The sequence below is a fragment of the Lynx canadensis genome, chromosome E1, assembly GCF_007474595.2.
Source record: "Lynx canadensis isolate LIC74 chromosome E1, mLynCan4.pri.v2, whole genome shotgun sequence".
Taxonomy (NCBI): Eukaryota; Metazoa; Chordata; class Mammalia; order Carnivora; family Felidae; genus Lynx; species Lynx canadensis.
This window is the reverse complement of record NC_044316.2, coordinates 13,784,024-13,928,202: the sequence shown is the minus strand read 5'-3', so window position 1 is coordinate 13,928,202 and position 144,179 is coordinate 13,784,024. Positions and strand designations below refer to the sequence as shown.

At 39.5% G+C, this 144,179-nt stretch overlaps 2 protein-coding genes across 6 annotated transcripts in view; one reads left to right on the top strand and one right to left on the bottom strand.

Annotated features, from left to right (window-relative positions):
- Window positions 1–59,740: 59,740 nt before the first annotated feature.
- Window positions 59,741–137,212, top strand: PAFAH1B1 (platelet activating factor acetylhydrolase 1b regulatory subunit 1). 2 transcript variants are annotated; one of them, XM_030297080.1, is made up of 12 exons: window positions 59,741–60,110; window positions 94,420–94,503; window positions 97,813–98,032; window positions 113,248–113,332; window positions 113,583–113,657; window positions 114,657–114,863; window positions 121,588–121,756; window positions 124,210–124,312; window positions 125,062–125,290; window positions 128,581–128,682; window positions 132,234–132,390; window positions 133,267–137,212. In XM_030297080.1, exons 3-12 carry the CDS (start codon window positions 98,001–98,003, stop codon window positions 133,338–133,340), a joined length of 1,233 nt encoding a protein of 410 aa, XP_030152940.1. In that variant the 5' UTR covers window positions 59,741–60,110; window positions 94,420–94,503; window positions 97,813–98,000; the 3' UTR covers window positions 133,341–137,212. The 2 variants fall into 2 exon arrangements, with proteins under 2 accessions (XP_030152940.1, XP_030152939.1); XM_030297079.1 differs by lacking the exon at window positions 94,420–94,503.
- Window positions 137,213–142,224: 5,012 nt separating this feature from the next.
- The window catches only part of CLUH (clustered mitochondria homolog), a 19,998-nt gene continuing 18,043 nt past the window's right edge, over window positions 142,225–144,179 (bottom strand). For all 4 annotated transcript variants that reach the window (XM_030295799.1, XM_030295800.1, XM_030295798.1 and 1 more), the window contains exon 26: window positions 142,225–143,781. In XM_030295799.1, the coding sequence (XP_030151659.1) occupies window positions 143,595–143,781 (187 nt within the window). In that variant the 3' untranslated portion in view covers window positions 142,225–143,594. The remainder of the gene's footprint in view (window positions 143,782–144,179) is intronic.

Here is a 144,179-nt window from a genome sequence, read left to right as displayed (position 1 = left end):
CTTTTTGCCTTAAAGTCTCCTTTGTCTGATAGTAAGATAGCTACACCAGATTTTATGGTTCTTGTTGACATCTGCATGTTGTATCTTTTTTTTTACTTGAAGTGCACAATTTCACTTTCCTTTTTAAACATTTAAATTCATTTTGTGATCCAATTAGCAAGTTAAAAATAGATAACAATTAAAGACATTTTCCATTTTTAATTTTTTTTTCTCTCTCTCTCTCTTTGTAAAATATTTATTTAGGGGCACCTGGGTGGCTCAGTCCCTTAAGCCCCTGACTTCCACTCAGGTCACGTGAGTTTGAACCCCATGCCAGGCTCTGTGCTGACGTGCAGAGCCTGGAGCCTGCTTTGGATTCTGTGTCTCCATCTCTGTCTGCCCCTCCCCTGCTTGTGCTCTGTATCTCTCTCAAAATAATAAATAAACATTTAAAAAATTAAAAATAAAATAAAATGTTTATTTATTTATTTTGGGAGAGAGAGAGAGCACGAGAGCACAAGCAGGGGAGGGACAGAGAGAGAATGCCAAGAGGCTCCTGGCTCACACTCCGCGTAGAGCCCGATGCGGGGCTTGCGTATGACTTGAGCCTAAATCAAGAGTCTGATGCTTAACCTACTGAGTCACCCAGGCTCCCCTCCCATTTTTAATTTTTGGTGGTCTATTTACCTCTTTTCTTTTCTTTCTTCCTTTGTTTCTTTCTTTCTTTCTTTCTTCCTTTCTTTCTTCTTTCTTTCTTTCTTTCTTTCTTTCTTTCTTTCTTTCTTCTTTCTAAAGATTTTATTTTTAAGTAATTTCCATACTCAACGTAGGGCTCAAACTCAAGACCTCAACATCAAGAGTCACACACTCAGCGGCGCCTGGGTGGCTCAGTCGGTTAAGCGTATGACTTTGGCTCAGGTCATGAGCGATCTCGCCGTCTGTGAGACGGTGCTGAGAGCTCAGAGCCTGGAGCCTGCTTCCGATTCTGAGTCTCCCTCTCTCTCTCTGACCCTCCCCGGTTCATGCTCTGTCTCTCTCTGTCTCAAAAATAAATAAACGTTAAAAAAAAATTTAAAAAAAAAGAGTCACACGCTCAGCAGCACATTATTTACTATTTGATTTGAATAAAAATAAATACTATAAAGAAAAAAAGAGGCACACTCCACCAACTGAGCCAGCCAGGTGGTCCTGCTCTTCTTCTTTTAAAAATTTTCTATTTTGGGGTTCCTGGGTGGGTCAGTCAGTTGAGCGACTGACCATTAATCTTAGGGTCATGGGTTTGATCCCAGCATTGGGCTCCACCCTGGGCATGTAGCCTACTTAAAAAAAAAAAAAAAAAAAATATTTTTTATTGTGGTAAAATACATATAACACAGATTTTGCCATCTTAACCATTTTTTACCTTTGTTTCATCACCTTTATTTTTTACCTTACACATATTTTTTAATTTTTTTTCATTTTTTATTTGAGAGAGAGAGAGAGAGAGAGAGAGAGCTTGAGCAGGGAAGAGGGGCAGAGGGAGAAAGAGAAAATCCCAAGCAGGGTCCATGCTCAGCATGGAGTCCAATGCGGAGCTGGATCCCACAGCCCTGGGATCATGACCTGAGCTGAAATTAAGAGTCAGACACTCAACCAACTGAGCCACCCAGGCGCCTGAGATATATATATATCTAGTATACCTATAAGCTATAGGCTTATATACTATAAGGTATAATATAATATATATTATATTATATTATATATAGTTTATATATATAGCTTATATATAGTATATATATATAAGTTATAGGCTTATATACTGTAAGGTATAATATATATTATATTAATATAATTAATATTATATATAATTAATATATATTAATATATAAAATATGTTAATATATAGTAATTTATAGTCTTAATATAGATATTGTAACTTATAGTCATTTTTTAAAATTTTTTTAAAGTTTATTTATTTTGAGAAAGAGAGAGAGAGAGAGAGAGAGCATGTGCACAAGTGGGGGAGGGGCAGAGAAAAGGAGAGACAGAATCCCAAGCAGGCTCCATGCCATCAGCACACAGCCTGATGTGCTGGAACTCACGAACCCCAAAATCGTGACCCGAGATCAAGAGTCCGACGTTTAACTGCACCACCCGGGTACCCCTATATATATTTTTTAAACTCAAGTATAATTAGCGTACAGTGTTATTTTCATTTCAGGTGTGCAATATAATGGTTCAACAATTCTATACATTTCTCAGCGCTCATCAAGATAAGTGTACTCTTAAATCCCATTTACCTATTTCACTCACCCCCCCCCCACCTCCCCTCTGGCAACTTGTTTGAAACCAATATGTTTCTCTGTATTTAAGAGTCTGTTTTCTGTCTGTCTCTTTTTTCATTTGTTCATTTGTTTTGTTTCTGAACTTCCACATGTGAGTGAAACCAAACAGTATTTGTCTCTCTCTGATTCGTTTCACTTACCATTATAGCTAATAATATGTAGCATTATAGCTAAGTGAAATGATTATAAATAAATAATTATATAATTATAGCTCCATCCATGTTATTGCAAATGACAAGATTTCATTCTTTTCTATGGATGAGTAACATTCTGTTGTGTATACATACACACATATTCCTTATTTATCTATCAATGGACACTTGGGTTGCTTTCATATACTGCAATAAACATAGAGGTGCACACATCTTTTTGAATTAGTGTTTCTGTTTTCTTTGGGTAAATACACAGTAGTGGAATTACTGGGTCAGATGGTAATTCTATTTTTAATTTTTTGAGGAACCTCTGTACTGTTTTCCACAGTGTCTGTACCAATTTATATTCCCACCAATAGTGCAGGAGAGTTACTTTTTCTCCACATCCTTGCCAACATTTGTTATTTCTAGTGTTTTTTGTTTGTTTGTTTTTATTTTTGTTTTTGTTTTAGCCGTTCTGACAGGTGTGAAGTGATAGCTTATTATGGTTTTGATTTGCATTTCCCTGATGATCAGTGATGCTAAGCATCTTTTCATGTGTCTGTTGACTATCTCTATGTCTTCTTTGGTCTGTTCATGTCTTCTGCCCATTTTTAAAATTGGATTATTTGGTTTTTGGTGTTGAGTTGTATAGATTTTTTGTGTATTTTGGATATTAACTCCTATTGGATATATCATTTACAAATATCTTCTCTCATTCAGTTGGTTGCCTTTTTGTTTTATTGATGGTTTCCTTTGCTGTGCAAAAGCTTTCTATTTTGGTGTAGTTCCAATAGTTTAATTTTGCTTTTGTTATCCTTAACTTATGAGACATATTTAGAAAAATGTTTCTGGGTTGCCTGGGTGGTTCAGTTAGTTAAGCATCCGACTCTTGATCTCAACTCAGATCTTGATCTCAGGGTCATGAGCTCAAGCTCCACATTGGGCTCCACGTTGGGCATGGAGCCCACTTAAAAAAAGTTTCTAGGGGTCCTGGGGGGCTCAGTTCATTGAGTGTCTGACTCTTGATTTAGGCTCAGGTCTTGATCTCATGGTTCATGGAATCGAGCCCTGCACTGGGCTCTGCACTGACAGCATGGAACCTACTTGGGATTCTCTCTCACCTCTCTGTCTGCCCCAACCCCCACTCATGCTCCCTTTCTCTCACTCTGTCTCTCAAAATAAATAAATAAACATTTTTTTAAAAGTTTCTATTGGTAACGCCAAAGAAATTACTGCCTATGTTTTCTTCTAGGAATTTTATGGTTTCATGTCTCATATTTAAGTCTTTAGGTCATTTTTAGTTTATCTTTATGTTTGGTGTAGGAAAGTGGTCCAGTTTTATTCTTTTGCATGTAGCTGTCCAGTTTTCCCGACACCATTTGTTGAAGAGATTCTTTTTTCCATTGTACATTCTCGCCTCTTTGTCATTAATTAATTGACCATAAATGCATGGTTTTATTTCTGGATTCTCTATTCTGTTCCATTGATCTACGTGTCTATTTTGTGCCAGTACCATACTGTTTTGATTACTACACCTTTTAGTATATCCTAGAATTTGGTATTGTGATACCTTCAGCATTGTTCTTCTTTTTCAAGATTGCTTTGACTTTTTTGGGTCTTTTATGGTTCTATACAAATTTTGGGTTTGGTGAAAAATGTTGTTGATTTTTTGATAGGGATTGCATTAAATCTGTAGATTGTTTTGGGATGTATGGGTGCTTTAACAGTATTGGTTCTTCCATTCCGTGAGGATGGAATATCTTTCCATTTGTTTATGTCTTCTTCAATGTCTTTCTCAATGTTTTAGTTTTCATCTTAACCGATTTTTTTTTAACAGAGGAAGATTTTTTTATTTTTTTTCTTAAAAAAGCTTCATTTTTTTATTAAAAAAAATTTTTTTTCAACGTTTATTTATTTTTGGGACAGAGAGAGACAGAGCATGAACGGGGGAGGGGCAGAGAGAGAGGGAGACACAGAATCGGAAACAGGCTCCAGGCTCTGAGCCATCAGCCCAGAGCCTGATGCGGGGCTCGAACTCACAGACCGCGAGATTGTGACCTGGCTGAAGTCGGACGCTTAACCGACTGCGCCACCCAGGCGCCCCAAAAAGCTTCATTTTTAAATTTAGTTTTCGGACTCTGTGCTTATGCCTTGAACACTTTCACAATGAATTTCCGTTTCTCAGTAAGGAAAGCACATTTAATCCTGCCACAAACACACTTAGCACACATGGAACCACCATAGGCCCTGCTGATATGTGCTTCATTTTAGACAGCCTCATAAGCTCATGTCAGAGCATGAACTCCCCTAAGTCGTGAACTCCACACACCACATGTGGATTTTGGTGCTGTCCCACACTTCTTGATATAAAGGTACACGATTCTATTACCAGGGACTCAGGACAGCCTAGCTTTGCTAGAGGCTCTATCGTAGGACAGACTACAATGGTCTATCATATGCTGGACCATATCAATGCCTATGGACACCATCCCCAGAAGAGTCATCTTAACCATTTTTAAGTGTACAATTCAATGACATTAGGTACATTCACATTATTGTGAAACCAATCTTGAGAACTCTTTTTACCCTATAAACTGAAACTCTTTACCCAGTACTACCTCTTCTTCCTCCCCCCAGCCCCTGACAACAACCATTCTACTTCTAGCTCTATGAATTTGACTATTTTAGGTATCTCATATAAGAGGAATCATACACTATTTGTATTTTTGTGACTGATTCATTTTGCCTAGCATAGTGTCCTCCAGGTTCATTCATGTAGTAGAATGTGTCAGAATTTCCTCCCTTTTTGAAAAATTTTATGTTTATTTATTTTTGAAAGAGGGAGAAGGGGAGAGAGGCAGAGAGAGAAGGAGACATAGAATCCAAAGCAGGCTCCAGGCTCTGAGCTGTCAGCACAGAGCCTAATGTGGGGCTCAAACTCATGAACTGCAAGATCATGACCTGAGCCGACTGAGACACCCAGGCAGCCCAGAATTTCATCCCTTTTTAAGGTTCAGTGATATTCCTGTGTGTGTGTGTGTGTGTGTGTGTGTGTGTGTGTGTGTGCATACCACATTTTTACCACATTTTGCTTTTCCATTCATCTGTTGATGGACACTTGGGTTGCTTCCACCTTTCAGCTATTGTGAATAACGCTGCTGTGAATATGGGTGTACAAATATCCCTTTGAGGCCCTGCTTTTAATTCTTCAGGATATATATACTCAGAAGTGGAATTGCTGGATCACATGGTAATTCTATTCTTAATATTTTGAGGAACCACCATACTGCTCTCCACCATTTTCTGTTCCTACCAATGATACACAAGAATTCCAATTTCTCTACATCCTTGCCAACACTTGTTTTCTGTTTTGAGTTTTTTTAAGAGTAGCCATCCTAATGGGTGTGAGGTATTATATCATTGTGGTTTTGATTTGCCTTTCCCTAGTGATTATGACGTTGCATATATTTTTGTTTGCTTTTTGGCCATTTGTATATTTTATCTGGACAAATGTCTATTCGAGCCTTTGCTTATTTTTAAATTGGATTGTTTGTTTTGTTATTGTTGCTGTTGCTGAGTGCATGGTTTTTGCATTCTTTTATTTCCATCCTTTCTGTACCTTTATATTTAAGGTGTGCCTTTTGTAAGAAGCATAAGCTTTTTAAAAAATCTAGTTTGAGGGGCGCCTGGCTGGCTGAGTTGAAAGAGCAAGTGACTCTTGACCTTGAGGTCACAAGTTCAAGCCCCACACTGAGTATAGATATTACTTAAAAATAAATAAAACTTTTTTAGGGGCACCTGGGTGGCTCAGTCGGTTGAGCATCCGACTTTGGCTCAGGTCATGATTTCGAGGTTCATGAGTTTGAGCCACGTTGGGTTCGCTGCTGTCAGCCTATCAGCACAGAGCCTGCTTCAGATCCTCTGTCCCCCCTCTCTGCCCCTCATTCACTTGCACTCTCCCCCCCTCAAAAAAAATTAAATAAATAATAAAACTTTTTAAAAAATCTAGTTGGAGAATCTTTTTCTTTTAATTGGAGTATTTAGCCTAATTATAATTACTAATTATTACCTATTGCTGCATTACAAATTACCCCCAAATTTAATGACTTAGACCACAATAAACATTTCTTGTCCCACACAGTTTCTGTGTGTCAAGAATTCTCATGAGGTTTCAGTCAAGATATCGGTGAAGGCTACAATCACCTGAAGACTTGACTAGAACAGAAGGATCCACTTCTGTGATATCTCAGTCACATGGCTGTTGGCAGGAGGCCTCAGTTCCTTTCCAGGGGACTGTTTGAGTGTCCTCATAACATGGCAGCTGGCACTCTGGCACTCTCCCAGAGTGAATAACCCAAGAGAGAAAGCAAGGAAACATGTGTGTGGTCTTTCATGATCTGCTCTCAGGAGTCACAGACTATCACCTCCAATTATATATGTTAATTAGAAGCAAGTCACTAAGTCACTTAAGACAGAGGAAATTAGGCTCCACCTTTTGAAAGGAGAAGCAGTCAAAAAGAGTGTGGATATATCTGAAAACCACTGCCATCCCTCTGGTCATCAATTATTTCTATTTCTCATACATGCAAAATGCATTTACTCTTCTATGGTCCCCCAAAGTCTCAACCTGTTACAGCATCAATTCCAGGTCAAGACTGTCATCATTTAAATTAGATCCAGCGCACATAAAGCTCCTTGGGTCTGGCTTCTCAAGGATAGCTCCTCTCCATTGGAAAGCCTGTGGAGTAAAGAGATAGGTCTCCAAAGATTCAACATACGGCGGCAGAGGGTAATTGCTACAGACTCTCCCATTCAAAAAGGGGGAGAAACAAGGGGCACCCAGGAGTCGATGGACCATGGAAATTCTGAAATTCAGCTGGGCACAAGCTGGTAGCTCCTTGATTAGGACTTAAGGTCTCAGAATAATCCTGCATGATTCCTGGCTCCACTAAACTCTTGTTTCTGCCATCTAAGTCATCCTTTTTCATCCACGAAAGATAAATTGTATTTTTAACGGAATAGTTTTTTCCCCTTTCTTACTGCTAGTAGATTTGGGTGGGGAGGGGTTGCCCACAGGCCTCTTTTCATTTTATGTGGTCTTGGTCCCATTCAGTCCAAACTGGCAGTATTTCTGCCAATATAATAATTTAAATTTTTTTGTGGGTCTATTATTGATCTATTATTGGAATTTCACTCCCTTAGACAAAAGCTATATCCACAAGTCTTCTCTAGATAATCTTTACCTTGGGATTTTGCTGAGACTGTGGAGAAGGAATGGTTATTCTATGAGATTGCTACCAAGACTACACATATGCAAACACACACACACACACACACACACACACACACACAGAGCTGATCCTCACCCTACACAGTTCCAACATGCATGAATTTCAGTTACCATGGTTTAATTAAATAATACCGGTGCCTCAACAACACAGTTCTAATTTTATTTGCCACAGTTTATTACCGGTGAGTAATTAATTGTATAAAGTACAAACTTCACTGCTAGCGATTTAGTCCATAAATCACCATGTGAATAAGGTGCACATCATGATCAGTGACTAGTCCTGTCACTTCTTTCAAAATCTGTTGGTGACTGGTCATTATATATCTGTTATTCAATTCACTCACAGCCAGCAAAACCTGTACCTGCGTTTCCTCCTTGTCTCCCAGGGATAAACACGTACGATGTTTTTACAAAAATGGAAAATCGAAAGAGAGAATTGGCCAACAAAATGAAAGTGAAACAAAGAAACTAGAAATGAAAATGTTAGCAGTGATGTGATTAGATTTGAAGATAGTGACAGCAAAGCAAAGATAGAAAGAGACCTAGACCTGTATGAAGCTATACTGCAAATCAGACTGAAAAAATCTTGATGAACATGAAAAAAACAGGTAAAGGCACTTTAACAGCTTTTAGTTTAAACTGCACAGGAAACGGAGGCACCTGGGTGGCTCAGTTGGTTAAGCATCTGACTTTGGCTCAGGTCATGATCTCATGGTTCATGGGTTTAAGCCCCGCATCGGGCTCTGTGCTGACAGCTCAGAGCCTGGAACCTGGCTCAGATTCTGTCTCTCTCTCTCTCTGACCCCCTCTCTCCGTCCCCCCCCCTCAAAAATAAACATAAAAAAAACTGATTCTCCCTCTGCCCTTCCCCATGTGCACGTGTGTTCTCTCTCCCTCTAAGTAAATAAATAAATAGCACAAGAAACAGAAAGCCTTTTATTTGCACTTTTTTTTTGATGTTTATTAATTTTTGAGAGAGAAACAGAGCATGAGTAGGGGAGGGGTAGAGAGAGAGGGAGACACAGAATCCAAAGCACGCTCCAGGTTCTGAGCTGCCAACACAGAGCCTGACATGGGACTCAAACCCTCCAACTGAGAGATAATGACCTGAGCTGAAGTCGGATGCTTAACCGACTAAGCCACCCAAGTGCCCCTATTTGCACTTTCGATTGAAGAACATAATAATTTTTTCTGAATCAGTTTGGCTAGCGTTCAGGCCAGAGCATTGAAGTTAATAGCCACACTGGAAGAAAACGATCATTGCAAGGAGACTGAAGAAAAACCCTCGACTGCTGGTAATGGCTGGTTCTACCATTTCAGAAATCAGCATGAATTGATTAATATTAAGCTAAACTGGTGAGACTACTAGGTCAGAGAAGGGTGCTGCTGTGAAATTTGCACCCTGATTCCAAGGCAGGTAGTTGTGACAAAAACATGAATATGTCATCGAGGAAATGATGCTGAAAAAAAGAGTGAATGTTAAGGGAGCTCTCAGAGAGATTTCATGACACTGAAAGCTCAGAGGATAAAGTGTTGGAAACAGACCCAAACTTAGAAAGGAATCTGACAGTTCAATAAGCCATAGAAAAGATGCTTGCTGTATAAATTACATGATTAGAAGGCAAGCACTGTTGTTTTTTACAAAGAAATAAAACATTTTAATTTTTCAATGTTTCTAAACAACTGTGTGCTAAATAAATATTAACTTTTCTTTTTTCATTTTCCTAATACACTTTTAACAGTAGTTTTTAATGTTTTGACCAAAATATTTAAAGGGCATAGAACAATCCTACTTTTTCTCACTGACTATTCAGATGGCTTTGAATGGTTTCAGCTTGCACTGTCTTTTTTACAGTCCTGCATTACCATGCAAAGCAAAGACTGCCTGTATATATTTATTACAGAGATTTGACCTTATTTAATTGTTAGCTGGTTAAGCAGTTTCTGGAAAGCTGTTGTCTTCACATCTGATGCAGCTTGAAATCTAAAGGGCAGGCATTTGGGAATGGACAATGGATATAAAGTGGAGGAGACCACGGATAAACTGTTACTCGCCAAGTGTGAGCTGAGGCCCATGAGGACCGGCTGAAGCCCACGTCAGTTCTTGTTGCCTCTAGTGTTGATGGTGTGGGTGTGCTACAGAAGCCAGGGCTCTCTGCACGGAGCTAATCACCCACACCTGGCCCAGGAGTCAGAGAAGGTGAAGGAAGATTCAGGAGAAGGCAAAGCAGTTATATGCATGCCCACTGCCCCATGCTAATGAGATGAGACAGCAGTTAATTGGCAACATGTGTCAGCCACAAAATGGCTGCTGCTTCACTTCCGCCCTCTGAAGCTCCAACAAGAATCGCTCTTGTGGCCCATGCTAATTGGAAACAGACTGGAAGGGGAATTCTGGGAAATGTAATTCAGCCTAGCCAAGCCGTCAAACTTAACTCTATACCTTAATGGTTATGAACACATGTCCTGGAAGTCCGATTTCCCAGCTTTGAATCACAGTTCCTTTAACTCAAGCTGTGCGTCCAAGAGTAAGTTACTTAGTCTTTTTGTGCCTCAGTTTCCTTGTCTATAAAATGAAAATAGGACTTACCTTAGATTTGTGTGAGGTTTAAATGAGATAGTATATGTTAGCTGTTGATACTATATATCAGTATGTTATGTATACCTATCAATATTGACATTATATATTATATATCAATAAATTGTTATATATATAATATTGATAATATCAATATATATAATATTGTTGATACATAATGTATCTTGTTGATATATTATCAACAAGATTTAGCCCATGGGGAAAGCTCAGTAAATATCAATTATTATCAGTTGTGTGATCATGGGAAAAATCCTTTCATCTTTTTGATCCCCAGTTTTGTTTTTTTTTCTTCTTCATCTGTAAAGTGGGGATAACTTCCTTGGCTCATTTCAAAGGCTTCTATTAAGAATCCAATGAAATGACCCATCTTAAAGTCTTACTCAAATGTGAATATTGGTGATGGTGATGATGAGCTCCTCTCTTAGCTCCTTCCAGCCTCAGGGCTGATACCTGCCCCGTGGTAACCAATCTTATGCGAGCTCTTCAGTGATTATCCATTAGAAAAGTGGTTCTCCAGGGGGCACCTGGGTGCCTCAGCGGGTTAAGCGACCGACTTCAGCTCAGGGCATGATCTCGCGGTTTGCGGATTCGAGCCCCACATCGGGCTCTGTGCTGACAGCTTGCACAGAGCCTGGAGCTTGCCTGTGTTTCTGTATCTCCCCCCTCTCTCTGCCTCTCCAATGCTCATGCTCTGTCTCTCAATAATAAATAAACATTAAAACAAAAATTAAAAAAAAAGAAAAGTGGTTCTCCAAATAGATCATATTAATGTAAGATGTTGATAATAGGGGAAACTGGGTGTGTGTGGGGGCGGGGGGGGGGGAGAGAAGGGGAACTCTTTTTTTTTTTTTTTTTCAACGTTTATTTATTTATTTTTGGGACAGAGAGAGAGACAGAGCATGAACGGGGGAGGGGCAGAGAGAGAGGGAGACACAGAATCGGAAACAGGCTCCAGGCTCTGAGCCATCAGCCCAGAGCCCGACGCGGGGCTCGAACTCACGGGCCGCGAGATCGTGACCTGGCTGAAGTCGGACGCTTAACCGACTGCGCCACCCAGGCGCCCCAAAGGGGAACTCTTTGTACTGTCTTCACAAGTTTTCTGCAAAACTGAAAGTGCTAAACAAAATATTTTAAAAACCCAATCTTAAAAATAAATTAAAATAAAACTTGGGGCACTTGGGTGGCTCAGTCGGTGAAAGCATCCAACTCTTTTTTTTTTTTTTTTTTAATTTTTTTTTTCAACGTTTATTTATTTTTTTTGGGACAGAGAGAGACAGAGCATGAATGGGGGAGGGGCAGAGAGAGAGGGAGACACAGAATCGGAAACAGGCTCCAGGCTCTGAGCCATCAGCCCAGAGCCTGACGCGGGGCTCGAACTCACGGACTGGGAGATCGTGACCTGGCTGAAGTCGGACGCTTAACCGACTGCGCCACCCAGGCGCCCCGAAAGCATCCAACTCTTGATCTAGGCTTGGGTCTCGATCTCAGGGTCGTGGATTCAAGCCCTGCCTACTTAAAAAAATAAAATAAATAAAACGTTAAAAAAGAAAGTGGTTCTCAAACTGTAGCAGGCATCAGAATCCCCTGGAGGCCTTGTTAAAATACACCTCGCTGGGCCCTGCTCCCAGAGTAGTGATTCAGTTGGTCTGGGGTGGGGCCAGACAGGTTGCATTTCTAATAAGCAATGCTGACTTTGCTGATCTGAGGATCACACTTTGAGAACCACTGACTTCAGATTTCAACTATATGGGCCTTCCTGTGTTTCCCTTGAACAGAGGCTCCCATTCATCTTAACCTGTCATTTCTTGGCTCATTCTGCCCGTGACATCACCCAACACTGACTTACGTGGCAAGAAGAAGAAGACAAGTGATGACCAACTTAGCCACTCAGCAGTACAGTTAAACAGGGCCCAGAAAATCCCCTTTACCTTCTTCCCCCTTGTCTCCAACCTTTTCAAAGCTCTAGGCCATTGTAATAAAAAAACTAAGAATAAATAACAAATAAGTCAACTACACTTCAATTGAAAAAAAGCTCTAGGCAATGGATCAAGCCATGCTTAAACTAATGCACACACATACATATTTAAATATATAAATTTCATTGTAAAGAAAATTGTGCTCATGGAGGAGAATTAAGAAAAAGTAGAAAGAGGAAAAAAAAATTTAATTACCCACGGTTTTCCCACCCAAAGATACTCACTTAATATTTTTGTATATTGACTTTTTGAATTTTATTTTAACTGTATGTTTGGAGGTTTTTCTTTTTTCTTTTTTAAGTGTTTTATTCATTTTGAGGGAGAGAGAGAGAGAGAGAGAGAGAGCACGAGCAGGGGAAGGGCAGAGAGAGTGGGAGACACGGAATCCAAAGCAGACTCCAGGCTCTGAGCTGTTAGCACAGAGGCTGACGCCGGGCTCAAACTCATGAACCGTGAGATCATGACTTGAGCAGAAGTCAGACGCCCAACTAACTAACTGAGCCACCAGGCGCCCTGAGGTTTTTCTTTAAAACGCTGTTGTTATCAAAAAGGACACACATTTTTGTATACTACTTCTTCACTTAACATTATATCATAAATATTTTTATATTATTATATAGTATTTGTAAACATTAGGGGAGTCTGGGTGGCAGTGAGTGGAACAGTTAAGTTTTTGACTCTTGATTCTGGTTCAGGTCATGATCTCCCAGTCCCAGCCCCTTGTGGGACTCTGCACTGGGTGTGGAGCCTCCTTGGGATTCTCTCTCTCTCTCTCTCTCTCTCTCTCTCTCGCTCTCGCTCTCGCTCTCCCTCTCTCTCCCTCTACCACTCTCCACTTAGGTTCTCTCTCTCTCTCCCTTAAAAAAAATTAGAGGGGCGCCTGGGTGGCGTAGTCGGTTAAGCATCCGACTTCAGCCAGGTCACGATCTCGCGGTCTGTGAGTTCGAGCCCCGCATCAGGCTCTGGGCTGATGGCTCAGAGCCTGGAGCCTGTTTCCGATTCTGTGTCTCCCTCTCTCTCTGCCCCTCCCCCGTTCATGCTCTGTCTCTCTCTGTCCCAAAAATAAATAAACGTTGAAAAAAAATTTTTTTTTTAAATTAGAAAAAATTAAATGATTGCATAACTCTGCAAAGTTCCCCTCTTAATGTTCCAGTTTTCTTAATTTTTCACTATTGTAAAAGGAGGTCCAAACTTCACAGTTACAAGAAATCAGGTGAGGAAAAACAGAACTTTTTTTCTTTCTTTCTTTCTTTTTTAATTTTTAATGTTTATTTACTTTTGAGAGGGAGGCAGTGCGAGCAGGCGAGGGCAAAGAGAGAGGGAGACACAGAGGGTGAAGCAGGCTCCAGGCTCTGAGCGGTCAGCACAGAGCCGGACGTGGGACTCGAACTTGTGAACCGCTAGATCGTGACCTGAGCTGAAGTTGGACACTTAACCAACGAAGCCACCCAGGTGCCCCTAACTTTATTTCTTATAACTGAACAAGTTTCCTTCTTTTAAAAAAATTTTTTTTTTAACATTTATTTATTTTTGAGAGACAGAGCACGAGTAGGGGAGGGGCAGAGAGAGAAGGAGACACAGAATCCGAAGCAGGCTCCAGGTTCTGAGCTGTCAGCACAGAGCCTGATGCAGGGCCTGAACTCACAAACCATGAGATCATGACCCGAGCCAAAGTCAGTCGCCCAAACAACTGAGCCACCCAGGCGCCCCCGAACAAATTTCCTTCTTAAGCCCCCAGTCTCTAGAAACAAAAAACCTAGGTAGGTTACTTCCAGGTAAACTCAGTCATACTCAGAATCTTTCTGCTCCTCTCAGCTCTTTACCTCTCGATTACTGAGACACTTAAGGAAATGTCACCAAGAAGTAAATGGGGAGGGGACAACCTCTTGATTTTCATTTGCTTTGTCCCATGGCGGCCTCCTGTTTCAATGGAGTGGGCAAGCCACCCCTGTCCTGCTCGTGGACAGGCCACAGTGGTGGTGGTGTGGCAGTGGGAGTTGGGAAACGTCTCTCCTCTATGCTGACAATCTGCTGATATATAGCCACCTCCTCATCTGTCCATGTGGCATCCTCCTAACCCATCCGGGAACCCCTCCAGCCCTTCCTCCCACGAGGAGGAAAATCTAGGGGAATCTGTTCCTGATCTCAAGCCTTGCCAGGCCGAGCTCTCATTTCAGTTCCATGGAATCTGTGCCATAATGCTGGGAGATTTGTAGAGAAGGCTTATTGCCTGACAAGGCCTTGCCCCGGAATCAAGGTCTTTTCAATCCCCAATGAAAGTGGTGTGCCAAACTCCAGATGGGGCCGGGTGCATAGCCCCCGTTAGTTTTGCTTCCGCTTCCAACTCTCCACCTGTCTTATTCTGTAATAAGGTCTTATCTTCTCTGGAGTGGAGGTGGGCTTTGGACATGTTTTGACAGGTCTCTTCCTACATCTCTTGGTCTCACATTTAAACACATGGCTTTGAGTTTAAAGGCTGAAATGTTGCTGAATTTCTTCTGGGGTTCTGTTCTGCAAATTCTTTACATGGCGTCAAGCCTTACAAACTAAAAGGGAGGGTGGTGGTATTGGATTAAAAAGAACTTGGGGAAAGGGAAAGAAAACACCAGTTATCATCAGATCATTATCCTTCCTAATAAACAATGCTGCAAATGGGCACATGTCACCAGCGACCTTTGAAAGAGTGGGGCAGACAACTGTGTATGAACTAAAGCCTCATGTCATCGAGGAAGGTAGGGGAGGTTCTGGAGGCTGAGGGTACACAGAGTGGCAAAAGCAGGGGGTCCATCCTTTGAACATTGGCGGCACTGTCCTAGGTATGATGAGTAATCCCCTGCCCCTCCTCCCTTTGAGCCCCCTGACACAAGAATGCCCTTCCCAACGCACAGGGACAGTGAGGATCTTCAAAGCAATTGTCCAAAGCAATTGGTTTACTCACACAGCCCCCGATTCCCAAAATCTATTGTGTACCTACCTATTATTTATCTACTTATCAGCACATACTTTTTATATGTGTGTAGTTTAGACCCTTTCTTTAAATATTTCCCAAGAGTGGAAGTACTGAGTCAAAGGAGAAAGCTTGTATAATTTTGATGTTAAAGAAGAGATGGACAGCCATGGTATGTGGCTTAATATATGGTCTTAGTACGAAAAATGCCAAAGCTGTTAAATCCCAAAAGGTGATAAAAAAAAGAAAACAAACAAACAAACAAAACAAAGGGTGCCTGGGTGGCTCAGTTGGTTGGGCATCTGACTTCGGCTCAGGTCATGATCTCGCAGTCTGTGAGTTCGAGCCCCGCATCAGGCTCTGTGCTGACAGCTCAGAGCCTGGAGCCTGCTTTGGATTCTGTGTCTCCCTCTCTCTCTGCCCCTCCCCTGCTCGCACTCTGTCTCTCTCTGTCTCAAAATAATAATAATAAATTTTAAAACATTAAAAAAATTAAAAACAAAAACAAAAACAAAGGGTGATCAAGCATCAGACATTGGTACAGAGATTTAATTGGTACAATCTTTCTGCAGGGAAATTTGTCAATATGTCAATATATACCACTATTTGACCTAGCACCTCCACTCTGGGAAATTTATTGGAAGGAAGGATATATGTGCTAGGATGTTCAAAGAAGCATGTTTATAATAGTTAAAAAATAGACATTATTCAAATAGCTAATAAAGGGTTGTTGCATAAAAATAGTACATCCACATGAACGAAGAACATGCCATCATTAAAAATGATGATAAGAAAATGGGGTGCCTGAGTGACTCAGTCGATTAAACGTCCAACTTTGGCTCAGGTCATGATCTCATGGCTTGTGAGTCCAAGCCCCACATCGGGCTCTGTGCTGACAGCCCAGAGCCTGGAGCCTGCTTTGGATTCTGTGTCTCCTTCTCTCTCTGCCCCTTCCCTGCTTGTGCTCTCTCTCTCTCTCTCTCTCTCTCTCTCTCTCTCTCTCTCTCAAAAATAGATAAACATTAGGGGCACCTGGGTGGCTCAGTCGGTTAAGCGTCCAACTTCAGCTCAGGTCATCATCTCACAGTTCGTGGGTTCAAGCCCCACATCAGGCTCTGTGCTGACAGCTCAGAGCCTGGAGCCTGCTTCACATTCTGTGTCTCCCTCTGTCTCTGCCCCTCCCCTGCTAGCACTCTGTCTCTCTTTCTCAAAAATAAACATTAAAAAATTAAAAATAAATAAACATTTAAAAATGATGATAATAATATTGACTGAGAAGAAAAAATATTCATAATATAATGCTCAGTGAAAAGAGCAGATTAGAAAAAAGCATGTACAGTATTATCTTTCAAAAAATTATATAGCGTAGGAGCCCCTGTGGCTCAGTTGGTTAAGCTTCTGACTCTTGGTTTCAGCTCAGGTGATGACCTCATGCTTCATGAGTTCAAGTCCCATGTGGGGCTCTGTGCTGACAATATGGAGCCTACCTGGGACTGTCTCTCTCCCCCTCCCCATCTTGTGGTCTATCTCTCAAAAATAAACAAACTTAAAAAATTATATAGTGTACATATGCATAAAATAAAAAACCAGAAAGAAATATATCAACGTATTGATGGTGGTTATCAGTAGGTGGTAGGATTATGCTGATTTCTCTTTTCTTATTTACTCTTTTCCATATTTTTTACCTTACATTACTTTTTATGAGGCTGAGTGCTACCTACTCCGCTAACGAGGCACCTTACTTTTTAAACCTAGAGTGGGGGAGGGGAGAGAACACAGAAAGGTAGCATATGTAATTAGGCTACTTGGAATATGTTATTTTATACCTTCTAATCTGTTATTCACACAAAATTCTACCTGCACTGAAATAGAGTTCTTGGACTCTATGCCTCTTTTCACTTTATGCAGCTCAAGCCCTGGTCTTCCTTTGAGCTAACTCCAGAGTTCTCTACTCTTGTCCCTTCCTTGCCTCTGCCTCCTTCCATACAGGAGCCCCTGTTCTATTCCAGCCAGCCTTCCTTAGTCCACATTCTTTTGGAAAGTGGGCCTTGCCCTCTTGTGACACCACTCTGAAGTGGCTCAGCCTGGGAAATCTCCAAGGATCGTTGCCCTTTACTGACCTTCACTGCAGCCAGACTTGGAAGTCACAAGTCCCCTGCAGTGTGCCTGGCATGGACAAGTCTACCAGCCAAAGTGGCCCTTTTGGGGAGGAGGAGAAATAACCAAAGTCCACTGCCAAGTAGTCACCTGGGCTGGGCCAGTAATGGGCCCTGATAAGCTGGTAGGAAAGTTTGGTCTTCAACCCTTGGACTCCGGCCATGGGAGGACTCAGCAGAACTCAAGGTTCTGCTCATTCAGCTGGCTTTGGGCGTCAGATGTGCCAGCTCCTGCCCTTAAACCCGGAACCTGGGAGTGAGGGCGGGACAACTAGGAGGGACACCTCCTGTGAATACAGGAGGGGATCAAACCTCTCAGATGCAGCCCCTTCACCCACTGAGGGCATTCGCTTTCTCTTCTGATTTACTTCTCCAGAAAAATTGGGCTGATGCCTTCGTGGTGACTTTGGATCGTAGGCTCATATAGGACCTCAGCACTGGAAAGGCCATCAGACATCATCTTCTCCAAGCCTCTCCCTTTACAGCACAGAGAAGCAGGGCGACCTGCCCAGTGATACTCAGTTTATGATGCAGCACATACAGAGCCCAGATTTCACATCTCCTAGCTCAGAGCTCTTGCGTTAGTATAATTCCATTTATCTTATTCACAAATGGGATATTTCTTTTTTATAATCTTTAAAAAAGTGTTTATTTATTCATTTTGAGGGAGAGAGCACATGCACACATGCACAAGTGAGCTGGGGAGAAGCAGAGACACGGAGAGAGAGAGAGAGAGAGAGAGAGAGAGAGAGAGAGAGAGAGAGAATCCCAGGTAGGCTTCCTGCTGTCAGCGCAGAGCCTGATGCGGGGCTCAAACTCCCGAACTGAGAGATCATGACCTGAGCTGAAATCCAGAGTCAGATGCTTAACCGACTGAGCCACCCAGGCACCCCACAAATGGAGCATTTCTAAAGCAAACTGTCTTATGCTTTGTGTCATCTTACTCTGAAAGATTGGGTCAACACTGACCCAATATATGACTGTAAGCCATCAAAACTAGAAAATAAATGGATCTAACCTATTTTACAAATGAGAAACTGAGGCCCAGAGAGATTACCCAGAGTCACTTGGCTGTCCAGTTTCAGAGCCACATCTCTGATTTATCCACAGCTATTTCTATTACTGACTGCCCAGATTCTTAGCCAACAAGGACTGAGAACCATGGAAAGCAGTTCTATGTCTCCAGGTGTACATAGTCACCAGGAACTCCTTCAGCAGATAACTATTCTCTGCCCCTCTGTTGTCTTTCTTTTAACTGACTGTTCTTGTGTTCAATTCCTGGAAAGATGAGTGACCCAGCATCTGTGGATGTTGGTATTAAGGAATAGACATCTCACCTATGAACGAGTAAGTGAGAGGTAGAGCTAAAGCTAGGATGTGTGTGTGTGTGTGTGTGTGTGTGTGTGTGTGTGTGTGTGTGTGTTAGGAGGAAAATTTAGGCTGAGTTTGAGGGTGTTATGGTGACCACATTTTCCAAATAAAATATTGAGACTGAGGTCTAATGCTTCATTTTATTAAAGGGCAGAATATTTTGAAATCAGGATTGTCTTCTTTGTAGATAGTTTGCAATTCTGAAAGATACCTGTGAATGATTTGTTTATCTGCATCATCCAGGCCAGACAATTGCCAAATGTTAGAGCAGAAAATGACAATGAATCGATACTCTGTTCCCAGCTTCTAGGCTGGTAAGTGTCTTAACAGTCCAAAATAAATGACTGTCCCCTCCCTTCTTGATGTCTCCAGAGAAATGATATCACATCCTGGGGCACCTGGGTGGCTCAGTCAGTTAAGCATGGGACTTTGGCTCAGGTCATGATCTCAGAGTTCAAGCCCCACGCTGGTCTCTGTGCTGACAGCTCAGAGCCTGGAGCCTGCTTCAGATTCCATGTCTCTCTCTCTCTCTTTCTCTCTCTCTCTCTTTCTCTCTCTCTCTGCCTCTCCCCCGCTCACACTCTGTCTCTCTCAAAAATAAACAAACATTAAAAGAATTAAAAAGAAAAGCTCCTACGTTTGTTCAAGGGGCTTGCTCTTCTCCAGGATGCTACAAAATTCTCAATTTTCGCCATCATCATTTTTGTGCCTTGCTGAACACCTTCATTCTTTCATTTCACCAAAAACACTGTATGCCAAAAACTCTGTGTGCAGCAGACTTTACTGAAGATTTGAGGTAAGAATCGCAACACTTTACAGTCTGGGTTCCGGCTCAGAATTGAGCATTAGACACCAGTGCCCTAGAGAGCCACCTGCCATTCCCCCAGCTGAAGGCATTTCTTGATGTCCGTGTGTTTGCCATTTTCCCCACGCCTGCCCACTAGCCTACATGGTGACTTCATGCCAATTAGAAAAAGATGCCTGCTCTGAGTGGGGTTGAGGTAACACCGGCCCAAAACGAACGTGTGTGGGCAAGAACGTGTGGGCGACTGGAGAGTTTACACTCCAACTTACCTGGGCAGCTGCTACTCCATTCTGGCCAATTGTAGCACTGTAGAAATGCAAGGTAGCGTTGCCAGGCCTTGCAGAAGAAGAAAAAAAAAAAGCCAGAAACCTAGGTTTTCATTTCAAACTCCATTTGTTAATAACTAATAGGCAAATCAAACTATTGATTTTTTAAAAAGTATTTATTAAGTACTCACTATATGTCACTAATGCACGTACTTCCTTAAGCACCTTAGAGATATTAATTATTTGGTCTTTATAACACCTATGAGGTGGTTACTATCATTATCTGTACTTTAGACATAAAAAAAAAAAAAAAAAAAACTGAGGCAGAGAGATTAAGTTGCCCAAAGTCATATGGATAATAAGTGGCAGAAGCGAGATTTGAACTTGGGCATCTGGCTCTAGAGACGACCTCTTAAACATCATGCTTTGCCACTATGTACTAAATTTCGCCCATGCTTTGCAAGTTTTGATCTTTGTTAGAGCCCAGTGCAATCCAACAGTCTTCTACGATGATGGAATGTTCTGGTGTGTGCTGTCCAGTATGGTAGTCCCAGCCACATGTATCTTGTTGAGTACTTGAAATGGGGCTGGTGCAACTGAGGAACTGAATTTTTGATTTCATTAAATTTTAAGAGCCTCAAAAATAAATAAATAAATAAATAAATAAATAAATAAATAAATAAATTTTAAGAGCCTCCTATGGCTAGTGCCTAGCATATTGATCAGTGTGGCACTAGACCCTTCTCTCTCAAACTATCAGTTTTTTCAATCCCTTGATTTTTAAATTTAATGTTTCAGTGCCTTAATTTCTACCACTTTGTCCTCATTTTCTTTGTTTGTTTGTTTGTTTTGTTTTTGTTTTTTCAAAAACACTTTCCTTGTCTTCAAACCATGTTCTGCAGGGACAGGGGTGGAGGCAGGCAGAGGAGTGGAGTGACAGTTGGTATTCATCCTCTCACTCATGGGGCCCAGCAAACCGTTTTCTTCCACCGCTCAGACGGGAGTCATGCTACTCTCCTAGGGGCAGAAATGTAGCTGTCCCAGCCTTTGTTTTCTGGATCGTATTTTCCTCTCTTTGATGTATATTGCTAGGCATGCACAAAAAAGATCAAGAAGATATATAGCAAAGTGTTAACGGTGATGTTTAGGTAGGAGAATTATATATCACCTTTAGTTTCTTTCTTACGCCTTTTACATTTTTCCACAATGAGCAAGTCAGGCTTGTGGAATCATATAAAATAGTTATAGAACAATTCTCTTCAGAATTTGAGGTCAGCAAAGGAAAGACTCAGGAAAGGAGCTTTGCAAACTGTCCAGGTGGGGGGAGGGGCTGCAAGAGGGGTGCACCGGGAGTGGTGGGGGTGAGCGGAATTGAGGGATTATCCGGCAAGTTTGACTGTGCAGAAAATTGGATTGAGAGGGTTTTACGGAGTCCTTGGAGGGTCTGGGAAGACTCACAGATTCAAACAAAGCTGAGCGTGTGACAAAAAGAGAATTAACTCCAGGGAAAACAAAAGAGAAATGTACTTCAGTCTGTCATCGTCGATATTTACCGTTCTAATAGTGAAGCCAGGATGTATGGCTTTAACCGAAATTGTGTTAAAAGACATTGAGAAGGGAGAGGAAGAGGTGGAGAGTTAAATCCTTCAAGTCCTTAACAGGGAGCCCATTCTGCAAATGAAATTTTCAGAAATAAGCTTGTTACTAGAGGTTATGTGTGTAAAGCCAGAAGAAACAGCTAATAAGGAATTAAAAGTGGCTGGATCTGACCCGCTGGACTTGAGGTGGGAGTGAGAGAGCACAAGGCTGCTGTTTTGCCTTTAAGCCTTTTTCTTCTGTTTGACTTTTTCGCTTTTTAACTCTCTGTACCCATATTATTTTATGAAAGATAAAAACATTTTAGCGGAATTAAAAAAAAAAAAAATCCCTTCCATGACCAGAAAACAGGCGTGGCACTACCTTGGCTTTCTCTTCTGGTGATGTCAAATGGATCCCTGCTTCCTGCTCTAGTCCTGGTTGGGTCACATTTTTGTCAGGGATGGTGACCAGGATGGGACACCTCACCCACGCAGGTTGACTGACTAAGAGGGCGGGAAAGGACTTCCCCACACGCATGCCTGGGGTTCTGAGTCTTGTCTTGCTCAGGCAGCCACACTCACTGCAGAGGGCTTTTCCACAAGACGATCAAATTGCTACGGCTTATACAGCAGCAGGACTGTCACTCTCGGGAGGAACCCTACGGCCAGAGGACAGTGGCAGGAGTGTAGAGGAAGGAAGAAGCCCGGGTATAGTTCTGTCAGCTAACTCTCCAGGCCCTGCACACCTCACTGGGGCCCAGACAGGGCGACAGACAGGATCTAGAGCGTGTCTGCTCCCCCTGATGAAGAATCCAGAGACCAGGGCAAATTCACCACGTCCTCTCTGGATGATCCAGGCCCTTCTCCCCACCCAACCTCACTGGAGGCAGAGTGCCTAAGGAAGACAAGGCAAGGTGACTGGACAGATCTCTTCCTGCTTTTTCACTTTCTCCACCCCCGGAAGCCCAGCCTAGGAGTCCTGCCGGAAAACACTTTTTTTTTTTTTTTTGGTATGTGTGTGTCACAAAGTATGTATAACATACAATGAAGCATCGTAATCCTTCTTAAGTGTGCACGTCTGTGGCATTAGGTGCCTCCATATTGTTGTGCCACCATCATTACCATCCTTCTCCAGAACGTGTTCATCCTCTCAAACCGAAACTCTATATCCATTAAACAATAACCACCCATTCTCCCCTTCCCCAAACCCCCGGCAAATAGCATTCTGCTTTCCGTTTCTATGAAGTTACTCTAGGAACCTCGTGTAAGTGGAATCCCACTGCCTTTGTCCTTTCGTATCCGGCTTCTTTCACTCGGCATCATCTCTCCAAGGTTCACCCGTGGTGCAGCGCCTGTCAGAATGTCTTTCCTTTGCAAGACTGGGTAACGTCCCATTATGTGCATATACCACATTTTGTTCCATCTTTCCATGGGCAGTTGGCTTACTTCCACTTTTTGGCTCTTGCGAATAATGCTGCTGTTAACACAGGTGTATCTGTTTCCTGTCCTGCTTTCACCCCTTTTGAGTATTTTCCCAGAAATGGAGTTGCTGGATCATATGGTAATGCTGTGTTCGACTTTCGAGGCATTGCCATACTGGTTTTCATGGTGGGTGCATCATTCCGCATTCCCATCAGCCACGAACGAAAGTCCCGATTTCTCCACACCCTTGCCAACACTGGTGTCTGTTTCAGGGGGTTTGGTTTGGTTTTAAAAATAGCCATCCCAATGGGTGCGAGCGCTGATTTTTTTTCACTATCCCTTCCTACTTGTTCTAGGAGTGGCTTAGTTATAACGAAAGACTGTGGGTTGAATGAGGCTGCGGTGGTCTGAGGCGGTCTGAGGTGCCCAGCCTGCACTGGGGGGTGCTGGGCTGACCGGGGACGGGTGGGCAGGAGGAGTAGAGGAGGTAGAATTTGCCACTTTGCAGCCCAGTCCCAAAAGGGGCTTGAGTGATGGCTGGCAGCTCTGATTTCTGTGCCAGAGCCCAGTTCAAGTCCTCATTCTGCTTTCTCCCAGACTGTGACCTGGAGCAAGACGTCAGCCTCTTTGCACCGCAGCCTCCTCCTCTAAACAAACGGATAACCTGAAACCTCCTTTCTAGAGCAGTTCTAAGGTTTAGGTGACAATGTCTAGAACACAGCGGGTACTCAGTACATGTCATTCGTTTCTGTTAACTCTGGCCAGGAAGTGCTATAGTTTTTAGGTCCGCCCAAATGGCACCAAGGCCCCTGCTGTGGTCTGAATGTCGGTGTCCCTCCAAAATTGATAGGTTGAATCCTAACCCCAAGGCGATGATATTAAGGGGTGGAGCCTTGGGAAGTGATTAGGTCATGAGGGTCATTAGCCCTCATAAATGAGATTAGTGCCATTATAAAAGATTCCAGAAAGATCCCTCATCCCTTCCACAATGTGAGGCTGTGGTATAAAGACGGCCGTCTGTGAACCAGGAAGCGAGCTCTCACCAGAAGGTGAATCTGCTGGCACCTTCATCTTGGACTTCCCAGCCTCCAGGACTGTGAGAATTAAATGTCTATTAATGTTCTCAGCCTGTGGTATTTTGTCATAGCAGCCCGAGCTAAGACAGCCTCCTGTCCACACTTGGTCCACAAATCCTTGCGGAAAGCACCACGCTAGGCACAGGAGACACAGTGATGATCAGACAAGGGCCAGCTCTCATGGAGTTTCTAATCTAGTGAGAGGGAAGATTTTAGCTGAATGATCACCTTAAATTTGAGAGTATGATTACAAAACAAGATCAAGGCTACTGCAGCAGAGACTCTAGTAGTCCCTCAATACCCACTCTGCCCTTCTTGATGAGTAATAGAACTCTCCATTTCCAGGTGGACATATAGTTACCTAGAATAAAGACTACATTTACCAGCCCTCTTGCAACTAGGTGTGGTCATGTGGTAAATTCCAATCAATGGGATGTAAGCAGAAGTGGTGGGTATTACTTCCAGGAAATGTTTTTAAACGCTGGATGCTTGCGTTTTCCGCTTTCTTCTTCCTGCTTGTGAGAATGTGGATGTAATGGCTGGAGCTCCAGCTGTTCTCCTGGGTCAATAGGGGACCTTGGGAATGAAAGTCATGGGTAGTGGAGTAACAAGATAGAAGGGCACTATGGAGCCCAAGATTTCTGAATGCAAGAGAGAAATGAGCTTTGGTTTCGTTTAAGCCATTGTATTTGGCGTTTTTCCGTGATATGCCGCAGTAAGGGACAATAGGTGGTTTTAAGCGTGTATAACATGGAATCTGACCCATACTGGAGGGCTTCTCTGAGGAGGTGATGCTTGAGTTGAGTTAGCCCAAAAGAGAGTGGGATGCAAAAGGTTTTCAAGCAAAGAGAAAGTCCCATGCAAAGACCCTGAAGTGGAAAAGAGCTTGGGCGCGTTGGAAGGAAGAGAAGGAAAGCCAGGATGGTTGGGACAAAAAAAGCAAGGAGGGAAGTGGCACAAAATGAGGTCAGAAAAATGACCACATAAGGCCCAATCAGTCTGCTAAGGCTTTTGTCTTTATTCCAAGAGTAATGGGAAGCCACAGAAAGGGTTTCAGCGAGGGGTTGCGGGGTCAGACTTGCTCTCCCTGAGGCTAGTGGTTGCAAACACCAGGAACACAGTTAGCATCCCCCAGCCCCAGAACATCCTTGAGGCCGGGACCAAATATTGTGAATAAATTTGTTTGTTTGCTCTTTCTTTTTGAACTATTTCATTGTCGTGGTAAAATATAGAAGATAACATTTGTCACTGTAGCTATTTTAAGTGTGCAATTCAGTGGCTTTAATAACATCCACTATGTTGTGCAACCATTTCTACTATCTATTTCCTTTTTTTTTTTTTTTTTTTTTTTTTTGTGAATGACCTTTTGCACTTAGTAATCATTTACCAACTGTTGTCTTGGCTTGAACCGAATCATTGTAGCCGAGATTGTGTACAAATTCCTAGAAAGTAGACTGTGGGACGTGTGGAGGAGACGACCACGTCAGAGACAGCTGGGGCCAGTCTGAGGAATGTCACGCCCTGGGTCAGCGGCACTGCCGATCAGTCAGGGTCACCAGACAGGTCATCTGGTATATTTTACTTAATAGGCAGAAAGAATGCATCTCCTGAACGGGAACCAGGATAGAAACTGAAGTTAACTGATGTTTGGTCTCTTCCAAGATCTTAGGAAAACATCGCGCGCTGGTTGATCTACCAGAGAATGCGAGAGACGCGAAGAACGGATTTTGTGCACGACACCGTTCTCTGGACATTCACAGTGGCGCGACCCGGACACACAAAGCCCCAGGATGGACGTGATGGGAAACAGTTCGCTTGCTTTCATTTTCAAATAAATGTATAGGTATTTGGAGACAGAAAGTATGTTATGAAGTTAGAAGGTAAAATATAGGGGCGCCGGGGTGGCTGAGTCGGTGAAGCATCCGACTTCCGCTCAGGCCATAGTTTTACAGGTTGTGAGTTCGAGCCCCGTGTTGGGCTCTGTGCTGACAACTCACAGCTTGGATCCTGCTTCGGGTTCTGTGTCTCCCCCTCTCTCTCTGCCCCTCCTCTGCTCACACTCTGTCTCTCTCTTTCTGTCTCAAAAATAAATATTAAAAAAAAAAGATAAAATATAAAGCTTTTATGAGATTGTACTTGGGGTCTGCTTGGGGTCTTACTCTCAGGTTTCCAGGGATATTTGTCCCGTTCCCCTGCTAACAGTGGTATTTGAGCATAACATAGTGATTATAAATAAACCTCTCAAACCAAACAGCCCAGAATCAGACTCTTGCTCGGACATTTCTACGTTTATTTATTTTTGGGACAGAGACAGACAGAGCATGAACGGGGGAGGGGCAGAGAGAGAGGGAGACACAGAATCGGAAACAGGCTCCAGGCTCTGAGCCATCAGCCCAGAGCCCGACGCGGGGCTCGAACTCACGGACCGCGAGATTGTGACCTGGCCGAAGTCGGACGCTCAACCGACTGCGCCACCCAGGCGCCCCTTGCTCGGACATTTCTTAGCTATGTCACCTTGGGCAAATTATATAACCTGGCTGAGTCTCAGTTTCCTAATCTATAAAACAAGAAAAATGATTGTACCTAATTCATAGAGTTAGTTATGTGTTAAATACTTAAAAAAAATGCTTAGCACATACAAAGTAGTCAATAAGAGGTGTTTTTTTTTTAAGTTTATTTATTTATTTTGAGAGAGAGAGAGAGTGAACGCGAGCAAGGGAAGGGCAGAGAGAGAGGGAGGGAGAGAGAATTCTAAGTAGGCTCTGTGCTGTCAGTGCAGAGCCAGATGGGGAGCTCGAACTCCACCAACCATGAGATCACGATCCGAGCTGAAATCCGGGGTCAGGTGCTTAACTGGCGGAGCCACCCAAGTGGCCCTCACTGAGAGTTTTCATTATTGGTAGTAGTGGTAGCATCAGATGGAAATGCTTCAGACCTTTGGCTCTTTTTTCATTTTTAAACTTACGGCACTAGCAGTCCTATCTGCTGATTGTAGAACATTCAAATAATGTGGAAGTAAATATTGGAAATGAAAGCAACTGTCCCCGTTACATTCCAGTGACTAGACCAGAGATAAACACAGATTACTGTTAGGTGTATGTCCTTTCTTCTAAGCATTTAAAAAAAAAAAACAAAAACTTTTTTAACTCATTCATTTTTGAGGGGGGGGGAGGGGCAGAGATAGAGAGAGATACAGAATCCGAAGCAGGCTGCAGGCTCTGAGCTGTCCACACAGAGCCCAACATGGGGCTCCAACCCACAGACCATGAGATAATGTCCTGAGATGAACTCAGAGGCTTAGCCAATTCAGCCACCCAGGCGCGCCCCCCATTTTTAAAAATTTTGAATCATTCATTGAGCACCAACCATGTACTTTGTATCATTACATTAAAAAAATTTTTAAATGTTTTTTAATTTATTTCTGAGAGAGAGAGAGGGAGAGAGAGCATGAGCAGAGGAGGGGCAGAGAGAGAAGGGGACAGAGAATTTGAAGTGGGCTCCACCGTGACAGCAGAGAGTTCAATGCTGGGCTGGAATTCACATGAACCGTGAGATCATGACCTGAGTGGAAGTCGGACACTTAACTGGTCGAGCCACCCAGGCGCCCCTCATTGTTACATTTTCAATGCCGTTCTTCTGTTGTCTTCTAGGGCGTTTTGGCCATGATGCTGATCATGGCCTTCTTCCGGAAACATGTGACAGGTGGCATTCCTGAGAATGAATGAAAAAGACTGTGCTCCAGACCCAAAGCTATGAGCAGTAGGCACTCTGTCCACAACCTCAATCTGGGAAAATCACTTCCACAAAGGATCTTTTAGGAAGAATGTGATCTGATGAGACTTTGGGAGACTGGGGAGCCTCAGGAAAAATGGCCTTGTCATATTTCTTTTGTTCTGCTCGACTTCAGAGTTCTGTCTTGATTTTGTGATTCCATGTTTAATGCGTGAAAGGAAGCTGATTGGAATTTGAAAGCTGATTGAAGTTGGTAGGTCTTTGACTTCGTTTCTCAGCGTTCCCCTCATCCTCCCCCTCCCTTTCTACCCATTGAGAAGCCACAGTAGAGAGGGTCGCAAGACTCCTTGGCAGTCACTTCCACCAGGTAGTTTTGCCTATGTTTGTCACCTAGTGTGCCTCATGCGTCCCCCCACCTGCTTGCATGGTGTCCTCTAAATGTTGTTGTGGCTCCAATTGCACCGCATTGTGCTGTTAGCTTAGCTGTCTGTGTGTTCTTCCCTACATTAGACCTTCTTGAGGACAGAAAATGTTTTGTCTTCTCACTAGGTCCTAGCATATGGCACATGATATTTACTAAATAAAAAACATATTGAGTAGGTGGTAGGGGTGGTCATTTGTTTACAAAGATAGCTGCAATAATTTTTCCCATCCTACCCGCCAGTCCATTTGCAGTGACTCTGCACTCCCCGTTGAGGGGTAGGAGTTATTCCTTCACTCCTTGAATCTGGGATCGGCCAATGGACGTTAGCAAATGTGATGCAAGCGGAAGCTTAAGAGCTGCTTGCACAAAAGGGCTGGCCGCTTTTCATCTGTGTCCGTAACCCTGAGACTGAGATGTGAACAAACCTGAGCAAGTTCCACAGAGGCCATATGCAGGAGAACTAAGGACGCCGGACAGCAGGCCGCCTGTATCCAACTGGCCAACTGTGGACAAGTGGGTGAGGCCACCTTCGACCATCAGCCCCATTTAAGATCCCAGATGACTACAGACAGATGAATGACTCCAGACAAGACCAGCAGAAGAACAGCCCAGATGATACCAGCCCGAGTCGCTGACCCACGGAATCATGAACAAGCCAGTTAAGTTTAGGGGTGGTTTACAATGCAGCAATAGATAACTGCCATTGAAGCGATTTTATAAGTGATTCTTCCTTTGTACGGTTTCTCTTCCTACTTTACCTTTAATGGCTACCTCTTGGTTTTGCTGCCCAGACTATTCACTTTCTTCTCGTAGCAGCAAGTAGATATTTTCAGTGGCAAAAATTCTTAGAAATGAAAATTCTGTATCAAAGTGTTGTAGACATTTTGATTTTCTTTCCAGCCTAAAATTTTGATAGGCTTAATGGTGGTAATTTTTCTTTTTTTAAAAAATGTTTGTTTATTCATTTTTGAGAGAGAGAGAGAGCAAGTCAGAGTGCAAATGAGGGAGGGGCAGAGAGAGGGAGACACAGAATCCGAAGCAAGCTCCAGGCTCTGAGCTGTCAGCAGAGAGCTCGACACTGGCCTCAAACTCACAAACCGGGAGATCATGACCTGAGCCAAAACCAAGAGTCAGCTGTTTAACTGACCAAGCCACCCAGGCACCCCTATGGTGGTAATATTTTCACACGCACACATGCACACACACGTACACACACACATGTCAAAACTTACAAAAGTGTGTATTTTAAATATGTGCATCTTATTTGTATGTCCCTTATACCTCAATAAAACTCAAAATTTGGCAGGGAAAATAAATATAAGCTTTGATTTTACTATTTTAGGTGCACAGGTGTGCTGGACTGGCTCATCTAGTTTGTGGGATATAATATAATGTTATTATATTATTAATCATATATTAAATATATAATGGTGTGCTGTTGTACCTCTCTTCCCAACTCCATGTTCAGTGATGTCATTTTGGAAGCCTCAAATTGGCCATGATGGGAGTATTTATACCGTACAAATTGGAAAACACTACAAATCAGGGCTTCCCTCCCACCCCCAAGAACCAACTAGAAAAGATTTGCTAGCACTGTGCTATTTAAGGGTAACCACAAGGAAAATAAAAATAGATGTATCATTTATTTATTTATTTATTTATTTATTTTAATTTTTGAGACACAGAGAGAGAGAGAGACAGAGTGGGAGCGGGGAAGGGGCAGAGAGAGAGGGAGACACAGAATCTGAAGCAGGCTTCAGGTTCTGAGCTGTCAGCACAGAGCCTGATGCGGAGCTCAAACCCACTGAACAGTGAGATCATGACCTGAGCCAAAGTAGGATGCTTTACTGACTGAGTCACCCAATTGCCCCAATAGATGTATCTTCTAAATCAACAATAGAGAATTTAGTCTATACAACATAAGGCACTAACAATAAGAAGAAAAAAAGAAATATGATAAGTAGAAAACACAAATTAAAGGGCACCTGGGTGACTCAGTAGGTTAAGCATCCAACTCTTGATTTCTGCTCAGGTCATGATCTCAAGGTTCTTGAGATCGAACCCCCCATTGAGCTTTGCATTAACAGTGCAGAGCCTTCTTGGAATTCTCTCTCTCTCCTCTCTCTGCCCCTCCCCTGCTCACTCTCTCTCTCTCAAAATAAATAAATAAACACTAAAAAAGAAAATACAAATTAAGGGGCAGAAATAATTTATTTATAATATAAATATTTATTTGTAATAACTATAAATGTATTGAACTCATCTATCAAAAGAGATTGTAGCTGTATTAAATCAAATTGTATTAAATCAAACAAATCAAGCAAGTGCTATCCACAAAAGACTTATTTTTTTATTATTTATTTATTTGTTTGTTCATTTTTGAGAGAGAGAGAGCACAAGTAAATAAGGGGCACAGAGAGAGAGGGAAAGAGAAAATTCCACGAGGGACAGAGAGAGAGAGGGGGAGAAAGAAGGGGAGAGAGCATGCAGCCCAAAGGGGGCTCACCCAATGTGGGGCTCAGACTCACAAACCATGAGATCGTGACCTGAGCTGAAGTTAGAGGCTTAACTGACGGAGCCACCCAGGTGCCCCAAAGTTTTTTGTTTTTTTTTAAAATAATACTGTAAAGTTGAAAATACAGGAATAAAAAAAGTTAAACATAGAAATATGAAACAAAGGGAAGCCATGGTAACAATTTTAATATTAAAATAGACAAAACAGAGTTCAAGGGGAAAAAAATGATAGTAAGAGGCAAACAAGAACAGAAAGAGACAATAGATCAAGAAGATATAATAACTACTAACATACATGCACCTAATTATATAGCCTCAAATTCTATAAAGTAATAACTGGCAGAACTACAATCACTAACAGATACATCAGCACCACTTAGGAACTCGTAATTCAAGCAGAAAAAAAATAAGTAAGGATACAGATGATTTGGATAAAGTAATTAATCAACTCAAACTAGTATATGTGTATAAATAAATAAATATGGTAATATATGTATTATATGTACATGCCTCTCCCCAAAATAACACCCCCAAAAGTATACAATCTTTTCAAGCACACTAGGAATGTTGGCAACACTAATAAGGTATCATGTCTTTAAGAAAACCTCAATATTACATATACTAAGATTTCTGGCCAGAATGCAATAAAAAGAAAAATCAGTAAAAAGATAACATAAAAGATGCTCCTGTCTGAAAACTAAAATTTATACCACTAAATGCATCTTGTGTCAAAAGGAAAATTGTAATTTGTATTTATGAAATACTTAGATTTGAATGACAAAACAATATACATCAAAATATACAGAACATAGTTAAATAAATAGAGGAAAATATGTAGCCTTTTAGTTTTATGTACATTTATTAGAAAGTAAATAAGCTAAGGAGCATCTGGGTGGCTCAGTCGGTTAAGCGTTTGACTTCATCTCGGGTCAGGATCTCATGGTTTGTGAGTTTGAGCCCCACATCAGCAGAGCAGAGCCTGCTTGGGATTCTCTCTCTCTCTCTCTCTCTCTCTCTGCCCCTCCACCACTTGTGTGTGCACACACATACTCTCTATCTCAAAATAAATAAAATTTTTAAAAAATTAAAAAACTAAAAGTAAGATGTTAGAAAAAAGTAACAGAGTAAACCCAAAGGAATAAGAAAGAAGGAACGCAAAGATAATAGATTAATAAAATGGGTTATCACAAGAGAGAAGATTAATAAAAAACAAATAATGGTTTTTCAAAACATATGAATACTAGGGGCACCTGGGTGGCTCAGTCTGTTAGGTCTCAACTCTTGATCTCAGCCTCAGGTCTTGATTTCAGGGTCATGAGTAAGCCCTGTATTGGGCTCTGTGCTGGGCGTGGAGCCTACCTAAGAAAAAATAATAGGGGCGCCTGCATGGCTCAGTTAAGTGTCTGACTCTTGATTTTACTCAGGTCGTGATCTCATGGTAGTGAGGTCAAGCCCCACATCAGGCTCTGCACTGATGGCACGGAGCCTACTTAAGATTCTCTCCCTTTCTCCCTCGACGCCTACCCCCTAAAATAAAAGATGTTAAAAAAAGTTTTTTTAAATACTACAAAATCTCTGCTTAGGCTGCTCATGAAAGAGATGATACAGATAAAATAAAAACATAAAAGGGAAAATAATACAGCCACAATAAATATTTTACAAATAATTAAAGAATATTATAAATAAATGTGTGCTGATAAATTTTATAAGTAGATAAAAGTAAATACATTTCTGGCAAAATCTAAAATGATAAAATTGTTATAAGAAAAATAGAAAATTTGAGTAGAATAAGCATCAGTAAAAAAAACAAAAACAAAAACAGGTCATAAAACACCTCTACCTACTTGTACCCACCTGAAGCAATCCAGATTCCAACAGTTTTGCGGGTGAGTTCTATCAAATATTAAAATAATAGATACAAGAATAAAACTAAATAAAAGTAATAAGATAAAATAAACAAAATAGAAACAAGTTGTTCCAGAAATTAGAAAACAGACTGAAAACTTTTTAACTCATTTTAGGGCTTAATATCATTACATTTGTTTGTTTGTTTGTTTGTTTGTTTGTTTGTTTTAAAGTAAGTTCTACGCCCAATGTGGAGCTCAAACTCACGGTCCCAAGGTCAAGAGTCACATGCTCTATTGAGTCATCCAGGCTCCTACACTATGTTTCTAATTCAGATGATGACAATTAAAACAAACACACACACACACACACACACACACACACACACCACAAAAAAACTAAGATCTATGTCACTTAGGAACATAAATATGAAACTCTTAAATAAAATATTAACTAACAAAATCCAGTTGTATGTAGAAGTAATAATACATCATGATCAATTAGGAATATAAAGATGATATGGCATTAGAAAACCTAGCAAAGTAATTCATTAACAAACTAAATAAAGCATGGGATTATCTAAATAAATGCAGAAAATAATTCGATAAACTTCAACACCTGTTTATCACAAGAATTCCCAGAAATCTTAGAACAGAACTTCCATAACTTTGCTTATCCATCAAACATCTACAATGTACAAACATAATACATAACAGAGAAACTTTAGATAACATTCCTTTTAAGATCAGGAATAAAACAAGTGTACCTACTACTGCTATTGGTGGTCAACAATTTGTGTCTTTACCAACAAAACAGGAAAAATTTGAAAATTAGAAGTATAAGGATTTGAAGGTGTGGTAGATAGAATGATAGCTCCCAAAGATGTCCATGCCTTAGTCCCCAGAATTTATGACTGTTGCCTTTCATGCCAAAAGAAACTTTGCAGATGTGATTACTTTGAGTAGTCTGAGATGAGAGTATCTTGGATCACCTGGGTGGGTCAATGTAATCACAAGAGTACTTGTAAGTGAAAGAGAAAAAGAGGGGCAGAGTGATGCTATGTCCAGCATACATTAGGGACCAAGGGTGGACATGTGAGGAAGTCCGGGATAATAGTGCTTCAGGAGGTCTTCGAAGTAACTGATCTATGTTGGAGCAGGAGGATGGAAACTTTCAGTGGTAGCATTACCAAGACAGCTGTGTTTCACTTAGATGGAGAGCAGTTTTAGAGGTATTCTGCAGACTTGGAGCATGTGATAGGTACCTAGAAAAACAAACTAAGTGAGGTCATTTTTAATGCCAGGGAAAATACGAAGTTGTCAAAGAAAGGACATAGCATACAATACGGCTCAGCTGTGAACAACATTACATGGTTATAACAAGATAAGCACTGAGTGCCAATTTTTTAAAATGGTAATAAACTATATTGGGAAGATGTGTATGTGAGTGTGTATCTGCACGTCTCTATCAGCTATAAAATGGAGCAAAATTTTATTTCTATAGTAAGGGGTCAGTAGGTAACATCTAAAATAGGAATACTTAAGGGGCGCCTTGGTGGCTCAGTCGGTTAAGTGTCTGACTTTGGCTCAGGTCACAATCTCGCAGTTTGTGAGTTCGAGCCCTGCATCAGGCTCTGTGCTGACAGCATGGAGCCTGGAGCCTTCTTTGGATTCTGTGTCTCCCTCTCTCTCTCTGCCCTTACCCCACTCATGGTCTGTCTGTCTCTCTCTCTCAAAAATAAATAAACATTAGAAAAATTTTTTTAAATAGGAATACTTAAAAATGACAGTGTAAATATCTTGTTTAGAGGTATAGAGAGACATAGCAGAAGAAGGAGCTAAGAAGATACAAGTGGTAGTTTCTGGGGAATGGAACTTAGGGTCAGGGAGGGATAGAGCGAGGAACAGCTGAACTTTATTATGAACCTTATTATTTTATTTTATTTTATTTTATTTTATTTTATTTTATTTTAGTTCAGTTTAGTTTATTTATTTTGAGGGAGAGAGAGAAAGAGAGAGAGCAGGGGGAAGGACACACAAAGAAGAGAAAGAATCCCAAGCAGGCTCTGTGCTGTTAGGGCTGAGCCAGACACGGGGCTCAATCCCACGAACTGTGAGATCATGACCTGAGAAAAATCAAAAATAGGACACTCAACTGACGGAGCCACCCAGGCACCCCTTTATTTTATTTTATTTTATTTTATTTTATTTTATTTTATTTTTTAAGTTTTATTTAAGTAGTCTCTACATCCCATGTGGGGCTTGAACTCATGACTCTGCAATCAAGAGTCACACACTCCTTGGGGCGCCTGGGTGGCGCAGTCGGTTAAGCGTCCGACTTCAGCCAGGTCACGATCTCGCGGTCCGTGAGTTCGAGCCCCGCGTTGGGCTCTGGGCTGATGGCTCAGAGCCTGGAGCCTGTTTCCGATTCTGTGTCTCCCTCTCTCTCTGCCCCTCCCCCGTTCATGCTCTGTCTCTCTCTGTCCCAAAAATAAATAAAAATAAACGTTGAAAAAAAAAAAATTTAAAAAAGAGTCACACACTCCTCTGACTGAGCCAGCCAGAGCCCCTAGTTTTATTTTATTTTAAAATTTATGGACTTTTACTACTTTAAAAGTCAATTCTCCCAACATTTACCTATAAATTAAATGCAATTCCAACCAAACCAAAATTCCATCTGAATTTTTTGAGAAATTGAACAAACGTATTCTTGCTAGAATACCTAAATTAATTTTAGAGACAAAGCAACAAGAGGGGATTGTCTCAATCACATTTTATGATATACTATAATAGTCGTAAAACCAGAATGGCAATGCTACAGGAATGGATGGATCAACCAGAGCAACAGAGTTGAGAGCTCAGAAACAGACCCATATATCTATAAGAATTTGATATCAGATAAAGACGACACCACAAGTCAATATGGAAAGGATGAATTTCCCAGTAGATGTTATCAGGAAAACTGTCTCAGTATTTGGAGAAAAATAAAGTATGATTCCTATTACCTACTACTCCAGGGAATTGAATATCTATATGTGACTGCTAAAAGAACACGAAAAGGGGTGCCTGGCTGGCTTGGTCGGTACAGTGTGTGACTCTTGATCTTGGGGTCATGAGTTCAAGCCCCACATTGAGGAGTAATTGTACTTAAAATAAAAAACAGTTAACACGCACACACACACACACACACACACAGGAAACCCACTAAAGTAATGGGTTACTAGAGTAATGGGTACCTCACAGATGGGGAAATGCAAATAATTCACAAGAATAAGAAGAGATGTTCAAACTCCCTTGGTAATCAATGAAATGCAAGTTAAAACAATGAGATATCATTTTATACCTATCAGGGGCAAAAATTGGAGAGTTAAAAAACAGCAAGTGATGGGGAGAATCAGAGAAATGAAAATCCTCCCGTGTCATTATGGGAGTACAAACTGGTACAGATATTCTGGAAGGAAATCTGGCAGAATTGAGGACGTCAAAGATGCAGAATCAACAACCAGCAGTCCCAATCCAGGGTATGTACTTCAGAGAGTTTCCAGGTCTATAAGGGATCACATACAAGGATATTCGCTGCAGCTCTGTTGTGAAAAGGAGGATTTGAGGACATCCAAGGTGTCTGTCACTAGTGAAATACTGGGGGGCGTCCTGTGGTCTTCAGCCGTGGACCTGTGAACTAGCTGTACATGCAGCAGTATGAGCAGGTCATAAAAACAGTATTGGGCAAAGAAATAAAACAAAACCATCTTTAGACCATTACTATTCTGTCAATTTAAACATCTGCACAAAACAGCCGTATGTATTTTACGAGAATATATACATACATTAACACATCCAGAGGCGCATTTCAAACACATAACTGTGGGTTAATGTTAAGAATAAGGGAGGGCTAACATGCCTTACACAGACCATGTGTACTATGAACTGAGGAATCTGATGAACTCTACTCTCGTCATGCAAGGCCTCCCCAGCCCCCGCTATTTTCAGCAAAACTCTCAGTGGAATTTCTTGCAGACATGGCGACATAATTCTAAAATTTTTCCAAAAGAATAAATAGTGAAGAAAAGATCAGAAAACCTTGGGAAAGAAGAGCATCTAGTGATGAGTTGGCCTCCCAGATAGTACAATGTATAAATAATGCAGCAGTCACCATAAGAGTATGTTACTGGCACAAGGATGGACAGGACAATCAATAGAAAGGACATAAAGGGAGGAAATAGACCCAAGAACTTAGCAAAAACTTGATGGTAAGAGTGGCATTCCCATCGGTGAGGGAGATGCTGAATTTCACAGCAAAATGTATTTGCAAAATTGGCTAATGATTTTGGGGGAGGGAATTAGAAAATAGATACAGCGATAATTGCTTCTCAGCCTTTTGGCTCAAATCAAGTGTAGAAAATATATACCATGATAATTAAGATGTGTAACTAGATAGACGTAGGGTTTGAATGCCAGTTTTGCCGCTGTTTAGCTGTGTAACTGCAGACAAGATACTTAACCTCCCTAAACTTCATTTTGCCCAGATTTAAAAACAAAGTAATAAAAACAAGTACATCATTGTGAGGATTAAAAAAAGTAATGGGTGTTGAAAAATAAAAACATGGTGCCTGTCACATAAAATGTGCCTCATAAATGTTAGCTATTACTATTTCTACCCCATACCACATGCAAAGTAATGTGCAAAGTGAAACCATAAACATTCCAGAAAGAAAATAAATTGAGCATTATTATAATCTGGGGGAGCAGGAAGACTTTCTAAATATGACCCTAAGGGTGGAAAACATGAAGGAAAAGATAATAGTTCAGACTACAAAAAAACAAACAAACAAACAAAAAGAACCCCAAACATAAAAATGTCTTTATGCCAAATCTCACCACATTCAAAGTTAATATACAAATGACAAACTGGGAGAAATATTTGCAACATATGCAATAGACCAATGGTTAATAATCTGTTACTAATCAACAAGGAAAAGGTAGATACAGCAGTAGAAAAATGCACCAAGAATATTAACAAATAAACAAGCAAAAAAGAGATTACAAATAAACAGAGGGGGAGATGTTCTGAAAACCCAAAAGAGCTCTGACTAAAACACAGCGTTGCTGAGACAGAGGCAAATGGTTGCTTACGTATATCTGGAGGCCAATAGCAGACACTTTCAAAGCAGATCCCGATCCTCAGGATAAAATTATGGAGCTGGATGGAACATAACCCTTTTTCCTTTTTTTAAGTTTATTTATTTATTTTGAGAAAGAGACAGCTCGTGCTCGGCGAGTGGAGGAGGAGGAGAGAGAGGGAGAGAGAATCCCAGGCAGAGCCTGGGATTCGTGAGATTGAGACCTGAGCTGAAATCAAGAATCAGACGCTTAACCGACTGAGCCACCCAGGCTCCCCAGAACATAACACTTTTTAAATTGAGATACGATTGGCATATAATATTGTGTAAGTTTAAGGTACACAACATACCGATTTCATAGTTGAAATTGCAATGATTGCCGTTCTCAGCTAATAACCTCTATTGCGTCACATAAGTGTTTCTTCTAGTGGTGGGGACATTAAGATCTAGGCTCTTAGCAAATTTAACATTGATAATACAGCTTTGTGTATCATACTGTGTATTCGATCTCTGGGATTTATTTATCTGCTAGTTGCAAGCATGTACCCTTGAACAACATCTTGCCCTTTCCCCTACCCCTCAGTCTCTAGTAAACACCATTCCACTCTTTTTCTGAGGCTTTTTGTTGTTTAACATTTCACAAATGTAGGATATCATGCGGTATTTGTCTTCCTCTGTCTTATCTCATTCAGCATAATGTTCTCAAGCTCTCTGCATGTTGCAACTAGCAGGATTTCCTTTTCTCTTATGGTGAATAGTATGTCATTGTGTATATATGAACCACATCTTTATCCATTCATCTTTGATGGACACTTAGGTTGTTTGCAAATCTTGGCTATTGTGAATAATGCTGCAATGAACATAGGTGTGCAGATATCTTTTCAATCATCTGCTTTCATTTCATTCTGGGTATGAAATGAGATTGCTGGGTTGTATGGTAGTCCTATTTTTAGTTTTTTTGTAACATAACTGTTAAAAATTTTTTTTCATGTTTATTTTTGAGAGAGAGAGAGAGAGAGAGAGAGAGAGAGAGAATGAGTGGGGGAGGGGCAGAGAGAGAGGGAGACACAGAATCCGAAGCAGGCTCCAGGCTCTGAGCTGTCAGCACAGAGTCTGATGTGGGGCTCGAACCCACGAACCAGGAGATCATGACCTGAGCCAAAGTCAGACGCTTAACCATCGACAGAACCACCCAGGCTCCCCTTGAAACATAATATCTTAATGAATGTTCACTATGTATACTAAGTGCTTTACATATATCATATCATTTTGTCCTCAAAACCACCTGAGATTAAAATCTTCCTGTAGTTATGCAAATATTGTATCATTATGTTGTTGCACCTGGAATTAATGTAATGTTATGTGCCAATTATACCGTAATTTTTAAAATTCCTATGCTTATTTTCTAGATGAGGAAATCGAAGCACTGAGAAGTATGACCGAGACAGCATTGCTCATCCAAAGTTCTACCTGCTCTCCCGCATGTCCCAGCCCCTGGCAGTAGGGTGGGACCGGAGGTGCTGGCAAAGTAAAGCCTGTGCATGATTCTCCCACTCTTCTCCTTCCCTGCATGGTGCCTAGAAGGGTGGTGTCCAGATGAGGTAATGCACAGGGTGGTGGAGCTTCCATCAACCTGGTACTTTGAGAGTATTTCAGAGCAGAGCCCCCCATGTCTTCCACCATCCATATTGCATATCAGATATACAATGTAAATAAGAAAGAAATCTTTATTGTGCTACCAATATTTTGGTGTTTTGTTTTGTTGCTTTGGTTTTAGCTGTAGCACAACCTGGCTACTCTAACATATCCAAGTGGGTTTGCATAACTTACCCAAGGAATCACAGCTGGTACATGGCAAAGCCCAAATTCAAACCCAGCTCCACCTGTGCTCTTTTTTAGAGGCAGTAGTAAAATAGAGATAACTTAAAATTTACCATTTAAACCGTTTTTAAGTGAACAATTCAGTGGCACGAAGTACATTCACAATGTTGTACAACCATCGCCACTTTTCACTTCCGGAACTTTTTCATCACACCAAAAAGAAACTATGTACCCAGTAAACAATAACTCCCATTCCTCTTTCCCTACCCCCCACCCCCACCCCGTGACCACTACTCTACTTTCTGTCTCTATCAGTTTGCCCATTCTAGGTAACTCATGTAAATAGAATCATACAATATTTGTCCTTTTTGCATGTAGCTTACTTTATTTAGCATGTTTTCAAGGCTCACCCATGTTGTATAGTGGCTTGTATCAGAATTTCCTTCCTTTTTATGGTTGAATGATATGCCATTGTATGTAAACACCACATTTTGTCGATCCATTTATCTTTTGATGGACATCTGGATTGTTTCTGCCTTTTGGCTAATGTGAGTAATGCTGCTATGTCTGTTTGAGTCCCTGCTTTCACTCCTTTTGGGTATGTACCTAAAGGTAGAACTACTAGACCGTATGCTAATTCTACAGTTAACTGTTTGTTTTTTTTAACGAACTTGATTTTTATTTATTTATTTTTTTAATGCTTTTATTTTTTAATGTTTATTTATTGCTTATTTTGCGCAAGAGAGAAAGAGAGCACACAAGCAGGGGAAGGACAGAGAGAAGGAGAGACAGAATCCCAAGCAGACTCTGCACCTTCGGAGTAGAGCCTGACGCAGGGCTCCAACTCACCAACTGGGAGATCATGACCTGAGCTGACATCAAGAGTCAGACACTTAACCTACTGAGCCACCCAGGCGCCCTAACAAACTTGATTTACAAGAAAACAAGTTTATTTATTTTTGAGACAGAGAGAGAAAACGCAAGCAGGGGAAGGGCAGAGAGAGGTAGGGACAGGATCTGAAGGAGGCTCTCTAGATTCGGAGCTCAAACTCTGGAACTGAACTGTGAGATCATGATCAGAGCCGAAGTCCAGCTCAATCAACGGAGCCACCCAGGCGCCCTCTTGTTCCATTTATAAAAGTCAAGTTTTAGGGGCACTTGGGTGGCTCAGTTGGTTCGGCATCCAACTGTTGATTTTGACTCAGGTCATGATCCCAGGGTCATGAGAATGAGCCCTGAGTTGGGCTCTGTGCTGACAACACAGAGCATCCTTGGGATTCTCTCTCTCTCTGCCCCACCCCCACTTGCATGCATTCTCTCTTTCTCTCTGTCTCTCTCAAAATAAATAAACATTAAAAAAAAAGTCAGGTTTATTAAGGAATAATTTACACTCAGTAAAATTCAATTTTTAGGTGTACAATTTTATGAGCATTTTCCAACACATGAATCGTGTAACTACCACCACATCAAGGGATAGAACAGTACCATTACCCCAAAAAGATCCCTCTGTAGTCTATACCAAGCTCATACACCTGTCAGCTGCTGATCTAATTTCTTTTCCTATACTTTGACTTTCCCAGAATGTCATACAAATGGAATCATTGGAGCCTGGCTTCTTTCATTCAGCACAGTTGATCTGAGAGTCATCTATGGTGGTGTATCAATAATTTGCTCCTTTTATTTTTTTTAATTAAAAAAATTTTTTTTTTAAGTTTTAGAGAGAAAGAGTGCAAGTGGGAGAAAAGGCCAGAGGGAGAGGGATAATCTTAAGCAGGCTCTGTGCTGTCAAAATCAAGAGTCGGAGGCTCAACCGACTGAGCCCCCCAGGTGGTCCCAAAATTCGCTCCTTTTAATAGGCAACAGTACTCTCTTGTATGGATGTACGACATGTGTTTATCCAATTCACCAGTAGATGGATATTTGGTTTGTCTTTAGTTTATGGCAATAATGAATCATGCTGCTGTAGATATTTTCCCGTAGTTCACTCTGCACACCTGTGCTCTAATTTCTCCAAATAAATAAGTCAGAGCAGGATTTCTGGGTTGTATGGCAAGTGTATGCTTAACTACTTTAAACCGCCTATCTGTTTTGTGAGAAACTACCAGCTTTGCATTCCCACCAGCAAGTATGAGAGTTTCACTTGTTCTGTATCCACTATGACATTTGGTAGTGTTAATTTACTTTCATTTTAGCCATTTTAATAGCTATGAGATGTGGTATTTCATTATCGCTTTCATCCTTCATATCCCTAATGGCTAATGATGTTAAAATTTTTTCTATATGCTACTTACTTACCATCTTACTTGGTGAAGTGTCTATTCAAATCTTTTTCCCATTTTTGAGTTGGGTTGTTTCCATATTGTTGAGTACTGAAGTTCTTTATATATTCCGTATACATATCTTTTTATCAGATGTGTGTTTTGCAAATATGTTTTTCCATTCTGTGTCTTGTCTTTTCATTTTCTTAAGTGTCTCTTCAAGAGCAGAAGTTTTCATTTTAATAAATCTAACTTATCATTTTTTCTTTTATAGTTCATGCCTTTTGTTTCTTTTTTTAGTGTTTATTTATTTTTGAGAGAGAGCATGAGCAGGGGAAGGGCAGAGAGTGAGGGATCAGAGGATCCAAAGCAGGTTCTGCCCTGACAGCAGAGAGCCCAGTGTTGGGCTTGAACTCACGAACCATGACATCATGACCTGAGCCAGTTGTACGCTTAACAGACTGAGCCAACCAGGTGCCCCGGTGCTTTTTGTTTCTTATTTATGAAGTTTTGCCTAACTTTAAACCACAAATATTTTCTCCTCTATTTTATTCCAGAAGGCTTATTGTTTTAGGTTTACATTTAGGTCTATGATTTATTTCAAGTTCATTTTTGTATATGGTACAAGGTATGTATCAAGGTTCTTTTTTTTTTTTGGCACAATTTATTGAAATCAACCTATTTATTTGTTTGTTTGTTTGTTTGTTTGAGAGAGACAGAGAAAGAGAGAGAGAGCAAGCATGAGCAGGGGGCGGGGCAGAGAGAAAGGGAGAGAGAGAGTTCCAAGCAGGCTCCAAGCTCTGCATGAAGCCCCACAAGGGCTTGATCCCATGACCATAACATCATGACCTGATCCGAAATCAAGAGTCGGATGCTTAACCAGGTGAGCCACCCAGATGCCCTGAAACCAACCTGTTCTTAACTACCATATTATGTTGTAATAAATCTCTTCTCATTTGTACCAAAATCTGATGAGGCTTGGAGATATACAGGTGATACTTGTACTATTCTTCATAGCTTACACAGTGCTTTTGATTCTATAACCTCATTTTGAACCACAATCAACAATTACAATGAAGAGGCCCAGAGAAACTGTGTTTGACCGAGATGGCAAAGCTTTTGGTGCTACGTTCAATACATTATCAACCATCCATAAACACTAAGCTGCCTTTTCCAAGATCCAAGGTATTCCCACAGCTCTTCCCAGTTACTCAGGAACACTGGAAGCAAAAGTCAATACTCATTGCTTAATTTTGAGTTTATCAGTCTTTGAAAACTGGAAAGGCTAAGATATTTGGTGTAAGGATGGTCATTTGGACCACCCATAAGGAGGGGTCACATATCTCAACCCTGCTTTGTGAACTGGCCATAGTCATGCAAACTTTATTCTATAAAAATGCAATCAGAAATCTTTTCTTTAAAATATTACTGAGCTTCATCAAGAAACAATTTGTAGCCAAATAGTCCAAATATTAAAGCAATAAACAGATTTGGTTCATGTTTTGGTCATTTCTTCAGCCCCCTACCATCCCCCTCTCTTTGGGAAGCATACTCACACATCATTGCCATGGGCTCTTGGGAGCCATTGTGCTACCACCTGATTCTGTCTTTGTGCCCATGGCTGTTTGTACCAGGGGTGGACATGTCACTCAGGGTGATAATTAGATTGTTTCTTTGGATAATTTAGGATTGGACTGAGAAACAGATCATCAGCCTGCTGTTGGCTGGAATTTTAACTTATGCACTGGGAGATGCACTGCAGCCATATTCCGTCTGTCACGTGAATCAGAGAAGAAATTAAGGCAGATACGCAGAGAGAAAAACAGATACACAGAGAGAAAAGGAATGAAGTAGGGAGGGAGAAGTAGGGTTTACTTCTTTAGGAGGAGAAGTAGGGTTTACCCAGCTTTACTGTTTCTGATTTCAGACTATCTCGGTGGCTTCACTGCACACCTGTCCTTTGGTGCTGTGAAAGCACCTCTCCCTATCCTTTAAAAGTTGCCCCTTTTTTTCTTAAGCTACTTATAACCAAAGAATCCTAACTAGTACAACAGTGGTAAATTATCAGGGAGTAGGAAGATATGACCTTGAACTGGTTAATGGGCGTCTAAAAACAGAACTGACTTTTGGGACAATGGGTGCTATAACTGGGAGAAAAAATCCCCCCACCCTTTATTCTTTATAATATAAATTGCATGAAAGGTTTGGGCCAACTGAGTGAGCATCAGCTTATACAATGAGGAAATGGAGAGTGTTATCCAGGTCGAATTATCATTTGTTTCCCACTGGGAAGGAGTAGGGAGGAGGAGGAAGAAAAAAAGTAGGGTGGGAGGGAAGGCAGTGAGTGGAGGAAGGAAAGAAAAGTCTGACATGATGTAGTGCCCAGAAAGGTTTTATACATTTACATTTGGAGACCCCTTTACCTTTGGATGAAAAATGCTGATCAACTGCCAAGTATTATTTTGTAAATTAGATGCTCTCTGTGAAATTAGCCTTCTGACACATTTCCAGCCATTTTTCTGAAGCAGCCTCTGTGAAATCCTGACTCTTTCTTTACAGGCAGAACTAAATACTGTGGCCTTGTGTTCTCCTCTTTGCCCAGAGTCTCAGTTTTTTGTTGTTGTGTGGGTTTTTTTTTTTTTTTTGCCATGTTCCTGCCTTTGCCATTAACTTTGATGAACAAAATAAATGATGCAAAGAAACGGGTGGGACAATGAAGCTGATTCATGGTTTGGGAAAACAGGGAATTGTCACAGAGGAAACACTGGCCCTCCTTTTTGCTGGGGACACTGCAATGTTTGGCTGAAAGCATCTTGTTTGGATTCTTCCAACCAGTGGATAAGCATCTAAATGACAGGCACAATATGGGGTTCCCAGGGTTCCCAGAGTCCCCAGGGGCGCTTAAAACAATCCTGAGATACCCTGGCAGAGCTTGTGATCTTTGTGAACAGATAGAGAGAGGTTATTCAAATAGCCCTTAATTTCATTAAGAAGTCTCACTGTAAGTTCCCCAAACAGGCATTTATTTTTATGTCAGGATTATCTCCAAGTTTTATATTTGCATTCACTCCTGGTAACTTAGCTGGGATGTCAGGTGCTAAGCTTACATTGGATTGATGTTTTGGGTTGGCCTTCAAAAATAATTTACCTTGATTATTAAGGTAAGCTCAGTCGATTAAGCTCAGGTCGTGATCTCACAGTTCATGAGTGCTAGCCCCCATCAGGCTCTGCGCTGACGTCTCAGAGCCTGGAACCTGCTTCAAATTCTGTGTCTCCCCCTCTCTCTGCCCCTCTCCCACTACTTCTCTGTCTCCCAAAAATACATAAAAATGTTAAAAAATAAATGATTTACCTTTAGACAAACTTTGAACAAAATAAATTGATGGATAATTTAGAAGAATCTATGTTTATATTGGTATCATATTGATATGCAGTTTTATGATACTTTTCATTGAGCAGTATAATATGAAAATATGAAATTGTCAACAAACTTTAATCTACAATATAACTACTAATAGATGTATTGTGTATGACTGTATGAATGAACCATCATTTATATAACTAGTCCCTTGTTGGACATTTAGGTTGTTTTCAGTTTTTCATAGCTATAAACCATGCTTCAGTAAAAATTATTGTAGCTAAATCTTTGTATATTTCCTTATTTCCCTTGGAAAGAAATCCTGGATTTTGATTGCTCGATCAGATGTGATGCATATTTTTAGTGTTTTTGACTCATACTGAAATACTGCCTTCTAGAGTATAATATATACTTCCTCCAGGTATGAGAGTGTTTTCCTTCAAACACACCCAGCTATCTGGTCTAAACGTTACTCAGGTAATTTTTTTTTTCCAGGTAAGTGATCATATAATCTACAAATAATGCAAATAATGAATTTTTTTTTCTTTTTTAGAAGGCAGACTGCCACATGCAGCACCTCGTTTGGATGTGTCTCGAGTCTTGGAAGCTTGAATACCCTACGTTCTCCTACAAATAGACCTTGAGAGCTTGTTTGGAGGTTCTAGCAGGGGAGCGCAGCAGCGTATATATACTCGACTAGAAAACAGTCCTCATCCGTTGGGGAAGGTCATCCTCTTCAACCAAAAGTGCAGCTTCTAGAGGGACGCACATGGAACAGTGAGGGAGGAAGGGGACACACATCTAGCCAGCCAGATCATTTGAATTAACCCTGGTGATCAATGGGGTGACAGATGTCACAGCCAAGATCGCCCTCACATCCATGACTTTGTTTTTTCCTGTATCTGCCAGATGGGCAAAAGCTGCAAGATTTTATAATATATCTTTGTTGATGAGAATATGGATAGATGGATGCTTTCAAACCCTATAACTGGGAAGAATTTTTAAAGGATAACTTGAGAGTATCTGTGAAAAATGTTAAATTGCATATCCTTTGACCTAGCAATTTCAATTCGAAAAGGCTATCTTTCACAAGTGAACAAAGATGTATGTATAAAGTTTTCATTGAAGCACTTTTTTAATAGTAAAAAAACTAAAACAACTTAAAACTCATTAGTAGAATATAGTTAGGTGAATTATAGTACATTTATGCTATGATATACTGTGTAACCATGGGGCACCTGGGTGGCTCAGTAGGTTAAGTGTCTGACTTTGCCTCAGGTCATGATCTCACAGTTTGTGAGTTTGAGCCCAGCTTCTGGCTCTGTAATGACAGCTCAGAGACTGGAGCCTTCAGATTCTGTCTCCTTCTCCCTCTGCCCCTCCCCTGCTTGCACTCTCTCTCTCTCAAAAATAAATAAACATTAAAAAAAAAAGAAATACTGTGCAGTCATTAAAAAAGAATAAGGTAGATCTCTAGTAGCAACCTGGAACTCAATCCATGTTATTTTGTTAAGTTTAGAAAATATATTGCAGGATAATAATATATTATGATCCCAATTTTATTTTTTAATTTTTTTAATGTTTATTTATTTTTGACAGAGAGAGAGAGAGAGAGAGAGAGAGAGAGAGAGAGAGACAGAGCATGAGCGGGGGAGGGGCAGAGAGAGAGGGAGACACAGAATCCGAAGCAGGCTCCAGGCTCTGAGCTGTCCGCACAGAGCCTGACTCCAGGCTCGAACCCACGAACTGTGGATCACGACCTGAGCTGAAGTTGGACACTTAACTGAGCCACCCAGGCTCCCCAGTACCCTGCTATTCTTATTCAAGTAGGAGATTTTTATTGGATACATTTATTGAGTTTTATTAAGGATTTTTTCTTGTCATCCATCATGGTGATCATGTAGTTTTCTCCTTAAGGTAAAATAGTATTATGAATTATATTACTACATTTTCAAATGTGAAACAATCCTATAGAATAAATAATTGTTGGTGATAGTGTTATTATTTTTAATGTACTTGATAAATTTGATATGCTAATATTTTTACTGTGGTAAAAAACACACAACATAACCATTTTTAAGCAAACAGTTCAGAAGTGTTAAATATATTCATGTTGTGAAATAGATCTCCAGAACTTTTCATCTTGCAAAACTGATACACCCATTAAAGAACTATTCTCCTTTTCTCCTTCTCCCCAGCCTCTGGTAACCACCATTCTACTTTCTGTTTCTATAAATTTGGCTACTTCAGATAGCTCATAAAGTGGAATCATACAGTATTTGTGTTCTTGGGATTGGTTTATTTTACTTAGCACAATGTTCTCAAGGTTCATCCATGTTGTAGTATGTGATGGCATTTCCTTCCCTTTTTAAGCCTGAATAATATGTCTTTGTATGTATATATTACAGTTTCTTTATTCTTTCATCCATCCATGGACATTTCGGTTGCTTCCGCCTCTCAGCTATTGTGAGCAGTGCTGCTATGAACATGGTAAATATCTCTCCAAGACCCTGCTTTCAATTCTTTTGGACACCCAAAAGTAGGATTACTGGATCACATAGAAGATCTATTTTTAATTTTTTAAGGACCCACTGCACTGTTTTCCACAGTGGTTGCACCATTTTACAACCTGTCACCAACAGTGTGCAAGGGTTCCACTTTCCAATTTCTCCACATTTTTGCCAACACTTATTTCCCTATTTTTTTGATAGCAGCCATCCTAATAAATGTGCGATGATACCTCATTGTGGTTTTGATCTGCATTTCTCATGATTAGTTATGTTGACTATCTTTTTATATGCTTCTTTACTATTTTTTGCAGACATAGAAAAATCCATCCTAAAATCCATGTGGCATCATAAGGAACCCCAAATAGACAAAAAACAAGAGCAAAATTGGAGGACTTGCACTTCATAATGTCAAAATTTACTACAAAGCCACAGTAATCAAAACCCTGTGAAACTGGCAGAAGGAAAGACACGTAGATCAATGAAACAGAAGAAAGAACCCAGAAACTGATGCATATACGATCAGTTGATCTTCAGTGGGGTGCCATGATCCTGCAATGTTGAAGGTACAGTCTTTTCAACAAATGGTGGTGGGAAAACTGAACATCCGTGTACAAAAGAATTAAATTGGACCCTTACCTTACACCATATACAAAAATTATCTCAAAATAAATCAAAGACCATTTTGGACTTGACGTTTGTAAATTATAAATTCAATATCCCTAGTAGGGCTATTTGAATTGTCTATTTCACATTGGGTGAATTGGGGTAGTTTCTGCTTTTAGAGGAACTAGTCCATTTCATCTAAGCTGTCAAATTTATGTGCATAGAATCTTTCATAATATTCCCTTATTATCTCTTTGGTGTCTTCAGAGTCTGTAATTATATCCCTTTTTTCATTTCTGATATTGGTAAATTGTGTCTTCTCGCTTTATTATAACTTTAAGACTTCCAAAAATATATTTCCAGGCCCAAATGGAAATCAAACTTTTAAAGAAAAATTAACATCAGTCCTCCATAATCTATTCTAGGAAGTAGAAGGGAACACTTCCTATTTCATTTTATGAAGCAAGTATTATCCTTGTCCCCAAACCAGAAGAGACAGTATATATAAAAACAAACAAACAAACAAAAAAAACAAAACTATACACCAATATCCTTCATGAATACAAACCCAAAAACCTTTAACAAAATATTAGCAAATAGAATTCAGGAACATATAAAAATAATTATACATCATGACCAAGTGGGATTTATCCCAGGAATGCAAGGCTGTCTCAATATATAAAATGAATATAATCTACTATATTAACAGGTTAAAGAAAAAAAATCACATGATCATAATAATTAGTGCAGAAAAATCATTTGAAAAAATACAATACTCATGATTAAAATCACAAAAATAGGAATAGAGGAGAACTTCCTCAATTGATGAAGAAACCTACAGAAAGCCTAAATGCTTTCCTCCAAAGACTGGGAACAAGTGAAGATGTCTGCTTTTATCACTCTTAATCAACGTAGTTCTGTAAATGCAACAGGCATGAAAAAGAAATAGAAAGCAAAAAATCATGAAGGAAGAAATAAAAATGTCTCTATTTCATATAACATAATTGTCTGCATAGAAATCCCAAGGAATCTCCAAAGAAAACATCCAGACTAATCAATGACTTCAGCAAAGTTTGAGAATAAAAGATAAACATACAAAAATCAGTTGCATTTATGTATACTAGCAACAGTAGTTACCAAAATTAAAAATACAGTGCATTTATAATCACTCCAAAAACGTGAATTACATAAGTGTAAGTCTAACAAAATGTGTACAGGACTTATATACTAAAAACTACAAACTGCTGAAGGAAAAAGGACATAAAGAAAAGGAATGACATATGATGTTCATGAATTGGAAGACTCAAAGTAAAGATGTCCATTCTCTCCAAATTGATATACAGGTTTAATGCAATTACTACTAAAATCCCAACAAGATTCTTTTTTTTTTTTTTTTTGTAGATACAGATAAGATTCTTCTATAATTTATATGGAAAGGCAGAGGAGCTAGAAGAGCTAAAACAATCTTGAAAAAGTAGAATAAAGTAAGAGGAATCACTTGTCTCAATGTTAAATTTTGCTTTTGTTTTTGTTTTTTGGGTTTTTTTTTGTTTATCTATTTACTTTGAGAGAGACAGAGAAAGAGAGAGGAAAAGAGAGGGAGGGGAGGAGAGAGAGAATCCCAAGCAGGTTCCACACTGTCAGCATGGAACCAGATGTGAGGCTTGAACTCACAAACTGAGATCATGACCTAAGCTGAAATCAAGAGTTGGATGCTTAATTGACTGAGTCACCCAGGCGCCCCTCAACATTAAGTTTTATCATGTAGCTACATAATCAAGACTGCGTAGTATTGATGGACTGGTCTATGTAGATCAATAAAGAACCAAGAAATAGACTCACACAACTGATTTTTGACAAAGGTATAAGAAACAATTCAGTAGAGAAAAGATAGTCTTTTTAATAAATGGGGCTGGAGCTATTGCACATTTGTCAAAAAAAAAAAAGAAAAAAAAAGAAAAAAGGGGCATCAACCTAATTCTCACACTTTATGCAAAAAGTAACTTAAAATGGGTCACAAACTTAAATATAAAACTATAGTAATTCCAGGGGGAAAAAAATAAGAGAAAATCCTTGCGACCTAGGGCTAGGCAGAGGTCTTAAGCTTGACACCAAATAACACAGTTTATAAAAGGGAAGATTGATAAATTGGATTTCATCAACATTAAAATCTTTTGCTCTTTGAAACACCGTGGGAACATGAAAAGAGAAGTTACTAACTCTGATAAAGTATTTGCAAACCACGTATCAGAGGACTAGTATCTAGAATATATAAAGAAGTCTTAAATTTAACTGTAAAATACAAACCAATTAGAAAGTGGGCAAAATACATGAAGAACCAATGTACTAAATTGGTTCATACAGTACTGAATACTGAAGAACCAATTTTTTTTTTTTTTTTTAAACGAAGCATGCAACTATCATGTGATCCAGCAATTGCACTCCTGGACATTTGTCCTAGAAAAATGAAAAAAAAAATTAAGATTTTTTTTTATGTTTATTTATTTTTGAAAGACAGAGAGAGAGAGAGAGAGAGAGCGAGCGAGTGACCGAGTGGGGGAGGGGCAGAGAGAGAGGGAGACAGAATCCGAAGCAGGCTTCAGGCTCTGAGCTCTCAGCACAGAGCCTCACGTGGGGCTCAACCTGGGAAGAAGTCAGATGCTTAACCAACTGAGCCACTCAGGCACTCCCAGAGAAATGAAAACTTAATGAAAATTAAGAGAAATGAAAATGTTCAAACAAAAACTTCACACAAATTTCAGAGCTGCTTAACTCCTTTTTTTTTAAAGTTCATTTATTTATTCTGAAAGAGAGAGAGACCAAGCACGAGCAGGGGAGGGGCAGAGAAAGAGAATCCCAAGCAGGCTCTGCACTGTTAGTGCAGAACCAGACTCAGGGCTTGAACTCACAAACTGTGAGATCATGATCTGAGCTGAAATCCAGAGTCGGATGCATAACCAACTGAGCCACCCAGGCACCCCAGAGTTGCTTAACTCATAATGGTACCAAACTGAAAACAACCAGATGCTCTTTGACAGGTGAGTTGTTAAACTGTGTTATTATATCCATACAGTGGGAGTAACACTCAGCAATAAAAAGGAATGAACTACCGAATATGCACAGCAGTCTAGATTAATCTCCAGAGAATTATGCTGAGTGAAACAAAAGCCAATCTCAAAAAAATGGCTTATATACTATTGAGTCCCATTTATAAAACATTCTTAAGTGAACAAAATTCTAGAAATGAAGAATGGATTTGTGGTTGTCAAAGGTTAGGAAAGGGGGTGGGATGGGTGGGAACTATATAAGGGTAACAGGAGGGATTCTCCTGCTGATGGAAATGTTCTGTATCTTGATTGTATCAATGTCAATACCCTAGTTGTGATACTATACTATAATTTTGTAGGATGTTACCAAAATTATAGTACAATATCACAACTGGGGTGGGGTATAAGGGATCTCTCTGTTATTTTTTACAACTGTGTGTCAATCTATATCTGAAAATAAAAACTTTAATTAAAAATATAAAAATAGGGGCGCCTGGGTGGCTCAGTCGGTTAAGCGCCCGACTTCGGCTCAGGTCACGATCTCGCGGTCCGTGAGTTCGAGCCCCGCGTCGGGCTCTGGGCTGATGGCTCAGAGCCTGGAGCCTGCTTCCAATTCTGTGTCTCCCTCTCTCTCTGCCCCTCCCCCGTTCATGCTCTGTCTCTCTCTGTCTCAAAAATAAATAAAACGTTAAAAAAATTTAAAAAATATATATATAAAAATAAAGAACTGTCCCATCCAAAATGCCAATAGTGGTCCTGTGAAAAACATTAATACAACCTTAAAAAAAAAAAAAAAAAACACTCCAATTTTACAAGGAAGAAGTCTGGGACAAAATTTTACATGCTTTTGATTTGTATTTATTTAATATTTTATTTTAAGTAATCTCTATACCCAATGTGGGACTTGAATTTACAAACCCGAGATCAAGAATTGCATGCTCTACTGACTGAGCCAGCCGTGCACCCCAAAATTTTACATGCTTTCAAATATAGATGTGTCCAAAGGGATTATAAGGAAAATAATATTATTTTAAGTATTGTACACTGGAATCCAGGAAGAAATAATAAATTCTAGATATGTAGCCATAACCTACTCACCTTTAAAAAAAGATTGAGTTAGTGTACTAATTTTTTTTTAATGAAGAAATGAATGTGGTGCGAGTTGTCAATGTTGTCAAAGATACACAGTGAGATGATAGAAACTTCCCTCTGTTGGTGTAGTATGATGGAGGGGGTGTCAGTTTGTGTCCCTAAACCCCTACTTCAAACAGGGAATCTCTGTTTTTTGTTTATTTTTATATATACAGACATTCTATATAATATTTTGTTTGAAAAAATAAGCCTTGCGGCACATGGGGGGCTTGGTCAGTTGAATGTCTGACTCTTGATTTCAGCTCAGGTCATGATCGTGGGATCAAGCCCCGAGAGAGTTGGTATTCTCTCTCTTCCTCTCTCTCTGCCCCTCCCCCCTCTCTTTCCTTCTCTCAAAATAAATAAACATAAAAAAAGAAAAAATAAGCTTTGGAGAAAAAGAAAGTACAAAAACCATGATTTAGGGTTATAACTTAGCATTAGTGGTTTTTCTGGACCATCATTTGGAGACTCAAAATTCAGTCCTTCCTTTTTCTGCACAGTCAATAGGGGAAGGAGAGACAGTAGAAATAGCAACTGAGAGAGAAAAAGTATACTATTGAAGGGAGTCAGGAAAGTTCTCTTTGGAAGATGAAGGCTATTGGTTTATGATCTTACACAAAAACAATATAAGCAGCCCCATAGCCAACAGGACACTCTAGCCATCAAGATACTCAAGACCTTGCAGTCCACATTACCTTTCCAGTCTTACAACCCATGTATTTCTCCCTTCTTCCCCCTCCAACCCTCCATCTGCCTTCCATGCCTCTCTCACATGCACCAAATTCCTTTTCAGCTACACCAGAGCCATTTTTTGTTCCCAGAACTTGCCTTCCACATTTATAGCTCCATATCCTTGCTTGAGTCATTCTTTCTACCTAGATTGTACTGTCTAGTATGGGATATTAAAAACTTGAAATGTGGCTAGTGTGGATTGAGATATGCTATAGATGTAAGTATACAACAGATTTCAGAGTATGAAAAAAGAGAAAATGAATTCCATCTCTTTTTACTTTTAAAAATGTGGCTACCATAGAATTTAAATTTACATTTATGGTTTATATTATATATCTATCAGACAGTGCTACCCTAGACCCAGAAAGTTTTGACCCTTATATATTGACCTTAAGAACATGATACCTCAGCATTTGCAAATCCAAGTGATTTAATCAGAATTATACCAACTTCAGGAAATTTTCAGGGAAAGTATATTTATCAGAACACACTCTACTTAAGCAATGTAATTATTTGATCAATTCTCTATTTAGCAGAGTTAAACCACCTCCAATTTTTCTATTTTCATTTTTATTTTAATGAAATTATTTTCATTGGCATCAGTTCTTTCTTCTAATAATTTTACAAAGGAAATTTGACTTGTCAAGGTTTTTTTATAGTCTCTTTTTTTTATGTTTTCTATTACTGTGAATATCCTTTTGTGGTCATGATTTTGATCATATGCAATTTTCCTGGGTCAAATTTTATAGACAAAAAATTTACTCCAGCTCCTGGGTGGCTCAGTCTGTTGAGTGTCCGACTTCAGCTCAGGTTCATGAGTTCGAGCCCCATGTCTGGCTTTGTGATGATGGCATGGAGCCTGCTTCTTGAAAAGCCTGCTTCGGATTCTCTGTCTTCCACTTTCTCTCTGCTCCTTCTCCACTAGTTCTCGCTCTCTCTCCCTCTCTCTCTCTCTCAAAATTAAAGAAACATTAAAAGTTTTTTTTTTTACTGTTTGCTATTTTAGCCATTGCCACTTACATGCTGTGCAAATCACTTCTATAGTAATATTCATTTTAATTGGATATAAGACCAATCATTCGCACTAATTTTTAAAGTAATCCATGAAAAGTTGTGGGTAGATCTCAAGTGATCGAGGATAGTTCCTTTAAAATTTTTTTTTTAATTTAGTATTTATTTTTGACAGAGAGAGAGGCAGAGAAAGAGGGGAGACAGAGGATCCCAAGCAGGCTCCAAACTGTTAGTGCAGACCCTGATGTGGGGCTCAAACTCAGGAACTGGGAGAAATTAAGCTGAAATTAAGAATCAGACACCTAACCGACTGAGCTACCTACGTGCCCCCCTAGGATAGTTCTTTTGTCCAAGATTGCTTAACTGAATTGCTTGTCCAATTTCTCTATAACTTCTGATCACTCCATGGTTTTGGTGAGGCAAAGATCAAAGGACAAGGTCAAAATATCCTTAAGGAATGATTGTTATTATTCTTTTAAGCATAATAATGGTATCATGATTAAGGTTTTTTTTATTTTAGACATACTATTTTTTTTAATTTTAATGTTTATTTATTTTTGAGAGAGTACAATTGGGGGAGGATCAGGGAGAGGGGGACAGAGGACCCAAAGCTGGCACTGCACTGACAGCAGTGAGCCTGATGTGGGGCTTGAACTCATGAACGGGGAGATCATGAGCTGAGCCAAAGTCAGAAGCTTAACTGATTGAGCCACTCAAGGGCCCCTAGAGATACTAAAGTATTAATGAGTGAAATGATGTGATATCTAGAATGCACTTCAAAATAATATGGCGGGGCACCTGGCTGGTGCCATGATCTCGGGATCATGAGTTCAGGCCCCATGTTGGGCATAGAGTTTACTTAAAAAAAACCCCAACATATATATGTATATATATATATATATATGTGTGTGTGTGTGTGTGTGTGTGTATATATATATATATATATATATATATATGGAAATGAATGGGATTATATATGAAACAAGATTAGCCATGAGTTTATAATTGTCAAACCTGGTGATGGGTTTATGAGGGTTCATTATATCATGCTATTTTTATATATATATGAAATTTTACATATTGAAAAGGTAAAATAATAACAATTATTTTTTTAAAGTTTATTTATTTATTTTCAGAGACAGAGAAAGTGCAAGTGGGGAAGGGGCAGAGAGAGAGAGAGAGAATCCCAAGCAGGTTCCATGCTGTCAGCACAGAGTCCCACATGGTGCTCGATTTCACAAACTGTGAGATCATGACCTGACCTGAAAACAAGAGTCAGATGCTTAACCAACCCAGCCACCCAGGTACCCCAACATAATTTTTTTTTAAGTCTTTGAAATCAAAAGTCAGGGTCAAAATGTGTTTGTTTTTTGTCTTTATCCACAGCTACAAAAATGAAATCCAAGTTCTCTCCTATGTTCTCAAGGTCCTGGTCTGATTCCTACTTGTCTTTCTGATCTTGTCTACTTCTTTCCTCTTCTGGGCTATTCAGAGAATAAAATGCAAATGGTGTCCCCTAGACCAGTGTAGTCTAGAAGCTGCCTTCCTCCTCACCATTTCACTCTGTCTGCCTGGACCTTCTTTCATTTCCTGGGACACAGCAAGCATTTTCCTGCCTGAGGGACTTTGCAGTTATTCCTTAATCTGGAATCCCTTGGCTACTCAAGTCTTAGCTTAAATGTCATTCATTCCTCAGAAATGTTTTCCCTTACCACCCTCACTAATATAGTCGTTCATATTTTAACCATCTCAATACTTTTATTGCTCTCAGAGCTTTGTCACCTTTTTTCTGTGTCTTTTACCAGAATACAAACTCCATGATCTCAGGGATTGTTTGTCCTGGTCATTGTGTCTAGTACATAGAAGGCACTCAATAAATATTTGCTGAATGAATTATAATTCTAGCCTTTTTTAAGGCCTGCTTTAAATCACCTCCTTCATAAAGCCTTCTTTGAGTCCTCTTGGTGAGAATCTTTTTACTCTACTGGGTTTACAAACAGACATAAAGGGGAAGCTGGCCTGTTTTACTTTTCTCATGGTCTATTGTAGTGACATCTAGAATAAATCTGGTATGTCCTTTTGTATTTTTTCTTTTCTTTTTTGTTTATTTATTTCGAGAGAGAGAGTGAGCGAGCGCAAGCTGGGGAGGAGCTGAGAGTGAGGGAGACAGAGAATCCCAAGCAGACTCTGCACTGATGAGACCATGAGACCATGAGACCATGACCTGAGCCAAAATCAAGAGTCAGATGCCTAACTGACTGAACCACCTAGGTGCCCTGTATTGTTTCTTTATGCTAACATTTTGCAAATTATTTTTCTATCTAAATTTTAAAAGGTTTCAGATTACGAAGTGCTGCTTCTAAACATGTTTTCTATGTCCAGGTTGAGAGTTTCACCTTTTTTAAATTTTTTTTTTCAACGTTTATTTATTTTTGGGACAGAGAGAGACAGAGCATGAACGGGGGAGGGGCAGAGAGAGAGGGAGACACAGAATCCGAAACAGGCTCCAGGCTCTGAGCCATCAGCCCAGAGCCCGACGCGGGGCTCGAACTCATGGACCACGAGATCGTGACCTGGCTGAAGTCGGACGCTTAACCGACTGCGCCACCCAGGCACCCCAAGTTTCACCTTTTTTAATAGTCTTTGTTTCTATGGCCTCCCAGCGTTCATGACACATGAGGATGTCATGATGCTGAGATGAAGAATGACTGGTTTAGTGGGACTTGCCCTCATTGACATGTCCATGCTTTGGGGAAATGCAGGTAAACAAATTAATCAGCTAAAATCTCCTACAGTGCATCTCTTGCCAGTTGGGTCATGGTTCTCTTTCAAATGGGGCTTTGATTCACATAACTTATATACCTGAAAGCACTCTTGTCACCATTTGCTAATTGCTTCCTATCAAATATGAACATATAGCAACGTGCATTTGCCTATAAACAGAGGACACTTTAATTCTCAAAATAAAGTTTTAACGTGTGTGGTGACTGTCACACCTAAAACTAATATAGGGGCGCCTGGGTGGCGCAGTCGGTTAAGCGTCCGACTTCAGCCAGGTCACGATCTCGCGGTCCGTGAGTTCGAGCCCCGCGTCGGGCTCTGGGCTGATGGCTCAGAGCCTGGAGCCTGTTTCCGATTCTGTGTCTCCCTCTCTCTCTGCCCCTCGCCCGTTCATGCTCTGTCTCTCTCTGTCCCAAAAATAAATAAACGTTGAAAAAAAAATAAAAAAAAAACTAATATAATACTGTATATTAACTATGCTGGAATTAAAATAAAATTAAAAAGTAATATTTTAAAAAGAAAAAGAATTATGCTCATTGTGAACAGATTTTAGAAGACATTTTGTCCTCTTCCCAATAGCAGTATTTTTGGAGTGGTTCTTCCAGTCAGCTTATTTGCAGAATTGTTTAAACTAACACTAATTTTACTGCAGCAATTGAAACAAATGTTTCCATTTTGAAAATGTCTGCAGGAAAAAATAAAGATCTGCAATTCAAATGAATGGGGAGGTTGTTACATTGTGGTAAGTAAAATGGATGTTTATACTTAAATTTTTTTTTCAAGAAACATCATCCAAAAAATTCATTATTAAAAGTTTCCTGGATGGATGTAGCAGGTTCTATGTGAGTCTTCATGGATTACGATTGATAGCATAGATATCCTAATTCTCCATTCTCAAAAGACAAGTGTTTATTAAGACGGATCTATCATTTCAGCAACTGAAAAGAAAGTGCATAGAACCATAACACATCACTCCACAACAAGTTAAGCACATAACACGGTTTTATTTCTGTTTGGAAAAATTATAACTCAAGAAAAGTTTTTATACATTCCTCCCAAGGGAGTCTGTATTTTAAAGGATTGCTACAGAAATAAAACTTGATCTCAATTTAGTGTGTAATTACATAATAACAGATTTTAAAGATTCTAAATACAGGAGTCTATGAGCTCAAGGTTTATAGCAGTTAGTACTACCTATTTGTATTAAAGCAGTGTTTATCAATGTGATTCTGATTTCTGGGCAATTTTGTTGGCTTTTGAAATATTCATTTAAAAAAAACTGATTTACTCAGCTGATTAAATATTAAGCAGTGTGATATCACACAATAATAAATATTTTAAAAGGTAAAAATGAACCAAAAGTGGATTCTTCGAACAAGAGAGGTTAATTTATTTCATGTTTGCTGTTACTGGACATAGCACAAACCAAACCCCTGTGACTCCTCTTGCTGTCCTTGTCCAATTTGAGAATTCCAAAGCTGTAAACCTGGAAAAGACTTTCCAGAGACCCTTTGATTTCCCTCCCTGGCTTCATGAAGAAGAAAAACCCAAACCCTCCAGGCAACCAACCCCACTCATGCTCTTCCTGAACACCTCAAGGATAGAGACAACCTTTCTTTACAAAAGGAAACTTTGCTTTGGTATCAAGCAACAGTAATGGTGACATGAGATACCTACGTTCCTCACCACGGCAATATCTTACACATGCAGCGTCACCTCTCCATTTCTCACAGAAGCCTTATGAATTAGCTATTTATTAGGTCTGTTTTATAGAGAAACTCAGGCCAGAGAGTAATTTAGTCAAGGTCACACTTCTGCTAAAGTGGCTGATCCAAGATACATACACCCAAGTTATCTCTTTCATTAACTCAGCTGCCTCTCAAAGGCAGCATTTACATTTACCTACATAAAGGGAAGTAATAAAATCAGTAAACGTAAGCTTAAACCTATGTTTTAGGAAAAGAGTTTCCTTGTACAATATAAATTAATAATTAGATAATCACACCAGATACCTCTTATTAAGAGTATATTCCATATTGAAAGATTCAGAACCTCAAATCTGGCCTGTTTTAAATCAAATATCCCGGTGCGGAATAAAGAGACTACAAATCCCCAAGACTTCTTTGTCATCAGTAGATCAACTCATAATTTAGCAAGCGGGCGCGCACACACAGGCGCGCGCGCGCGCGCGCGGACACCTTGTGAGGATAAAGTTCCAGGTCTTTCTTTGGGCGTCAGTTTCCAGACTTCAAGCATCTCAAATGTGTGTGTGACTAAGGAAAAGAATAGCTGAATCACGGCTAAAAGCGAATCCTCCCAATTAAAAATCTATTAAAAAAAAAAAAAGAGAGAGACAGAGAGACAATTAGGCATTCCATCAGCCTTTTACCCTCGACAGCTCTTCTCTCCAAGCCAACCCAACCTACTTCCCTCCTCTTTGCCCCCACCAAACTGGGAAATAAATCCGAAGGCCGGAGGTAGAAGGGGCCTCAGCTTGGCCGGGGCTCCACTTTATTCTGAAGCCTATCGGGGCCCGGAATCCATGGGTACCAACGGGTCCCCGCTGTTGGCCGGGAGAAGCGGGGAGAGCTCCGTTTGTGGGCAAGAGCAGGGCGGGGAGGTGAACAGAGCCGGAGTTCATGAGGTGCCTGAACAGGCAAACGAGGGTCTAGGTAATGGGAGACCAAGGTTCCAGAAGCAAGCAGAGCGCGAGAAGGGGAGCAAGCTAGCCCTCCCGCCACTCGGTACCGCCAAACCGCAGAGCCAGCGCGCCCGCTAAGCGGAAGGCAGCGCGGCTCAGGGCCCGGCCCAGGCCTGCGCATGCGCCGCAGCTCCTCTCCTCTCCCGGCCCCCCTCCCTCCCTCATCCCGGCGGGTCTGGGGCGGCGGCGGCGGCGGCGGCGGCGGCGCGGTGACGTCAGGGCGTTGGGGCAGCTCCTGTGACAGACGGAGCTGGAGCGGCGGGGCGGCGGCGGAGTCCGGCGGCTGAGATAGCGAGTGAGCGAGCGAACGAGCAGCGATCCCGGGGCTCAAGAAGCGAGAAAGAGAAGGAGGAGCGCTCGGGCGCGAGCGAGAGGAACCGCGAGCGCCAGGCTTGGGCTCGAGCCCCGGAACGGCTGAGGAGCCCGCCCGCTCCCCTCCCCTCCCCCTCCCCGGGACCGGGCCCAGCGCGCCATCCTCCCCCTCCCTCCTTCCCTCCCTCCCTCCTTCCTCCCTTCCCTCTCCCTCTCCCCCTCCCCCGCCGGTGGATGGGAGTGAAGGACGGAAGAGGCCCTGCGGAGGCGGCGGTGCAGCGCTCCGGTAAGGCGGCGAAGGTCTGCGCTCTCCCCTCTGTCTTCTCCTCCGCGCTCGGGCTGCTGCGGGCCGGGCCGGGCGGCCTGACGAGGTGGCTGCGCCGGTCCCCTCCCTCCCATTCTCCCCTCCCCCTGCCGCCGCCTCCTCCTTCTTCTTCTCCTCTCCTCGCTCTCAAAATGGCGGCCGCGACGGCCGTTGAGTGAGAGACACGGGAGGAGGGGGGACAGGCCGGGGAGGGCGCTGTCCTCGCTCCCCTCCTCCCCGGCCCGGGTTCGGGGGGTGCCGGGGCTGCCCCGACTCCACCCGCAGCCCTCCCCGGGAGGAGATCGCCCTCCTCCCTCAGTGACTTAGCAAGAAAAGTATTCTTGGGTAGGAAGGGCGTGGAGAGCAGGTCGCTCTCTGATCTTGGGGAAAGGGTTCGGCCCTCCTCTCCCTGGCCGCGGAAGGCGAGCACCGCAGTCCCCACCCCACCCGTGGTTGGCGGCTTGGGGACCGGGCTCAGCCCCGCGCGGCCTCGGCACCCATAGGCCTTCAGGCGTTCCGTCCCCCACCTGTCCTTAGGATGGGATTGACCTAAGGAGGCTGGCCCAGCCCTTCTCTGGTCCCTCTGTGCGGTGGTCCAGCCTTTACATCCACTAAAGAGGAGCGGCCGACCCACCGAACCATCCGCAGCATCCACCCACCAAATCAGGCAGGATTTTCTTTTCTGCCACTGGCTCCTGAAACGGGAGTTGCCTTTTGACGTTGTAACACAGCTTCGAGGCCCTCAGCCATTCCCCTTCATCTATCTCCCCACTCCTTTAGGAAACGCAGTGTCTTCTTTAGTCTCCCAGCTGAGAAAATAGAGAATGTCTTTGAGGTGGTGGGCAGATTTTAACTCTCTCTCTAAACATTAGAGAAGAGAAAGAGGTTTTCAGTGTCTTAGATAAGAGAGAGCAGGGTGCCTTGGCTTTATTTGTTTTTCTGCTTTTCTTCAGTGACTTAGCAAGAAACTCCCTGGGAGGAGGGCAGGAGATTTTCTTTTGGGGTTGGGGTTTGAGTCCAGATTACATCAATCCTTTGGTTAAGAATTTGTACTTTTGAAGAGAAGAACCAGATTTGTGGTTTCATTCTCAATGGGCGATGTCATGCCAAGGTCCCCCCCCCCCCTTTCCTTAAGAGGCAATCGGGAGAGAATAAAGATATTACTGTTGTTCTGACCTCTACTTTAACACGTAGCCCTCGACATTCATAACGTTTTAAAGGGTAAACAAATTTGGGCCATTTTTGGAAATTCTATTTTTGTTGGTAGGTGGGTTGTTTTGTGTGAATTTCATTTTGAGTCTAGGGCGGAGGAGACATAGCTTGGGCCTTTAATACCAGTAATGTCATCCATCCCCTTTTGCCTCAGTAGTATTTACTTAAAATTTTTTTCTTCTTTCTTTTTATCTTTTTTTTTTTTTTTTTTTTTCCTCTTTTCTGCAGCAGGGCTTGATTGCTGCAGGGTTCAGCCTCTTATTCAAGAAAATTTCCTGCCTGGGTTATGTCGGCAGTGATATAATATTGACTGTATAAAAAGCTTTTACTTAAAAAATTCTGATTTGGTTCCAAGATATTAGCTAGCTTTTAATCTCTCATGGGTATCTTTCAGGACACAATTTTGCAAAATAACTGGCAATTGCAAATTGCAGTTTTTATTAAAGCAGAAGTGTAATCTATTTAGGGTGATTTATTCTTGTTCTATTATAAATGATCATTGTTTGAACTGTTCAGAAGGGGAGGATCTCTGAAAACAAATCTGAACCTGTTATTTTTTATAAATCAAAGGAAGGAACACAATTTCTCACAAAATATTTCTGTGTATATTAATTTTGAGAAAGATTGCCCTGTTTTGGTACCCACTCCCTCCCCTTTTAAAAATGGGCTAATATTTGTGGATGCTGTGAACAGCCATTGAGCTGAGGAGACTGGGTGGAGTAAGAGAGCAGAAGCTGTGAAATGCTAGATTGCCCTTTCATAGCATTTTTCTCTTGCTTATGTTTTGTAAGGTTATTTGATACTAATTGGTGCTACAACAAAGGCATTTCTCTGTGGTAAATCTTAAAATCTGTTGTTTTTAGTTTCGACCATTTTTGCAAGGTGAGTGTTGAACGATTGGGGTAAAAAGCAATGCCCCTACTCTTAAGCAGACACTTATTGTCTCTCTGTATTTGTGTGTATACATACACACATACAACCCATGTTAATGTTTTTTATTCTTTTAGTAAAGTAAGTGTAAGTTAATGAATGCCAGAAATATTTGGCGAGAAATAGTGGTAGAAAATATGGCAAAAATCTAAATGAGAATACTGTATATGTCTTCTTTTACTTTAGTTTGCACTGAAACATTAAATCTATGATTTTTCAAATAACATCACTGAGTAAAAAGGGATAAGATAATTTGTGTTAAAGCCTATTTATAAAGGCTTTCTTCTTGTGTTGTCCCTTGAAAGGGACCTTTTGTAAGGTACTACCATAAGAGAGGGTAGGTCACTTTAACATCTTGCATTGGGCATTCATGTGAATAGACATCTTCAAAGAATGTCACATTCATGTGGTAAATATGATTTTGATGAGCCTTAAGACTGTTTGTCAGTGTATGATATATTTTTACACTTTTGTTATTTTTAATGTGTTTAGAAGGTAGAAGGGTTCATATGGTGAAGGATGGGTAAGGTTAAGGATGGTAATTCACTATGTTATGTGACATATTCCCATCCTAGTATTTTAAGGTATAAAAGTGCACTAAGAGTGGTGATTTTTCAGTAGACAGTTACTCAAGAGCGTAAAATAATTTAACTTAAATAAGAGAGCTGTAGCTCCAAATATGTATCTGTGAATATATGAATGTTTCTGATACATGTGATAGGATCTTTAGCTTAATTTAGAGATCAATTTTTAAAATTCTTCATAATCCTGTATTTATAAAACTTTTATGAGATTGGGATAGATTTCTTTTTTCTTTTTCTTTTTCTTTTTTTTGTAGAATTATTTGGTGTCTATTTTCCAGATGAGATAACTTTACTACATAAGAAATTTGGAGATGTTTCTGGAAGGGAAAAATCAGTATCACAGTTTTTCATTTTATAGCTAGAACATCCATGTTTCATTGTATTTTTTTTTCAATGTAAATGTTTCCCTCCTATGTACTCAATAATACACATACATAGATAACATGCATATACGCCTTATGGCTCATATTGTAGGTACCCAGAAAAAAATAGGACCTTACTTTTTGTTTACATGTGGCTCCCCTTATTCACATCTTGTCATCTTAAACAAGTGATAGAAACTATATGGAAGTTGACAACATTAGTATGGATGTATCTTTAAAAAACTCTGGGCGAAACCTTAGGGCAATCAGAATGAATTTTCCAATTCTTTCCATTGAATTCTGCGGCAGTGAGTCACACACTCTTTTGCCAAAGAGACTTAAGGCCCAGTTGGTTTTGAACTGAGCTAGCCATGTCTGCTGTGGTCCTAAGAGAGATTTTTTAATTTGCTTTTAAGTCTCTGTTTTGAATATATCATGACAGGTAACCTGTTTTCGTATCATATATGTTGGAAAAAGAGAAATAGTTAAATTGAAATGGAAATTCTTTGCCACTGTTCTTAAGTCTTCTACAATCGGACTGTAATTGTTTTGTTTTTACCTAAAATGTTGCTCTATTTAAAATAAAACTAATGGTATGCAGTGAGTTCTGAAAAGATAAAGGAAAACCTACGCTGAAGATATTAAGCTGTAAAGTGAATCCTAGTTGCTGAAGGCCAAGTGTTTTGAGAAATCTGTACTTCATGAAGAAAGATAATATAATATAAACCTAATAGTTAACTGCAGTGAAGGCTTTTTGGATTACTTTAGCTTTGTTGCTGGTTTGGCATGACACTTTCGGGTAGCTATTAAATAGAACTGTGTTTTATGTGTATAAATGCTATGTGTATAATTTTTAACTTTGCCATGGCAGTTAGAGTTAATTGATATTTGTGAAATGCTTTATACTCATTGGATGCGGGCATCATAAGTGCTTATTATTTAGATTTATTGCTTTCTCTTTAAAAGATGGTGGTTTTTGGTTGAAACATACCTAGTTAGCATTGATGTGTGTATTCATTAAGGATACTTCTGGAAAGGTAACCTCTAAAGTTACTGTCATTTAACATTGCCATAAACATTTCCCTCGAACTTTGTAAATATATTGAATGTAGTACTTATTTTCATTTGTTCTGTCAGCTACTTTTGGGCAGATTGGTATTTTTATGGATGAGAGAACTAAAATTTAGAGAATGTCTTTCCCTAAGGTCACATGTTGGGTTAGCAGCTAGAATGAAGTAAATATAAGCACTGAACCACTTGGGTATTTATTGCTTTGCGTGATCAAAGAAACATTCCTTATTCCTTTGACAAAACGGACCCTTCTTATGTGTTTGTGAATTTCTTTCTTTTTGAAAATGGTGAAAATCCGTAGCATTTATTGTCTGCATCATATAAATTTGCATTTATTAACTTTCAGTCTTGTTAACTATTTTGCTTGCATAAGGCTTTAGGCATTTGAGTAGGGACTCCCAGAAATTGTCTACTACAGCTTTACAGTAGTATTAATAAGTAAATAAATACTTGGTGCATACATGCAGGTAGTATTAATAAGCAAATGTTAATTAAATAATATTTAATATTAAATATTTAAGTAAATATATAAGTAGTATTAATAAGTAAATAAATTCTTGTTGCAATAGATTGAATGCAGGAGTATGTGAAAGGAAATGTGCTGTGTTGTAGTTCTTTGTAATAGCTAACTTCCAGCGATCTTTCAGGAATTGAAGTGAAGGTGGGAGAGGTGTTTATCCTTCCTTTACAGAAATTTCATGTGTCCCACGGAACAGAGACATGTTCCTGACATACTTGTATCAGGGCCACAAAATTCTCAACTTAGTGAATTAACCCACCTGGGTACCTTACATTTGCATCTTGTAGTTACTTGTTCTTTGCATTTTGATTATCTTTGAGCTCTTATGTGTTGACAAGAGTTATTGACAGTTAACTAAGGCTGTTAATAACATTTTCTGAGAGACTGTCTTTTGATAGTCATAAAATTAAGTAAGAATCTGGGAAATTTCCAAAGACTTTAATTTTTAAAACCATACGAAAATTTCGTGTTTATTAAGATTTTGCATATTGTTTAATCCACTTTTAGTCTCTGGCAAAGATAGAAGGATATGTTTTATGATTTTATTGCTCTGTATGCATAAGGCATATATTTTGTCTATTCATCTTTCTGTATTTGTTTTTATTTTATCAAAAATATGCTGACTGCAGGACACCTGGTTGGCTCAGTTGGAAGAGTGTGTGTGACTCTTGATCTTGGGCTCGTGAGTTTGAGCCCCACATTGGGTATAGAGATTACTTAAATGAGTAAATAAAATAAAAACTTTAAGAAAAATTATGCTGACTGCAAAAGAAGGGAAGGTGAAGATGAATCGGTGTTATTGATTATTTACCTTTTTTGGTTAATTTTTATTTTTTAAGGGTGGGGAAAGTTCTATACATTTAGTATTATCACAGAAAATAAATTAAGGTGTTGACTAAACCATATATGAATATTTTAGTAGTCCTAACTCCACAATTTGCCAGCTATGTGCTTTGAGTAGAAGCTTCGATTTCCTTTTCTATAAATGGATAATATTGACAGTATCTAACTCACAAAATAATGGCTACTGTTGAATGATGAATGGCCTTTAACCCTTCATAACTATTTTTATTGTTGGAGACCTTTTTTTAAGAAAGAGAATATAACATACAGTTTAATCAAGTAAACAGTCATTAATATATTAATATAGTAGCTTTTATAGTTGTAAGTGTATTTCTTAAGAATTAGTATTGGGTTTTTTTTCCCCTTCTTTGGTATCTATTATGTGTATCTGAATCCTGTAATGGCTTCAAAGTTTCATAATAGGTAAAGAGTGCTATGTAAATCAATGCTAAGTGGAATACTTTTTTTTAAATGTAAAAAGCATATTGCAAATGAGCATTTTATTTAAACTGAAATATGGTTTACATCTATTTTAACAATCAATATTTTTGTTTGTACTGTTAAATATTATTAATTTAAATAATCCCACATTTTTCCTATTTTTTTTTTAAACAAAGTTTTTATTTTGGAATAATTTTAGATCTACAGACAAGTTGTAAAGATAGTGCAGAGAGTTCATACATCCCTGAGCCCGGTTTTCCCCATTGTTAATACCTTACGTTTTTGAGGTACATTTGTCAATCTTGGTAATTACTATTGGCTACAGTCCAGACTTTATGTGGATTTGACTAGTTTTTCCATTAATGTACTCTTTCTGTTCCAGATCCAACCCAGGGTACCAAATTGCATTTGATTATGTCACTCCAGTCTCTTCTGGTCTGTGACAGTTTCTCAGTGGTTCCTTGTTTTCCAGTACTATCTTTTTTTTTTTTTTTTTCAACGTTTATTTATTTTTGGGACAGAGAGAGACAGAGCATGAACGGGGGAGGGGCAGAGAGAGAGGGAGACACAGAATTGGAAACAGGCTCCAGGCTCTGAGCCATCAGCCCAGAGCCTGACGCGGGGCTCGAACTCACGGACCGTGAGATCGTGACCTGGCTGAAGTCGGACGCTTAACCGACTGCGCCACCCAGGCGCCCCTCCAGTACTATCTTGACAGTCTTGAGTAGTTCTGGTCAGGTATCCAGTAAAATGTCTCCCAAGCTGGGTTTGTCTGGTGTTTTTTCATTAGACTGGGGCTATAGGTTTTTGGAAGAAATACCACGGAGGTAAATGGCACTTCTCATCACATCATGTCAAAGGCTACATGATACTCACTAAACATCACTGGTGGTGTTAACCTTCATCATTTGGTTAATGTAGTGTGTGCCCATTTTCTCTACCCTAAACTTACTGTTTTTTTCTTTTTCTTACTTTATCCTTTGGAAGCTAGTCAAGTTCCATGTAGAGGGTGAGCAGTGTTTACATATGTTAATTGGAATTCTTCATCTCCTCCATTTATTAAAAAATTTACATCTTTGACTATCAGAAAAATTTTGTTTAGGATTTTAAATATTAAATAATCCTAAATTTTGCCTGGTTTCCTTTTTTTTTTTTTAATGTCTATTTATTGAGAGACAGAGAGAGACAGTGCAATTGGGGGAGGGGCAGAGAGAAAGAGGGAGACAGAATTCAAAGCAGGCTCCAGGCTCTGAACTTACAAACCGCGAGATCATGACTTGAGCTGAAGTCAGACAGACACTTAACCAACTGAGCCACTCAGGTGTCCTTGGGTTTCTATTTAAAAAGTATCCAGCACCATTACATATCTTTTTCTTCTAAATGTTTATCAATTTTTCTGTCCAGCAAACATTTATCTATATTGTATCCCAAGTGCTGAGGATACAAATATGATTGTCAGTCCCTGCCCTCAAAGATCTTAAAGTATATAAATATATATTTAATATGCAAATGTAGCACAATAGTGCTATAATCAAAATATGTACTTGGTGCGATGAGAGTCCAGAATTTTCAAGGAAGTCTTCACAAAGATGTTGAACATTTTTGAAGAAACCTTGTCACATTGTTTGGGGTTCCAGGCAGAGGAAGTGATTTGTGCCCAGTCTCATGAGTATACCTTGGTTGCTGAGGAAAGGTCCCAAGTAGTTAAGTATGGCTGGAGTGATGGGTTAGTATAGAGGAGTTGATCTGGCCTGATGACATTGATCTGGCCTATAAAGTAGGGTGTTACATGGACCGTCTTCATCAGATGTAGGTTTTTATCTATTAAAAATGGAAATTTCCAGGCTCCATCGTAGACTTAAGCAATAAAAATTCCATGGGGAGCACCTGGGGTATCAGCATTTTCTTTTTTATTTTTCTTTTTAATTTGGATTTTCAATAAGCTTCCTAGTTGATTGAGAACCACTGTTTCTGCTCTTGAACTGCCAGTGGAGGATTTTGTTATGGTAAGTGCCTTTCTTTAAAAAAAAATTTTTTTTTATGTTTATTTTTGAGGGAGAGAGACAGAGTGCGAGCAGGAGAGGAGCAGAGAGAGAGGGGGAGACACAGAATCCGAAGCAGGCTCCAGGCTCTGAGCTGTCAGCACAGAGCCTGACAGGGGGCTCGAACTCATGGACCACGAGATCATGACCTGAGCCAAAGTTGGCCCCTTAACCAACTGAGCCACCCAGGCACCCCTAAGTGCCTTTCTTTAAGAAAAGCTGCTGTCAGCAATGTGTAAAATGCAACTATGGAGTGGATGGAGGCAGACAGACCTGTGAGGAGACAGTTTAAGTGGCAGTGCAGATTGAAAGAGTAGATTTGAGAGAGATTCAGTCTGTTTAATATTAGTAACCAGTTAGATAATGGGAAGTGAGGAAGATGAGGGAAGTGAAGAATTGAAGTATTTTGTTTTGATTTGGGCTATTGAGAGAATGTCAAGAAGGAACAAGGAAGAGTTGAGAGAGGATCTAGGTTGAGGAAGGTTTTTTTGTTATGGTTGCTTGTGTGTGTTTTAACTGGATAACCGTTAGGTGTACTGGAGACTTGAGTTCTAAAACCTTTGGTGTTTTTGTGTTTCTTATGTTTATCAGTGTAATTAATAATAGAGAATTTTTGTTTTTTATTGCTTACAACGTTATGAGGCATTAAAAAATTTAATCGGAATGTATTCAGTGTACTCTGTTGTAGGAACCATGCTGAGGTACTAGAAGGTGCTCCAGACAGGGGACAGCAGAAGTAGAATCATAAAGGTCACAATGTGGGGAGAAGGAAGACCTACATTTCATGATGCTCAGTGTGTGAGCAAAGTGGGGCTTGATTAGAAATGAGACTTGGGCAGGGACCAGCTACTAATCGAAGGCCTTATAAACTGTTTTAAAGCATGTAGACTGTAGGAAGTAGGGAGGCAGCATAGTTCAGTGATTAAGAGGCCTGATTATGGAGCCCAGATGCTGGGTTCAACTTTCAGTTCTGCTGCTTACATAGCTGTGTTATTTATATTTTACACGTGTGTGTGTACACACACATGCACACTAAATAAAAGCTAGTTATTTAAATTCTCATAGGTAGTTGTGAGAAGTAGATGAACACTTGTAAAATAACTTAAAGCAGTGACTAGCATATAGTGAGTGCTATGTAAATAAAAAATAGGGAGCCTATGAAGGTTTGTTTTTAAGTAGAGAAGTGATATGGTCAGATCGTACTTTAAAATTTCTTTTTTATTTTTATTTTTGGGACAGAGAGAGAGCATGAACGGGCGAGGGGCAGAAAGAGAGGGAGACACAGAATCGGAAACAGGCTCCAGGCTCTGAGCCATCAGCCCAGAGCCCGACGCGGGGCTCGAACTCACGGACCGTGAGATCGTGACCTGGCTGAAGTCGGACGCTTAACCGACTGCGCCACCTAGGCGCCCCGGTCAGATTGTACTTTAAATAGATGGCTTTGAGAGCTCTATAGAAGATAGATGTTAACAGGCCAAGACTGGATTTAGGTAGACCTGTTGAAATTAGTCCAAGTGAGAGGTGATGGTGTGAACTATGGTAGTAGTGGTAAGGATAGACAGGATAATTCAACAGATATTGAGGAGGTAAATTTGACAGATCAAGGTAATTGGTTATAGAGGAAGAAATAAAAGAGTTAAGGTTGACTGCCATATAAAGTATTATTTCTTCTAAATTTTTTTTTTTTAAACGTTTATTTATTTTTGAGACACAGAGAGACAGAGCATGAACAGAGGAGGGGCAGAGAGAGAGGGAGACACAGAATCGGAAACAGGCTCCAGGCTCTGAGCGGTCAGCACAGAGCCCGACGCGGGGCTCGAACCCACGGACCGTGAGATCATGACCTGAGCCGAAGTCGGACGCTTAACCAACCGAGCCACCCAGGCGCCCCTATAAAGTATTATTTCTAACATTTCTAAAGGGATACTTTTTTTTTTATACCTTTTTAAAAAAAAATTTTTTTTTAACGTTTATGTATTTTTGAGACAGAGAGAGACAGAGCATGAACGGGGGAGGGTCAGAGAGAGGGAGACACAGAATCTGAAACAGGCTCCAGGCTCTGAGCTGTCAGCACAGAGCCCGACGCGGGGCTTGAACTCACTGACCGCGAGATCATGACCTGAGCTGAAGTCGGCCGCTTAACCGACTGAGCCACCCAGGCGCCCCAAGGGATACTTTTTAAAGTACCTTGAATCTTAGCTATTCTCTGTACTAGTGGTATTTGAAGCTTTGGGGGTATGTTGTAAGCTTCCATAAAAATGAGAACTAATGGGGTGCCTGAGTGGCTCAGTCATTTAAGCATCCAACTCTTGATTTCAGCTCAGGTCATGATCTCACCATTTGTGGGTTCGAGCCCCGCATCGGGCTCTGCACTGGCAGTGTGAAGCTTACTTCAGATTCTGTCTCCCTCTCTCCCTGCCCCTCCCCTGCTCACTCTCTCTCAAAACAAATAAACTTTAAAAAAAAATGAGAATGGTCATACTTTTTAATTTCTCTAAATTAATAGGCTTTTGTTTTCTTCTTAGTCAATAGAGATAAATTTTTCTTAAAGGATATACTGTTAGGCAGAAAACTTACTTTACTTAGGTCAAGTCCAAAGAGCCAGAAATCTTGAATAATAATATTATTATATATTTTCTGTGTTCTCTTTATGTTGAGATTTGTGATTATAAAGCATGGTGTAATACTTTAAAAATTTGAAGTACTGTTCAATCTTTGAAAACATTACAATTTGGGGGATGCTTGGATGGCTCAGTTAAGCATCTGACTTCAGCTCAGGTCATGATCTCACAATTCGAGAGTTCAAGCTCTGCGCTGGGCTTCGGGCTTCGTGCTCACAGTGCAGAGCCTGTTTGGGATTCTTTCTCTCTCTGCCCCTCCCCCACTCACGCTTTCTCTCTCAAATACATAGACTTTAAAAAAAAGATCAAGGGGCGCCTGGGTGGCGCAGTCGGTTAAGCATCCGACTTCAGCCAGGTCACGATCTCGCGGTCCGTGAGTTCGAGCCCCGCGTCAGGCTCTGGGCTGATGGCTCAGAGCCTGGAGCCTGTTTCCGATTCTGTGTCTCCCTCTCTCTCTGCCCCTCGCCCGTTCATGCTCTGTCTCTCTCTGTCTCAAAAATAAATAAACGTTGAAAAAAAAAGTTAAAAAAAAAAAAAAGATCAAAATTTGAGGTCCCTGGATGGTTCAGTCAGTTTAAAACGTCCAACTCTTGATTTCAGTTCAGGTCATGATCTCATGATTTATAAATTTGAGCCCTGCATCAGGCCCTGGGCTGACAGTGCAGAGTCTGCTTGGGATTCTTTCCCTCTGCCCCTCTCCTGCGCGCGCTCGCTCTCTCTCTCCTAAAAATAAATAAATAAACATTAAAAATACCATTAAAATTTGTCAGTTCTGTTACATCCAATTTTTTCATTGTTTATTCACGTGATAAATAAGCTTTTTTTGATAAATAAACTTTGATAGCCAGAATATTTAATCACATTCATTTCTTGGGTAAATCTTAGTTTGCCTCCCTATTTCTAGATTTGTTAGGTTTGGGGAAGGGGGTATTTTATTTTTTATTATTATTAATTTTAATTCCAGTATAGTTAACCTACAGTATTAGTTTCAAATGTAAGGATTTGTCAGATTTTAAGAATGGCTTTTTTTTGGCCAGTTTTATATAAAGTGGGTGGGGGTGGAACTTGATTGAAATTAGAACTTTTGGATTTGAATTTTCTCTAGATTATTAGTGAAATAATTAAATTATAGGAAATTTAGTATCCTTATGTAGTTTTTTTTTTTTACCTCTTTATGTAGTATTTTAAATCTGGGTCCTGGATTATAGAGTATCTGTCCCTTAGGGTGTTGCAGGCCCATCAAATCTCCCCACTAAAGAGAGTTGAGAAAAATGATATTTAAACTGACTCTTGAATGAATAATTGGAGTGGACATGGAACATTTTAGGTAGAGGGAGCAGCAACATACACAGGTACAAAAGCATGAAAAACGATTATGTGTATCCTGGAAAGTAGTTTGGCAGAGGGGGTTTGTAGGGTATGTATAGATATGAGGCTGGAAAGGTACATGAGTCAGATTGATAGACTGTGTAAAATTGTATTCTATATACATACATTGTAGGCAACTTGGAAGTCAACAAACAGTTCCAAGCAAAAATGAGCATTATGATAAGATGTGTATTTTAGATAGTTTATGTGGGTGGAGTGAGGGATATAGGTTGGAGTTTGAAGGTCACTTGGGAGGCTTTCTCAGGAAAGAATGATTAGTGCTTGAAATAAGATCATGACAGTGAAGGTTACTGACGGTAGAAAGGTTTAGGAGGAAGAATTGTGAGTGAGTAGTGTGATGGGGAGAGGGAAGTATCAGAAGACATCTCAGATTTGTAGCTTGGGTGTCTGGGTAAAATTGAGAAACTGGGTGTTGCTAGCCATAGAGAATAAGAGGAGGAATTATGTGGGATGTTAAAGCAGCCAGATTAATTTTCCTGAACCATAGTTCGGAAATACTTGGCCCAAACCCAGCTTTTTACTGTCTTTAGTGATCAAAAACATGAAAATGCAAAGCACACATTGCTGGACACATGGTATTTAATAGATATCAGCTTAATCCCAAGTAGGTGCTAAAGGACTTTTCTTGTGTTCTGGCTCATCGTCTCATCCTTTTTCTTATTGCCTGCCATGTATCCTGTGATTCAGCCTTATGAAGATACTTCCGTTGCTTAAGGTGTTTTCACTCTTTACCACTCCTTTTCTCTTTTCCTCTCTGTATCCTCTGCCTGTCAATCTTTTGAAAGTGTGCATATACCAGATTCTCCTTTTCCAGGCAACTTTCCCTAACTTTTTTCACCTGAAAGAAATTTTGTTTTCCTTTGAGTTCATCATCTTATGGCATGTGTTACTTTTTCTCTTGTTCTAGCTTACGTCAAAGTTTATCTGATGTATCAAATGAGCTAATGCATTTAAAAAGCCTAGAACGGTGCCTAGTACTCACTAGACAGTAAATGTTGGTCATTGTTATTATGGTGATGATGAAGATGATTTAGATGAGTTAATAATAGTAATAGGGCAGTCCACCTTTACTTTCTGCCATCTTGTGATGGCAAAACTGATTTATTCTTGTCTTGGACACTAGGAAAGCAGTGTCTCTTTTACTTTGCTTATGTATGTAAAAGTGCAAAAGGTACTGCATCATATTGTCGTCTTCAAGGTGAAATTATCTCTATCTTCACTATTCCTGAGCTCTGTTGAGGTAGCTGAAATGGTAGACAAGTCCTTAACACTGATTATCTCATTACGCTTTGCCACAACTCTTTGATGTGGGTAGTAGAGCTTCTTTTATAAATGATCAAATAGGCTTAGGAAATTTGAAAATTTGCCCAAGGTCACATAGTTTATAAGTGGCCAAGTTGATATTTGAACCTCCACTATTTGACTCCAAAATACTGCACAGTGGGACCTCAAAAGTGTAGGATTTATTCCTTCAGTGCTTTCATATCATTTACATAATCAGAGGGCCTATCATGCGATATATAGTCAGAAAAGTGCTTTTTGTTTTTTCTTTCACATATTTCCAGTTTAATTATGCAGTATATCAAACATGCAGGAAAAGTACCTGTAGTAATGTAAAAAAAAAAAAAAATCCACACAAACTACTACCAGAATTGACAGATGTTAATGTTTTTCTCATATTTGTTGTAGTTTAAGAAATAAAGCATTATTGGGGCACCTGGGTGGCTCAGTTGGTTAAACGTCTGACTTCAGCTCAGGTTCTGCTTAGTACTTCTCACAGTTGGTGGGTTTGAGCCCTGCATCGGGCTCCACACTGACAGCGTGGAGCCTGCTTGGGATTCTCGTTCTTACCCCCTCTCTCTCTGCCCCTCGTCCACTTGCGTTTTCTCTCTCTCTCTCTCTCTCTCTGAAAAACAAACTTAAAAGAAAAAAGAATGCATTATGATAGTCACAGTTGATGTCCCTTTTATACCTCTTTCTAATCTCTTTCCCCTCCCTTGCTCTTCACAGTGGTAAAGTTGTCTTAAAGTTTGTATATATCCTTTGATCTGTCTTTATACTTTTACTACACATATATGTATCCATAAACTATATATAATGATGCTTAAAATTTACATGAATGTTATACGTAAATGTAAATATTATTGTACAACTCGATGTTTTTAACCTAACAAAATGTTTTCTAGATGTGTTATTAGTATATGTAGATCTAACTTATTTTGTTGTATAATTTATTATATACGCTTATACTGTAGTTTCTTTATACTACAGAAATAGGCATTTAGGTTGTTTCTAAATTTTTGCTATTACAGATAGTGCTTCAGTAAACATGAAAGTGTCTGTGGATAACATGATAAAATAGCTTTTTATTTGGTTTTGTGTTACAGAATTTATCCTAAGGTTAAATAAATATTTGTTGTTCCATAATTTTTATGCTTTTAATTGAATAAATAGAACAGATTGTATTGTTGGCATTGTTTTTTTTTTTTTTTTAAGCATAAATTCCTAAATCATGTTCTACTTTCTTCAGTCTCTTCAACTGTTCAAAAACCATATCAAATCAGTACTGAGCTGGGGATTTGCACATTGGTTGGCTGCCTTTAGGCAGAATGAAATCTGTAAATGCATTTCTCTTTGCCTTGCATTGTTAAAAAAATTATTTTAAGTTAACATTTAAAAATTAGCTATTTTGCATAAAGTCTCTATTTTTGGATTATCCTGAAAAATTAAAAGCTCTTGCAACTGTGAGGCCCACATTTTCCCGTGACAACATTTGGCCTAAGCTGCATCAAACTGCCCTCCTTTAGATGGGCGGGCATAAGCTCGCCAGTGAAACAAGTTCCCACCACTTACTACTGTTTATTATTGCCCTTGCACTGTTTTTTATGGTGAAGAAATACTTCTCTGTTGGTGTTTCTATAAAACATGGGAAAAAATGGGGCACCTGAATGGCTCAGTCAGTTAAGTGATCAACTCTTGATTTTGGCTCAGGTCATGATCTCATGGTTTGTGAGATTGAGCCCTGTGTTGAATCCCTTCTTGGGATTCTGTCTCTCTGTCTCTCTGCACGTTCCCCGCACGTGTGTGCTTACAAAATAAATATTTTTAAAAATGGAAAAAAGTATAGTGGGACGACTGCAATAGTCAAGAAAAGTAGAATAGAGCATATATCTCTGGAAAGTGAATATATTGTAATATGATTTATATGCAAACAAAATGAGTCTTGTCTGGAAAGATTATAATCTTGCTATCATTTATATCACCTGCATTGTTCTCTGTAGACATGTGCTTGTGATCTCTGCATTTTTGTGTAAGTAGCTGTGAGAACTGCTGCACGGTGCAGGTGAAGATCAAAAAGATATGAAGACAGTTTATAAATCATGAAGTTCTGTGCAAATAAATGCAAGATATATACCTGTTTTGTTTGTTTTTTTAACCTGTGTTATATATACCCTTGTTCTAGAAAGGTTTTAAACAGAGGGGTTGAAAACTGGTTTAATGTCCTCAACGATCCTACGTTTTACCAAGTATATTTATTAAGTACCTTATCCAGAGGCTACAAGTGGATGGTCCAGAGTTTTCTTTTTTTAGGATTTTTTTTTTTTTTTTTTTTTTAAGTAATCTCTACACCCAACACAGGGCTTGAACTCACAACCCTAAGATTGAGTCACAAGCTCCACCAACCAAGCCAGCCAGGCACCCTAGATCCAGGGTTTGGATCACAAACATGTTTTGTCTGCTCAGTCTTCTATTATTTTTTTAAATTATTATTATTTCTTTTTTAGAGAGTGTGAGCATGGGGGAGTAGCAGAGTGGGACAGAGAGAATCCCAAGTAGGCACCATGCTCAGTGCAAAGCCCAATGCAGGGCTTGTTCCCACAACCCTGGAATCATGACCTGAGCTAAAATCAAGAGTCGGATGTACAACCAAGTGAGCCACCCAGGTGCCCCTCAGTCATTTTATTTTTAATTAAACTTATATTAAAAACCCATAAACTGTTGTCTTATTTTTAGCTGATTTGCACTTTTACCTAGTCTCTGTATTTGATTTGTAATCCTTTAAGGCAGTTGATAAAGATGCACAAACTGCAAAATACCACAGATTATTAAAAGTAAAGAGAAAGAAGAAACAAAAATAAAGGGTAAGGATAAAATGTAATCAGAATCTAGGGCAAAAAGGTATATTACAATGTTCTTGCTACAGGCAGAGCACAAATTTAAGTCTTAGCTTTCTGTGAGCTAGCAGGAGAAAAAAAAACCTGTTAAGGTTATTTTCACAATGTTCTTACAGTAAAAGTAAGCTAGTTAATTCAAAAGGATAACCACTTGGCACTATCAGATTAGAATTTCTCATAAGGGTCTTCATAATGAGGATCATGTACTGTTTTCATTACCCTCATCAACATCTCTAAGGTAGATGGATGTTTAGTATTTAATAATAATATGGAAAGACCAACCCCATCATGTGAGAGTCAGTCTGAAAAAGTGTGTAGATTGTCCTTTGGTGTCTGACCAATGGATATAATTTCTCTTAACCCAGGTTTTGATACATATTGAGATTGTAAATCCTTGGCATGTACCTAAAGTGCAGATGTTGCATACATCAAATACAGACCATTTATAATGTAAGATTTATTTTATCTTTTTTTAAGTTTATTTATTTATTTTGAGAGAGAGCGAGAGCGTGTGCGCACGAGTGGGGGAGGGGCACAGAGAGAGGGAGAAAGAATACCAAGCAGGCTGCATGCTGTCAGTGAGGAGTCTGACATAGGGCTGGATCCCACGAACCATGAGATCATGACTTGAGCCGAAACTAAGAGTTGGATGCTTAACCAACTGAGCCATCCAGACACCCCTATATATGTAGGATTTAAATGTTTTTGTGAAAACTAAGTTTTACCCAGATAGAATTTGCATGAATGCTTGAAGCTTAAGGTTTTTCTTAGAAATTTTAAATCTGCTACACAACTCTCTTGTTTGAAGGTACACAAAGCAGTATTCTTCCAGAGTATCTCCAAATGGTAAAATCATTAAGAAGTAGACTTAAAGAAAAAAGGGGACAGTACACAACCCTATTTTATGCTGCTGGAAATTGACTCAGCAGACCATTTTTTACTTTTATTTTATTTTATTTTTATTTTTATTTTTTTTTAATTTTTTTTGTAATTTTTTTTATTTTTGAAGGAGAGAGAGACAGAGCGTGAGTCGGGGAGGGGCAGAGAGGGGGGGACACAGAATCCGAAGCAGGCTCCAGGCTCTGAGCTGTCAGCACAGACCCGACGTGGGGCTCGAACTCACAAATGGCAAGATCATGACCTGAGCCAAAGTTGGATGCTCAACCGACTGAGCCACCCAGGCGCCCCTATTTTATTTTTTTGAGAGAGAGACAACAGAGTGTGATTGGGGGAGGGGGAGAGAGTGAGGGAGACACAGAATCTGAAGTAGGCTCAAGGCTTGGAGCTGTTGGCACAGAGCCCAACATGGGAACCACCAAGTGCGAGATCATGACCTGAGCCAAAGTCAGACGCTTAACCAACTGAGCCACCCAAGTGCCCCAGCAGAAGACCATTCTAATGGATCAGGACTCATGATAGTTTTTGCATAGATTAAATGTAAGGAGGTATTTTTATTTATGTTTGTAATAGATATGGTCTCTACCCTCAAGAAATATACTATATGGCTTTGCCCCTTAAAAAGATTTTTTTCCTTCAGCTGTAGTAGAACTGCAGTTCTGTATCTTGTTACCTTCACTACTGAATCTTTTGAATTCAGGGTCAAAACCTATTTTCTGATGAGTGCCCTTTGTATTTCTCAGTTTGCCATCTTTAGCCTCAGCTTTCAGCAATACTGTATTTTCCAACTGCTTAAAATAATTTTGCCTTTGGATATTTTATTGTCCTATTTTATTTAACATTATTTTTCCTTCTTCCAAACCCTGCCTCAAAAAATTTCCAGTCACTTCCATTTTTTTAGTCTTTCAGTTTATAAAGCTAACTTAGTCTTTAGCTCATGTTATATTCTCTTTATCACCTTCTTTCCTGTCCCCTCCTTCTCACTTTATTTTTAATAGATTGTACATTCATTTAAGGATGGATTGCATTTCTTTCATCTGTCATCTTAAAACCTCATAGCACTGAGCCTAACATAATGGTTAATGAATGGGTTAAAGGATATGTATAGCTCACGTCTTCTAATTATATTCCATTTATATAGGTTTCTTATGGGCAGGAACTATTTCTTAACATTGCTTTTATGTCACATGTAACTCCTATGTGGTGAGCTACATGGGACACAGATATGTATTGTTGGGTTTGAATACTGGGTACTTGGTAGATCCTCGGTAAACAAATTGAATAATTGATACCCAAGAATATAGTTCTCATGTATCCGTTTCAGCAGAGATAAACATTGCTGTGGATAATAGTAAACTGGAAATCAGTTGAGAGACACTGCAGGTTTTCCAGTGTGTTGTCATAACACCTGGGCAGTTGTCCTTGGATGTAAACAGGGGATCTGCTTTTAGGACCAGAGAAGGTCCTCTTCAAGACCAAGAGCAAATAATGGACCGTGTCCAAAAAAAAAAAAAATTCCACTTTTGCTTAATTGCAGTTTGACCATAAAGCTCTTTTTTAAAAAAAATAATTCCCATTGGTGGCTCAGTCGGTTCAGTGTCCAACTCTTGATTTAGGTTTAGGTCATGATTTCATGGTTCCTGGTATCTAGCCCTGAGTTGGGCTCCTCGCTGACAGTACAGAGCCTGCTCGGGATTCTCTCTCTGTCCCTCTCTATCTGCCTCTCTCTCTCTCTTTCAAAATAAACAAACATTAAAAAAAAAAAAAAATTCCCATTGCTTCCATCCCAGTCCAGGCCTCTGTCATCTTCTACTTTCAGCTTTCCCTTGCTTTAATATGTCTTATGTATTATCTCCAAAACAATCACCGTGAAATACCAATTTTAGAACATTGTTCCTTTGCTTAAGAATTGCAGTGTTTTCGGGGCACCTAGGTGGCTCAGTTGATTAAGTGTTCGACTTCGGCTCAGGTCATGATCTCACAGTTCATGGTTTGAGCCCCACATCAGGCTCTGTGCTGACAGCTCAGAGCCTGGAGCCTACTTCAGATTCTGTGTCTCCCTCTCTCTGTCCTCCTCTGCTTGTGCTCTCTCTCAAAAATAAACAGACATTTTTTGAAAAATTGCAGTGTTTTCTGCATTGTCATAATTCCTTCGGGCTATCTGCATTAGGATTCACCAGATCTTATGCTAAAAAAAAAAAAAAGGCACATAGCACAGTGAGTCTTCTGTTATTTGTATGACTGGAAGTATTAGAAAACTGTTTTCTTGTGTTACAGCAATGGATTTTGTGTGTGTGTGACTTAGTTTTAACTTAAAAACTGTTGTAGCTGTGCTTGCTTAATTGTTCCCTGATTAGCATTTGTAAGCAGAAACCAGAAAATATGCATGTTAGAATGTAAAAAGGTCTTTAATTTTTAAAGTTTTAGTATAAAGTTGAGACAGCCAATTGATTTTCTATAGGATTTTAAAATTGATGTACTTTATCTGATAAATATTAATCAGTGTTCAGCCTTTAAAAAGGAAAAAATTGGGGCGCCTGGGTGGTGCAGTCGGTTAAGCGTCCGACTTCAGCCAGGTCACGATCTCGCGGTCTGTGAGTTCGAGCCCCGCGTCAGGCTCTGGGCTGATGGCTCAGAGCCTGGAGCCTGTTTCCGATTCTGTGTCTCCCTCTCTCTCTGCCCCTCCCCCGTTCATGCTCTGTCTCTCTCTGTCCCAAAAAATAAATAAACGTTGAAAAAAAAAAATTTAAAAAGGAAAAAATTATATGGAAACCAGCCCCAGGGAGCTGGACTTTGACTTTTGCCCATATTTCAGAATTTAAATTGTTTGGAATTTTAAAAAAGAAGGATGAGAGTAAAGTGATACAGTGCACCTTTACTTCCCTGAACATAGTAGATTTTAATCTGTTTTACTATGATACCTGTAGAAGTCATTTAGAAACATCTATTAGATACCAATTGTGTGTCAATTACCATGATATTTGATAGAGATAACAATGAGGAATATGTCAAGGTTGGAGCTTTGGAGGAGTATTGTTGAGGAAACATCAAGGCAGATGATTACAGTGTAGTGTGAGAATTGTTAACTATGTGTATGCATAACTATGAAATCACAGAAGAGGGAGTTACTCTGCTTAAGTTTTTGGTTAAAACTGTAAATAAATTCCTCAAGTTCTGCTATTTATGCTAGCTACTGTAACTTTGCTAATGTTCTTTTTTTTAATGTTTGTTTGTTTGTTTGTTTGTTTATTTAGAGAGAGAGCGTGAGCAAGGGATGGGCAGAGAGAGAGGGAGAGTAAGAACCCCAAGCAGGCTCCGTGCTGTGAGCACAGACCCGGACTTGGGGCTCAAGCCCACGAACCATGAGATCACAACCTGAGCCGAAATCAAAAGTTGGATGCTTAACTGACTGAGTCACCCAGGCGCCCTGCTAATGCTCTTTAAATACCCTTAATAAGTACTAGGTTGAACCTGTGTAATTGCCATTATTGGCGATTTAATATGGTTTAACCCTAATAGTATTTTGGTATGGCAGTTAAAACATGGTTAATGGCTTTTGCCAATACTGTTTGATCGTTGTTGAATAATTGATATTCTGTTAAAATAAAGCCTTGACTATTGAATAAATGCCATTTTGGAAAACATTTTAAGAACTTCAGCTTGGTTTCTCTTTTTAAGAAGATATTATATTATATATGGGGGTGCCTGTGTGGCTCGGTCAGTTAAGTGTTGACTTTGGCTCAGGTCATGCATCTCATGTTTCGTGAGTTTGAGCCCCACATTGGGCTCTGTGCTGTGACAGTGCACTACACGGAGCCTGCTTGGGATTCTCTCTCTCCCCCACCTTCTCTCTCAGCCCCTTCCCTGCTCAGGTACTCTGTTTCTCAAAATAAACTTTAAAAAAAAAGAAAATATATGAAAGAATTTCATTAAGTATAAATTGCTATGCAATTATAAATTATTTTATAATTGCTTATGACTGTGGAAATACAGTTAATTAATTTGGAAAGTTTTGCTTTCAAAGCTTGATTCCTTACAAACATTTGTTGAGTGCTAAGACCCTATGCCTGGTTCTAGAGAGGCAAAGAAATCAGTTCAGTGTTTGCCTAAAGAGGTCAGTGTGGTACTAGAGACAGCATGTATATAGTTACTTAAAAAGAACGTGAGAGAGGCAGCACAAGGTAGCATCAGTGATTTCTCAAATTTATCTTAGCAGTGGAAACTTTCCCCCAAAAATCTCTTATGCAGAAACTCAATATATAAGCAGATAAAAAGAAAATTTTGCCTACCTGGCCTCCTCTCTGTTCACATTCCTGCTGTTTGAAACCATTGCTGTGGGAGTCCAAAGCAAACCTGGCTTGAATCCTGGCCCTGCCACTATCCAGCTGTTTAACTTTGGATACATGACTTCTTTATCTGTTGAACGAGGATATTAGTTTTTTTGCTGGGTATTGTAGGAATTAAACATTTTAGGAAAGAGGCGTAGCATGTCATGTCAGTAAATGGTAATTAGGATTATAACATAGATGGCACGGTGAGACTTTAAAAAAGAAGAAACCTCCTTCTGACAAGGGGGGTGGGTTAGCCAGGGAGGGCCTCACAGAGGTAGTGATATACTGCTTTCAGGCTGAATCTTGAAGGGGAGGAAAATTGCAAAACATGGTAAAGGGTGTGTACCCCAAATAAAACATTTTAATAATGAAGACTTGGACATGTGGAATCTGCCTCATTACACCTTTTTGGAGATAATGACCTCACCTGTGTTCTAGGTAGCATTTCCTTACATTCTTTGACTCACATTTTAGTATTAGTCTGGGCCGGGCCAGGCCAGAGTAAGAATCACTAACTTTCTTTAGCTAGCTAGTTAAACTGATTACTTAACTAAAGGAAAAAAAGTACCCTAAACCTGAATTTGTAAACCATGCCTTGGTTATAATGTAATGGTGCATTTACAGGGAAGTCCTTTTTTAAAAAAATTTTTATTCATTTTTTGAGAGAGAGAGAGAGAACAAGCTGGGGAAGGTCAGAGAGAGAGAGGGAGAGAAATCCCAAGCAGTCTCTGTGCTGTCAGCACAGAGCCAGACATGGGGCTCGAACTCACAAACCGTGAGAGCGTGACTTAAGCCAAAACTGAGTCAGATGCTCAACTGACTGAGCCACCCAGGCACCCCATAGGCAAGTCCTTCCTAAATGCAATTGCATTAGTGTGTTGGGAATTAGGAATCTTTATGTCCTCCTCTGAGGTCTTAGTATGTAGGTAAGGGTTGTTTTTTGCCTGAGATTGCAGTTAATGGGACTGCTGCTATGGATAAATTGCAGGTAGATATTTGCTTTAGATTTTTTGGAAAGAGAGCTAGAATGTTAGTTTCTAGGAAAAACTATTGAATCATTATTATTATTATTATTATTATTATTTTATGTTATTTATTTTTGACAGAGAGAGAGAGATAATGTGAGCAGGGAAGGGGCAGAGAGACAGGGGGGCGGACAGAGGATCCAAAGTGGGCTCTGTGCTGAGAGCAGAGAGCCCAATGCAGGGCTCGAACTCACTGAGCTGAAGTTGGAAGCTTAATCGACTGAGCCACCCAGGTGCTCTTAGTGAATCATGATTGGATACTTTTTTCTACCTCAGCAATGAAGGATTTTTCTTTTTATATAAATCCAATTTTATTATTTGTTTTTAATTTATATCTTGTTTATTTTTTTATTTTTAGGTTTTGGAGAGAGCACGCACAAGCCAGGGAGAGTGGGGGGTTGAAGTGGAGAGAGAGAAAGAGAGAGATTTATTTTGAGAGAGACAGAGATGGTATTGGGGGAGGGGGAGGCATAGAGAGAGAGAGAGAGAGAGAGAGAGAGAGAGAGAGAATCCCAAGCAGGCTCCGTGCTCAGTGCAGAGCCCGACAGGAGGCTCAATCAACTCTGGGATTCTGACTGAGCCAAAATCAAGAGTTGGATGTTCAACTGACTGAGCCATCCAGGTGTACCTATAACAATCAGATTTTAGACAAAACATTTCAGTGTGATAGACAAATACATTGAAGGAGTATTAAAGTGGGGGAGATATAGAAAGAAATTAAGGTATAGATACATAAAATCATATAACACTTACTGTATACCAATCAGTGTTGTAAGCACTTTACATGTAATCAACTCTTTTAATCTGTCTGACAGTTCTGTGAAAGAGATACTATTAGTAAAAGTAGCCTGTATCCGTTAACTTAATTTGTTTGGCTAAGGGAGTTTGCAAACTATGGCTGGCAAACCAAATCCTGCCTCTGCTACTTATTTTTGTACAGCCTGTGAGCTGAGCTGAGCATGGTTTTTACAATTTTTAATGGTTGAAAAAGCAAAAGAATATTTTGTAAAATTTTATTTTAAAAGATTGCATGAAATTCAATGTCCGTAAAGTTTTAGGAACAGAAACAACCTATTTCTTTTCACATTGGGTTTTTTTAATCATCTTTTTTTTTTAATTTTTATTTAAAAATTCCAGTTAACATACAGTGTAATACTAGTTTCAGGTGTACAGTATAGTGATTCAACACTTAAATACATACCCTGTGGGGGCGCCTGGGTGGCGCAGTCGGTTAAGCGTCCGACTTCAGCCAGGTCACGATCTCGCGGTCCGTGAGTTCGAGCCCCGCGTCGGGCTCTGGGCTGATGGCTCAGAGCCTGGAGCCTGTTTCCGATGCTGTGTCTCCCTCTCTCTCTGCCCCTCCCCCGTTCATGCTCTGTCTCTCTCTGTCCCAAAAATAAATAAACGTTGAAAAAAAAAAAAAAATACATACCCTGTGCTTATCACAAGTACACTCCTTAATCTCAATCACCTATTTAACCACAAACCTGTTTCTGGTTTGCCTCTCTCTTTTTCCCCCTTTGCTCATTTGTTTCTTAAATTCCACATATGAGTGAAATTGTACAGTATTTGTCTTTCTTTGACTTATTTCACTTAGCATAATACTCTCCAGCTTCATCTGTGTCCTTGCAAATGGCTTTTACATATTGTTTATTGTTGTTTTCTTGCTACAGAAACTCTAAGGTTAGCAAAACCTAAAATATCTACTTTCTGGCTCATTACAGAAAGTTTGCTTACACCCTGGTCTAGGTAAATAGGGGAGAAGATACGATTAAAATAAAAGGTGGGGCGCCTGGGTGGCTCACTTGGTTAAGTGTCCAACTCCTGGTTTTGGCTCAGGTCATGATCTGTCTCACAGTCCTTGAGTTTGAGCACTGCATTGGCTCTGCGCTGACAGTGTGGGAGCCTGCTTGGGATTCTCTCCCACTCTCTGTGCCTCCTCCCGCCCCCATACCATCTCTGTCTCTCTCAAAATAAATCAATAAACTTAAAACAAATTGTTTAAAAATAAAAGGTAATAAAATTAATATAGATGCAAAAGAATGTGTCTTTATTAGAACATACCAGGAAGACTAGTTATATAATGAATAAGTCAGCTGTATTTTCTTGAAAAATTTTTTAGAAATCTTCAACAGAAGCTTAACTGTAATGAAAAATGCTTGCTTATTTCAAAATGTTGGACTGATGTCTTTTTCCTGTTAATATCTCTTCAAGGTATATCTGAGGAGTCTTGTAAATATGTATATTATGTTGTTTGTTTTTGTTTTTTTTTTTGAGAGAGAAAGAAAGTGCATGTGTGTGTGCTCGCGTGCATGTGGAGGGGAGGGGCAGAGGAAGAAAGAGAATCTTAAGCAGGTTCCATGCCCAGGGTGAAGCCCAATGCAGGAATCCATCTCAAGACTGAGATCATGACGTGAGCCGAAATCAAGAGTTAGATGCTTAACAGACTGAACCACCCAGGCGCCCCTTGTAAATATTTTTTTGAATTTGAGTGGCAGTTGGAATTATCAATTAAATCTGAGTACCTGGACCTTGTAATTTGATTTTTGACTTTAGAGCCCAGATGCCATTTTCTGACACTGATGATTTCTTGATGAAATATTCATAATTTTGCTTTTGACCTTCTAGGACTGGCTGTGGTTTATACTGTTGAGGGTATGGTTCTCTACTGAGGATGTGCATCAGAATCACTTGGAGACATTTAAAAACTTTAGATGCCTCCTCAGAATCTCTGGATAAGGCCCTTTACCATAATTATCTTTAGGAAATTCTTCAAGTGGTTCTAATGTACACTCCTGGTTACTTCCTTCTTCAACTATTTTAATAAGTCCAATTTGACAAAAATATGTGTGTGACATTTATTGTTCTGTTTCCCATAGATGTTTTTCAATCTAAAGAATCATTGTCTAAATTGATACAAACTTGCAGAGAGGTCAGTGGCATCCGTTTGTTGAATTCATTTTCTTTTGATGTTACTTAATCATGTAATAGAATGCAAGTTGAAAGATATTTATATTAGAGAGCAAGAAGTATAATTCAGTATTCTTCATTTTTATAAGATATTTATTTGGCATCATGGAATCCCAGAGAATCTGGAAATAATGAATTTGATAAAGTAAAACAAACATTTTTAGGAGGAATAATTTATTTATATTTGAGAACCATTTTGTTTTGTCAGTGTTCTTATCTGTGTGTCTGTAAAATAACCATATAAATAGATGTTTTTGTTTTCATTTAAGTAAATTTACAAGAAAAAAAATGACCCACAAATCTCTAAAATCATATTAAAACAAGAAATGTTTGTCTTTTTTCACATTCCCTTTTACTGTTGATAGGCATGCACAGTTGTACCATACAGAACAGCTGGTTTGCGATAAAAAGCACTGGAAACTATATACAATAAAATCCAAGTAAATCAGAATTTGTTTCTTTGGAACCTTCAGCTGTTCAAAGTGGCTACATGCCTTAAGTCAAAGAAGAGAAGGAAACCTTTATTTGTTTGTTTATTTATTTAAATGCTTATTTATTAGAGAGAGAGAGAGGGAGTACCAGCAAAGCCAGGGAGGGGCAGAGAGAGAGGAAGACACAGAATCTGAAACAGGCTCCAGGCTCTGGGCTGTCAGCACAGAGCCCGATGTGGGGCTCAAACCCATGAACCGTGAGATCATGACCTGAGTCAAAGTTGGACACATAACCGACTGAGCCACCCAGGTGCTCTGGAAACTTTTTTTTAATCCGTGAAGAAGCAGTATTAGAACACTCATCAACAAGTAAATACTGCTCTGATGAAGGTTATATCTAGCATGTTTGATGGGTGTGCCATGGGAATGTGAAGATGCATCCTGATCAATGTCCATAAAGGGAGAGAACTAAGAAATGGTGAGGGAGACAGGCCAAGAAAGAAGAAACCGGGAGGAAAAAAAAGAGGAAACATCAGCAGTAATGAGATGGTGCTTATAAATTCTTTTTTTTTTTTTTAATTTTTTTTCAACGTTTATTTATTTTTGGGACAGAGAGAGACAGAGCATGAACGGGGGAGGGGCAGAAAGAGAGGGAGACACAGAATCGGAAACAGGCTCCAGGCTCTGAGCCATCAGCCCAGAGCCCGATGCGAGGCTCGAACTCCCGGACCGCGAGATCCTGACCTGGCTGAAGTCGGACGCTTAACCGACTGCGCCACCCAGGCGCCCCGGTGCTTATAAATTCTAATGGTAGTGAATATCAAAAACTTCGTGGAGAGTATGATGAAAATAAAGAGGGGGTAGGATGAGTTCTCAGTTACCTATTTTGCATGTCAGTAGCCCTTATTTGGATATCTTTCTTGTTTGTTGTAGGTTGGAAGCAGTTTTTTACTTTTGGTAACCCTTGAAGGCTTTAATTTGCCTGGAGGGTATCCAGGGTGTAGAGTTTGAGCACTGTGAGGGGTGAAGAGTATTCATTCAAGTAGAGTTCATTGACCAAGTCTATAATAATAAAGGCTGCTATATTACAACAGAACTGAGGATATGGGGGTATATTAGGGTACTCCAGAGAAAGAGAACCAACAGGACGTTATATATATGTTTAAAAGGAAGAAGTAACAATCTCTCTCTGTGTGTCTCTGTCTCTCTGTCTCTGACTCTTGGGGGGGGGGGTTGGTTAGATTTTAAGGAATTGGCTTACATGATTGTGAAGGTTGGCAAGTCCAGAATTTACAGGGTAGGCTGCCTGGATGGAGATCCAGGGAAAAGTTCAGTTGCATCTAGAGTCCAAAGACAGTCTGCTGTCAAAATTCCCTCTTCCTCAGGGGTAATGTAGGTCTTTTCTCCTCAGGTGTTCAACTGCTTGGATGAAACCCATCTACATTATGAGGTTGGGGGGAGTGGGTAATCTGCTTTACTCAAAATCAGCTGATTTAAATGTTAATCTCATCTAAAAAATGCCTTCATAGCAATATCTAAACAAGTGCTTGACCAAATATCTGGGTACTGTGGCCTGGCCAAGTTGACACATAAAATTAACCATCATGGGAGGTATAATAGAAACCATCTCATAGCATGATTTCAGTCTTTTTTTTTTTTTTTTTTTTAATTTTTTTTTAATGTTTATTTATTTTGGGGACAGAGAGAGACAGAGCATGAATGGGAGGGGCAGAGAGAGAGGGAGACACAGAATCGGAAGCAGGCTCCAGGCTCTGAGCCATCAGCCCAGAGCCTGACGCGGGGCTCGAACTCACGGACCGCGAGATCGTGACCTGGCTGAAGTCGGACGCTTAACCGACTGCGCCACCCAGGCGCCCCGCATGATTTCAGTCTTGTAGTGACAAGCAAAAAACAAAGGCAAAAAAGATTGATCCTAAGATGGGCATCTAGATATGATTTATATTGTGTTACTTAAATCTAAGTCTGTTGGATTTCAAAGTTCAAAAACTATTTCTGCTTTGTTTCTTTAGATTCATAATCTAGCTATGGAGCATCTATTTGCAACACTTGCCTTTAATATTAGAGTTACTAGGGTTGAGATTGGTAGGAATAATTTTCAGTGAAAAAGTGGTATCTTAATTATTGGCCAAAGGCTAACTGAAAAATGCAAGATATTTTATATGTACCCAGATACTTATCTGATGAGTGATTTAAATCTTTCAAATTGAGATGTAGTTGTTGGCTGTAACTGATAGGAAGTGAGGAGGTGGTGTAGCTGTTTGAAGACTTTTACTTTTTCAGTGAACTGTGTGCCTGAGCTTAATCTGTCCCTCAGTGATGAATCAACCTAGTCTTGTTTTTGTTATTGCCTGCCAACACTAAGTCCCAATGAATCATGGGCCTCCAGGCTGAAGCAGAGTAAGAACAAGTAGATATTAAAGCCCAGATGTTTGATTAAAAACAATCAGTGATCTAATAATTTCAAATTGTGGGCATGGGAGAAGCTTTATACTTAATTTTTCACACAGAGCACAAGATACTGCAAGGAATTAAAATTTTGGTTAATTTTACCACCTTCATTTTTATTAGAAAATGATTTCAGAACTCTAGAAACCTATCTCTGTAGATGGGAAAGTAAGGAAATTATAAAGATTAATTTAAGGAAATGAAGGTCCTCTTAGGTCCTTTTTATATGTGATCTCATGGATTTAAACTATATACTGGGGTATTTTTCAGCATATTCAGTGCATTGACTTCATAGATAAGTTTATTTCTTTTTTCATTATTTGCATTGCTGTATAGCACTAATGATGCAATTTTAAGTATTTTTACCTAGAATAATACTCAGACTCAAATATTGAGAATTTAAAGAAACATATAATCTGGTATTAAGTCTGATGTCATGTTAAGGAGCATCATCATGATAAAGTGATAATTTTCAGGAACACTCAAAATACCCACCACTAGTTATTTAAGTGAGAGATGTTCCTTCTTTTAGCCCATACCATGGGAACTGTGCAGATCAAAACACATATGTATGTTCTGATAGGTTAGTTACGCATAGATCAGAATGATTTGGATGGTGCAGACAGTTCAGAGACAGCGAGGGGAAAAGAACATGGCACAAGTGAAAAAAAAATTCTTTTCCAGAGGGCAAGACCGTGTGTGTTTTGGGAGAGGATTGTTTCAGTTTTCATTTCTCAGAATTTATAGAACATCAGTCATGTGGCACTAACCAGATCATACACATTCTTCATTATACTATATAAAATTGTCAAAAATTAAGTAACAAGAACTTTGATAAGAAAGCTTGTGTCATGGGGCACCTGGGTGGCTCAGTTGGTTGGGTGTCTGACTCCTGGTTTTGGCTCAGGTCATGATCCCAGCTTGGTGGGATCTAGCCCTGTGTCGGGCTCCACACTGAGCATGGAGCCTGCTTAAGGTATTCATTCTCTCTCTCTCCCCCCTCCCTCTCTCTCCCCCCTCCCTCCCCCCCTTCTCTCTCCCCCCACCCTTCCTCTCCCCCTCTGTCCCTCTCCCCTGCTCTGTCTCTCTAAAATAAAATTAAAAAAAAATTTAAAAACCAGTTTATTAAGTAGGAACATTATGACATACAACATGAATAGACGACTTGATGTCTTTTTTGTTGGATGCCGGTTATCTGTGCTCTTTAAAAAAACCTTGGTCCGATTCTTTTGAAACATAATGTGTGGCCAGCATAACTAAGAAAGTAGCTTTTAGTTTTCTAAGTCAAATTGAGATCTTAATTCATTAAATTATAGACAATAATTTTTTCATCCTTTTTTACCACCTTGTAAAAAAAAAGGTTAGCTTTATTTGCTTAATTGGATTGTTGTGTACGAAATCTATGTAAGGATATTAGGATAAAATGATAAAAATAGTTGTAAGTATCAAGGCGGGCATATTTGTAATATGAAATAGTAACGCAGTTTAATAAAATATCTTACGTCCCATTATTGACTTTGAGAAAAATTCTATTTTTTGTTACTTTGCTATAAACCTAATGATTTGTAGAGTACCATGTAGCATGCAGTTAATTGGGAAACAACAAATTTTATTGAACTTCTGAAAATTAACTGTTGTGCAAAGGTACTCAGTAAATCTTGATTGACAGTAGTTTCTGCCTTGCTTCATTGCTGTATGTGGACAATATTGTTTGGATTAGGATTAAGAGTTATAATTTAATATGTGCTATTCAAGCAAGGTAGATAATCTGCTAACCCTTTTTCAATAAAGCATTGTCAAGTGACAATTTCATGAGAGCAGGAGCCACTGGAGCCAGCTGGAGCCATACTCCAGTTACTGTAGTATATGACTTTGGTGGCTCTCCTTTTTTTTTTTTTTTTTTTAAGTTTATTTACTTTGAGAGAGAGAGCTGCGGAGGGGTAGAGAGAGGGACAGAGAGAGAATCCTAAGCAGGCTCCATACTGCCAGCACAAAGCCTGATGCAGGGCTTCAACTCAAGAACTGTGAGATCATGACCTGAGCTGAAATCAAGAATTGGATGCTTAACCGAGTGGGCCACCCAGGTGCCCCTTTTTGGTGGCTCTCCTAAACTCTTAGATCTACATATAATAATAAATAAATCTGATGATTTCTACTTTTTATGTTAATGTGTACTGTTATTTTTATGTTTTCCCTTACACACATCCTTTATTTTCTGTATTTTCCTATTTCATAAACTCAGGGTTGGTAGGTAACAATGTACAAAATAAATTCTTAATGAAATACGTCATAAAGCTTGTTTAGATAAGTGTGAAACCTATGTTGTTAACACATGGAAACTGAAAAAGAAAATAATGTATTTTTTAATGTTTGTTTATTTTTAAATTTTGAAAGTTATGTTGAGAGAGAGGCAGAGAGAGCGAGCTGGGAAGGGGGCAGAGAGAGTGACAGACTGCATTGACAGTGCAAGCCTGGGCTCGAACCCAGGAACCGTGAGATCGTGACCTGAGTTGAAACCAAGAGCTTAACCAACTGAGCCACCCAGGTGCCCCTCCCCCTTTCCTCTTTCTTTGGTAAGGTACTTAACACAGGCAGTAAACATTTTTGCCTAGGAGAGTTGCATTTGTGTAGTAGATAAGCAGGTGTAACATTAGAATATACAATGGTTAAGAATTCTTCATTCCAAAAAACCTACTGAAGCTTCAGTTTCTAGTGCTTAGGCAACACAGATCCCATCTCTAAGAACGTCTGGATATTGACATGGAAATGAATAAATGAGACTCCTCTTTGAAATATGTTTGTAATATATACAAGTAGCTTAGAAGGGATTATTGAAGTGCTGCCAAAATACATTTCAAAATGTTAAGTCTTTTCATTCATTATGTTGACTTTTAGAAGGATTTGTAAACTGCCTTAAAATGCATAGTAATAGTTTATATGTGCTTCTTTGAGGGAAGAGGTCTTGACTTTATTGACACTCCCTCCCCTCCAAAAAAAAAAAAGATTAAGAATTCTTTTACCAGGTGGTATGAAAATATTGCTTGGTTTATTTGTACTGTTGGTTATAAGTATGGATTGTTCATTGCAACATATTCTAAACTATCTGTTTTGCTCCATTTGAAAACCATTTATTTGTGTTGTCATGTGGTATTTTGCAATTATATATTAAAATATTACGCTAAAAGTTAACAGAAGGTAAATCAGAAATACTTTACATTATATTATATTCTTAGGTATAATAGCTCAATTACATACTTGTGATTTCTGATAGCCATATATATGTAGGAAATTGATAGAGGATGAAATAAGTAGATGTTATCTACTTTCTGGGAATGTTAGATGAATTACTCAGGGTTATAGAGTTGATGACAGACTTAAACCCGCATCTTCTTAATATGCATCTAGTGCTCATCATATTCATTGTCTCTCTTTACCATTTGTCATCAATACTTACCTTGTGATAAAAACGTTATTAACATATAATTAATAATAACATAAAGATAATAATAGCTAATAACAAATTAGGAAGTCTTAGATTTAATCATCCTATTTTGTATTCTCTGATTACAGCCTTCGGGTGTTCTCCCAGAATATAGAGACCTCTGCTTTCTTGATCCCTCTACTCTCAATTTGCCTTTCCTGTTTTCAGTTTCTGTACAATGCAGTTTAAGCTCTTAGATCCATTATTTTGACTCTCATCATCCATTCATCGCACAAACCTTGCAGACCCTCAGCCCAACCCTCAGCCCAATCACAAAATGTGTGATTTTGTGTCTTCAGGCAGAGCTTATATATTTGCTAAACAAGAATCACATATCTTTGTAGATGAGGACCACTAAAAATTCAGTCTCCAATCTAAAAAAATGTACTTCCTATTCCATTTCTTTGTCCTCATTCTTCACAGCAGCTGTTTCAAGTCTCTAAACTTAATGCTTTCTTTCTTACTCCCCCTACTCAGCAAATGACCTTACTTCCTATTTACTCAAAATATAATAAAACATATTTGCATCTATTTTTGAGAGAAAGTGTGAGCAGGGGAGGGGCAGAGAGAGAGGGAGACATGGAATCTGAAGCAGGCTCCAGGCTCTGAACTGTCAGCACAAAGCCTCACGCGGGGCTTGAACTCACCAACTGTGAGATCGTGACCTGAGCTGAAGTCGAACACTTGACCAACTGAGCCACCCAGGTGCCGCTCCTTTCTTCCTAACACAGTGGAAGAGGCGACCTATCTGTATGTGTAAGACTTCTCCTTGTGGGATCTCATTCCTTTCTCATCCTCTTCTCTTAGTTCCTTGTTTCATTAAGTATTTCCCTCTTCTGGTTTTAAAAACAGACTTTATTATAGAACATGTCAGTACATAAATAAAGTTAGAGAATACCGTAATGAATCCTCTTTGTACCGTTACCCAGCTTCAACAGTTACCAACCAAGATCAGTCGTGTTTCCTGTATCTTCCATGCACACTCTTTCCACCCCAGTTTTTTTTTTTTTTTTAAGATTTTATTTTTAAGTAATCTCTACACCCAGTGTGGGGCTCAAACTTACAACCTCGAGATTAAGAGCCACATGCTCCACTGACTAATAAGCAAGCTAGGTGCCCCACCACTCACATTTTTTCATGCATATTCCAGACATAACATTTTATTGATAAATTTTTTGTTGTATATTTCTAAAAGATTTTTAAAAATAAGCACAATACCACATTGACTCTTGAAAAATTCATAATTATTCTTTAATATCATCAGACATCCATCCAGTGTTCATTGTCCCCCAATTTTTGTTCATTGATTTGCAGGTTTTTTTTAAGTTTATCATTTATTTGAGAGAGCGAGTGAGCACAAGCGGGGAAAGGGCAGAGAGAGAGGGAGACAGAATCCCAAGCAGGCTCTGCGCCATCAGCGCAGAACCTAATGCAGGACTCGAACTCACAAACTGTGAGATCATGACCTGACCCAAGATCAAGGGTTGGATACTTAACCGACTCCACTACCCAGGCACCCCAGCAGTTGCTTACTCTTCAGTTTTTTTTAAATCCAGATATAAATAAGGTCTGTAAATTGCACTTGGTTGATATGTCACTTGTGTCTTTTAATCTGTAGGTTTCCCTTTCTGACTTTTTTTCTTCCTTTCCTTGGAATTTGAGAAAACTGGGTCATTTATTTTATAAGACTTTTTACAGTATTTTATAAGGCTTCACAGGTATTGGTGGTTATATCCCCATGATGTCTTTAACATATTCCTCTTTCCTCTGTACTTCTTGCAAATAGATGGTTGGAGGCAGAGACAGATTTGATTTGAAGCAAGAATATTTTATAGGTGGTTTAGTGTTATTTTGTCAAGGGATACATCGTGTCTGATTGTCTGTTTGCCTTTGGTTGATTAGGGGGTGAAAATATTGATATTAAAATTCTTCATTCCCTTCTTCATTTCTCCTGTGTCTTTTTTTCCTCCACCAGTAGCATTTAAGCATCTCATTTGCTTGAGAAAAACTCCTTTTCAGCATTTCCAGCTATTTCTAAGATATTTATTTATAGTACTATCTTTACTTCATCTCCCTCATCAGCTAATTTAAACATGGTTTCTGCATGTTAAACCATATCCTTATCATTTTACTGAAACCATTCTCATCAAGGTTATCAGAGCTCTAGTCTGAATGGAGCAGACCCATTTCAGACCTTATTTTGCTTAATAGTTGGATACTTTTGGATACTGTTGATTGCCTCTTCTTCATGAAATACTCCCTTTGCTTCTGTGACATACTCGCTCCTGTTTTTATTTTTTCCTCTTTGACTCCTTCTCTTAGCCTCAGTTGTAGACTTTTTTTTTTTTTTTTTTTAAGTGTTGGTGTTGTTCCGCCTGGCTCTACTAGTCCCTCTGCTCATCTAGCTCTATGCATTCTCTGTGGGTCCTCCATTGTCATGGGCTTCAGTTATACCATCCCTAAGCTGATAAGTACCAGACCTTTTTTTTTTTTTTTGTAGGTCAGTTCTCTTCAGGGCAGACTTGTTTGTACTACTCCCTACTAAAAATCTCAGGCACCTTGGAATCAACATACCGAAAATGGAGTAAGTCCTACTTTCCTCATCCCCTCACACACAGGAATTTCCTGTTCAACTTAGTTCTAAGCCAGAAATCTCTGGAAGTTATCCTTGACTCCTTGCCTGACCTTTCTCACCTTCTTGCTACCCACATCTAGTCACCAATCCTGTAAGACCTGGTAAATGATTTAAATCCATCTAATTCTCTTCATTCACTACTGCTATGCTACTGTGAATCTCCATCATCTGTCACCTCCATTACTGTAAGTCTCCTGTCTGGTCTCTTCCTTTCCTGTCTTTTTGGTCCATTCTTCACTATATAAGCAAGAATAGTTTTTATGAAAAACTTACCTAAAGGTACCCCATTGTGGGGTGCCTGGGTGACTCAATTGGTTAAGCCTTTGACTACTTCAGCTCAGGCCATGATCTTGCGGTCCATTGAGTTCCAGCCCCATGTCGGGCTCTGTGCTGACAGTTCAGAGCCTGGAGCCTGCTTTGGATTCTGTGTCTCTATCTCTCTCTGCCCCTCCCATGCTCACGCTCTCTGTCTCTCTGTCTCTCTGTGTCTGTCTCTCTCGCAAAGATAAATAAACATTAAAGTTTTTTTTTAAAAGCTGTCCATTGCCCTGAGGATAAATGTAAAGAAGACCTGAGTTTGTTTTGTGATATCCACCCTGCTTACCTTCTCAGCTTCATCCTGAATCATCTCTCCCTATGTGGTAATACTTGTCCTGCTTTTTGTACTATGTCAGCTGCCTGTATCTTGGCTGACTGTTCCAGTAGACTGTGAACTTCTTGAGGGTAAAGACCAAGTATTTTACCTTATTAAACCTGGTGCCTGGTACATAGTAAGTGTTTGGCAAATGTTGAATTAATAAGTTGTGCAGGGCACAATTACACGTTCAGTGATTTGTTTGTGCCTTGGTTTTATTGTTATTAGATCATCCTAGTATTCCAGAAGTATTGTTATTCATGTACATTGATAAGGTTTATTGGCTAGAGGTGGTCTCTCCATCATTAAACTGGACCTGTGGGTTACCATTGTCCCAGATAATAGAAGCCTGTAGGCAGTTCAGATACTTGCCACCATCAGATAAGCCTCACCCTAACATGAGTTCCTAGATAGCTTGGCTTGGTGAGGGTTAATACTTAGAAAAGTGAGGCTTACATAGTTAGAAGTTGTTAAATACCAAAGAGATAGTTTTCTGGGTTGTCCATTGTGTTTGGTTCTCATTCCACTACTTATTGCTGACATTAGTCATATTTTTACTGGATTTAAACAGATGTGGTGGTTTTCAGCTGTCATTTTAGCCAGCTGATCTCTAGGTTGGAAGAATCATTAAAGATCATAAAATAAATTCCAGATTATATATACTAGAATTGCTAAACAGAGAAGGACCTTCATCAAAGTCAGTAGCTACCATTGGAACATCTGAGCACTCACTTTTTGACTCGGGGCTTGTATTTAAAACCAGGGTTTGTTCTCATTTTTCCTCCTTGACTGGCTTATTTGCCACTATGTATATCCCCTGCACATGGAATAGTGTGGCTGGCATGGTATGAAAAAGGTACTCAAGAAATGGTCTCTTCTGTCCATGATTTGTCTCTTGATAGGTGGTCCCACAGGCCTTTCATTAGATGTTAATTTCATTTTATTTAGAGGATGATCTCCTGTTTCTTTTTTCTTTAATTGTTTTTAATGTTTATTTATTTTTGAGAGACAGCACGAGCGGGGGAAGGGCGGAGAGAGAGAGAGGGAAACATAGAACATGAAGCAGCCTCCAGGCTCTGAGCTGTCAGCACAGAGCCCGACGCGGGGCATGAACTTACGAGCCATGAGATCATGACCTGAGCCAAAGTTGGACGCCCAACCAACTGAGCCACCCAGGCGCCCCTGATTTCTTGTTTCTTTAAAAAAAATTTTTTTTTAATGTTTATTTTTTGAGAGAGAGCCTGAGTGCCAGCAGGGGAGGGCAGAGAGAGAGGGAAACACAGAATCTGAATGAAGCAGGCTCCAGGCTCCGAGCTGTCAACAGAGAGCCAGATGCTGGGCTCAAACCCACGAACTGTGAGATCATGACCTGAGCCAAAGTTGGACGCTTAACCATCTGACCCAACCAGGCGCCCCTCAAATATATTTTCTAAATACAGTGGAATTTCTGTCTAGCTATTTTTGTACAGTGTGATAAAGCAAACGAAATTTGTTTTGTAAAACAGGAAACTTGAAGAATAATTTTTTAAGAAGTAATTCTTTGAGTTTTCTTAACTTTCACCTTACATTTACTCTGATTGAACTGATTACAATACTTTTTAGATGTTAAGTAGAAATTGATTTTATTTTGTTACAAATATAAAGGAAAGACTCTGAAATATTGGGTAATATTATCCAAAAACTAGGTTAGAGAAATTGAATTACTATGTGAGTACATAGACTCTAGGGGGTAGTCCATTAAGGTTTTTGTTGTTCCTTGTTTTTTAAGTTTATTTATTTATTTGAGAGACAGCCCAAGTGGGAGAGGGGTAGAGAGAAGGAGAATGAATCCCAAGCAGGCTCCGCCCCACCAGCGCAGAGCCCAATTCAGGGCTTGAACTCATGAAATGGTGAGATCATGACCTGAGCCGAAACCAAGAGTCAGATGCTTAACTGACTGAGCCATCCAGGTGCCCCTAAAACACATGCCTCTAAAGAACACAAAATAAGTTGAAATAAAATTAAATTGTTTCTTCCATTAAATGCATTAGTTAAGAGGGCATGTGATTGCTAAGTAATTTACATTATAAATAATATCAACTAAGATTATTAGTGACTAATAGTCTTGAAGATTATCAGTTACGGTTAACTTCTTTGGCTTGTGGACATTGAAATCCTCCTTTTTTCAGATTATGTGTTTTTTTGTAAATTAGAATTTGTATTTTTTTGTCTTTTTTAAGATTTTATTTTTAAGTAATCTCTACACCCAACATTGGGCTTGAACCTATAACCCCAAGATTAAGAGTTACATGTTCCACCACACACCCTGATTTTTTTACCTTGAGGGAGAATTATAGTCTAGAGAAGTTATATGTTAATATGTGAATTTTAACAAAATTGATATCTATATTATCTGGCTGGTGACATCGTTGGGAATGGGTAAATTTGAAAATAGTGCTGTTTAAACTCAGTAAAAAGATAGTTTAAAATACGTACTAATATGATCATAACAAAACGTCCCCTACCATTCATTAGCATCACAGTAAATCGTCTTTGAAAGTATAAACTGCAAATAGTAATGCAGAAATAATTTAAATTCTAAGTGAAAGAAATTATCTTCTCTCTTTCTCTCTTTTTCTCCTTAGGTGGAATGAACCCTATTTGTTGACTATCTCCTGATACTGGTTGGATTCACTTGTAAAAGAATCGTCTTCCCCTGTGTGGACGCCACTTAGTGGCATATTTAATTATAAATCCAGGGATCACAACGCTTTTTGATTTCCCAAAGGAGGGACATACCACTATATCAAAGAAGCTTGATATTACAGCCAAAATGGTGCTGTCCCAGAGACAACGAGATGAACTGTAAGTCTCTCTGTTTTGTGTTTTTTAAAAAAATCCTTTCATAAAAGACAAAGTAGTTAGTTAAAATAACAGATTTGGGAGATCTATTCTTAGATTCCTAAAGTATTGTTAGTGTTCAGATACTGGTTTGGGCAGTTAAAACTGGGTCTTATTTTGAAATAGTGTTATTTACCCTTACGACTTTGTTGTGTAGAAGTTTAAAGCAGAACAGACAAGTAAGTTACTTGGGATAAGTTTTATCCTAAGCTTGTCTTAAATATGTTCAGTAGGAAGATAGAGGATTCAAAGCTCTTCTAAATTTTTTTTTGTCTAGAATCTGTGTATTCGGAAAATGAAAGCTTTTTTTGTTGTTGCTAATGCCTTTCCTTTGCCTTCTTGTATTTTTTATCTTTTATCAGCCAGTGGCTATTAGAGAATTTGATCTTTATGAGGTGGATAACATAGTATTAATGCAAATGCATTAATGAGAGGCATAAGATGATTTGACCACTGCTATTTTATAGTATCTTATAGCATCCCATATTTTATAGCATTCTATTTTTATAAGGTAAAGAATATAGAGGAGTACTTTAGCTTCATGTTCTAAATTTTAAAAAAAAATTTTCTGTGGCTTTTTATAAAACTTTAGTTGGAAATAATTTCAAATTTAGAGGTAAGTTGTAAGATTGGTACAAAGAATACTTAATTACATTTTATCCATTTCACTTGTTTTGTACCATTTGTGTACCATTTGTTTTATCATTTGCAATCTGCACCCGTGTGTGTGTGTGTGTGTGTGTGTGTGTGTGTGTGTGTGTACACGTGCAGTGTTTTTTCTTAAACCATTTGGGAGTAGGTTGCATACATTAAGGATCTTTACCCCAGGGGCACCTGGGTGGCTCAGTCGGCAAAGTATCCGACTCTTGATTTAGGCTCAGGTCATGATCTCACACTTGGTGACTTTGAGCCCCACATTGGGCCCCATGCTGGCAGTGCAGAGCCTGCCTGGGATTCTCTGTCTCTCTCACTCTCTCACTGCCCCTCCCATGCTTGCATGCTCTCTCTCTCTCTCTCTCTCTCAATAAATAAACTTAAAAAAAAAAAGGTCTTTATCCCAGATACTTGGGTGTGCAGTTCCTAAGACTAAGGATATTCTATAAAACCACAGGACAGTTAGCCATTTGTGTAAATTTAACATTGATACATTTATTGATTTAATCTGCTTTGCATATTCCAGTTTTGTCAATTGACCCAATAATGTCCTTATGGCAAAGTTTCCCTCTCACCCCCCACCTCTTTTCTCTCTAGTATATTCTCTAGTAACCCAGTCCAGGGTTAGGTAATGTATTTAGACATTTATTTGAATATCTCCTTAGTCTTTTTTTTTTTTTTAATGTTTTTTTAATTTATTTTTGAGACAGAGAGAGACAGAGCATGAGCAGGGGAGGGGCAGAGAGAGAGGGAGACACAGAATCCAAAGCAGGCTCCAGGCTCTGAGCTGTCAGCACAGAGCCTGATGCGGGTCTTGTACTCATGGACTGTGAGATCATGACTTGAGCTGAAGTCAGATGCTTAACTGACTGAACCACCCAGGTGCCCCACTCTTTAGTCTTATTTAATCTGGAACATTTCCTCAACCTTTCTTTGTTGTTGAGGACGTTAATAGTTTTGAAGAATAGTTTTTGTTTTTTGGGTTTTTTTAATAGCGTGTTTCTCATTTTGTATCTAATGTTTCTTCATGATTAGATTCAGGGTATATATTCTTGGCCAGAAAACTACATAAGTAATTTGTCTTCTTAGGATATCATGTCTAGAGACGCATCATGTCTATCTGCCCCTCTGTAGTGATGCTAATTTTGATCCCTTAGTCAAGATGCCTGATTTCTCCACTGTATAGTGTATAGTTACTATTATTTACTTTTCCATAAATATAAGCAGACCATGCAAAACATTCTTATTTCCATCAAATATTCCCCCACTAGATTTAACATCCATGGATAATTCTTGCCTGAACCATTCTTTACTATAGTGGTTGCAAAGTGATGATATTCTTTACACAACCACTCATTCCACATTTACTAGTCATCACTCAGCATTTTACTGTAATCAAGGGACTTTTCTTCTACTCCTTTTTATTTACTTGTTCTTTGATTATTGGTATGAACTCCTCTAAATTTTCAGTAGCTCTTATCATTCATTACTTTTCTTATACTTTTGCTGTTTGAATATTCCAGACTTCCATAGGAGCCCCTTCAGTTGGCTCTTATATATGGCCCTGTCTGTGGGCACTTTCTTACTTTCTAGCATCACAAGGTGTTCCAGGCTTATTGTGCACCCATCCTGCATTAATCCTAGAATCAGTCATTGCTCCAATAAGCCTTGGTTTCTCTTAGTGGAGAATGGTATTAGACATCAAGATATGGGTACTAAGTATACTTACTGCTACTGGGGTGTTTGCTTCTTGGTCCTTAAAGTAGACAGAACCAAGAAATATGTATTTGTAAACACATATACAGGTACCTTGGTACACATGTGTATTAAGGTTTCTCACTCTTGGCATTGTTAACATGTTGGGCTGAATAATTCCTTGGTGTGGGATCTGTCCTGTACACTGCTGGTTGTTTAGCAACATCCTTGGCCTCTACCCAAGGATGCCTCTACTAAATGCCACATTAAAAATGTCTCCAGACATTGCCAACTCTCCTCTTGGCGGGGGAGGGCAAAATCTCCCCCAGTTGAGAACCACTGATACACAAAGGCATGTACACATACTTATTTTAGAAATCATTAAGCTATCCTGATACTTCTAATTTTCAGTCTATTCTCACTATGTTGTTTCTTGTTTTCCTCCCTACCATATTTGTATCTTTCTTCTGTAGCAAGACCCTGTCTGCCAGCAGTAGCAAGGCTTTGACTCATTTGCTCAATCCTGTAGTACTTCCAAAATAGTTTCAGAGTTGTTACATTCTCACTACACATCCTGGAAAGGGTTTAGAATTTGTATGCAGTTCTTTCTCTCCCCACCCCCACCCCCCCATCCACTCTGCTGTGTTTGTAAATTACTTGGATTAGTTGGAAACTCGCCCTGGTTTCTCTCCCTCTTCCCATGGTTTTGTTACTCATTTGAAATGTAGTTGGGTTCATAGGTTCTAGTTTTTTTAGTTCTGTGTGTTTTGCATTTCCTCTGCCTTCCCATCCTTGTTAATTTAATATTTTGGATATTTAGAACATTATCTGTACAAAAATGTATACTCACAAATATTACTCTTCTGAATCCCTTCTAAGTTCCTCCCTCCTTGCCCCATGTAGGAACCAACTTCATGCATTGTTTAATAAAGATAAGAGAGATACATGTATGTTTTCTTGTTTCTCCTTTCTTAAGCAATAGGTAGCATACTATAAGTGCTCTTTTGCACTTGGCTTTTTTTCAGTTAGCAGTATCTCCTGCAATTCACTCTGTATCAGTTCATAGAGAGCCTCTTTTTTTTTTTTTTTCCCCTTTTAACAGCTAGATAGTACTCTACTCTGTATATACCATAGTTTTTTCAACCATTCGCCCGTATTTGAACATTTAGGTAGTTTCCACTATTTTGTAATTAGAAATATTATAAGTAATAAATCTGCATATGTACTTTTGTGTTATTGAAGGTATGTCTGGTTTTTAGTCATTCTTGTTTCTAAGTCAGTTCAGACTTTTTTCTTCTAGATGCCTTGTGTGTGCCTTATTACCCTCATAATCAAGATTAATATTTAAACATTATGGCCAAAAATAGAGATTTTAATTTGAATAAAAATCAATTGATGAAAGAACCTAATTTCAGGTGGCTAAATTTGTAGAGAATTTTAGGGAAGAATTGACCTAAAAGTGCTCATTAAGCAAAGAATATTTGTGTTAGATATAAATGTAAATTTAGGGAATTTACATTTAGGAATTTGGGGAATAGAAAAAATCTTGGAGTTTTTACTAAGGAAATAAAATGATGGTTTTTGCTTTTTCTACCATTTTTGAAAGTATTATGGAATATATATTATGAGAGACAGAAACAAATGTTTATATACTTCTTACAAGTAAGATACATTTTGGCATTCAGTTTGCCTTTGTAACATTTTAGCATTTCTAACAGGTTGGATACCAATTAGTATTAATTAATTTTGAGTAGTATTAATTTTGAGAGAGACAAAGAATGAAGAGGGGAGGGGCAGGGAGAGGGAGACACAGAATCCAAAGCAGGCTCCAAGCTCTGAGGTGTCAGCAGAGCCTGACGTGGGGCTCGAACTCACGAATCGTGAGATCATGACCTGAGCCGAAGTTGGACGCTTAACCAACTAAGCCACCCAGGTGCCCGTATTTATTTTTTCAATTTACATTCAAGTTAGCATGTAGTGCAACAATGATTTCAGGAGTAGATTCCTTAATGCCCCTTACCCATTTAGCCCATCCCTCCTCCCACAACCCTTCCAGTAACCCTCTGTTTGTTCTCCATATTTAAGAGGCTCTAATGTTTTTGTCCCCCTCCCCGTTTTTATATTATTTTTACTTCCTTTCCCTTCCCTTATGTTCATCTGTTTTGTATCTTAAAGTCCTCATATGAATGAAGTCATATGATATTTGTTTTTCTCTAATTTGCTTAGGATAATACCTTCTAGTTCCATCCATGTAGTTGCAAATGGCAAAATTTCATTCTTTAGTTGCCGAGTAATACTCCGTTGTAGATGTATACCACATCTTCTTTATCCATTCATCCACCAGTGGACATTTAGGCTCTTTCCGTACTTTGGCTATTGTTGATAGTGTTGCTAAAAACATTGGGGTGCATGTGCCCCTTCTGTATCCCATGGATAAATGCCTAGTAGTGCAATTGCTGGGTCGTAGGGTAGTTCGATTTTTAATTTTTTGAGGCACCTCCATACGGTTTTCCAGAGTGGCTGCACCAGCTTACATTCCCACCAGCAGCACAAAAGAGATTCTGTCTCCGCATCCTCGCCAACATCTGTTGTTGCCTGAGTTGTTAATGTTTGCCATTCTGACAGGTGTGAGGTGGTATCTCATTGTGGTTTTGATTTGTATTTCCCTGATGATGAGTGATGTTGAGCATGTTTTCATGTGTCGGTTGGGCATCTGGATGTCTTCTTTGGAGAAGTGTCTATTCATGTCTTGTGCCCATTTCGTCACTGGATTATTTGTTTTTTGGGTGTTGAGTTTGATAAGTTGTTTATAGATTTTGGATACTAACCCTTTATCTGATATGTCGTTTGCAAATATCTTCTCCCATTCTATCGGTTGCCTTTCAGTTTTGCTGATTGTTTGCTTCACTGTGCAGAAGGTTTTTTAATTTGATGAGGTCCCAATAGTTCATTTTTGCTTTTGTTTCCTTGCCTCCGGAGACGTGTTGAGTAAGAAGTTGCTGCGGCCAAGATCAGAGCGGTTTTTTGCTTGCTTTCTCCTCGAGGATTTTGATGGCTTCCTGTCTTAAATTTAGGTCTTCCATCCATTTTGAGGTTATTTTTGTGTATGGTGTAAGAAAGTGGTGCAGGTTCATTTTTCTGCATGTCGCTGTCCAGTTTTCCCAGCACCACTTGCTGAAGAGACTGTCTTTATTCCATTGGATATTCTTTCCTGCTCTGTCAAAGATTAGTTGGCCATACATTTGTGGGTCCGTTTCGGGATTCTCTGTTCTGTTCCATTGATCTAAGTGTCTGTTCCTGTGCCAGTACCATACTGTCTTGATGACTACAGCTTTGTAATACAGCTTGAAGTCCAGCACCAATTAGCTTTTAAAATTCTTGGAGGGGCACCTGGGTGGCTCAGTTGGTTAAGGGTCTGACTCTTTATGATTCTTGATTTCGGCTCAGGTTGTGATTCATGGTTCCTGGTTTCAAGCCCCACATCAAGTTCTGCTCTGACAGCGCAGGGCCTGCTTGGGACCCTCCCTCTTTCCTCTCTCTGCCTACCCCTCTCAAAAGTAAATAAGTAAACTTTAAAAAGAATAAATAGAGGCGCCTGCCTGGGTGCCTCAGTCAGTTAAGCATCTGACTCTTGATTTCAGCTCAGATCGTGATATCATGGTTCCTGAGATTGAGCCCTGCATCAGGTTCTGTGCTGATGCTGTGGAGCCTGCTTAGGATTCTCTCTCTCTATCCCTCCCCTGCTCATGTTTCTCTCTCTCTGTCTCTCCCGCCCTCTCTCAAAATAAATAATAAACGTTTTTTAAAAAGAATAAGTAATTTGGAGTTGCTTGGGTGGCATCCAGTCAGTTAAGCATCGGACTCTTGGTTTCGGCTCAGGTCATGATGTCAGAGTTTGTGAGTTCAAGCCCCACATCAGGCTCTGCTGGTAGTGCAGAGCCTGCTTGAGATCTTCTCTCCTCCTTTCTCTCTGCCCCTACCCTGTGCACGTGTGCGCGCGCTCTCTCTCTCTCTCTCTCTCTCTCAAAATAAATAAATTTTAAAAAATTAACAGGATGAGGTATTTTGGGGGTAAAAAATGAAAAGAATTTTGATGTAGTGGAAAACAATAATTTGATCGGTACTAATAAGTGTGACTCAACTCAGCAAATGTATATTGCCTGCCTTCTTTGTTTTTACCACTCTGGGGCATACAAATATTGAATAATAACAAAAACATTTATGTGGATATGACAAATATCTTTCTTTTACAGATAAATTGAGGATGGGAGAAATTAAAATTACCAGTTTCATGACTAGTATTAGAGTCAGAATGAGTTTCCTAATTTTAAGTTCACTATTCATTAAACACAGTTCTATCACCAGAATTAACATGTGTCAAAATGCAAACATTCCTCCCTCCTCAGTTTTTCAGTCCCATTTTCCAATGGTGGCCCCCATTGCCTGTATATTATAGTCTTTTCAGATATTTTTCAAGTATTTGCAAAAATTTCATGAGCATCTTTTTTTCTTAAGATTTGTAAAATAGAATTATACTTTACAATCTCTTTTTAGTATTTTTTTGTCACTCTGTGAATTTGGAAATGATATTACCTGTTAGTTCATCTCATAGTTAACTCTTAACAAAATAAGCTTACACCTCTATTTTTGTATGAGATTTTACCCATTGATCTTTCTCCATGAAAGATGAAGAAAGTCTGTTTTGTTTTGTTTTAGGTTGTCCTGGTTGATAATATTTGTACTTTGTTTGATTTGTTGCTCACCCCTAATTCTTTTTTTCCACAACTTTCCCATTCTTGTATTCCTTTTTTGGTTAACAGCTATATTGTAGTATAATTGACACAAAGAACTGTACATATTTAATGTATACCATTTGTTGAGTTTGAAACATTTTGCTAATTTTTTTTTAATGTTTATTTATTTTTGAGAGATAGACCGTGGGCAGGAGAGGAGCTGGGGGCAGGGGGAGACACAGAATCTGAAGCAGGTTCTAGGTTCTGAGCTGTGGGCACAGAACCTGATGCGGGGCTTGAACTCCTAAGCCATGAGATCATGACCTCATCCAAAGTTGGACGCTTAACCGACTGAGCCACCCAGGCGCCCCAAGTTTAGAACATTTTCCTATTCTTCTTTTGATTACTGTGTTAGTTGGGTGGATTTTGTCATTACATACCTTTTTCAAGATGGGCTCCTAAATGGATTTCTGTGAGCCTTTTTTACATGTTAGGGGTTAATTTTTTTTTTTCTTCCATAAGTGAATGGCAAGTAAAAGTTGAATGAACAATTCTTAAGTTACACACTTTTCCCACTTAGAGTTACAGATACTAAGGAAAAAGTTCCCATGGATAGGACTGCAAAGAAAAATCTCAAATTCCAAAAATGCAGAAATCTCATAGGACTCATTTGCTGACTGTAATGAAATAAAATGAAAATTAGTAGGAAAGGGAGAGCTAAGAGAAATCTATCCATGTGGATGTTTTAAAATGTAATTCTAGGGGCACCTGAGTGGCTCAGTCGCTTAAGCATCCAACTTCAGCTCAGGTAATGATCTCAAAGTTCATGAGTTCCAGCCCTGCATTGGGCTCTGTGCTGGTGGTGCAGAGTCTGTTTGGGATTCTCTCTCTCTCTCTCTCTCTCTCTCTCCGATTGTGTGCTTGCTCTCTCTCAAAATAAATAAATAAACTTAAAAAAAATGTTAAAATGTACTTCTAGGGACAGCTGGGTAGCTTAGTTGGTTAAGCATCTGACTCTTAATTTTGACTCAGGTTATGATCTCACAATTCATGAGTTCAAGCCCCACGTTGGGCTCTGTACTGACAGCATGGAGCCTGCTTGGGATTCATTCTCTCTCTCTCTCCCTCTCCCCCCCCTTCTCTCTCTCTAAATATTTTTTTAAAATGTACTTCTAAATACTTGAAGTTCAAAGAACAGCATGTAACTTAATAAATGAAGACATTGATAATAATGAGGGTACTTACAATAAAAACCCGTAGGGTGTAGCCAACAGAGCATACAGAAAATTAGATAGTCTAATGAATCTTTTAAAAAAAACAAAGGTCAGAAATGAACCACACATTCAGTTCAAGAATAAGACAATAAAATAAGCCCAACGGAAGCAGAGGGAAAGAATTAATTTTTTTTAAAGCAGAAATTAATAAAATAGAAAATATAACCTGGTAAACTTGATTGGCAAAATTAAAAACTATCTTTTAAGAAAGACCATAAAATAAAATATAAATTAAAGAAACAAAGAGCATAAAATAAAACTGATGAATAAAGAGAAAAGACATAAATGAACAGTACAGTAACAAAAAAGGCAACATAAAATGAACTCAGAGGAAGGGCACTTGGCTAGCTCAGTTGGTAGAGCATGCAACTCTTGACCTTGAGGTTGTGAGTTCAAGGCCCATGTTGGGTGTAGAGATTACGTTAAAAAAAATTAAAAAATCAGTAGTTAGAATTAAGTCGTTTTTGTTTTGGGGTAATGTTGTAGAAAAGACTTCTTTGCCCTGTTTCTAGTGAAAATAAATGAATGAATAGTGGAAAGATGTCAGAGCTCCCAAATTATTAATAAAATCAAATACAATCCCAATTAAAATCTAAACAGAATTTTTCTGAATTTGACCAGATTGATTCTGAAGTTCATCTGGAAGAGGAAAATGCAGAAAAATAGTTAACGAAAAATTTAAAGGATTAGTGAGAAAGGAACTAATTGTACCAGATACCCAAACATTGCTGTAAAAGTAGTAAGTAAAATATTTTTGTAATAGGCACATAGGTTAGGGGAACATATTCAGAGACAAGCTCATTTTATCTATGGAAATTTAGTATATGTTACATGGCATTTCACATCGATAGGAAAAAGTACTGTTCAGCAAATAGTACCGTAGGTTGTACTAAATAAAACTTGAATCCAAAGGATGTGAAAGCCCAAGTGTTAAAGTAACAATATAAAAGTGGTAGAAAAAAGTACAGCCTTTGGTAGGAAAGGACTTTGTCCTGGGTGGCTTTGAGCCTGGGTGGCTCAGTTGGTTGAGCGACCGACTTCAGCTCAGGTCATGATCTCACGGTTTGTGAGTTCCAGCCCCGCATCGGGCTCTGTGCTGACAGCTCAGAGCCTGGAGCCTGCTTCAGATTCTGTGTCTCCCTTGCTCTCTGCCCCTCCCCCACTCATGCTCTGTCTCTCTCTGTCTCAGAAATAAATAAACATTAAAAAAAAAAAGTAGAAAGCAAACGCAGATCTCACTTGTGATAGTTTCACTAGAGTATTTCCATATGTAAGCTAAGCTCTGTGTAGCCATTCTGTTCGTTCATGGATGAAAGTCCTTCACCTCAGTTCTTCCCTTTGATTTTAACCATTTTCTCTGATTTGTATATGAGGTTACTGGTTTGGATCTACTCAGAATTACCTTTTATGTTCTGCATGAATCCTGCTTTGATTCTAGTGATTAGTTGTTTTTCTGCATCTCTTGAGACTTAATAGATTAATTTAAATCATGTATATGGAGTTTGTTGGAGAGATGATTATAAACTTGTGCCTTGATGTCCACTCTTCCAACCTTAATAAAACTGCTGAAAATCAACTCTAGATCAACAGCTGAAATTCTGGAAGCACCATTAGGCTGTTAGAACCTAGAGATTCGTCTGTCTTAATTTATTCTTAGGTTAAGTGATTGTGATACACCTTCCCTGACAGAGGTTCCACATTCACTGGGTTCAGCTATCCCTAATGGCGTCAGACTCATTTAAATTTAGGTTCTAATTTGTTTGCTATATTTTCGTATATGTATCTTGCTCTTTGGTGGTTCTTTGTTATATTAGTAATGCTATGTAATCTCTCTTTCCAAACTTTCGTAGATATCATAGTGTTAATGAAACCTTTAACAATAAAAAGAGAACCCATCCCTGATATTCTCAACTCACTGCTGCTCCCTGACTCCAGTGCTCATTTGAAACCTTAGTGTGGAATGGAATACTGAGGCCACTTAGGTTGTGACACTGTACTTGGTAAAGTAGACAGGCAGGGACGTCTTAGTAGCCAGATTACTTGGACACTTTTTAGACTCTGGATGACCTCTCTCAGATCTTTGTCACTGTTACACATCTCCATTTCTTTGAAACTTCCATCTTCATTGGCTTGCTGACATCTCTTAATTGTCTTACTTCTTGAATGTTGGTATCTGTCAAAGTTCCATCAGTTACATTCTAGTCCTCCCCCCCCACAATATATACCTTCTTCTGAATTGTCTGTCACCACTTACATTGTTCAAATCACTGCTACCTGTTTGCTGATTTTCCCAGTCCTCTTCTTATGTCAGGTCTCTTTCTCAAACATGTCACCTGTACGTCTAGTTACCTCTTATATCATGTATCTTTACTTAAATATCTTATAGCTACTTCAAGTGAGAAGGTTTAAAACTGAACTTGTCATATGCCTGCCTCTTTTTCTTCGTTCTCTTTTTCCCCTATCTGTCCAAGTGAGTGGTACTACAATTCACTAGAAACTTATGAATCAACTGTGTTCTCCTGTCTCTCGCATCTAGTCAGTTACCAAAACAAAAGCCTAGTGGTTAAGAGTGTGAGTCATTTTTGGTTTCAAGGATTTGGGTGTAGGGCTTTTTAAAGAGCAGTGTAAGTCCATTTTTAAAGCACTTATGAAAAATACAATATATGGAAGTATATAAATATGGGACAGCTCCAGTTAAAGGAGGGAGGTGCAGAGCTCCACTTACTTAGCTAGTTTCTTCCTCATCCACTCAGTAAATGTTTTTTAGAATTATTATCCTAAATTATTTCACTACATGCTAGTTTTGTGGCCTTAGATAAATCAGTCTACCAATATATAATTCAGGGGTAATATGCTTTTGTACCTACTTTAGTAGAATTTTTTTAGGATCAAAAGAGACAGTGAATGTTTTTAAACAGGATTTAACATTTTTTAAAAAGTATAAATGTGGCGGTGCCTGGGTGGTTCAGTCAGTTAAGCTTCTGAATCTTGATCTCACCTCAGGTCTTGATCTGAGAGTTCTGAGTTTGGGGCCCATGTTGGTCACTGTGCTGGATGTGTAGCCTACTTTAAAAAAAAAAAACAAAAACCTGTAGGGGCGCCTGGGTGGCTCAGTCGGTTAAGCGTCCGACTTTGGCTCAGGTCGTGATCTCACGGTCCGTGAGTTTGAGCCCCGCGTCGGGCTCTGTGCTGACAGCTCAGAGCCTGGAGCCTGTTTCAGATTCTATGTCTCCCTCTCTCTCTGACCCTCCCCCGTTCATGCTCTGTCTCTCTCTGTCTCAAAAATAAATAAACGTTAAAAAAAAAAATTAAAAAAAAAAAAACAAAACCTGTAAGTGTGACATACAACTATAATGAGGTGCTGCTTTATGCATATTTGGAGTCATCTACAACTTCTAATTGATTACATTTGCCACATAACTTTTTAAAATGCAAATGTTGGGTTAAGCCACACAGACCTTAGAAAAATGTTGCACAAGTTTTAAAAATTTAACATTTAATTCACTTTTTATAAAAGTTACATAAACAGAATCAAAGGATAAAAACTGTTGGTTTTTTGTTTGTTTCTAAAGTTTATTTATTTATTTTGAGAGAGAGAGGAAGCAAGAGAGAGAATCCCAAGCAGGCTCCACACTGTGAGCACGGAGCCAGATGCGAGGCTTGAACTCAAGAACCGTGAGATCATGACCCAAGCCGAAATCAAGAGCTGGACCCTTAACTGACTGAGCCACCCAGGCACCCCAAAACTGTTTTGTTTTTTAATCAGTAAAGGCTAAACCAAATATTGGAAAAGTAAAGATGGTGAAGGGATGGCATTCATAACTGCTGTTAGGAATATAAATTGGTACAACTATGGAGAGCAATTTGAAAGTAGCTATCAAAATGTCCTAAAAATGTATATAATTTTTGTCTTTGTCCAGGCTACTGTAATAAAATACTGTAAACTAGGAGGGGCGCCTGGGTGGCGCAGTCGGTTAAGCGTCCGACTTCAGCCAGGTCACGATCTCACGGTCCGTGAGTTCGAGCCCCGCGTCAGGCTCTGGGCTGATGGCTCGGAGCCTGGAGCCTGTTTCCGATTCTGTGTCTCCCTCTCTCTCTCTGCCCCTCCCCCGTTCATGCTCTGTCTCTGTCTGTCCCCAAAATAAATAAAAACGTTGAAAAAAAAAATACTGTAAACTAGGAGGCTTATAAACAACAGAGATTTATTTCTTACAGTTCTAGAGTCTGGAAAGTCCAAGATCAAGGCACTTGGCATTTAGTGTCTGGTGATGCTTGCTTCCTGGTTCATAGTCTTTTTTTTATAAGGGCATTAATCTCATTCATGAGGGCTCTGCTCTCATGACCTAAGCACCTCCAAAAGTCCCGTCCCCAAATATTAGGTTTAAGTGTAAGAATTGGGGTGGGTGGATATAGGAGGATAACACATAACATTCAATTTGTAGCATCATTTGACTCAAATGTAAGGATGTGAGAAAGGCTTTATATGAGTGTTTGTTTACAACATTGCTTAAGATGATGAAAAATTAGAAATAGCCTTGAAAGTCCAGCAATAGGTAATTGCTTGAATAAAATTTGGTCCATCTACATCATGGAGTATTGTGTTTGAGTATTAAATAACTAGAATGTCATGGATGAACATTTACTGACAAGGTTAAGATTTTCATGACATGAACAAAATTAATAGATAATTTATTTAATTAAAAGCCATACATACGTATCCATGGTGATGTGAATGTATGGGCAAAGAACATGGTATGAGAAGACTATACTGAATGCAGTGGTGATCTGAAAATGTTGGGACTTTTTTTTTTTTAATAAGGAAAAGGAATAGTCGTTTTGCATTTTTCTCCTTTTACTATTCTTACCTGAAAAGTACCACCATTTATGTATCTTTACAAAAAAATAAGCCCATTAAGATAATTGTTATAATTTGTGCCATGTATTACATGTGTGTATTACATGTTTTATGAACTTCAAGGTTGTAAGCTGTGTGCAGTATGTTTGGGCAGTTTCAGGGATTAGGGCTTGACCCTGAGGTAAGAGCTAGGTAGGAACATTAAGTATTTACAAGTTCTATATATTATTTGTTTACCCTTGACATTTTTTAAGAAGAAAATAAAGCTAAGAAATAGGTATGTCTTTTAACTTCTTTGTTTCCCTTATTATTTGGGATATTCTAACCAAAGGGAAATTTACTTTTGTTGAAGGTTTGTAACACAGGCTTTGACAACACAATATTTGATGGAATATTTTGAGAGATCCACTGCCTTCCTATTTTGTATTCTTTCGGAAGGCCCAAGTAGAACTACGTGGTGGAAATTAAAACGAAGTAGATTTCAGCTCCATGTAAAGAAGACACTTCTTACGAATCAAGTTATCCATTAGTAGAACAGGCCAGAAGGTACAGGCTATGATATGAGCAGCACACAGACACAGACTCACAGTAATAGTAAGAATTTACCTTTCCTCAGCCCCTGTGTTCATGAATGTGATGTGCTTGACCCTATCTTCCACTAGTTATTAATGCTTTAATTTTTGGTATGCTAATAATTACCTGGAATATATAAAGTGTTTGATATAACTCCCTATTATCTTTCTCTACTGTTTGCTTTATTTTTAGCATGCCATTGAATTAAAACTGGATTCCACCAATTCTACAATACTACTAGAGTGTTTTTATTTCCTAAAGCATTAGGTGGGCAGTGGCTTTGAAAGGATAGTCATAGCATCATTGTTTGTGGTAGTAAAAGCATATGTCTCTATAATGGAATACATTATTTTTTTAAAAGGCAGATTTATATCTGCTGATAAAGAATGATGGTTAAGATTAAGTGGGTGTATGGGATATTGTGTGTAAGACTTTTTGTATATAGTGTATTGCATTCTGTTTTAAAAAACAAATATTGATTACCTCTAGAAGAATATGCAGGAATGTGTGTGTATAGGTAGATTGTCTCTGAATATGCAAAACACTAATAAAGTGGTTACCTCAGGGAGGTCAGTGGTGGAAAGGATATTTTATTGTGTAGTTATGTTTAAATTTTGTTTAACCTTGCGTACATATTAACTTTCAAATTATTTAAATGAAAATGTTTTACAGGAAATCTCAAACAAACAACTATTTGTTACAGTGGTAGTTAGGGCTCAAAAAAATTGAGAGACATTGGAATAGGTTGCTTTAGGAGGGAGGTAGTTGATTTTCTCTTTGAAAAATTATAAGAAGAGCATAAAGAGGCATCTGCTAATTCAGCTTTTCTAACCTTTGAGTTCTTTCTAATTCTAAATGAATGTCTCATACTGTGATATTGTACTAAGTTTATAGCCTGTGCCACCTTTTTCGTCCACTCTAATGGTTTAAAGTTATCTCTAATATTAAATGCATATTAATTATAATTTATCAGAACAATTCTGTGTACAACTAAATTTCAGTTGCTAGTCCTTGAGCATCTGCTAAACATAACAAGTAGTAAAGGAAGGCTAAATGTAAACATGAAAAAAATTGATGATTACTGTCACAAATTGATAGCTGTTATATAAGCCATATCTTGATCCATAGAATGCCCACATCTTGTAAGGTAAGCAGTACATTAGAAACTTACAACTAAAAGCTCAGGAATAATGTTACAGTATTTTGGATGTACTATGGCAGGGCTAAATGTTTTAGAGGCTTTTGGGGAAGGTTCCTTTTTTGTGAAAGACTTGGATTTGGAAGGGAATACTCTTAAAAGAATGTCATAAGATTTATGAGATTTTAAATGAAATATTTCTTTAACATGGAAATCAGATTTGGTAGAAGTAAAAATTTGAATTTGTTTTCTTTCAGAAATCGAGCTATAGCAGATTATCTTCGTTCAAATGGCTATGAAGAGGCATATTCAGTTTTTAAAAAGGAAGCTGAATTAGATATGGTATGTTTGACCTTACAATTATTCATATAGTATTTAATAGGTGGATTTTTACTCAAGTATTAGAGGTTAACAGTCACCTCAGCTGTTCATAAATCTTTTGTTATTGTGGTTTACTTTGGTACTAGGTTTTCACCCCCCCTTTTTGGTATAATCAGATATTTATTAACATTTGGGCTTAGATGAATGGTCTGTATGGTTTGAACTATTGTAGGTGAGCCATTTTTCAAAAGGTTCTCATTTTTTTCTCTAGAATGAAGAATTAGATAAGAAATATGCTGGTCTTTTGGAAAAAAAGTGGACATCCGTCATTAGATTACAAAAGAAGGTATCTGTATCTTCTTTCTTTAAAGTCACTTGTATTCGGAGTGTTAACTATATAAACTTTCTGAAAATATTAACATCAATTATTCTGCGTTAATTAATAATTATATTTAATCTTGAAAGGTAAATGAAAATACATTTTTATGCATTAAAAAACTTTGACCTAGACAGGTCATTGCTGATACATGCTAAATCATGCATCCCAGGTATTGGCTCCATGTAATCTACACAACCCTGACTTCAGGGAATTGATACCAAAAAAGAACTCATTTGTGCACTTAGAAGGGAAGAAAGCATGTAGCCAACATGATGTTGGGGAAAGAACACTAAAGTGTGCTCTTAGACAAGTCATTTTCACCTCTGAGCTTTTATTTTTTTATTTATTTGTGGGTTTTTTTTAATGTTTATTGTTGAGAAAGAAGAGGGAGTGAGCAGGGGAGGGGTAAAGAGAGGAGACAGAATCTGAAGCTTTCAGCACAGAGCCTAATGTGGGGATTGAACTCATGAACTGTGAGAACATGACCTGAGCTGGAGTTGGACACCCTGCTGAGCTTTTATTTTTATCTGTAAAGTGAAGGCAGCAAATAATATTCTGGTCCTAAAATTTATACCTTTAGTAGGCGAAGTTAGAATAAATAAATACCATTTTTATAACATGAGTTAATCCAGAAAAAGCTCTTAGAAAAGTAGCCAACACATAGATGCATGTTAGCTTTTATAAAGGTGCACTGTCCTTCCTTTAATTGGTAGATATAAATTGAAAAATATTTTTTTTCAGTTAAATATTTGACACAATTGGAGTGAATTTTTCTCAAGTTTCAGTTGTATCACACTACTAAAATTTTGGTGGTATATCATATAGATCATTTTCAGTTAAAATTGATGAATGCTTTGTAAATTACCAAAATTTTTTCAAGAATCCTGCAAACTGATTTCTTAAAAATATCAAATATCTTCTTTTTATCAGAATCTATCTGTATATAACTATGTGTTCCTTCTTAAGGTTATGGAACTAGAATCAAAACTAAATGAAGCAAAAGAAGAATTTACGTCGGGTGGACCGCTTGGTCAGAAACGAGACCCAAAAGAATGGATTCCCCGTCCACCAGAAAAATACGCATTGAGTGGTCATAGGAGTCCAGTCACTCGAGTAATTTTCCATCCTGTGTTCAGTGTTATGGTCTCTGCTTCAGAGGATGCTACAATTAAGGTAACTTTTTCAAAATTAAAGATGTACAATAGGATAATTGTTAAAAGCAGATTAACATTAATTGGGTAAAAGAAATAAAACGATCCTGAAGATGAAGACCTGTATAGGATAGGAAAGACAGGAAGGACTCTTCAAAACTGTGATTGGTTCTAAGCCTTAGACAGAATTAGAATAAAATTTCATTATAGCTCCTGAGAGGCAAGCTGCCAACTAAGTTCACTGATGAATTTGAGAAAATTGGGTGTCACTAGTTTAGTGTTGCATAAGTCACCTAGTATGTGAGTAATAATTTTTGTTCTTGGAGAATGAAGATGTACATGTGCCTTGCTTTTAAGCAGAGATGATAGATGAAAATACAAGGTTACAAAATTAGTTCTTCAGAGGGTGAATATATTGTGCAAAAGAATTCACTTATTTAAAATTTTTTTTTTTTTTCAACGTTTATTTATTTTTGGGACAGAGAGAGACAGAGCATGAACGGGGGAGGGGCAGAGAGAGAGGGAGACACAGAATCGGAAACAGGCTCCAGGCTCCGAGCCATCAGCCCAGAGCCTGACGTGGGGCTCGAACTCACGGACCGCGAGATCGTGACCTGGCTGAAGTCGGACGCTTAACCGACTGCGCCACCCAGGCGCCCCAGAATTCACTTATTTAAATTGGACTCTCCTTGTTGTGTTTTATCTATCTATCTATCTATCTATCTATTTATTTAATTTGAGAGAGAGAGCACGAGTGGAGGAGGGGCAGAGAGAGAAGGACAGAGGATCCAAAGTGGGCTCCACACTCAAAACAGTGAGCCCCGATGCAAGGCTTGAACTCACAAACCATGAGATCATGACCTAAGCCAAAGTTGGACACTTGACTGACTGAAACACCCAGGCGCCCCTCTTCTTGATGTATTTTATTTTATTTTATTTTTTTTTTTCAACGTTTATTTATTTTTGGGACAGAGAGAGACAGAGCATGAACGGGGGAGGGGCAGAGAGAGAGGGAGACACAGAATCGGAAACAGGCTCCAGGCTCTGAGCCGTCAGCACAGAGCCCGACGCGGGGCTCGAACTCACGGACCGCGAGATCGCGACCTGGCTGAAGTCGGACGCTTAACCGACTGCGCCACCCAGGCGCCCCTTGATGTATTTTAAATACTGGCTTTGTTCTCTTCAGGGGTGTGGGAATATGGGAGGTTTTCACTTTGTAAGTTATATATTTCTCTCATTTTTCTATTTTTTTTATAGGAAGTGTACACATTTCAGTGTTTTTTTTTTTTTTAATCCAGTGTTGGTACTAATTTTTTTTTAATGTTTTTTATTTATTTTTGAGAGAGAGGGAGGGTCAGAGAGTAAGGGAGACAGAGAAGCCCAAGTAGACTACACAGTGTCAGCACAGAGCCCAATGCAGGGCTCAAACTCATGAGTGGTGAGATCATTACCTGAGCTAAAATCAAGACTTGGCCACTTAACGACTGAGTCACACAAGTGCTCCTAATGTTTTATCTTTTTGTCCAGAAAAAGGTTGTTTTTATAATTCCCTTTGATTCAGACGTAGTGCAGTGACAGTTGTATAAACTATCTGCAGAAAGCTAAGTAAAATATAGTTGAAAGGTTTGGGTAAATTAATTTATTCGTTCATTCATTTAATTTTATTTGTTTATTTTGGAGAGAGAGAGCACTGAAGCGGGGTAGAGGGAGAGAGAAGTCCAAGCAGGTCCTGTGCTGTCAGTGCAGAGTCTGACACGGGGCTCATTCCCACAGATGGTGAGATCACAACCTGAGCCAAAATCAAGAGTCAGACGCTCGACTGACTGAGTCACTGAGGGGCCTGTAGATTTCTCTGTTTTAAGGCTTATTTCAGATTAAGTTCTAGATTTTAAGAAGTTTCATTTATAGAGGTATAACTAAGAAAACATGAGTATCAGGTTTTGTGTTTTTTTTTTTAACGAGTATCAGTTTGTTAAGACTAGACATATGTCACTTAGCAGCAGCCCAGCATAAAATACAGGAATGACTTAAACGTGACTATATTTAATTTGTTCTTCAAATTAAACATTGTTTTATGTTTACCTTATGTGGTTGCTTTAGTTTCTAAATCAGTGGCTTCCTTCCATCCTGTGGGTTGGTGATCCATGCAGTGGACGGCAGAGTAACTGGAAAAGAGTCTTAAAATCACATGTATATGGTGTAGGCTGAAAATACTTAATACAGTAACCTATTGCTATTTTTCCAATATAAGTAGACATGAATTTAAATTACTGATTTCATGATAGTCTTGTGTACTATAAAACTGTACTGCTGTCATGAGGCGTAAGGGTGAATTTTGTAGCAGTGGTATAAAAGTATAAACAAAATTGTTAACGTGCCATCTTAAAATACATCTATTGAGGGGCGCCTGGGTGGCTCAGTCGGTTGAGTGTCTGACTTCAGCTCAGGTCATGATCTCTCGGTCTGTGAGTTCGAGCCCCACGTCTGGCTCTGTGTTGACAGCTCAGAGCCTAGAGCCTGCTTCGGATTCTGTGTCTCCCTCTTTCTCTGCCCCTCCCCCACTCATGCTCTCTCTCTTTAAAAAATAAGTAAACATTAAAAATATATATATATATATTGAATGAACCTGTTATAAATTGGGGTGCCTGGCTGGCTCAGGCTCTATAATGTGTGACTCTTGATCTCAGGGTCCTGAGTTCAAGCCCCATGTCAAGTATGGAGCCTACTTAAAAAAATAAAATTTACAGGGGCGCCTGGGTGGCGCAGTCGGTTAAGCGTCCGACTTCAGCCAGGTCACGATCTCGCGGTCCGTGAGTTCGAGCCCCGCATCAGGCTCTGGGCTGATGGCTCGGAGCCTGGAGCCTGTTTCCGATTCTGTGTCTCCCTCTCTCTCTGCCCCTCCCCCGTTCATGCTCTGTCTCTCTCTGTCCCAAAAATAAATAAATGTTGAAAAAAAAAAAATTAAAAATAAATAAATAAATAAAATTTACAAATGGAAGTTTTAAGGTGCTTTTTTTTTTTTAATGTTTAGTTTTGAGAGAGAGAGAGAGAGAGAGAGAGAGAGAGAGAGGGATCATGCAAGTGCATGGGGGAAGGGCAGAGGGAGAGGGAGAGAGAATCTTAAACAGGTTCCACACCCAGTGTAGAGCCCGACTAGGGGCTTGATCTCAGGACCATGAGATCATGACCTGAGCCGAAATCGAGAGTCAGACGCTCAACCAACTGAGCCACCCAGACACCCCAACAAAAATCTTTTATTAGGGGTGCCTGGGTGGCTCAGTCAGTTGGGTGTCTGACTTTGGCTCAGGTCATGATCTTGTGGTCCATGAGTTCAAGCCCCACGTCGGGCTCTGTGCTGACAGCTCAGAGCCTGGAGCCTGCTTCTGCTTCTGTGTGTGTGTCTCTCTCTCTCTCTCTGTCCCTAACCCACTCGCATTCTATCTCTGTCTCTCTCAAAAATAAATTAACATTAAAAAAAAAAAACCTTATATTAAGTCCCTTGTACATTTGGTAAACACAACAGGTTTGGTGTGGGCTTTTTTTGGGGGTTTTTTTCTTGTTGTTGTTTGTTTTTGTTTTTGTTTCAGAGTAATTCATTTACATCACCAACCTTTAAACTTTAGGGAAAATGGAGGATAGATATTTGGAATAATTCATAATAGTATTTTTAATTTCATCATTTAAATTTCTGAAAGGTCATTTATTTATTTATTTTAATTTCATTTTTAAGTAATCTCCACACCCAACATGGGGTCCAATGTGAGAGTTGCACATTCAGCTGACTGGACCTACCTAGGCACCCCTAAAAAAGTTGATACTTTTTTTTTTTAAGCTTATATTTTTTGACCCAAAATTCTTTTTCACCAGATTTTCGCTTACAGAATGTTTTCTGTGATAATGAAAATTTTTAGCCAGCAACAGGAATTCCTTTAAAAAAGGTGTTTGCCCCAAAAGTGGGGGTGCAGTGTCTGGCTGGCTCATTAGGCGGAGCCTGCGACTCTGGATCTTGGGGTTGTGCATTTGAGCCCCACATTGGTGTAGAGATTACTTAAAAATAAAATCTTAAGGGGCGCCTGGGTGGCTCAGTCGGTTAAGCGTTTGACTTCGGCTCAGGTCATGATCTCACAGTTTGTGAGTTCAAGCACCGCATCAGGCTCTGTGCTAACAGCTCAGAGCCTGGAGCCTGCTTCAGATTCTGTGTCTCCCTCTCTCTCTGCCCCTCCCCTGCTCATGCTCTGTTTCTCTCTGTCTCAAAAATAAATAAACATTAAAAAAAATTTTTTTTTTAATGTTAAAAAAAAAAAAGATGTTTGTCAAGTTTTTAATTGTATGGAAAAATCCTCATGGTGAGAAGCAAAGGGAAAATGGGATAATGAAGTACAACACCGTCATTATGCTTAAAAACAATGTAGAAAGAATGGAAAAACCATGCCTTGGGTAGGATAATGGATATTTTTTATTCCCTTTATGTAAGTACATTATAAATGGTTTATCATGAGCATTTATTTTATGATCATACAAAAGGTAAATATCAAGTAAAGGAAAAATAAAATTAATTCTTACTAATTCTTGATATTTACAAACTATAACTAAAATGCCTTGTTTGCTCACCATTTATGAAGAGACCCAGTTCATTTTATGGATATATTTATTTTAAAGAAAATGCTCTAGTGTTATTTGACAAATGCATGGAAGGAAAGTTAACTGATCCCACCTTATTTATTTTTAGCATGTCAGGTATTCACTGAATTCTTAGTGTCAAAATTAAACTAAATGGGACAAAAATCTTACAAAAAAAATTATTGACCAGTATAGTATCATTCATGAACACATATGCAAAATCCTTAACAAATTACAAGTTAAATCCAGCAATTTATTTTTTTTTAATTTTTTTTTTTTAACGTTTATTTATTTTTGAGACAGAGAGAGACAGAGCATGAACAGGGGAGGGGCAGAGAGAGAGGGAGACACAGAATCGGCAGCAGGCTCCAGGCTCTGAGCCATCAGCCCAGAGCCCGACGCGGGGCTCAAACCCACGGACCTCGAGATCGTGACCTGAGCTGAAGTCGGACGCTTAACCGACTGAGCCACCCAGGCGCCCCATAAATCCAGCAATTTATAAAAAGGTTAATTAATATGACCCAAGTAGGGTTTATCCCAGAGTGCAGGATTGGTGGAAAACTGAATGCTCCCTCCCCCTATTGGGAACCAAGGCCAGGGTGTTCAGTGTCAAACACACTTACATTCATGTTTGTACGAGAGTGCCTTGCCAGCGCAGTAAGGAAGAAAAATAAAAAGCATACAGATTGGGAAGGAAGAAATGAAACTGTTTATTTGTAGACAACATGATCTTCTATGTAGAAAACCCAAAGAATCTACAAAAAAGCTACTTAGAACTATGGCTGAATTTAACAGAATCACTGGATGCAGGGTTAATATTCAAGTGGTAATTGTATATAAAGTAGCAATGAATAATTTGAAAATTAAAAATTGAAAATGTCACACAGTCGCATCAAAAAAGCCCCAAAATACTTAAGGATGAATGTAACAAAATATGTGCAAAATTAGAAATCATTTCTGTGTAGAAGTACTTGAATATATGGTCAAAAACTCTGTTTATATTAAGAGTATGTACATTTTTCTGTAAAAGAAATGGGTTTTAGAAGATGGTTTTTCTTAGGTGAGGTTTTTGTATTCTTTTTTACTTTATTATATTACGTGTGTGTCATAAGTTCCTTATAATTGCAAATCTTGTATCTGCTTGCCCATTCCCCTAATGTTGGATAGATTGTTTCCAAGTCTTCAAAATGCATTTTCTAAGTTTCTTTAAATTGGTTGGTATATATCCTACTACTGATAAATTTGAACCTATAATAGGTTTAATGATAAATAAATTATAGGGAGAATGGAATCAGTCATTTGATTTTAGAGCATGTAATTGGTGTTGGGTAAAGATTGACTACATTTGGCCACCAGAATGAAAGTTTAGTATGTTCTTGAGGTCTGTTTCTAATACTTATCCTTGATAGCTCATTATTTCCATTATCTTAGAAAAAACTAACTTTAAAAGATGTGGCAGTGGCTTCCCATTTTTGCATCAAAATGACATAATGCATTTGTTAATTTACTTATTCATTGGCAGTAACATCTTGTAAAGTCTTTCCTTTGCCTCTTAGATGTCTGAGTTCTGCTGTGTATTAGAATTGAGCAATCTTGGGGCACCTAGGTGGCTCAGTCAGTTAAGCGTCCAGCGTCAGCTCAGGTCATGATCTTGCTGTTGGAGTTTGAGCCCCATGTTGGGCTCTGTCCTGACCCCTCCCTCACTTGCACTGTCTCTCTCAAAAATAAATACACATTAAAAAAAAAAAAGAATTGAACACTTTTTATTGTCCCCGAATATTCTACATATAGATGCCTCTCATAACCACCCCCCAGAACTTAAGTCCTTAAATTTATTTGTTTACATGTCTGTTGTCTCCTGTCAGACTGGGAATGGACTTTGTCTTTTGGCTTTATATACCTACCTGCTAGTATTATTAGGTATATGATAGATGATGTACTAGAAGTGTGTTTTAGTAATTACAACTTCAGTTTCTCTATAGAGAAAAGACCAATTTACACTTGAAGATTGCTATTTCTAAGATAGTTACCCTTTGTCACTTGCTCATACTGGCCTGCTGAGTGCTAATGTGAAACAAGAAAGAAGGGATGGGTTGATGTTAACTAACTTTCTGATTATTTGACAGGTGTGGGATTATGAGACTGGAGATTTTGAGCGAACCCTTAAGGGGCATACAGACTCTGTACAGGATATTTCGTTTGACCACAGTGGCAAGCTTCTGGCTTCCTGTTCTGCAGATATGACCATTAAACTATGGGATTTTCAGGGCTTTGAATGCATCAGAACCATGCACGGTAAGGGGTAGAGGATAATATTTTGATAGTGATTTGTAATGTGACATTCCAGAGAAAAGAATATTGTTTTCTAATAGTGTGCGGGTTCCCTACATTCGATTCTTAATTGTATCAGTGGAAGAGCATATGATGTGTAGCCCGTGGATAAACCACAGTAGTTGAGAGTTGTTTCAATTATAAGGTTTTAAGTATCTCTTAGTGGTTTATATAAAATACTTAATTCGCTTTCAGGAATATTTTTGGATAAGAAAAACTGTTGGGACATCTGTCTTCAAGAAAAAAAGAAAAATGAAGTTATTGGGGAATTTTTTGTTTTGCTTTTCATTTTCTCACCTGGGAAACAAGTTCATAGAAAGTAGATACAGTAAAAGCTGGAACCTAGCATTTCTTGCTCACTTTATAATGTTGTACATACACTGTAGAATGTGAGCTTGCTTTCCTGGTTCTTGTCATAGAGACTATTCTCTGAGGCACTTGGGCTTTGTGGGAAGAACATGGGCTTTAGAATCAGATATCTGGGTTCAGATCCCTACTTGTTTACTTGTGGCATTGGGAAATTTCAGCTTCTTTCATATGCAAGGTAGAGGTAATAATACCTGTCATAGGATTGTTGTGAAGATAAAATGAGATCATATACATAAATCATCTTGGTTTAGTATCTGGCACATAAGGGGTGCTCACTAAATAAGGATTTTTGTTGTTTCGTTGACCATGATAAAATTTGAACGTTTGGATTTTGTATAAGGAATGAATACATTCTGTGTTGGTAATAAAAGTTTTGTTTTTTTTTTTTAATAGATAATTCAGTGATGTAAGCTATGTGTTTATATAGAAAGTGTAATTTGAAGGGTGTGTTTCCCCCCATATTAAATGGGGAAGCTTACCAGTTAAAGGAATTCTGTTGAATCCTTTCATAAAAACTAGTGTTTATGTTTCTTTAAGTAGCCTGTGTCTTGTTGCTCTGACTTAATGAAGAAGGAAAGTAGGAGATAGAGGCCTCCTGTTACGGAATGAGTAAGTCAAGGGAATAAAAGGCACAGTATGAGGAATATAGTTAAAGACACTGTAATAATGTATATTGACAGATGGCAGCTCCGCTTGTGATGAACATAGCATAATGTATAAACTTCTTAACTGAAACTAATGTAACATTATGTGTCAACTATACTCAAAAACAATTTTTTTTTTAAGAAGAGTTCTTGGGGTGCCTGAGTGGCTCAGTCAGTTAAACATCTGACTTTGGCTCAGGTCATGATCTCATACTTTGTGAGTTTAAGCCCCGCGTGGGGCTTTGTGCTGACAGCTCAGAGCCTGGAGCCTGCTTCACATTCTGTGTCTCCCTCTCTCTCTGCTCATCCCCTGCTAGCACTCTGTCTCTCTCAAAAATAAATAAACATTAAAAAAAAAAAAAAAAAAAGAAGAAGAGTTCTTTCTAACCATTGTATATGTTCCTTAAAATAATGATATTTATGAGGATTCTCTAGGGCTTTTTCCACAAAGGATAACTAATTAGGAATAATGCATATAGAATAATGCATTTCTTTTTTACCCCCATTAACATCAACAACAAAATTTTTCAAACACTATTTTTTGGGGAAATGTTTACCTATTTTGAGGGAGGAGAGTGAGTGGAGGAGGGGCAGAGAGAGAGGGAGAGAGGAGCCCATCGTAAGGCTCAATCCCACGAACCATGAGATCATGACCTGAGCCAAAATCAAGAGTCAAACACTTAACCGACTAGGCCACCCAGATGCCTTGGACCACTATTTTAAATATGGAACCAAATGTGGGGCACCTGGGTGGCTTAGTTGGTTCAGCGTCCGCCTTTGGCTCAGGTCATGATCTCACAGTCTGGGAGTTCGAGCCCTGCATCAGGCTCTGTGCTGACAGCTCAGAGCGTGGAGCCTGCTTTGGATTTTGTGTCTCCCTCTCTCTCTGCCCCTCCCCTGCTCATGCTCTCTTTCTGTCTCAAAAATAAATAAAAACATTTTTTAAAAATTTAAATATGAAACCAAATCTCCATTTTTCTTATTCTTCTGTTTAGCTTTGTAAATCTTATCTCCAGTTTATATCTTAGGATATCAACCATGGAAATTTTTGTGTTTTTCTACTGTTCATATATAAACATTCAGCATATTAATACATCCAAATGCTAATGACACTGATGTTAAAACAGTTTTGTGGTCCTAAATTGAGCTAGCTGCTTTTCATTGTGGATTATTTTAATAAGCTATTATTTTAATAGCTAGCTGCTATTTCACTGTGGATTATTTTATTAAGTTGCTAATTCCTAAACTTTTTTGTGTGTAAATGCAGAGTTTCTTATCAAATTTATTAAAATCCAGTGTATTTAAAGTTGCTGTGGTATTTGAAATCCCATGGTGAAATCTCATGGTAAACTGAGATTTAATTATGCTGTAGATCACTTAATGCATTGCTGTGTTATGTTTTAGGCCATGACCACAATGTCTCTTCAGTAGCCATCATGCCCAATGGAGATCATATAGTGTCTGCCTCAAGGGATAAAACTATAAAAATGTGGGAGGTGCAAACTGGGTAAGTAGGTTTGGTTGAAATGGTGTCAGCTAAAGAGATATTAAACAACCAAACGAAATGTGTTCTGAACCAGTTATTTTGACTTTAACCCAAAATAATTATGGTGCTCGTTGTTATATACTGTAAAAGGAGGTTTGAATCTCTAAATGTTTCCCAAAAAGGAATAGAGAAATTATTAACAAAAAAAAAAATTTCGTGTCCTCGAGAGCCATTTTCTATGCAATGGCTTATTATCTCTGTGGTCTTCTTTTAGGTGATTTCTCTATGGGTTGAAATAAAATGTAAATAACATTTGTGCAGGTAGGCCCCTGTTAGGCTTAATTTGGTTGTGCTTAGAATCACACATGATTGTTATAATAAAATCTTAACCTACTACTAAGTAGTTTTACCCAGATTAGTAGAGTATGCCTTTGTCTCAACAAAGCTATAAATATTTTTGTTAGGTTTATTGTGTGTGTTTAGTTTTAGAAGATTTTATTTCTCTCTATATTTTACCTTCTAGAATGTGTTGATTGGTTAGCTCCTTAATGATACTTCCATCAGCTTATTTTGACTGATGTTTGATTTTCCGACCTGTCCCCATCTTTCATTAACCATGAATGTACATTTATTGTGCTGACTCACATATGATTACCCTAACATGGTGCCGTCCTCTTTATTCCAGTACGTACGTAGCTAGTTTTACATTGCTCCTGGGAAGTATCCCAGTGATTGCCATTCATGATGTAGATTATTATTTATTTTGACAGCTACTGTGTGAAGACATTCACAGGACACAGAGAATGGGTACGTATGGTGCGGCCAAATCAGGATGGCACTCTGATAGCCAGCTGTTCAAATGATCAGACCGTGCGCGTATGGGTCGTAGCAACAAAGGAATGCAAGGCTGAGCTTCGAGAACATGAGCATGTGGTAGAATGTATTTCCTGGGCTCCAGAAAGCTCATATTCTTCCATCTCTGAAGCAACAGGATCTGAGGTATGTGATTTATATATCATTTCATGATTTGATCGCTGGTATCAGAATCTTAGATAACTTCTGATTCTGTTTCAGGGCAGTTAATGCATTGAAAAATCTGTATCCCAGAATTCTGAATCTTGAAACTCTTTACTCTTTTGAACTTGCAGAAATGTTTATATTTTTTAACTAGTGATTATTATTGCTGTCAGCTGACCCGTGATTTGGGCTGGGGATGGTGGACCCGCCTGAAGAGTAAAAGTGGTCATTAAATTTATAAGAAATGCCATTGTTATAAGAGTATAGCAACTGGTGCAAAATAAAACTTACGGGAGAAGTTAAAAGTTATCTTTTAGAAGAATAGCCTTCTTTAATGAGTGTAATTATTTATAAATTTATGGTGGAATGCAGTTCAGTATTTAAATATTTATTTTAAACAGAATATTTCATATGAAGGCCTCTTGATACTCTTGATCACTAGAAGCACTAGCTGAATCTGTCTGGAGTTTTATTTATTTGTGTGTTTTAAGTTTTTATTTGAATCACCCATCCTCCATCCATCTCCCCTCTGGTAACCATCAGTTTGTTCTCTGTAGTTAAGAATCTGTTTCTTGGTTTGTTGCTCTCTTTTTTCCCCTCCTTTGCTCATTTAAATTCCACATGCAAGTGAAATCTTACGGTATTTGTTTTTCTCTGACTTATTTCACTTAGTATTATACTCTCTAGCTCCATCCGTGTCATTGCAAATGGCAAGATTTCATTCTTTTTTGTGAATGAATAATATTCCATTGTGTGTATGTATGTATATATATCTTCTTTATCCATTCATCAGTTGATGTACACTTGGGTTGCTTCCATATCTTGGCTATTATAAACAATGCTGCTGTAAGGGTGCATGTATGTCCCTTTGAATTAGTGGAATATTTTTTTCTTTCTTTTTCTTTCTTTCTTTCTTTTCTTTTCTTTTCTTTTCTTTCTTTCTTTCTTTCTTTCTTTCTTCCTTTCTTTTCCTTTCCTTTTCTTTTCTTTTCTTTTCTTTTCTTTTCTTTTCTTTTCTTTTCTTTCTTTTCTATTCTTTGGGTAAATACCCAGTAGTACAATTTACAATTACTGGATCATAAGTCGTTCTATTTTATACTTTTTGAGGAACTTCCATACTGTTTTCCAGAGTGGCTGCACCAGTTTGCATTCCCACCAATAGCGCAAGAGGGTTCCCCTTTCTCTATGTCCTCGCCAACACCTGTTGTTTCTTGTGTCTTTTATTTTAGCCATTCTGACAGGTGTGAGGGGATACCTCATTGTAGTTTTGATTTGCATTTCCCTAATGATAGTGATGGTGAGCATCTTTTCATACGCGTGTTGGCCAACTGTATGTCTTCTTTGGAGAAGTGTCTGTTCATGTCACCTCATTTTTTAACTGGATTTGTTTTTTTGGGTGTTGAGTTATAGAAGTTCTTTATATTTTGGGGGTACTAACTCTGTATCAGATATGTCATTTTGCAGATACCTTCTCCCATTCGGTAGGTTGCCTTTTTGTTTTATTGTTTCCTTTGCTGTACAGAAGCTTTTTATTTTGATATATAGTCCCAGTAATTTATTTTTGCTTTTGTTTCTTTTTCTTTGCCTCAGGGGACCTATTTAGAAAAAAGGTGATACAGCCAGTGTCAGAGAAATTACTGCCTATGTTTTCTTCTAGGATTTTTATGATTTCAGATCTCATATTTAGGTCTTTAATCCATTTTGAATTTATTTTTGTGTGTGGTGTAAGAAAGTGGCCCAGTTTCATTCTTTTGCATGCTGCTGTCCAGTTTTCCCAACACCATTTGTTGAAGAGACTATATTTCCCTTTGGGTATTCTTTCCAGCTTTGTCAGAGATTAATTGACCATATAATTGTGGGTTTGTTTCTGGATTTTCTATTCTTTTCCATTGATCTGTATGTCTATTTTTGTGCCAGTACCATAGTGTTTTGCTTACTACAACTTTGTGATAAAACTTGAAGTCTGGAATTGTGATGCCTCCCCAGCTTTGCTGTTCTTTTTCGGGATTGCTTTGGCTGTTTGGGGTCTTTTTAGACATTTTAACAATATGTGCTCAGTCCGTGAACATGGAATGTCATTCCATTTCTTTGTGTTGTCTTCAATTTCTTTCACCACTGTTTTCTGGTTTTCAGAGTACAGATCTTTCACCTCTTTGGTTAGGTTTATTCCTAGGTATCTTATTATTTTTTGGTGCCATTGTAAATGGGATTGTTTTCTTAATTTGTCTTTCTGCTGCTTCATTATTGGCTTTTAGAAATGCAACAGATTTCTGTACTTTTTTTTTTTTTTTTTTTTTGGTATCCTGCAACTTTACTGAATTTGCTTATCAGTTCTAGAAATTTTTTGGTGGAGTCTTTTGGGCTTTCTACTCAGGAGTTTTATATTTCGTCATGGTTCTTAATTTTTACTTTTCATGATTTCAGTTTTTATGATTAATAACTTAATAATAAATTACAGACTATTGTTTCTTTGAATAAATTATATGAGCCAAAATTGACCATGTTCCTTTTTTATAGAGACAGTCCTATCGTGGATATTTTAATTATATTTTAATAAATGAATGAAAAGAATCTTCTTCCCCTACCCCCACCCTTCACCCCCCAAAATTATTTTTCTGAAATGAAACTTCTGTAGTAATCTCTTAAATTTTGGCTGGCTGTTTGGTTGCATTTTCAAATTCTTTTTACTGCCCTCTGGTGGTGGTTACTTACCATGTCATAAAGTTGATTCTGGCTTGGATGTTATATAAAGACTGAATTAGTTTTCAATTTTTTTCTTGATTCCAGAAGTCTTGAGCAATAAATTTATCATCTGTTAGTATCATAGAAACTGAGTCTTAACCTAAATGGAGATTTTCTATTTTCATATTATCTGGGTCCTTCCTGTGTAGCCTACATATGTCAAAAAAGACTTGTGTATTTTGATAGAGGAAAATAAAATGAGTAAGTCCTAGAGATCTAATTGTACAGCTTGGTGACTATAGTTAACAATACTGTGTTGTATATGTGTGAAATTTGCTAAAAGGGTAGCTCTAAAGCGGGGGATCGTTATACGAGGCAATGGATATGTTAACTAACCTGATTATGATGATCATTTTACCATGTATATGTATCTCAGTATCAAATTGTGTATAGTAAACATACACAATATTTATTTGTCTCCCAAAATTGCATTTCTGTAAAATTGAAAATATAGATCATTGTTAGAAGTTATCTAAAGTCTTCACTTAACTTCTTACATGGGAAACTTAATTTTTGTATGTTTTCTGTAGACTAAAAAAAGTGGCAAGCCTGGGCCATTCTTACTGTCTGGATCCAGAGACAAGACTATTAAGATGTGGGACGTCAGTACTGGCATGTGCCTTATGACCCTAGTAAGTTTGCATAATATTAACTGCTTCTTTTGAAGCTTACTATGTTTATATTTTGGGGGGTTAGATGCCTTGTGATATCTTACTAAATAATCTGAATTAGTCCAGGCTTTAAAATAACTTCTTTATAAAGATAATTTTTCTTAAACTTTTGTAATTCCATTGTTAACAGTGAAATGAAAGTTATTCCTGTAGGGATGCTTGGATGGCTCAAGGTTAAGCTTCCAACTTTGGCTCAGGTCATGATCTCACATTTCATGAGTTTGAGTCCCGCATCAGGCTCTCTGCTTCGGATCCTCGGTCCCTCTCTCTGCTCCTTCCCCACTTGCACTCTTTCTTTCAAAAATAAACACTTAAAAAGGTAAAAGAAAATTACTCCTGTAGAATGTCATGTTATAAAAAGGATCTACAAAGCCATTAATGCTAGGAGGGAGATCCTAGCTCACTTTATCTTTAAAAATTCTATATCTCCTATGGGGAAAAATAGTATTATTACAGACCCATTCATTTTTTAAAGTGTTTGATTCTGTATTTCACGGTATTTAATTTTAATATGAATCCTATTGACATATTCATATGGTCTTCTTTATTTGTTTCATTTTACCATTGTGACGTTAATGTTGTTACCTAGCTTTACGGCTTAGAAATGTTTATTTCATTTCAGGAGTGCCAGAATTTAATATTAGGATATATAAATGATAGTACAAGATTGTGGGCATTTTTATTTGCCTAAGGGAGCAATAAGGGGATCTGTGGGCATTAACAATTTTTGTTAATTAACAATTTTTGTAATTTGGCATCCGTTTGTTTTAGAGACGTTTTAGGTACTAACCATACCTTGAAGTGATGGTCTCTGTAAGATATGGTAGACACTTTGGAAGTATCATCAAGAATTGATTAGAAAATTAAACTCTCCTCTAACAGTATTCTGAGCTGAGTTCAGATACACTGTATCACTATTTAAAAAGGTGATCTGCAGAGCTACCTGGCTGGCTCAGTTGGTAGAGCATGCAGCTCTTGACCTCAGGATTATGTGTTTGGGACCCACATTGGGTGTAGAGATTGCTTAAAAATAAAATCTTAGGGGCACCTGGGTGGCTTGGTCTGACTTTGAGTGTCTGACTTTGGCCCAGGTCATGATCTCACAATTTGTGAATTTGAGCCCTGCATCAGGTTCTCTGCTGTCAGCACAGAACCCATTTCGGATCCTCTGTCTCCCTCTCTCTCTGACTCTCTTTCAAAAATGAATATTTAAAATAAAATAAAATCTTAAAGAAAAGGGAAGCATGTGCTCTCCTCCCCTGTAAGAACAGAGGTCACCTTAATTTCTCCCGAGGTTTCTGGCTCCTGTTTTTCACCTGAAGGATAGTACTTTTTACTGCTTTATTTTGGTGTAGCCATGGAAATGTGATTTTGTATTTTACTTTTAAAATACATTTTGTATTGGCGCGCCTGGGTGGCTCAGTCAGTTAACCATCCAACTTTGACTCAGGTCATGATCTCTCAGTTCATGAGTTTGAGCCCTGCATCAGGCTTTGTGCTGACAGCTCAGAGCCTGCTTCTGATTCTGTACCTCTCTCTCTCTCTCTCTCTCTCTCTCTCTCTCTGTCCCTCCCCTGCTGACACTGTCTCTCTCTCTCTCTCCCTCAAAAATAAATAAACATTAAAAAAAATTGTTTTAAATAGATTTTGTACTTAACTTTTGTTGAGACTTCTACCTCTCGTCATTGGTGACTTTTATAGGTCACTACAGTAGAACAAGGTATTTTATTTATTTATTTAAGTTTATTTTGAGAGAAAGTGGGTGCAGGGCAAGGGCACAGAGAGAGTGGAAGAATCCCAAGCAGGCTCCACACTGTCTGTGCAGAGCCTGATGTGGGGCTGGATCCCACGAACTGTGAGCTCATGACCTGGGCTGAAACCAAGAGTTGGATGCTTACCCGACTGAGCCATCCAGGCACCCTGGTCAAAGAATATGTTACGTTGGTCATCTGTCTTTTTTTGTTTTTCTTTCTTCTTTCTTTTTATTTTTTTTTTTTAAACTCCCCTTGGGTTCTTTTATAAAAGCAGTATGGTTATTTACATTATAGAAAAATTAGAAATATACAGAAAAGCTAAAAGAAGAAAATAAAAATCACCCATATACAGCTCTGTCATACCTAATAAAACCTACCAAGTTTGTTTAAGTTTATTTACTTATTTTGAGAGAGAGAGAAGGAGACAAAGGATCTGAAGCGGACTCTGTGCTGACAGTAGAGAGCCCAATGCAGGGCTCAAACTCACCAACCGTGAGATCATGACCTAGGCAATGTCAGAAACTTAACTAACTGAACCATCCAGGTGCCCCTCTTTTCTTTTTTTTTTTTAATTAATTTTTTTTATGTTTGAGAGGGAGACGGAGTACAGGCAGGGGAGGGGCAGAGAGAGAGGGAGACACAGAATCTGAAGCAGGCACCAGGCTCTGAGCTATCAGCATAGAGCCTGGTGTGGGGCTCAAACTCAAGAGTGCGAAATCATGACCTGAGCTGTGAAGTTGGCCACTTAACTGACTGAGCCACCCAGATGCCCCTCCCCCCAACCCCCACCTGCTTTTTTTTTTTTAATGTTTATTTATTTTTGAAAGAGAGAGAATCCAAAGCAGGCTCCAGGCTCTGAGCTGTCAGCACAGAGCCCAACGTGGAACTCAAACTCATGAACCATGAGATCATGACCTGAGCCGAAATTAGACACGTAAACCATTGACTGAATCACCTAGGCGCCCCTACCAAGTTTTCTTTTTTTAGTCTAGGGCTGTCCAGTAGAACTCTCTGTGATGATGTTCTGTATCTGTACTATCCATCATTATAGCTACTAGCCACATGCAGCTGTTGAGCTCTTGAAATGTGGCTAATGAGACTGAGGACTCAATTGCTGATAGTATTAATATTTTAGTTTATATTTTAAAAACTACATGTGACTAAATGGCTACCCTGTTGGACTGTTCAGCACCAAGCCATTGTCTTAAATTTCTATGTAGAGGAATATGGTGGATATATATTTGGCTCCAAATATTTTAACATATATCTCCTAAGAATAAAGGTGTTCTATATAACCACAATAAAATGATTATACTCAAGAAACAACATTGGGGTGCCTGACTGACGCAGTCGGTAGAGCACGTGACTCTTGATCTTGGGGTCATGAGTTTGAGACCCACATTGGGCATAGACATTAAAAACATGATTAAAAAAAAGAAAAGAAACTTAGCATTAATACTACATATTCACATTTTCTCTAGTTATCCACTAGTGCCCTTTATAACTGTATTGTAGCCACCACCCAGGAGCCAGTCAAGCATCACACATAATATTTACTGGTCATGCCTTATTAGTTTCCAGTTTCCTTTAATCTAGAAAAATTCCCTACACTTTTTTGGGGGGATGTGGGGTTCTTTTTTGGCATTGATGTTTTGGGTACATGTAGCTTCACTGCTTTGAGTAATGACTGAACTATTTTCTTAGATGCCGTTTAAATATTTTATCCCTTTATTAAGTTGAACACCTTTTGTTTTTAAGGTGGGTCATGATAACTGGGTACGTGGAGTTCTGTTCCATTCTGGGGGGAAGTTTATTTTGAGTTGTGCTGATGACAAGACCCTCCGTGTGTGGGATTACAAGAACAAGCGATGCATGAAGACCCTCAATGCGCATGAACACTTTGTTACCTCCTTGGGTATGTACGAGTAAGGAGATTTCTTAAGTAGATTTTGGAGTGCGAGACACAAACAGTTTTATGTAATCATGAGAAATTTTCCAGGTAAGAAATGACCTGTGCTTTCAGGACAGACTAGAGAAGACAGTTTAAAAACTTTGTGGATTCCTACCATTTGTTTTAAATTCTCCTTTCCTTAACTCTCTCTTTCCATCATCAGCCTTATAATAAAAAAAAATTACTTTCTCCATTGCACAACATTGGTTTTGGAAACTAGGATTGTGAAGAGGATGCTTACTAACCACTCTGATGGGTAATTTTCTTCCCCTACTAGTTTGTAAGTTTCTCAAAGGAAATCTTACTCAGCCTTTTTCCCTCTGGCAGGTTTATACTCTCATGTACTGGGGACTCACTGAATTAAGTCTAATAAACAGCCTCAGTGTCATCTAGACCTAAATCTAGAATATAAGATAGTGAATACATTAAAAATATAATACACCCAGGGTATGATGGATCTAATGATAAAAATAAAGCCTCAGTAGAATAGGGCCAATGCCTACCTCACAGGATTGTTAAAAGAATTAAACATGAATATATTGCATTAGTACTAAGCCTGGAACATAGTAAGTTAAGTAAGTAGATACATTAGAGCTACCCTTGTTGTTAGATTCGAGTGAAACATTCAGCCTTAGTTGGGATGGGGGTAATGGGCGTAGGTATTTTTATTGAAGTGTTAATATAGGATTTAATCATTAAGTCTCAGCTTCGCTAACCCAGGGGTGTATGTGTGGGTGTGTATAGAAAAAAATGAGCATTCCTGGCACGTGGACTTGCTTATTTTGTGGCTTGTTAAAAATTTTATCTGGGTTTAAAATAAGCCTTTTCTTTTTCTTTCAGATTTCCATAAGACGGCACCATATGTGGTTACTGGCAGTGTAGATCAAACAGTAAAGGTGTGGGAGTGCCGTTGATTGAGTCTCATTTGGCCCCTCCTCCCATTTTTCCTCTGGATGCACTCTGATGATACCATGGTTACCCCATTGAGCTCTGTTTAAATAAATATTGTCCTTTCATGTAAATTATTCTGGATGTAGATTGAGCTTATTAAATGTTACACACAAAGTATTCATGCATGGTGAATCCAAATTGTATACTGTAAATTTACATACGTTGTCTAGAAGTACCATAGGGTTTAAAAACCTGGGCTGGCATTGGTCACACCAGGCCTAAGAAGGCAGAAGTTGAATAAATTGAACTAGGGCACTAAACTGAATAGTTGACAGTGTCATTTTATGTTGGATTATTAATTCCTGTTTTTCTTTCTGCTATCTGTTGGTGCCTGACTTGATGGCCTCATTTGGGGAAAAGTGGTGATTATTAGGGCTTTTTCTGAAATGTGTATCTATGTAACATCACTTAAGTGTGCTTAATAAATCTTCTTTAAGGATGTTAGATGATAAGGCTACAATTCAAAATCTTCTGAACCATCTATGTAATTAATGGGGATTACACATTGGAATTTTTGTCATGACACATTTGCCAAATCAATAGGACACATTTGTTTTGGCAGCCTATCAGGCAGAGGCTAGTGGTATATTTATGTACGGAAATGACTGTAAATCTCAAATAAGAAAAATCTCAGCAGCTAATAGCAAATCATTTCTTTCATTTGGGTCCTAATGCTTTGTAAACAGGTTGAAAAACACTGTAATTCTCTAAGCTTCTATTTTTCACACTAGACACACTCGTAGTTGTCTTCTCATACTGTTAGACTGTGCAGTGACGTGACTCCCAAGTAGAATTTAATCTTCCCGTTGAGTGTGTCATGGTACAAATCACTATTTGTTTTCGATGTTCTTTAGGGATGTGCAATGTGCATTACATAATGACAAATACGGAAAAGGTTATGTTTGCCCATCTGAAGGGAGTGGGAGAAATACAGCAGTTTGTTCTTCAACACAAATCTGATACTGATTTGAACTGTATTTAACTTACAAGTTGAAAACAAGACAGGGTTTAATGGAGCATGCATAAAAATGTACTGTGTTTTCACCTTTTGTTTATATATAAATGTTATATGGGCCTATCTGTAAGTGGATAAGTCTGTATATGTATATCACACACATACAACCTCCATATCCTTGGGTCCTGGGCTTTCGAAGAAGTGCTAAAATGTACAAGTAGAATAAATTTTGCCGTGGAGTACCATGCTTTAGAACAAGCCCTTTTTGATCCTAATGCTTCTGAAAACTAGGTCTGACTCTGTGGGAATTGTTCCCAGCTAAAAGGAAAAGCACCCCCCGCTCCATTTGGCTGTTCAGCATTTTATGCATCCTTGATACATTGTATATTGTGATCCAAAGTTACTACAAGTAGGCTTAAGAGAATTTTTATCTATGACTTTGGAAACAATATTTCATTGCAGATTATTAAATAATTCTATTGCTTAGCTAACCAACAGCTTTTTTTTTAAGGTCATTTGAAAAGTTAACAGAACAGTGAAATAACAAAGACAGTTTAACAAAGAAACTTACTCTGAATTGCATTTTATTCATTTGCATAATATGTGATTTTTAAAATGTCCCTTTTTAGTATTTAATGGAAATTTGGTTCTTGAAAAAGACAAAGGGTTAGAGTTAATGTCCTGTAGATACACACACAGAGACTAGGCCTTACGTTTACTAGAAGCAGCTTTACGTCTAACTTGTGTCTTTTTGTTTGTTTGCTTTGTTTTTAATAATTCCTGAGAGACGTCTCTGGAAGGAAAAGTGTTTTGAGAACTAATGGCTACTTTTGAAGACAAAAATTACAACTTAAGCTAATTCCTTACATACAGTAGAATAACTTTCAGGACAATATTGCCTCACAACCCTGCTCACATTGAGAAGTCTTTTTTGTTTGTTTGTTTGTTTCTTTTTAGCTGTTCTGACTGGATTTTTCTACAAATGCTATGGAAGATATCTTTGTTCTCGTTTGCTGCTATTTCCTGTCCTATTTTAAGAAATATAAATACATAGAAATGGTGCATCTTAACATTTGTTTGTACATGTATAAATGTCTTGTATTTTAATTCATTTTTAGCATGTAGCAACACGAATTGTTTAAGGGTAAGCCACAACATCTAGAAATCACTCATAGATACGAACAATAAAGGAAAAAAATGGTACCGATTTAGGAGGAAACAAAGCTGCTGTCCACTGGGTTTTCCCCCCTGCAGCACACAGTGACTTTCATTGACAAAGGAGGAGAAACAATATTACTCTGTAAACAAAGTTATCCTTACTTGGGAGATTGCCACAGCCTGCTGCTTAGTTGAGTTACCAGACATCCTCCGTTTAAGAAGCAGCAAACATTGAATCTCAGGGATGGTCCTCAACTGGATCCAAATGTAACGAGCCCTGTTTGAATAATGAAGGGGGGTGGGGGAGAGTGGATCCATCCATAATCCGGAATCGGATGTGCAGCGGTTTCCTGCACTGTTGTTTGACGCTGCCCTGTTGATGCCCTTTCTTCCTGTTTCCTCCGTTTTCTCTGTCTGCTGTCTAACCCTGTGCCTTGCCTGGGATAAGTACAATGATGAGGTTACTGGTTTGGATTGTAAGTAGAGGAATTTATTAACTGGTTTAGAGGTTCACTGCTGCTTTGTCACTTTCTCAATCAAATTGGTCACTTAATTTAAGAAATAAAAAGCTGGTAGAATTGCATCCTCAGATGATTATTTGACTTTGTGTGTGTGAAAAGACATTCCAGTGCCACCCTGATATAATGTGCCCAAGAAGTCCTAGCTGCACTCTTGGAAGTGCGAGCCACAGAAACTGTGGTTTAGACGTTGCTTGGAGAATAGTTGCTTTTTGACATGGCATCTTGCACTTTAGGAGACTAAGACCGTCCTGTTTTGTCTATGTGTGGTGTGACCAATGGTGTGCCCAGAGCACTGCTCTAAAAATCACTAGTGTGTTAGCAAGTCGTCCAGGCTGTGGAGCGCTCGCTGTAGTCTTCGGAAGCTTTGGCTCTAGATCACCAAGCCCAGTCTCCTTACTGTCAGTGCCCTGCTCTCCTGTTTGCCTCTTTCTGTTTCTGTGTGAACTTCCAGGTAAAATCACGCATTAAATAGTTTTCTTTTAAATTCACTTAAAGAAAAACTATTTAAAAGTAAAGGATATTTTGTTTTGTTGACAGTGGTGGCTTGATAATCCTTAAGCAACTGAAGTTAAAATTGTTGAAGGAAAAGGCACTTAAAATGGTTACTCTTTCTGTCCAGCTGTATATAAGTCCAATGTGTTAATTAATCTAGATGATGCAAAGAAGAATCTCCTGGTAGAGAAGCGACATGTACAAAATTGGTGAAAAAGGTTTTGGGTTTTTTTTTTTTTCTTTTTTTTTCTTTTCAGTAGGGTGGGGGGGAGGGCAAGCTGGATTTACAAGTCACAACTGGACTGGACTGGCCTTTTTATCTTTCCACTCTATCATGTAAGTAGCTGCTTTCTTGTCCTGCCTATCCTTCAGGCATCCCTAAAGCTCACTCTGAAGATAGAAACAAACACAAAATCTTCGAGTTAGAAGTTGATCTGACACTGACATGAAGGCAAGCATTGATTTCATATGAATGTTGCAGAGGTGGTGGTGATTGGAGAAAACAGTTCCCAGATTGTAAGAGTTAACTGAAGATATTGACACAATTAAAAAAAAAAAATCAGTAAAGGAATGTATATAATATTGCTCTTGTGTTTTACAGTAAGATTTGTTGCTCTCAGACTGTGTAAAACAAAATTTATTCATGTTTTCTGCATATTAAAAAATCCTATTGTACCAATTGGTAAACTATTAAATGCCTATAAAACTAGATGTGATTTTTTTTTTTTTTTTTTTTTTTTTTTTTTTTTTTTGGTGTCCCTGTGCAGAGACTTAAAGCTTTTTAGTGGAGTCCTCATTGGAGATGGGGCTGTGTTCAACACCTGTCGTAGAGTAAGATGCAAATTGGTGGCAGGGCCTTGATGGAAGTCTTTTTCTCTAGGGCAGCGGTGGCACTGCCTTTACTGTCTGCTTCCTTCACCTTATTAGGAGATCAGGAGCGGTGGCTGCAGGAGCTCTTGCCATGGTGGTGGACTTGCAGAGCTCAGACTGTTCTCTGAGGCACCACCCTCCCCTCCAGCAGCCCTTTCCGACAGGGACTCATCTGCCCAGGCACCGGAGAGCTGATGATGCCAGGAATGACCTGTTGTAAGCCGCAAAAAAAGTCCCCCCCCCCCCCCCCCCGCCCAAGAAGACTTGCCCCTCTTGTGGTCAGGGCCCAGAGATAAGGGTCCTGTCCCCTTTGTTCTATTAATGAATGAGCCTCTTGTTCTGGCCAGTGGTCTTGGATTCTTGGAAGATTCTAAGTACTTTAAATTTGGGTTGAAATGTCAAAATCCTCTTCACTCTTGCCCCAGATGCCCCATGGCTTTCCCTCTGCTTTATACATGTTGCCTATGACCTACCTTCCGTCCCCTACTACCGCTCGGCACCTGTAGTGGCCATGAAGTCTCCAGCCTTTTTCATGTATTAAGGACAAGTTGAATGATGTGGTGGCTCTTTACTTCCAGCCCAGTTGTTTTCTTGCCTTCTGTTGGGAGTAGCCTCTCCCCTACCTCCCCACCCCCACATGGGGAGCTGGGCCAAGAGCAACAAAAGTAATTTGCTTAGTTCGAGTTTTCTGGCTTTTGCAGCTTTTCCCTTTCCCCGCAGGGTTTCTCTTTACCCCCAGCTTAAGATGCAGAAGGTGAGCCTGACCACTTTCCCTAGGGGTAGGGAATCCTAGCTGTAGTGTCATGATTCTGAAATGCAGGTAGCTATTCAAAACTAACTCACTGGTCTATCACATCAAGCTTCCAACATTCATAGTTGGGTGTGTCCCCGAGGTAGGATGAGGGATAGGAAATGAAAGACTTGGTGGAGAAATGGTGCTGCATCCTAGATGTGGCAGCTCTGTGGCTGTTTTGGCTTTGGTTTGTGTGCAATTTTTTACTGAGAGACCTACCAGAATTCTCTAGGAAAATGACTCTCAGTGTTTCCCAGCAGGCCAGCAGCAGCACTTGGGAACTCATTAGAAATGCAAGCTCTTGAGCTCCAGCTCAGACATACTCTAAAACATCTATCTGACAAATCTGTTTTAACCAGCCACCCAAATGATTCTGATGCAGGTTCAAGCTTGAAAACCACTAATTCAAGCAACTTCTCCTTGAATAAGAAATTGGGACGAGTGGCCCCACAGCTATGATGTGAACTCTTGATCGCCATCACTTTGACACGTGGAGTTTTGCCTTTGTGAATATTCTGTATGGTCATTCCTACTTGGGTCGCTAGCCTTTCAATAAAAGTGGAGGGGCTGGCTCTGTTGGAGAAGCATGTGACTCTTGTGGTCGTGAGTTCCAGCTCCATGTTGGGCATAGAGTTTACTTAATTTAAAAAAATAATTTAAAAATAAAAGCGCAGGGGCACCTGGGTGGCTCAGTCGGTTAAGCGTCCGACTCGATTTTGGCTCAGGTCATGATCTCAGAGTTGTGGGTTCAAACCCCAAGTGCTGATGGTGCAGAGCCTGCTTGGGATTCTCTGCCCTAGACAAAAAGTGGAGGTGGAGGGACTAGGGGAGGGAAGATAACCTAACATTTTGAATGCTTCTTAGGCGCCAACACCCTTATTTTCAACACACTTATTCTCCCTGCTGGTGGACAGTAGTACGTTTCTATGGGCAAGAAAACAGGTTCACTTGAGGTGAGGACATAGAGCAAGGGTATTAAGCTAATCTAGAGAGTTGGGACTCAAACCCAAATGCACATGTTCTTTCCTTTATCTGGTTCTGCCCGTGTTAAGCATCTTATTAGCTAAGTGTAAGGACCTTGTGACATCTTTCATTCAACTTAACCTTCAGTAATGCAGGAATGACCCTCATCCCATCCCTGAGGCCCTCTACCACTGGCACCATGTGGGAGGGCCATTAGGAAGGGGTGGAGCTTGGGAATCGGTAAGCAAGGATTATCCTTGCTTACCCTTGTAATTTAGGAAAAACTCCTGGGGCGCCTGGGTGCCTCAGTCGGTTAAGCATCCGACTCTGGGTTTCAGCTCAGGTCACAAGCTCGAGTCTCGTGTTGGGCTCTGTGCTGGCAGCTTGAAGCCTGCTTGGGTTTCTCTCTGCCCCTCCCCTACCCATTCTCTCCTTCTCAAAAATAAACATGAAAGATTTTTTTTTTTTTTAAAGGAAAGCTCCTAAGCCATTCTATATGAGGTGACTTTATTAGGATAATTGGGTCCTGCATGGTCTGCATCTCGGTGTTATTTTTTTAGTGTCTTTTCTAAGCAATGGGTTTGCCTATTTAGTGGGGGTATTTCAGTTTGCATCTGAGGAGGGCCACTTGTCCTCTGTAGGTGTCCTGATTATGCCTGCCTTGTTTGATTTGACAGTTTAGACTCTGGCAGCAGGAATGTGGAAATCCGCTTATTCTCAGCTTCAGGATATATAGGAATTCCTTGGTGAAGTCCAAGTTCTCCCAATACTCATTTCACAATGGCAGTTTGGAGGGCAGGAGTGGAGACAGATGATACACTCTTAAAAGCTTAACTTGGTGATAATCGTTTTTTTGTTTTTGTTTTTTAAGATATTTAACTTGGAAAAGTAACATGCATATGTTAAAAAACCCAAATACAGAGTTTTGGAAAGCGAAAGGCTAGCATGGCATCCATGAGAGAGGGGAGTTGTGGCTCACACAAATTAATTTCAGATCCTGAACAGCTGCCCATCAACACAGACCAGGATCCAAAATGCTAGTTCTCACGCTAACCCTTTCTGGACACCATTCTTCACCCTTTTTTAAAAAAAAAAAAAAAATTATAATCTGTCAACTAAGATAAGGGAAAAGGGTGGATTTCACATTTAGAGGCTTTTGTTTCCTTTAAACAGTCCCTTGTCATCTGGGTTGTCAAAAGGTAGCAGACAGCACTAATACACGTGAGGGATCAACCATGAAAACAGGCCTCTCAGGTGACTGGTAGGTACAGTGGTAATTAAGCCTGATCCATTCCTCAGGTTTCCAAGACGATGCCCCCATTCGAGAAGTGCCATGAAACACATGGCTGGTGTTCACAGGATAAAGGCTATAGGAAGGAATGTTCAGAACACGACCTTGAGACTGTCCAGGAAAGTGGTGGGGGGTGTGGGGAGCAAGCAAACATCAAGCATCAATGGTGACTCGATGGCATTGCTTAGAAAATTTCAAGGTCGGAGGCGCCTGGGTGGCTCAGCTGGTTAAGCGTCTGACTCTTGATCTAGGCTCAGGTCGTGATCTCATGATTTTTGTGAGTTCGAGCCCCACATCGGGCTCTGTGTTGACAGCGTGGACCCCGCCTGGGATTCTCTGTCCTCTCCCCTGTCTCTTCCCCACTTACACTGTTTTGCTCTCTCTCAAAATAAAACGTATTAAAAAAATTTAAAAACACCTCAAGGTCAAGAATGTCTTCAGTTGGCTCAGGAAAAGGAACAGATGTTAGAACTTCATTTTTCTTTCAGAGAATATCAGAGAGAGACACACACACACACACACACACACACACACACACACACACAAACTCTCCAAGAATTCAAAAAGATACTGAAGTATGCATGTTGCTGAGCCCACCCGCTCAAGCTGGCCAAAAGCAGCCGCCAGTTATGAGACCTCCCCTCTTCTTGGCAGCAGGCCCCTCACAGGCACCCTCCCATCTCCGAGGCCCTGCCCCTCGAGCCCACCTACATGGTAACCCCTTCCCCTGAGACCTGGCTGACCTGAAACTTAACCCTAGGGTGGCAACCCCCAGACCCCCCTCCATTCCAGGGCTCCTAGTCCCTTGGGGGGTGCTCCCAGTTCTCCTGACTCCGACGAAAGGACAAGAGTAGATGCCACAAATTTGGTGTTCAGCAACCCATCTGGGCCAGCAGGCACAGGGCCTGGGCCCCCACCCCACAGCACCCCTCACCCCAACTGGACGTCACTCTAACACGTACCACACACAGCTCTATGGAGGAGAGATTCCCAGCCTCTAATTCTGTGACCAACAGGTGACATTTATCTGTTGGGCCATTCTTCTGGGTCTAATGACTGGCAGGTAAACCCTAGCTGGGTGCCTATGACTCTACCCTCTCCTCCCACTTCAACATTATAAGGACAATGTTGAATTTAAACTAATTGATATTCATATGCTTTAAAAAACTCTTCTAGGGGCGCCTGGGTGGCTCAGTCGGTTAAGCGTCCGACTTCAGCTCAGGTCACGATCTCACCGACCGTGAGTTCGAGCCCCGCGTCGGGCTCTGGGCTGATGGCTCAGAGCCTGGAGCCTGCTTCCGGTTCTGTGTCTCCCTCTCTCTCTGCCCCTCCCCCATTCATGCTCAGTCTCTGTCTCAAAAATAAAAACATTAAGGGGCGCCTGGGTGGCGCAGTCGGTTAAGCGTCCGACTTCAGCCAGGTCACGATCTCACGGTCCGTGAGTTCGAGCCCCGCGTCAGGCTCTGGGCTGATGGCTCGGAGCCTGGAGCCTGTTTCCGATTCTGTGTCTCCCTCTCTCTCTGCCCCTCCCCCGTTCATGCTCTGTCTCTCTCTGTCCCAAAAATAAATAAAAAACGTTGAAAAAAAAATAATAAAAAAAAAAATAAAAACATTAAAAAAAAAAAAAACTCTTCTATTTATACGTAAGTGATGAATCACTAAATTCTACTCCTGAAACCATTATTACACTATGTTAACTAACTTGGTTTTAAATAAGATTAAAAAACAAAACAAAACACCCCTTCTACTAGTAATCTTTCTGGCAACAACAAGACTGGTACAGAACACACAGGAGAGGCTGGGGCAGCAGGTTTCAAAAACTCACTTTATTCCAATGTGAAATGAAGACGTGATGGTTTAAAAACAAGAAAAAGTTCTTGATCAGCGGTGGGGAGGCTTCGCTTGCCAGCTCACACCCACTGCCTTTGAAACAAGGTATCTGGACAGACCATACCCATCCGCAGCTCCCCACAAAGCCCCCGGGGCAGAGGCCCAAGCCCTGACTGGCTCCCTCAAGCTCACCAGGGCGGCGACCCCCCCCACCCCACCCCATCAGGGCTCCAACAGCAGGCACAGGGAAGCGGCGCAGGAGGGCGGGAGAGGGAGCAGCTGGGGCTCGTGGGAGCCACTACCTTCCACGGTGGTCCCCCCACCCCCTGCCCCAGGGCTACTCTCTGTAGGAGGTGCTTGTGTGACAAGGACCAGGTAGGGAGCTGGGCTCCACAAACAAGTGGCAATCACTCCTGTATCTAGTAAATTCCCCTCAGGATCCATGATTCAGCCCCGGCTGCCCCAGCCCCTCACCTGCCCCGGCCCTACTGTGCGTCAGGCAGCTCCGGTTAAAATGGGGAGAAGGATACATTCAGACTGTAGCCCCTAAAGTTATCTCCTGCTGAGGGGCAGGAAGTGGGGAGGCATTGCCTCCCACTGGGGCCCAAGGGCAGACAGGCCAGGGCCGGGAACAGGGTGTCGAGGGAGCCACCACTGCCGCCCTTTCCCCCTTCCCCCCCAGCCTGGCAAGGCAAGGCCCAGTCACAACGGGTAAAGCCCCTGCAGCTCTTGCCTCACCACAAAGCTAAAGTGCACCCCCAACCCTCCAGCCCTGCCACAGAGCTCGGACTCCCCCTCCCAGGACACAGGAAAGCTCCCCTCTTTTTGGCTTCAAACCTGGACTCTAAGCCAGGCTGGGCCCAGGGGCAGAGGCAGCAGAAGCAGCAGCCATAATGTCAAACATTCAAATGACCTGAGAAATCTCATCTTCACGTCATCCACTCAGAACCGACATGGGGCTATGTACAAGTTAGGAAGGACGGATCGAGACACTCACGGGCACGGACTCGCTCGCACACACCTGCTTGTGGATGGGGGGGCCGGAGGGGGCACCTGCCCCCCCCCGACTGGGAGCCGATGCCCACACACTTCATTTGCGTGTCTTCAATTAGGCCTCTGCATCGTATATTCATTGAACCAGTGCAAAAACATCTTTGGGGGGGGGGGGGCAGGCAGGCCAGGCCAGGGTCCCAGGAGGATGCTGGGGTGGGGTTGGGGTTGGAAACATGGCAGAAGAGGGACTGGTTTCCTCTCCTGATCTGTAGGGCACGCCCCCCCTTCTCCTGGAGTCTGGATCACCGGGTAACGGGGCAGCTGGCTGACTGTCCGTCTGTCTCTCCCTTCCTACCCCTGCAAGCCCGGGGAAGAAGGGTCCTTGGCGGCCTGGGGCTGGGAGGCTGAATCCTCCGGGACCCCCGCTGGCTCAGGCTCGGTGGCCATAGGCTCCTCAGCCTTATCCCTGTTTTTGCCGGCCTCCTGGAGCTGGTGCCGCCGTGCCACCTCGGCTTTCAGGTTCTCCAAGTCTTTTTGGCTGAGTAGAAGGACAGGGATGAAGGGCAGGTGTCAGAGCAAGCCTGGGCCCTCTGTCACCTTACTGGCCTTGGTCAAAATTGAACCTGGGGCAAGATCAGGCTCCGCTCTTTGCAGTGGGGGGAGAGACGTGTGGAACAAGCGCTCCACTCCGCAAAGCAAAAAGGCCCCTAAGCGCGAAGACAGTAAGAACATGGTGCACTCGACACAGCCTCCAGTTAAGGCCCGGCTCCTGCTCAGCCTTTACCCTCACTTCCGATCCGCAGCGTCACGTGGTCTGTCCCACAGCAGATCACACATGGAAGGTGGCAGTGGGGCGGGGGCGACACACGCGGCAGGTACGCTGTCAGCACCCCAGTCCCTGGCTGACCGAACCCACGTCCTCTGCCGGTGGAAGGG

Coding starts and splice junctions, on each gene's coding strand:
- PAFAH1B1 (XM_030297079.1), top strand. CDS start 98,001: ATGGTGCTGTCCCAGAGACAACGAGATGAACT. Junction 113,333..113,582: donor AGGAAGCTGAATTAGATATG/GTATGTTTGACC, acceptor TTTTTTCTCTAG/AATGAAGAATTAGATAAGAA. Junction 124,313..125,061: donor ATGTGGGAGGTGCAAACTGG/GTAAGTAGGTTT, acceptor TTATTTTGACAG/CTACTGTGTGAAGACATTCA.